The sequence below is a fragment of the Stylophora pistillata genome, chromosome 14, assembly GCF_964205215.1.
Source record: "Stylophora pistillata chromosome 14, jaStyPist1.2, whole genome shotgun sequence".
Classification (NCBI taxonomy): domain Eukaryota; kingdom Metazoa; phylum Cnidaria; class Anthozoa; order Scleractinia; family Pocilloporidae; genus Stylophora; species Stylophora pistillata.
This window is the reverse complement of record NC_142532.1, coordinates 10909879-11017378: the sequence shown is the minus strand read 5'-3', so window position 1 is coordinate 11017378 and position 107500 is coordinate 10909879. Positions and strand designations below refer to the sequence as shown.

At 38.0% G+C, this 107500-nt stretch overlaps 4 protein-coding genes and 2 long non-coding RNA genes across 13 annotated transcripts in view; 2 read left to right on the top strand and 4 right to left on the bottom strand.

The window, feature by feature from the left end:
* Positions 1-9620, bottom strand: part of LOC111332553 (uncharacterized) — a 17316-nt gene extending 7696 nt beyond the window's left edge. The window contains exons 1-6 of the mRNA XM_088745629.1: positions 8516-9620; positions 4611-4888; positions 3867-3993; positions 3114-3287; positions 2908-3030; positions 2414-2536 (exon numbers count right to left, since the gene is read on the bottom strand). Of these exons, the coding sequence (XP_088601755.1) occupies positions 2414-2536; positions 2908-3030; positions 3114-3287; positions 3867-3993; positions 4611-4888; positions 8516-8588 (898 nt within the window). The 5' untranslated portion in view covers positions 8589-9620. The remainder of the gene's footprint in view (positions 1-2413; positions 2537-2907; positions 3031-3113; positions 3288-3866; positions 3994-4610; positions 4889-8515) is intronic.
* Positions 9621-22481: 12861 nt separating this feature from the next.
* LOC111332569 (N-glycosylase/DNA lyase) lies at positions 22482-31705 on the top strand. Its single transcript, XM_022937929.2, has 5 exons — positions 22482-23239; positions 30189-30365; positions 30755-30804; positions 31063-31143; positions 31401-31705. Exons 1-5 carry the CDS (start codon positions 22510-22512, stop codon positions 31476-31478), a joined length of 1116 nt encoding a protein of 371 aa, XP_022793664.2. The 5' UTR covers positions 22482-22509; the 3' UTR covers positions 31479-31705.
* On the bottom strand, positions 24412-41554 carry LOC148716509 (uncharacterized). 2 transcript variants are annotated; one of them, XR_015995083.1, is made up of 3 exons: positions 40990-41554; positions 25905-25984; positions 24412-25561 (listed from the first exon to the last, which is right to left on the bottom strand). It is a non-coding gene; the product is annotated as an uncharacterized LOC148716509 (long non-coding RNA). The 2 variants fall into 2 exon arrangements; XR_015995084.1 differs by having other exon boundaries at positions 25905-26108; positions 40990-41282.
* Positions 34437-64860, top strand: LOC111332560 (thioredoxin domain-containing protein 3 homolog). 7 transcript variants are annotated; one of them, XM_022937917.2, is made up of 24 exons: positions 34437-34677; positions 42694-42751; positions 43092-43195; positions 44012-44083; positions 44206-44322; positions 45201-45288; positions 46012-46074; positions 46793-46875; positions 47688-47815; positions 48101-48229; positions 48773-48847; positions 49468-49586; positions 51148-51292; positions 52380-52487; positions 53149-53300; positions 55053-55197; positions 55686-55793; positions 56037-56167; positions 56588-56671; positions 58600-58928; positions 59758-59899; positions 60592-60917; positions 61224-61368; positions 64116-64860. In XM_022937917.2, exons 1-24 carry the CDS (start codon positions 34441-34443, stop codon positions 64694-64696), a joined length of 3669 nt encoding a protein of 1222 aa, XP_022793652.2. In that variant the 5' UTR covers positions 34437-34440; the 3' UTR covers positions 64697-64860. The 7 variants fall into 7 exon arrangements, with proteins under 7 accessions (XP_022793652.2, XP_022793653.2, XP_022793655.2 ...); XM_022937920.2 differs by lacking the exon at positions 34437-34677 and adding an exon at positions 39681-39829; XM_088744322.1 differs by lacking the exon at positions 34437-34677 and adding an exon at positions 39709-39851.
* LOC148716508 (uncharacterized) lies at positions 50053-50294 on the bottom strand. The gene is made up of 2 exons (XR_015995085.1): positions 50212-50294; positions 50053-50115 (listed from the first exon to the last, which is right to left on the bottom strand). It is a non-coding gene; the product is annotated as an uncharacterized LOC148716508 (long non-coding RNA).
* A 3013-nt stretch (positions 64861-67873) lies between the features above and the next one.
* Positions 67874-100486, bottom strand: LOC111332559 (alsin). The gene is made up of 32 exons (XM_022937916.2): positions 98571-100486; positions 97603-97699; positions 96335-96412; positions 95961-96073; positions 94439-94643; positions 92651-92709; positions 91998-92110; positions 91601-91790; positions 90414-90479; positions 90198-90255; positions 89785-89898; positions 89084-89224; positions 88533-88661; positions 86632-86705; positions 85708-85774; positions 84729-84793; positions 84039-84182; positions 78436-78501; positions 77571-77672; positions 76432-76596; positions 75809-75920; positions 75606-75683; positions 74916-75043; positions 73835-74114; positions 73116-73273; positions 72746-73006; positions 72403-72451; positions 72009-72073; positions 71399-71462; positions 71222-71310; positions 70581-70677; positions 67874-68671 (listed from the first exon to the last, which is right to left on the bottom strand). The coding sequence occupies exons 1-32, from the start codon at positions 100337-100339 to the stop codon at positions 68636-68638; spliced, it is 5232 nt and encodes a 1743-aa protein (XP_022793651.2). The 5' UTR covers positions 100340-100486; the 3' UTR covers positions 67874-68635.
* Between the last annotated feature and the right edge of the window lie 7014 nt (positions 100487-107500).

Sequence of the window (107500 nt, the reverse complement as noted above, 5' to 3'; positions counted from 1 at the left end):
TTCTTTGAGATTTTTCGATCGACGAAAAGATGGTATGATAGAACTTCGAGGAAAAAGTTCTTTCAATTTGAGGTTAGATTGCAGAATGAACAAATGCTTTCTGATTATGTTGCCTACGTCGGGCAAGTTAGGATTAAATGTAATAACAAATGGAAATAGTTTCTTCGTTTCTTTTCCACGAGTCCTGAGTAAATTATTTCTAGGGATGGCGGAGGCTTTGGAGAATTCTTTGGAGTGCTCAGTTGTTCTCTTTGGCACCCCATGGTTTGAATAAAAGAAAGGAATTTCATTCCAAAAATAGAATTTGCTATAATTAATTTTCCATCTTATATTAGGCGCTACTAATTGATCGTTCAAAGGCCCTTTTCTTGGATTTTGTTGGCCCCTTAGGAGTGGATTGGACTCAGACGCCCTACCAAGGGATCTTATTATGATTAGTATCATTTAAGGGCCCCTCCATGGATTTTGTTACTAATTTGCCCTTTCGGGCTCCAAAGGCCTTGTTTTGGGATTTTGTTACGGTTTACAGTTGTAGTTAAAAGTGGGCCTCTCCCTTTTTTTGCTTGCCGCATTGCTTCTTTGCAATTGGTTACGCCACTCATTTTAACATATTTAGTATTCTTATCTCTTAGTTTTTAGGGTTTGTTTCTTGTATCTTGTCCATTGCTTTCTTTGTAATTAGGTTTTTTGTTATCTTTTTATTGGCACCAGTTCATTAGTCGTTATCTGTAATTTCGTGATCATTAGCACTTCGATCTTATTTAATGCTCTCTTTTTTATTTCAAAAGTTGTAAATAACTGAAGAAGGTCTCTGACCGAAACGTTTTTTATTAAATTTTTTTTATATTTTTGACGTCAGAAGTGGTCTATCCTCGCAATTTTTAAACTTTCTACGTTCGTGTTTGCTTTGAGGTTTGGACTGCGAATCTTTATTGATCCTCCTGGCGCGGTGCACCTTTGTTGTTGGCCTGAGAGTTCCACTAACGACTTACTATATATATATGTATATATATCTATGTATGTGTATATATATATATATATATATATACATGTTGAGAAAGAAAAATACAACGACCACGCTTCTTCTCAAGATATATTGCGCTCTACATTTATGTATCGAGCACTTCAATACGGAAAAATTGAAATGGATATATATATTTAGTATAATTTCAGAGCTGAGCAAAGAGTTTCCAGCAATCTGATTGGTCGAGCGGTTCCTTATATGATGCTATATAAACCGCTCCACGCGGTTTATATAAAATGTAAAATAAAATGTTAATAAATGTTACTAAAATGTTATGATTTTAGAAATTTCTCGGTTGTTCAGCTCTGAAATTATACTAAAACAACTATTCGCCTCAGGTTCAGTGAATATTGTCGAAGAATCCCCTCGACTTCGTCTCGGGATTATTAGACGATATTCAACTCGCCTTCGGCGAATAACTGTAAAATATATATGGTGAGTTAGAAAATACAAAGACTACACTTTGGTCCCTACAAGCCTGTTTCGTGATTACTCACCCTTCAGGGGATTTTAGAAATGATTAAACTGTTAGTAAGTACCCTTTTTCTGTTGATTAATGTTAATGCTGTATTTAATATATATGTATATATTTTTAAATACAAAATTAACATTAATCAACGGAAAAAGGGTAATTACCAACACTTTACCACTTTTTAGACGGTAATGCTCTAATAATACTTTATATAATACGATAGCGGTATTAGCACTATTATTTAAACTACCACTGTGTACATTTAATCAGCAAAAGCAAGGGGGGAAATAAGTAAATTTTTTCTAACCAATGTTGATCATGCCTGTTCTTGGCAATTGCAGCCTTTAAGGTGTCTCACGCAAGTTTACCAATTCATCTTCCTTCTCATCATCGGGTAATCGTGAAACGATAACTCGTTCCGAAGAGATTGTCCGGTTACTTTCCAAACTTCATCAAAAAATGTTTGTCTCTAAAATTGTCACAGCAACGGTCTGAGGTGCCTTTTAACTACTACTATCACCTTTATGGATCCGTATTTCATAACAGAACAGTAGTTGGGTTGTAACAAAGCACAGTCATGATATCAAAATTTTTTTGAGGGGGATTAAAAGCCGCCTAACTCTACACATTGGAAAATCCTGGATGTCTGCTCTCAGTAGATCCTGAAAACCCAGAATAAAACCAAATGCCACAATTTGCTCTCCCATGCGAGAAAAAGAGTACCCGATCGATATTTTTCATGACTGGTATCCTCTACTCGCTGCCTGGAGATTTAGTATGCGGGAACTCGTCAAGATTTGAACATTTTTGAGACAGCTTTACTTTCGCTGGTGAAATGTTCAAATGTAAACCTCAGTTCTCAAGTAAACCTTTACTAACGTTGATTTTTCCCAAAGCACAAAATTTGATTTATTTACGTTCGCATCCTCGGCCATTTCCAGTGAATCCGGGGTTACACTTACAGTTGTACGACCCTTCGGTATTGTTACAGAAGGAATTAAGACTGCAGTTATGTGAACCTTCAGCGCACTCGTCAATGTCTAAAAAAACAGTCAACAAACGAAAAGACAAACATCAAAACCAATAGCAGCAGTAGTATACTTGACTGTCAGCCACCCATTACCTACCAATGTTGGTTACCAACTCAACTTTTCTTTTTTGATTTGCATGACATAGCTTTTGTTTGTGTCAAACTGTTTGTTTGTTTGTATTGGACGTTTCTTTGGTTTCTCCAACAACCAAATTTGATTCTTGAATGTAACAGTCACTTCTTCTAACCTCGACGAGGTTCACTCGACGCCCTTTACCTTGCATTTCTATGCTGAAATTTTTAAATTGGAAAGTGCCGCTCTTTTCGTGATAGCCTTTACGAACCTTTTTATCATATAATTTTATTCAAGAAAATGATCACCTTCACATTCTCCCACATTTCCAACGAATCCAGGTTTACAAGTACAGGTGTAGGATCCTTTGGTATTGTAGCAAATTGCATTTAGATTGCAATTATGTAACTGCTCAGCACATTCGTCGATGTCTGAATAAGCGAAAAAGACAACAGCAAACTATCAACTTGTACTGAGTAAGCTTGCTCTGCACACTATTCACTTCAATTTAGACAAGATCCGAATAGTTGCTTAACAAGCTGGGTTGTAATGCTGAAAACTAAACCTTCGCAGTCTTGGCCGTTTCCGGTGAATCCAGGTTTACATGTACAGTTGTACGACCCTTTGGTATTGCTGCAAAAGGCATCAAGACTGCAGTTGTGTAACTCCTCAACACAATGATCAATGTCTGAAAGAACGAAATACGCTATCATCAACAACAGATCTGCTTGTGAGTCGACTAGTAAGTAGCCTATCTATATTATTTTACATCACAAAGTCTTGGTATGGTCGCTTACACAGCTCGTTAAGTTTTTTTTCAATAATTATCAAATAAAAAAAAATAAACAAAAACACACAAAAAAAACATGAACAAATAAGTTAATCAACAACTGATAATGGCGGGATAAAACGGTTGTTTCAGTGTTCTGTCGATGAAGAAAGAAAAGTTGATAACTATTATAAAACAACTGAGAAACAAAAACAAGCGCCGTGACTGGTCAAAAACTTACTTTTTACCGCACCGGTAAAGCCATAGTTATTTCATAGCAGCAACAGACCGCACTTTCTATCGGTTTACCAGCGTGGTAACTCACTCGAGACGTTGGGAGAAGAATCGATAAATCTGTAAATCACGAGCAGGAGGCGATAGAAAATAAACCGATAGTAATTGCGGTCTATTGCAGAAGTGACACAAGGTTAGTAAATGCTTCATTTTCCTGTTAACCCTTTTGAAAAGGTACCTAATGAAAGGAGAATTATTGCTTACCTGTGTTACAATTGACCTCACAATACTGTCCTTTCCATCCAGCAGGACATAAACAGCGAAAACCTTCTTCGTTAAAACCGCTCTGACACACAGCGTTGTTTTTGCAAGGGTTTTTCACACAAGTGCTCTGACGCAGAAATACAACAATATCAGTAAGCTTGACTGAAAGTGTCTTGTTCATATTTCTAGCTTTATTTACATTACCTTCGCAATCTATGTTGAGAAGAAAACTCATGTTTTGATAAAGCTCTCAATAGTTTGTATCACTAAAAATATCAAGGAAAGGGACTCGCAGGGATAAAAGATGAAAAGGTGATTTCCTTTCCAGGATGAAAGCAAAATTTCGCGACATTTGAAAGAATTGAAACAAAGCAATAGATACAACTGCAACAGTGTTGCAGTGTACAAGATTCTAAACGTAAGTAAGAAGTAAATGAATGTGTAGGTGTAGTCTGATCGTCCGGGTGAGTGTAGTCCTGAGAAGGACTGTTGTCGGTGGCAGTGACTGACGTTTCGACAACCTGTGCGGAAGTCATCATCAGAGTCAAGTGAGTGATTGTTGTCACTACTGACAACAATCACTCACTTGACTCTGATGATGACTTCCGCACAGGTTGTCGAAACGTCAGTCACTGCCACCGACAACAGTCCTTCTCAGGACTACACTCACCCGGACGATCAGACTACACCTTCACATGTTACCCCCGGGTTAAAACCATTTACTGCAAGTAAATGAATACTCACCTCTACAGCATGGTAAGAGGAATTTGTGTTTGACCTCAACTCGTGTTCGTGTCCTTCGTGAGTAGCATTATTCAATTCACATTTATAGTTTCCACTGACATCTGGTTGTTTATCGAGATTAACGCTGACACAGTCTGGCTCCATAAAACACATCATTTTACAAAACTGCTTCATCGTGACTTCAGCAACGCGAATCACGTGGTTTAAAAAGCGTCTGCCGTCGAATGCTCTATCAGGCCTGAACTCCAAATTACGACACTGGTCTGCTTCAGAGAAGTCTTAACGGAACAAAAAGTATTTAACACATGATTAAATACTTCGTCTAACGGTAAAATCTTAAGGTCCTTAAGAATTATCAGTGGAAGGCGTAAGAGCATTTGAGATTCCCATCAATTATCTTGAGGCTTCCCTTCTCCATTCTTCATACCCCTTAGAAGCGTCCCCCAATCACTGACATGGCTAAGTGGGGGCTACGCGATCAGACTTTCTTTGTCTCGTTTGAGCAATGAAGCTAACGCTGTGCTTAGAACGGGAGTTCAGACTCCTTAATTTTATAAATTTCTTTTCCAAGTGTGAAATTTATCATTAAAAAAATAGGAGTTATTATTGTTCAAGTCAATAAACAATGAGGTTTATCGCTCGACTCTTAAAACTTTAAATATACAACCGTTTGTACGACAGGAGAAACATTTTCACCAAATTTTGAATCTGGCAACATAGTCTGAAACAACACAAGCTAGATTTAGATTTGTAAGAGGGCGAAACCAAAGATTCCACCTGTGCCCGGGTAAGGAAGCTTAACCTTTTGGATTCTTTGAATAAAGGTCTACACCAAATCGGGAAATATGGCGTCCAATTTGAATTACCATTGTTCTGGACTTACAGGCCTCGTATTTACATGGAAACACAAAAGGATATGATTATCAAATATCTCGATTCAGTGTATATGCGAGGTAATCAGTGAAAAGAAAGCATCAATATATCATTTGTGTATGAACTTAACTACATCACTTTTTTTTAAGCAGCAGTCTATCAAGTCTTACAGCCTTGTGTCTTGGGCTGCAGAAATAGATTATGACAGAGAAGAGAGACCACTTTTTCGGAAATCTCTTTTGCGCTTTTGTAAGCGGTCCTTTTCTGATTATTGTTTACTCTTTATTTGACACATTTGGTCGAGGAGCTCATAAGAGTCGCCGAATGGTCGAAATTCCAGTCCTTAAAACATTATTTACAAATGAGAACATTTTCAGTACTCGCAGGGTAAAATCAAAGACGACAAGCACTCAAAACGCGTTGTTCATATATGGGTAAATATATCACTGCAATTTAATGGAAACATGATTAAGTTTGCTTCCTTTTAGCTAACATCTTGGATGGCTTATCTTGGAGGTGTTCTGCGATCAACGCGCTGATCAAGTGAGTAATAATAAAATTAGGACCTTACCCATACATTATATTATTATCTAACTGTGCCTCGTAGAGTACAAATAACATCCAAAACGAGTACAAACATCTCGCGGTATTTGTACTCCAGAGAACCGGTTAGACAGGTTCTCTCGCATCGCGCAAGCGACAAGTTGGATTGAAGTCACGAAAAAAATGGCGGACAATTTAAATTATTTTTCTGACGACGAAGAGCAGGAATGGCTGGGAAATATTGATCTAAGTTTATTTCATAAATCTAACGAAGAAAAGCAGTGAAATTGCATCATTTATTGAACAAAATAGAAACAGCAACACAACAACGCGCCAATTCCTGGTTCCACTCTGCATACTTTTTTCCTGACTCCCCGTAAATAATTATCCGCGAAATTCACCCGCACTGAAATAATAATTTGGCGTGTTGGATAATAAATCTGTTATCAAAAGTTTTGTTGTGTAGCATCCCCACGTATTTTTACTCGGGCTGATCAAAATACGGCACAACTTGTAAAAATACTCCGCGATACTACACAACAAAACGTTTAATAAGATGTATATATATTGATTTGACGGCTCAAGAGAACTCGAAGAGAGCAAAAGTTCAATTCCACAGGAATTCCGTCGTCTCCTTCGTGAGGAGGTTAGTTGTAACAATGAAAATAATTTTGATAATAATAATAATTATAATGATGACAATAATAATCTGCTGCTGATGATGATATAGACATTTCAAAGTAACAAGCACGTGTAGATGTGGAATTTCTCCTCTGTATTATTTCGTTTACTTTGTAGACAACATAAGCCTTCGACATACGACCTGAGATTGACTATGGTAAACATTTTGCTATTGTTTGGTCAAACTGACAGAGTGATGCGAAAGGCAGGTGACTTGTCAGCAGCTGACTGGCGATATAAAACACACGGAGAATATCATCGTAATTTTACACGACTGCAATTAAAGCTTTTCTTAGGTTAGAAATCTTTGTAAAACACCGCAGTTTGTTCGATGAAAATAAATACAAAATGGTGGCAATCAAATTCTCTTTTTTGTTTCAAAAACATAACCACCATTACACCTCTGTGAACAAATCCAACGCGATTCATACGTTTGCTAAGAGCCTCAGAATATAGAATATAGATTTCAATCCATTCAAAGGACTTCAAAGGGCAGACTTCGTGATAACCAGCGTCTACTATTCGAATTTCAACCAGCGGTTTAATGAAGAATAAGTTTGGAAGTCAACACAAGTACGTTAATTCACACGAAAGTAATTTTGACAAACTGACAAAGATTGAACTTGGACAGGTGCAAACAAACTCTCATCGAATACTGATAAGTCCAATTTTGCTATCTTCCATTCAGTTCAAAATAAATTGACACTGAAAAGGTAACACTATTAATAATTGATAAACAACCTATTGTAGAAACTTTTATTACAGATATCTTGGAGTCATAATGACACCAAACTCGGCTGAAAGAGTAGTCACTCTGGATATTTGGCTCAGAGGATGAAAAAAAGAAGGCTTTCCCTCCAGTATTGCAATTGGTTGTTGTCAGGTAGGAAGTCGTCGCTTAGAATCAACCATGCATGCACATAATTTACTCAGGGTAGAACCAATCAAACAACCTTCCTACCTCCATGTACATAATAAAAGGGAACTTTAAGAAAAATCACATTTTTTTAGTTTTACAAAACAGCTCTCTTTTCCAAGAGATTAATGTTGTCTGCTGAGCAATCTAATATTTTAACCTTTTATCCAACATTGTTGAAAAACAACTGTCACGAACAACATGTACCCCCACTTGTGATCCGTTTTTTTCATTTTTGCTGAGAATATTCTTTATTAAACCTTTAAACTGTTCAGTAAAAATCATTACGCTCGCCCAAAGTTTAGAATCATCTACTGCATTTTCAGTCTAAAGTTTAGGGGTATTAGAATTTCAAACATTATCATCGATAACGTCAAGCTTTTACTTCTAAAGCAATTCAAATTCATGCAGAAAATATAGTTTTATTGATAATCATTGATTGTGTTCCCGAGTTTTTTTTTTTAATTTTAATTTTTCATATCCTTTGGCTGTAAAGTGTCCGTGCGAGTTTATTAGGGAGCAGGAGTCTCTCTGTGCGTGCGTTTGTGTGTGTACCCGAGCATTTTGTATTTCATACCTAACCCTGAAGATAAATGTTGTTGTGTTTTTAGGTATAGCTGCCGAACATTTTTTAGTCTCCCATTATTATTTTCTAAGGCAGCCAGTGCTCCTTTTATTTCTTGTAATAATCACTAAAACTACAAATATAAAATAACGTTGTTGTTGTAACATCTGGATTATTTTTTTTAGTAAGGTGTTGTCGGGATCCTAACTACTATGCCGGCCCATTTAACACTGACTTTTATTTTGTGAACGTAAACTTCCCCAGGTTTCCCCAAGTTTTCTATTTTCAGTGAATATTTTTGCCATCATTTTAGGAGCCAGAATTTACCTTGTAATCCGACTGCACTGGACATCATATAGAAGATGTTCATCAACAGAACACAGATGCAAACGCAGTACATGATAAAAAAAAATTGTGTTTTGAACGGAATGACGCTTTTACATGTAAGTAATTAAATCTGATCTTAGTATATCTGTTCTCCTCAAGAGAACGTGTTCTTCGCCCTTAGCCAATGGGAATTCGGCTGTTGTCGATCACGATTTACGTATTGTGTCGAAGCGAACGCCCGTTGTTTGCTCACAGCTGCTGTAGTAGGGTTTTATTTCTTTAGTAATGGCTCTTCACCTGTCCTCCCTTCCTACGTCTCAGTAAAAAATTTTTCTCAGAACTCGTCACCAAATATTCCTAAGCCTGATAGTTCCTTCAGCCAGTAGTTTGCACGCAACATCTTAAGAGTAGTATGGTACATTTAGCACACCGCTCCAGCTGTCCTTGGAAACAGTATTGTTGATTGTAAATGGTGTTTTACTAAGACGAGAAAGGAACACTTGCAGAGTGTGAAAAACAATCAAACATGTAAATCTACCCTACTCATAGGAATAATGCAAATGTAATTGACGAAGGAAACTTACGAGTTATCATCCAAAGCAAACAACAATGATGACGGTCATAATTTCCCGACCCTATGCTCGTTTAAACTTTGTTGCTATCTTCATCTTTTCATTTCTTTTCTTTTCTTTCTCTAGTTAGCAGATACTTTCCATCTCACGCATTTTTACATCAGCTTTCAAAGCCTGGAAGCCGAAAGTTTACTTCTATAAAGAAACGTGTTTGAAGCTTCGGCTGCGTGAAAATCGGAATTGCTGTATATGTCGTAGATTCTTCCTCGGATAATTCTTGTAAGGTTCAGAGAAAAGCTTTCCATAGATTTCCACAACCACAGATTCTCCTATGAGTGTTACTTCCTGACTACATTGGTGCTTTATACTTGTGCGCATCGAGTTAATGTAACATTACGTAAAGTCATCTAGATTGGTGCCAATATCGTAGATGATCAACATTATCATCGAACTTTCTAATGGAGATGTATATTTGAGTGCTAAGGGCAAATTTTCTTCCTAACACCGGCTTCCCTTTTAGTTTGAATTTTAGGTGGCAGCTGCGTTTCGTTTATGACCCTTCTTCATATAACGGAGCTAAAATTAGCGCCTTATACCATTACTAAAAATAGATTTTGTTACATGATAACCTATGAGCCCCCCCGCACAGACTCAGACAAACACTGCGACCAGCTTAAAGGAAATGTATGAGCTAGAGCTGTAAAATTGAAACAAAACGACGGAAAATTTCGTCAAAAAATGACTTAGCGTTCTAAAAGGAAGCGGCATGGTTGGTACCAAATACTGTTGTTGGGGTGAGTGTAAGATAGACTCAAGATATGCAGATAAGTGGCCAAAATCACTCAAAGAGTTAGAGGAATCGGGGAAGAAAGTATGCATTCCTTTCCCAAAACCTTCGCGAGACATGGCAAAGTGCAAGCGTTGGCTAGTGGCTTGTTCGCGTGAATTTTTCACGGAGAAAACATAACAAGAAACGCTTATATTTGTGCTCTTCACTGGCCAGGCGAAAAAGCTCCAACAGCCGAATTTCCCGACCCACTGAAGGCAAATCTAAGACCAGCTCAAGTAAGTCGAGCACATGCTCCTAAGAGAAAAGCACCGAAAGAAAGAGAAAATCCAGCGTCAAAGAAACAGAAATTATTCAATGACAACTACATAAACATAAACTACTTAAACTGGCATTTAATAGAAATACAACTAGTATTGAGCGAAATATACAAAAATCCGCCGCTCGTATCTTACAAAAGAGGGCGATCGCTCAAAGACATACTCGTGAGGGCCAAACTTTGAATAGGCTATTCTAATCACGCGCTGGGGAGTCGTGTAGGCCTGTCAACCCCCTTTTTACATTCTATACATCAGAATTTTCTTGAAGGACTTTGGCAGCAAACCATTTTCCATGATCGATTGCCGGATCAAGGGTGTGATAATTCCCGCAGCTCACACAGTCTCTCACTCGATGCACAAGATCTTCTCGTTTACCGCTGAATTTTAAGCCCCTACATTTTAACCATCGTTTTAGCTGGTCTACAGTGTATTCTTCCGGTTCTCTTTCAAATATGGAGCCAGGAACGCCGTCCTCTTCGGTCAGACCAGTAAGGGAATGAAGCGAACTACTTGCCATTTCCCTTGTAGCTCTCTAAGAAGTGGAGTTTGTCTGAGTCACGCGGGGGTCTAAAATTTCATGACGTCATTAGTATAAAGCGCTATTGTCAGATTAATTACTGAAAAAGGTAGAGGCAGTTCATGACGTTGTCAGCTTTCGTGATACAAATGCGGTATCAAGGTTATAAAAGGCTTCCGATTTGTAGTTTACGTGATACTCTTATCTTTGGCCCATCGGAAGGTCAGCTCAATGTAAAAGAAAGGGTATCACAATAAAGCATGATGCAGAAAGATTGGTGCGTTGAGGTATCCACCACTTATTTTGTGTAAAGACCTGTAAGTAACTGTGTGCTTAATAACATGTAGCACCTTAGCCTTTTGTCAGCATGTTCATAGGTACTGACGCACAATTTCAACCATCTCGATTCCTTCGTATGGCGTTTCGAGCATTAGCCCTTCCTCAGAGCAAAGAGGTAATCAAGGATCACTTTTCGAACCAGCCATGGTTACAAAAAAACTCATCCGATACCAATCTTTTTCCATTTTTTTCTATTCACGGTACCTAATCCCATCTTCTCAGAACAAGAGCGGGCCTTTTGTCACACAGGAGCCTCCATATATATCGAGATTTAGAATAATCTAAAACAGTGGATAGCAGTGAAGGCGCGCTCTGATTGGCTACTCCAACTCCGAATATCCTATGTTATTATCCAACTGTGCTTCGTAGAGTACAAATAACGCGCGAGACGAGCACAAATATCACACGATATTTGTACTCAAGAAATTCGCCTGCACTGAAATAACAATTTGGCGTGTTAGATGATAAATCTCTTATTGGACGTTTTGTTACGTAGTATCGCTGAGTATTTTTACTCGTTGTTTGTATTTTGACGAGCTCTACGGGCTCGTCAAAATACGGCACAACTCATAAAAATACGGGCTCGTCAAAATACGGCACAACTCGTAAAAATACTCAGCGATACTACACAACAAAATGTCTAATAAGATTTATTAAAAACTAGATCATTGGATAATGCAATTCAAGACTTTTTATTGGCTTAGCCATTATGGTATATCAGACAATATACCATAATCTACAAATATTGTAAGCGTAGCGTCAGCTTAAAGTTAAAAGGGAGCTAAGAATTTAGTAAAATTTAATAATTTAATTCAAAGTTTTTAATAAAACAATTATTCCACTCGCGTTTGTTGGATATGAGATGATTATAGCCAACTCGGCGCTACGCGCCTCTTTGGCTATCTATCATCTCATATCCAACAAGCGAGAGTGGAAGAATTATTTAATATATAGTGACCTCCGAGCAACTCGCGCGAGATTTGTCACTGCCCGAAAATATTGAAATCGTTTCTGGAATAAATGAACCAAAATCATTTGTATACTGCCACATAATCTCACTGTTTTAGTAGATACTAAAACATCTATCCACTGCAGTGTAGGTGGCTGACGGTGGATATTTACCGCGCCACTTCGCAGCTTTAAAACAATATTTACCGTATCGAATGGAATGGTACCAGTGCTTGCGTAAATAACTTTTAGCGATAGTTTTTGATGGTGGAAACTTGTGCTGCTACACTGTCGTGCTCCACCGAAAAAAAAGAACGCTTGATGGTGGGTTATGATGGGAGACAATAAAGGTGTCCGCTCCTCCTGAAATCCGTGCAGAAGGGTCTCGGAGGGAGTTGACAGTTATGAAGCCACGAGGCAAGAGATTCTACCGTCAACCGTGGATAAGGCCAGGGTACATTATCAGTCAAAATTTTCAGGTCTCTCAGACATTCCTTTCCCCAAGGAAAAGAACGCCTGCGATCACAGGTTCTCTCCCCTTGTAGCCTGCGTCGCAGACAGTCTAAACCGCCGGTATAGACAGACGTATGGGCGGCCGTCATCACCAAAAATACAAAGATGTCAAATAGATCAGTAAATACAAAGATGGTTTAAGGATCAGCTGCAGGATAGCATAGCTCATAAAGGAATGGTGTACTGCACATAACGACAAAAGCATAGCTTATAATAAAGAAAATTGACATAAGACAGTCCTGGCGTTCCATAGAATGGCAGGGCCAAGTCATAGACAGTCTAGGTTTCCTTCATGAAACAGAACACCCTAAACATAAATAGTTTAGCCAAATGATAAACGGTCTAGTTGCCCATGTCAAGTTGGAACACGAAATTGTGAAATGGACCAGCTAAATTGCGAATAGCCTAGCACTCATTTTCAATACAGTACACAAACGGTGTAGCGTTGCGTCAAATGACTCAGGGTAATATCGAGTATAACCTGAGTATCAGGCCTTTCTATGGGGGTTGGGGGTTAGGGGGGAGGGGAGGGGGGAAGGGAGAAAGGGAAAGGCTCTCCTCCTTTCCCTCTCTCCTGATTTTTCCCCCGAGAGCCTGATACTCAGGTTATATCGAGTAGCACAGCGTACACACAAACGGTGTAGCGTTGCGTTAAATGGCTCAACGTAATGTAAAATGGTACAGCGTACACACAAACAGTGTGCCGTTGCGTGAAATGGCTCAGCGTAATGTCGAATGGTACAGCGTACGCACAAATGATGCAGCATTTCGTCGGATAGCTTTGCAGAACATCAGACACTCTAGCTGAACATGAAATTACTGAGCATTACATCAAATATTCCGATGTTGTGGCCAGTCGTCGAGCTTGCTTGTGGCATGACGTGAAGGCTCTCGCCGAAACCACCAAAAATACAAACCGCAAAGGGAACAGCGATCTGCTGGGGGGGGCATGACGTCATCGAATGTGAAAGTGTAGTCGTTATGTTGGAGAGTCTTCACTTAGCCTTACCGTAAAGCAGAGGCAATTTGGTAAGTTTCTCCTATTTTTTTCCCCTGCCGATTTTGCGTTTATTCGTTGTCATTCCAAAAAGTATGTCGGAAAATTCTAATATTTGAAAAATTTGTCCCGTGGCGTCCATTTACACAACACGACTTGCATATCAGTTTTTAGCGGTAGTTTGGAAAGGAAGGAATGCGGAATACTCGGAATACCCGGAATACCCGGAATTCCCGGAATGACCGAAAAATAATAAAAAATAATAAAAAAAATAAATAATTAATTAATTAAAAATTAAAACTAATCAGTTTGAATAAATAATTAATTAAAAGGAAAATAATTAATTAAAAGAGTAAAAATAAAGTGAAAATAAAAATTAAAAAGGAAAATCAGTTCTCTATGAATAAAAAAAAAGTAAAATTTTCTCTCGATAAATGCAGGGGAACACTTGACATAACAAAAAATAACTACCCATGGCACTCTTCACGGGGATGCATATAGTAGAACTGCATGTAGCTTACAGCCTACAATATACAAACTGATGCCGAAGGTTGCTTCAAGGTAAATAAACCAGAAGTGTGACTTATTACCGACAGACCTCAAGCACTGTGGGTTCTAAGTGGAAAAGTGGATGTAAATACGATAAGTCGAGCAAACCCAAAGTGAAACCGCATTATTCCCTCTTTTAAGGAGGTTCTATTCTAAGCAATTTGTGCGAGATAAAACGACTCGATGATCTAGGTATAAAGGGGGTAAGTTTCTAAAGCAACTGTGATGCTGCGTTGGTGGGGGTAACAAGGTAATTTGGTAATATTAGCTAAGTTGAAATTGTAAATTGGCCACCGTAAAGAGTTAAAAGGCTGACGTTTCGAGCGTTAGCCCTTCGTCAGAGCGACGAAGGGCTAACGCTCGAAACGTCAGCTTTTTAACTCTTTACGGTGGCCAATTTACAATTTCAACTTAGTTGGTATTATCAAATTATCTAGGTATAATAGACAGTCTAATAACCGTTCATTGCTTAATATGTTCTAGCCTGCAGCCTTGCAACTCAATCAATCTCGCTTCTCGCCTCCAGCGCATCAGCAGCTCGCTCCATTTTTCAGTTCCCTCCCATCTCTCCTGTTTGATAATTTCTTATATTGTAGCTTTCCTTATTTTCTATGTGTTGTAACTTTGTTGCCCTCGGAAGAAGCTTACGATTGTATTTTTTTATTAGGGTGGGCGGGTCTCCTTTAATCATTACCTGTCAATAACTAAACTGCCAACCTATCACGCCATCACTGCTTGTTGTTTTATCGTCTCGAACGTGTCTACTATTGTTTACAAAGAAACTTTGGACCATGTCGTGTCCATCAACTTCATCAAGAGTAGAAATCGCCAAGCGCCAGTAATTTTTAAGAGCAACGCATCTTTCAGGTATCTCTAAGACTGCTAAAATTGTATTTTTTTCTTTCAATAAAAATGAAGTATTTTCAAGATTTAATCCAGTTCGCGCAAAAACAAGGTGATGAAATTTTAATGTTCGAAGCATTTAACAAAAACAAATCATTAAAAATTTTCAAGAAATCGGACTGCTGGGCTCATATAAAATAATTTTCATAGTTTACAGATCTGTGTGACCTGGAAACTAATGCGGCATCTTCAAAAATGTTACGAAACAATAAATCATCGTCTCTTGCCTGGAACTATACGTAAAATATTGCTTATATTCAAAGGTATATATTCAAGGTATATATAATAAACGGGAAAAGGTGTCGAGTAACTGACGATCTCTCAAGTTTAACTGTAGACGGCTGGTCTTAATGGTAGCTGCTTTGATAGCCCCCAATGTGTGGTTAATAAATATGTAAAGTAGAGCATTAATTTGTGATAGTCCGGAGCTTTTTACAATTGAACTATTACACTGATTGGAAATATTGCATTTGTTTAATCTTCTGCAATGGTTCCGGCTGGAAAAGCGTGGCGGCCTAATTTAACAAGTTAAATTGCTCTCGTCTAAGGAACGCCTTCGATCTCCGCCAAATTCTCCCCTTTCCAACTCGTGGGCAAAGTAAATTAGATCTAGTCTTCACCAATCGCGGCGCATTTTACCATGTGCCCAAAAAAGTTGCCTCCTTTGCTCTCTGACCACGATACTGTGGAAGTACAGCCTCTGGCTAGACGGGATGGTCCGAGGAACAAAATCCTGCTGAAATCCAGAGACTTGCGGACAACAAGTCGTCTGGCCATGCGGACTTACCTCGATGAAGTCGACCTTGATCGTCTGGTAAGATGCAAAGAGTCAAGCGAAGAGAAAACACTCGCGCTTGAAACCATAATCAAGACGGGCTTGGATTCTGTTCTCCCCCTTAAATTCAAGACGATCATTGCCAACGAGCCACCATGGACTAGCGAACAATTGAAATCTTTAATTCACGAGCGTCAAATAGCCCTTGCTCGTGGCGATAAAGATTGCTTCCGCCTCCTTCGGAACCGTGTTAATCGCTTGCGGAAGTCTTGTCGCGCTAAATACTATGAGTCCAAAGTCGAACATCTAAGGGACTACGAACCGCGTAGGTTGTGGAAAGAAGTTAAATCACTTGGCAAGATGCAATCAGCTACGCGCACAGATCCCACCTTTGTCCTGAAGCATATTGATACAGGGCCTGACTCTAGTCGTACGGCCCTTGCTAACGTCATTAACAATGTACCTTTCTTGCTCCAATGAACTCTTTTACTCCATTGGATTCTGGAGTCTCGTTTGCTGTGCAATACACCGACACGCCAACGGTTACTGAGTTCAGTGTCTTGAAGAAGCTCATCGCTCTTAATCCTGCCAAAGCTTCGGGGCCTGACGGCGTGCCCGCCTGGCTTTTGAAAGAGAACGCGGACCTTTTGGCTCCTGTGGTTACTGATATTCTTAATAGCTCATACTTGGAGGCTTGTCTCCCCTAGTCCTGTAAGCTCGCCAACTTCGTCCCTATTCCTAAGCAGACCCCTGTTTATGACGTTAACAAACATCTGAGACCAATTCCACTTACACGTGTCCTTTCCAAGTTGGCTGAGGACTTTGTGGTTGATCGTTATGTTAAACCAGCTGTACTCGCTAAGGTCGACCCTCGGCAGTTTGGCACTGTTCCCGGTTCAAGCACCACCGAAGCCTTAATTAGTATGACTCGTGCCTGGTACAGTGCCACTGACGGGGCGTCTGTCAGGGTGATTCTCTTCGATTTGAAAAAAGCCTTTGACCTAATCGACCACCAGATTTTGGTCAAGAAGCTGGGTACATATAACATCCCCAATGCTGTCATCTCATGGATTATCGACTTTCTCACCTTGCGCAAACAGCGTGTTAAACTCGGCCACGACTGCTTCTCAGAATGGGGCGCGATACCATCGGGGGTTCCTCAAGGTACAAAACTGGGGCCGTGGCTGTTAATCATCCTGATCAACAAGCTGGATGTTCCTGGCATCGATCTCTGGAAGTATGTTGACGATACCACTATTTCGAAGACGATAAGCAAGAACCAAGACAGTCACATTCAAGCTGCTGTTGACATCCTAGCAAGCCGTGCGACCGAGGATAAGTTTCAATTAAACGAGACGAAATGCAAAGAGCTGCTCATTAACTTTAACACTAACAACCCTACTTCTTTCGATCCAGTTGTTGTTAATGGCAAGCCCATTGACCTAGCTACTAGTGCCAAAATACTAGGCCTTAACATCTCTAATGATTTGAAATGGAGTTGTCACATTAACTCCATTGTTAAGAAAGCTAAAAAGCGCTTGTATTGCTTATCTCTGCTTAAACGCTCTGGTCTCGGTACCCGTGAGTTATTCCAGTTTTTCTGCACTTGTATTCGTCCGATTATAGAGTATGCATGTCCTGTCTTCCATGACGGCCTTCCTGTGTACCTCTCCAACGAACTTGAAGAATACAAAAGCGGGCTACGCGCATTATGTTTCCTCTTTACTCATATAATGAGGCCTTGGCTGAATCAGGACTGACTAAACTTTCAGATCGCCGCCAGAAACTAGTTGATAAACTATTTAAGAATTTTTTACAGAATGAACAGAACAAGCTCCATGAACTTCTTCCTACTCGCAACTCATGTACCTTTAACCTAAGAAATATGCGGAAGTTTAAGCCAGTTTTTAAGACGAACAGGTTTCGTAATAGTTTTATTACCTTCAATGCCCTTAAGGCTTGAACAGTTTTATACAACCGTTTTTTTTAGAACATATAGTTAGTGTTCTTATTGCTGTTTTAATACATTTAGTCTAACGTAATTATCAATGTTTGAAACTTGTAAATAATCGTATAATTCAACTTTTGGTTGCAAATCGATCATTAATAAACTATCTATCTATCTATCTATCCCATGGTCATGGCGTCCTAGACATCTTACAGGTGTGTAAATGTCTGGAGGCGAATTTAAAACGGGGATTAACCATGTGATGGACTAGCATCCCATCCAAGAAGAAGGGAAAGTAGAAATATTTCGTCGCTTAGGCTGTATGGGCTACTGGCCTGACGCAAACTTTTTTTTAATTCTAATACGTGCATCTCCTTGAACAGTGCCGGTAAGTGGTTTTTTTTTTTTGGGTAAAGGTAAAGTCTGTTTACGAGCCTAATGGCCCATCAGACCGGTGCTTAACTCCGGTTTCTGTAGCATGAAGCGACTAGGAGTATTTCTACTCCCCCTGGATGAGATGCCAGTCCATCGCAGGGTTACCCCCAGCATTAAATTGCCGGTACTCATTTATACACTTGGCCCCGGTTGTTCAAAAGATGGATAACGCTATACACTGGATAAATCTCTATCCGGTGGATAGCGCAGTACGTTTTGGTAACACTTATCCGCTGGATAGCGATTTATCCGTTGGATAGCGTTATCCGCCCTTTGAACAACCGGAGCCTGGACGAAGAGAGGCACTGTGAGAGTAAAGTGTCTTGCCTAAGAACACAACACAATTTCCCGGCCGGTAGCTATCCCTAGCCACCCGAGTCGAGCGCACTAACCACGAGGCCACCGCGCCTCCACACGAAGGCGCGGTGGCGCGGTTACTCTACTGTATGAGAAGTCTCCTTCTTAGACAGAGCTGAGTAACGTATACGCATGCGCTGGATTTTGTCGCGGAAACACGGATTTTGAGTCGTTCGCATGGTTGATTTCCTATTCTGTTGCTTCGGGGCGTCGTTTTCCTTGCCGCTTTTCTTTTGCACAACAACCTCCAAAAATTTGGTACACCCCCTAAAAATTTTCAAAAGTTAATTTTCTCCTTTAAACATTTGGAAATAGGAAAGTGCCATCGAAGAAAACAGAGTTCGTATGATGCACGATCCTCGCAGTAGAGAGCGCTAAAACAGAGTTCCTCGGTTTTAAAGGTCAGCCCTTATTTTTTTCTGCTAATTTCGCTAAATCTTAGACCTAGGACACTTGAGCCCGCGTTGTTGACCGCATACCCGCTGACGTAGCATTTCGGTATGTACTTCGTGGCTGAATGCCATATAGACGACATATAGTGCTAGTTCCATATAGATGACATATAGTGCTAGCCATCCTATGCCATCCCTAGCCATCCTTTACCATCCATAACCATCCTTTGACATCCCTAGCTATCCTTTACCATCCCTAGCCATCTTTGACATCCCCAGCCACCCTTTACCATCCCTAGCCATCCTTTACCGTCCTTAGCCATCCCTAGCTATCCCTAGCCATCCATAGCCATCCTTTATCATCCTTAGCCCTCCCTAGCCATCCTTTACCATCCTTAGCTATCCCTAGCCATCCTTTTACCATCCATAGCCAACCTTTGACATCCCTAGCCATCCTTTACCATCCCTAGCCCTCCCCAGCCATCCTTTACCATTTATAGCCATCCTTTACCATCCCTAGCTCTCCCTAGCCATCGTTTACCATCCTTAGCCATCCATAGCTATCCCTAGCCATCCATAGCCATCTTTTACCATCCTTAGCCCTCCCTTGCCATCCTTTACCATCGAAATAGTGCTTTTTATCAGCTTTTTCCTTGTAGCGAATAAGCTCCCAAGGTAGAAGATAAAACACCTTTCCTTTTGTTCGCGATAGGATGTTAACCAAACGGGAACAGCTAATTTAAAAGCTATGAATCTACTACATTATTTGTAGCAGGCTACCTATATGACTGCCTTCTGAAGAGATTTGGTATAGTATTTTCTAAGCCGTGATAGAGAAAAGTCTTTCGTTTAAAAAACGGTGGTTCGAAAAAAAGAAAAAAGTTTGCTGTATCCGTGACTGGTATAATACATTTACTATCCGGCTAAATGTAACGGTCGAATTAATTATAGTTCAATGCATCAATTCCGTAAGCAAGAGTACGAGCTGTGATACTTTTGTGTTTTCCAAAGTTTAATTTTCCTTCCACTTGCTTCTTTGTTTTTTCACTCGCATGCAATCTGAGCTCCCGTGCAAAGCGCGAGTTAACAACATGATTGTATAAATGTGCAATCGGTAAGAAGAAAATAATCATGGTAACAATTCGAAAAGAGATCTTCTGACGATTCAAGTACTGGTAAAACCATGTTAAAACAAAGGGAAAAACATATCCACGCATATCCATTTTCTCGTGTCGTTGAAGTGTGAGACGTGACTGACAAATATATTCCTGGGGGCTCCTATGAGAACTTTTGGCAAGGACCTGATCATCATGGAATATCATTGGTAGATGTAAGAGCGAAACCTATTGGTTACGACGTAAATGGACAGTTCTACCACGGAGGTCCAAACTTCCACGGTACAGAAATACACCCTGGAGAGGATGTGGGTACAAGATTGATTATAGGGGTGAAAATGCAATTTTGCTTTTAGAATTTACTTTTTAAACTACTTGCAAAAGATTGGATTGACTTTATATCTAGATATTTTTTCGAAACTCAATATCTATTTTTTGTTTACAATAATTTTCTGTTTTTCTTTCTTAAGTGGATCTGAATAAATTGAATTTATTAGATGAGGTACATTTCCTGCGAAGACGCGCGGAAAAACGGAAAAATCCTTCCTTTTTGATGCCTAATAGCTTGAACACCACTCCTTTTTTTCAAGTATTTGAATACTAAAATAATGAACTTCGAGTGAAAGACTTTAAAAAAATTAATGAAAGAATTCTGTAGATCCAGTAACTACCTTAAAATGAAGAGAAAAAAGCTATGTAAAAGGACAAACGCTGAGTCAAAAAATCGAAGTTAGTTTGTCAAGTATGGGTCTGTAATGTAATCGAACATGAAATGACGTCAAAAATTATCCAAAACCAAGTGAACCATGGCTTTACATTTGAGAAAAAAGAATAGGCAAATGAAATTTCCAGAGGGGTAAAATGGGAGCTGGGATTTGCCATTTTTAGGGGCTGGAAAATGGGATTTTATTACACACATACATATATACATACATACATACATACATACATACATACATACATACATACATACATACATATGTTAATTGACCACTCCCCATGGGGGCTTTTCAGGGCCAATTCCCACCCAGCAACCACCCCAGGGGAGGACATCCATCACACTGTAATCTCGCGTGTGGGGAATTAACGTCTCCTACCCCTAACCCTGCAGGAGACGGGACCTCCATTTATTCGTCCCTATCCGAGAAGACTAGAGTATCTAACCATTTCTTGATGTAATAGAAAGGTAGCATATTCTTCTCACTTGTTTTAAGACCTTGAGTGTTGGTCCTGCCGGGACTCGAACCCTCGACCTCCCGCACAACAGTCCAGCGCTCTATCCATTGAGCTAACTGGGTGGGATTCAAAAACACAAAAACAATAAAAAAATGAGAATGGGATTTAGATTTGAGCAAAATAGGCTGGGATTATGAATCTGAACTGGTATTTCAATAACATTTTGGCTGGGAAAATGGGATTAGGACCCCCCTTCAGGACCCTCTTTCCATGAATGTCAAAATAATAATATTTTCTCGTACTTTTGTATTAATTTGTATTCTGTTGTTAATTCCCAAATAGAGATGTAACTCAGAACTAGTAATTCTACAGCAATAGAAAGATCCAGGGTTTTCATTTGAGAATTAGAGTAGTAGGAGAATGGGAAGAAGTAGCAGGAGAGGAAGTCTGAATGAGCAAAGTTCTTTCATGGTACAAGCTTTGCTTGTTCCCTCTAGGGGGATCTGGGGGCTGCCCCCACCTCCCCCAAGGAAAAATGTGGATTTTTAAAACCTCTGAGATGCTATTTCCTGTTGTCTAAGGTACAATTTTGTTCCCAGTTGCTGATTTTAAAACAATGTATGCCTAACGGTTTTTTCTTCTTTGAATTTGGTTAGCAAGCAAGTAAGTAAGGTTAAATAAAGACCTCTAACCTTTTTACTCCTCAAGTCATATCAAATAGGTCACAATCTACCTTCCCAAATAATATACACTGCACCATTAAATGATGGCTGGGGAGGGCTAGGGATGATAAAAGACGGCTAAGGATGGCTATGGATGGTTGGGGAGGGCTAGGGATGGTAAAGGATGGCTAAGGATGGTAAATGATGGATAGGGATGGTAAAGGATGGATAGGGGTGGTAAATGATGGATTGGGATGGTAAATGATGGATAGGGATGGTAAAGGATGGATAGGGATGGCAAATGATGGCTAGGGATGGTAAAGGATGGCTAGGGATGGTAAAGGATGGCTAGGGATGGATAGAGATGGTGAAGGATGGCTATGGATGGATAGAGATGGTGAGGGACGGCTGGGTATGGCAAGGGATGGTAAAGGATGGCTAGGGATGGTAAATGATGGATAGGGATGGTAAAGGATGGATAGGGATGGTAAAGGATGGATAGGGATGGTAAAGGATGGATAGGGATGGTAAAGGATGGATAGGGATGGTTAACGATGGATATGTCGTCTATACGTCCAGACACGTCGCTTGTGTGGGCCCCCTGTGATGAGATCTTTAATTTCTCGTGCCAAGACCCTACCGGCTGAAAAAAGAAACTATGGGCACTGGGGAGGAAATTGGTCGCCAAGATGTCGTCCACCTGGAGAAGGCTTTATGTCGATGGATTGAAGGCAAAAATTCGATTAGACTTTACTCTGGCAAGTGGACAATCTTTTAGATGGAGGGAAACAGCGCCAGGGGAATGGACAAATGTGTTATCAGGCTATGTGTGGACCCTAAAGCAAAATGAAAGTGATATTTTTTATCGTGTCTACGAGTCAGTAGTTGTAAAGAACAAACGAATTTTAAAAGAAGTTCGTAAATGTTCAGACCACAGTGTTAGTTGCTATTCAGCTGAAAAAATGCATCAGTCCGATATATATGAGTATATACTACGAGATTACTTTCAGCTTGGAGTCGAAACTGAATCGCTCTACGACGAGTGGAGAGCCAAGGATCCTCACTTTGTCAAAGTTTCAGAAAGCATGCAAGGCGTTCGAGTTTTACGACAAGACCCAGTAGAAACCTTGTTTGCGTTTATTTGCTCGTCAAACAATAATATACCACGGATAAGCGGAATGGTAGTAAAACTTTGTCATGAGTATGGAGAGAATCTTGGAGAAATTGATGGTGTTTCCTACTATAGTTTCCCTGACATGAAGGATTTGAAAGGGCCAAGAGTTGAACAGCACCTGCGTAGCATTGGGTTTGGTTATCGCGCAAAATTTATAAGTCAATGTGCAAGCTACATTCTTGAACATTATGACAGTAAGTGGCTGGAAAACTTAAGAAGTGTGCCATATAATGAGGCCCATGAAGGTGAGATCATTTGTTTTTATGTTCTTATGAATATGTTTTTATGTTCTTATGTTTTTATGAATATCAGTCACTTTTTTAACTTAATGTCAGCTTACTTATGTCCTTCAACCCAGGCACATCAACTTGTTCAAATTATTAAGAGGCCGTAACTGTAAATATCGAGAATTGCTGGCCAGGCTAAAAAAATCGAAAATTCTGATAATTAGCCTGGAAAACTCCTTTAGGGAGATATATTCAAAAACAATATTTCAAAGTTTGAAAAATAAAATGTGTCCGAGGAAATGGGGAAAAACGAAAATTCGGGTTTTTACCTAATTAAGTATGCAAAAAATACAGTAAAATTGAGCAACTTTAGCGTGCTAGTACTAAAGGAGGATGTTTCATAAGAAATCGGGAGTGTTTATACTTCAAAGTATAATTAATGTGACTTTTATATGTGGCATTTTAAGGAGCTTTGGTTTAATTTTAAAATTTACATGATTTTTTAACTAAGTACTGTTAAATGCTTGTTGCAAAAAGCGAAAAATCAACCAGCTTCAAACCTTCGAAACGTGTCTTGGTATGTGTGGCATCATGTCAAACTACATGCTGGCACAAAGTTTGGTCCTTATGCTAAAATAATATGTAATAAAAAATTTGGGTAATTCAGAAATGTGCCGGCAAAACATAAAGCTTTGCGACACACTGTGGCCAGAGGTCACAAATTTGCATTATGCAAATCAGTTGTAGAAATCGTACCGCCTAACGGTTCTGGTGTAGGAAGGGCTCTTTTGATGGCTTGAACATAAAATGTACAAGAATAATGACCAGTATTTAATAGCATTTAATTCTTTTTCAAGCCAATGAGATTTTTGTTTTTTATCTCGATACTGTCTTGAGGAAAAGCAAAATGTTTCAATTGCGGGACAATTGTCACGTTGGATCAAAGGTGAAGTTGCCGAGTAAAGCGGACACGATCCTTTATTTCATCAAAACTCCATTCTAAAGCATCCAGTCTTATATATCTCGTTTTAAATTATTTGTATAAACTCTTTAATGAGTCTTTATCGAACAACATCTTGCCGGCCTGATCCTGTTTGACTTCAGGCTGACTGCCAAGTGCAGTTCGAAGGGGACTTTTTCATTTCTAGTTTGCGCCTTTAATACGGGGACCGCGGAGCCATGGGGTTGAGTGGGCTGTAGAACAATTTATTATTATCATTATTATTTATTTTAATCTTTGTAATTAAAAAAAAATTGACAAATTTTTCCTAGGACTGAAGCGCGTTTCTGGTGATTTCAGAAGCTCTAGATTTCAAAAATTGTGGGGGGGAGCATATCCCAGGACACCCTATCTAGCAGTCTTTCTGAACCAAGAAGGGCGTACTAAGACACAGACAAAAGGAGGCTCTCCTCGGAGGGGAGGCCCCAGGACCCTCATTGATAAGTTGGTGTCAATAAGCTCACACTACGTGTGAACTAAAATAGCTCCTCTGATCTAAAATATGCTCCATGGCCCCCATTTTATATCAACGTTCATATAAAACTCAATTTTTTTGATGCAGCCTTTTGCCATTTGCCTGTTAAACTGCATGAGCAGCATTTAACAAGGTCTTCGAGCAGAGTGATGTAAGATGTCTTTTTTCTCTGATCAACCCCAGGTTACATTTTTATTTAACTGCTCAAAAATAGACTCCTTAGCATATGACAAATTAAACTCTTCTTCTATAGCAACCAGATCTTCCTCAGTTACAGCTTGTGTGCAGAGGGCTGTCTGCTGTTTCACTTTTGGTGCCATACTGGAAAAAATGAAGCTACTTGTTGGGTCGCCAAAAACTCGGAGACACTGAACAAGCGCTTCCCTTTCGAACCCTTTGCTCTTCTCATTTCTGTTGCAACCATTTCCGCATCAACCTTTTTGCCACTTTCTTGTTTGATGGTTAATCTAACAGTCAGATATTCTCGTTGCTTTTCGTTAAACTGGTAAGCTTTCTTAACTTGTTTGAAAGCGAAGCCTTCAGTGCTACGAGGACAGGTTTCAGGAGGTAGAGGAATAGTTGGCATGGAACTTGAACCTTCCTCGAGCCTTACGGCATATTTAACCTTCACTTTATCAAGAAATGTCTCCCTTTCAATCATCTTTGTGCATGTTCCGAATGCAAGATGCTTTTTCAGAGAAGAATGCCTTTGGAAACTATGCGTGCCGCCCTCTTGTGGACGTGGAAACACTTGAACATTGCCTTTCGCTTCATGGCCAGTAGGCTTCACTTACTAGGTTCTTTAACTTTTCTCCTTGGGGCGATCTCTTTAAATTCGCCAAGGGAATATTTTGGTAATGGCATTCTGTGGAAAATAATAACATGAAAGATGATTAACGACAAAATCAAACACACCTAAAAATTGTCCAGAGCAAGATTTGGTGCGTTTCCCACAGCGAAAATAGGGTTAGGTGCAGCTTGTGCACTGCTACCTAAATGAAGTAAACGTTTCTTTTTCCAGTATAGCGTTCGAAATAAAAAAAAAACTTGAAATAAATTTTTATAACAAAAACTGGCACCAAGTTTGATGTTTTCAAGTGATCTTGATTTCAAGCTTTCCCTCGCTGAATTTTTCAGTCTCAAAACTAAAGAGAGATCATGTTACATTATAGCTAGAGACTGGAAAGAGAATGTAACGTAAAGTTTACCATTTGTTCCTTCCAAAGAGATGAATTTGCCAGGGCCTTTATGAAATGTCTGCCACACCCTCATTCCACCGGGATAAAATCTGAAGTTGTTCAGTAAACTGATGTCATTAATCTTCTTTTGCGTGGGGGAACAGTTTCGCGTTCCCCGAGACTGTCTAACACTAGTCACTACACGAATTCCAGAACTTGCACCACAAGCCCCCCCTGCAAGAAGAGAAGTAAAGCTACAGAATGATATTGTTTTCTTTTTATGCTCTGTGAAAAACCTCACACGTGGTTACCTTTAAGAAAAAGACCGTGATTACATCATAGAGAATTATCGCCCAGACTGCAACACAGTATAATTGTTACCGTGACATAAGTCCTTTTTATCAATTTTTGTGACAGAAATGTGGCCCTTTTTCCGAAAAAGATAAGAGTAAATAGCATAAAAAATAGTTGGGCTGTTATCTTAGGTGAAAAACTACACAGCAGAAGCTTGCGGTGTTGCATGACTTCGTTTACTCGCACAACATTTTTCAAGATATGCAAGATATTTCAAAAGAAATATTATTGCAGTTGCAGAAAACGTAGCTATTCAACTAAAAATAGTGTCGATAATAAACACCTAGTTAACAAAAATGGTGAAATATACAGCGGCCCTTATCTATAGTTAGGTGTAGGTAGTGCTGTTGAAATAGCGAGTCAACAATAACAAAGTCTTGTGCAATTCAAATTAACAGAAAATTTTGTATCTACACATCAATTTACAGCCCTCTTCAGCAATGTCTATGGATTTTTTATTGTATAATTTCATATCATTTCCATATCAAATAATTGTTTTAACCATCTTTGACTATCTTGTTTACTTCGTAGCTCTCAAGTATGATTTCTAGAACTGATTTGTATCATGCAAATTCGTGACCTTGGCCACATTGCGTTGTAACTCTTGTATTTTTCCGGCACTTTTCTGGATTACCCAAATCTTTTATTTCATATTATTTTAGTATAAGGACCAAACTTTGTGCCTGCATGCATTTTGACGTGATTTCTCACATACCAAGACACGTTTTGAAGGCTTGAAGTTGCTCGAATTGTTGCTTTTGCACCAAGTGTTTGAGAGTACTTTGTTAAAAAATCTTGTAATTTTTAAAATTAAACCAAAGCTCCTAAAAGTGCCATAAATAAAAATCAAATGAATTATATTTTCAAGTAAAAACATCCCCGATTTCTTACGAAACATCCTCCTTCAGTACTAGCACACTAAAGTTGCTCAATTTTACTGTATTTTTTGCATACTTAATTAGGTAAAAACCCAAATTTTTGTTTTTCCCCATTTTCTCAGAAACATTTGATTTTTCAGACTTTGAAATATTTTTTTCTAATATATCTCCCTAAAAGGGTTTTCAAGGAAAATTATCAGAATTTTCGATTTTTCAGCTTGGCCAGCGATTCTCTATATTTACAGTCATGGGCTCTTAATTTTTGATTAGTTCCTGGCTGGTTAGAACCTTCAACCCATATGTGAGAATGGTGAAAGGGGGGTCCTGATCCAGTTTCACACCCTAAGTTCAGCAAAATCATTTGTCACGTCTATTTTAAACAGCATTTCATGAGTCACAAATTGAAAAGGGAAACCTTCAAATCTTTCTTCTTGTGAGCGAGGTTTCAGAAAATGTTGATAATTAAATTCATAGGTCGTGTATATGTTGTAGTTCAATTTTATCCTTGGTTCAAATTTTATTTTCCTTTGTTTCAAACTCATTATCATACATTAACATGACCAAGAACAAAGGAAAATAAAATTTGAACCAAGGATAAAATTGAACAACAACATATACTTCACGAGGCAAATATTACGGCTCCTGCTAGTTCATAAATTCATGAATCATTCTTACATTTTTGTAAAATTCATGCATTACATATTAATTTTGGCCTTAATCACACTTCACATAGGAACCCTTTGCCACCCTCATATGTGCTTGTGGATGTGGATTCCGTAATGCCCATTTAAATGCTAATCCCTCTCTACAGTGAAAGTTCACTCAGCCGTTTAACCATCGAAATCTGATTTTTTATCTTTTCCCTCCAGCTGCTGCACATTTCCCCTATGATTTGTTAAATTGAACTGGGAATTACGTCTAGGGAATGCTTTCTGGGTGATTATTAGCTTATTCTAATTGCATGTTTGATATATAATGTATTGATATTGTGAGTAACTTTTTGTCACTTTTGGAAGTGAAAGTGTTGTCAGTATCTTTCAGAGGTAGATTTATCTGATATTTTCTGGTCATAAAAATGTGCACAAAAAGCCATGTTTCATATTTAGCATAAACTCGATATTTACATATTCCATTAGCAGACATTCTTGCATGTACTGCAAACACTTTCAAACATTGTCATACATACATACATACATGACCTTTATTAACGTGTCTAGTCATTATAGTGCCTGTAGGCACTATGTAGGCACTAATTGGGGACACCCTAAAACTACATTACATCATTAAAACAATTAATAAATACTCTAAAACTAATACACTAATTAATGGCACGAACTGAGGACATCCTAAAACTACATTATATCATTAAAAAAAGAAATTAATAAATACTTTAAAACATTAAAAATGTCGAAAATCCACACCACTCAAGTAAAGCGTTTAGTGGCACCACAAGGCTAAGTTTTACATTTCCTCTATAACATCTACAGCTAAGCCCTAAGATATGCACACATTCAGTTAACAAAATCATAAGTGGCATTCCCTCCCACATCCTTCCAGAAATGATGTTACATCCTTGTTATGTATCATAGTCCTAAAGGATGCCAAATTTTCAATATTTCCCTTCCCCTTGCTTAATTTTGACCACAATTGTGGTCCGAGAAATCTGAGAGAACGTCTTCCATAGGTAACAGTATTAAACCAAGGTAAGACAAAATCAGCATTTCTTAGGCTATATCTCTTAGTATTCTCCTCATTGATATCAAAAATATCTGCAATTTGGTCCATAGTTAATTTTTTTTTTTTAACTTTAAACATCAAAATGAGTATATCCTGCGACCTCCTGTTTAGTAATGTAGTTAACTTAGCTCTTTTCAGCAAGGTTTCATAACTTTCTGTAGTAGTATTGTGCACTAGTCTCAAGGCTCTTTCTTGTAGACACTCCAATTTACGACTATCTGATGCTGTGCAAAAATGCCACACTAGGTGGCAGTAGGTAAGATGTGGCAAGATAGCTGATTTGTACAAAAGTAACTAGGCATTTACAGGGATAAGATTCTTGAGCCTACTTAATATTCCGATCATCCCACCAACTTTCTTACACACACTACGTAAATGATCTCTAAAATTTAGGTTTTCATCTAGGTTTACACCCAGGATCTTGATGGATTGTGACTGTTGCACTTTTTCACCACCTATATCTAGATCAACGTTCCTTTCTCCTTTTGGATTTCCCAGAACCATAGCCTGATATTTATCGCAATTAACTTTTAAAAGATTATCTTGAGACCATTTAGTCATCCTCTCACCATTGTCCACCAGAACCTTCTCCTCGCTTTTTGTAGTTTCATTTGCTACAAAGACCTGATGGTCATCTGCATACATCGAGACGTAGGCATCAGATATTGTTAGGCAAATCATTCTGTAAAATGTTCCACATAAGTGGTCCAAACGTGCTTCCCTGTGGACATCCCCTCTTCACAATAACCCAATCACTTGTTACAGAACTTATCCTTACTCTATTCTCTCTTCCCTGAAAATATGATCGTATGAGTTGTATGGCTTTTTCAGAGAACTTGTAGGCCTGCAGCTTATTTATGAGCAACTGAGGGCTAAGAGAGTCAAAAGCCTTGCTCACATCCGACGACAATATGCCAAAAAATTTTCTTACTGTCTAGTTCCGCTCTCCATGTTTCGGTCATCCTTATCAGCGTAGTCTCACAGCTATTATTTGCACGATAGACAGTGATAGCATCACTGAGTCTGTCCATAAACTTACTGACTTGTTGGCCCAGCAATACTTTGTAGACTTTATTCACACATGGCAGCACCGTCATTTGGAAGTTTAGTTTGTTTCTATTAAGCACCTAGATTTTACTCAGCTGCATCCTACATTTATGAATCACATCACTACTTTGTGTTACAATGAGATAGTTTGTTAATATTGAACTTGGTTGTGAGGGTGAATTTAAACACGGTTGTTGGTACCCATACAATACTTGTATATAAGTATTTCAATTCTCAACTGGTCAATTTCATTAACTGGTGCTTCTTTTTGTTTTTAAAAAAAAATTGCAAATACCAGCTCTCTGTAGGCTACCAGGTGTGGGAGCTAAGGTTGCAGATTGTGTTTGCTTAATGTCACTGGACAAACATGATGCTGTTCCAGTAGACACACACGTGTGGCAGATAACTACTAAACACTACCTGCCCCAACTTACAAGAACCAAGTCTCTTACCACTAAGGTTTATAAGGAAATAGGTAAGTAGCCTGGAGTGGAAATTGTTTTGGGGTGAAAATTAATGAATTTTGTATGTATTTACTTAGTGGAATGGCTGTATGGGAAAAAATTTGATTCCAGGACAGGGCTCAACACTAACCATGGTAGCCAACTAGCCACAGACAAGTAGAAATTCAATTTTGGCTGGTGGTTTTTTATTTCCACTAACCAGTTTGGCTAGTGAACAAGCTTAAATTGTTGTAACATCTAAGTTGTCACTGACCACTTGGCTAGTAAGTTGAAAAGTAAGTGTGGAGCCCTGTCAGGAGTCTCCAGATCCAAAAAATATTTTGCAGTTGCAGATAAGAATTCATGGCAAGCATTTAATTGCCTAGGGTTAGTAATCAGTTTATGCCACCATTTTCTTCAGGTGATCATTACAGGGAGCTGTTTGGGAAGTATGCTGGATGGGCTCAATCGGTAATGGTTTTTGCATTGCTATTTCTAAAAGTCATTGCTTAAAATAGTATAGAAGTCAAATTTTTTCTATAGGGAATCAGGGTACCTCTGTTAAAAATTAGCACCTTATATAAATGATACAGGTGATCATTCAGTACAAAGTTATGAAATGTCACATCAAATTACTCCATGACTATATTTACCTATCAATTTGTAAATGCCTAGACCCAGGTTGTGAGGTGAAGCTTCTCAATGCTGCTATTTTTTTCTCTGTTGCAGGTTCTTTTTGCAGCTGATTTGAAAAGATTTCAAGATACTCAGAGTACCATTTTAGAAAATTCAAACTCAAAATCTGCCAAGGTAAGAAATTCGCAATTTGCTGTATTCATTATTATGAATTTCAAAAAGACATCAATTCATTTTATTTTTTTCTTCTTGTTTTCTTTTGCAAATCTATTCCTCAGTTGTCTTTTACTCCCACTGCCCTCCCCTCCCCTAGCTAAGACCTAAGACAATTTGAGTAAATCCGTGTTGGTGTTGGCGTTGTTCTAATTTATCGTCATTTGAAATTTTTAAGTCAAAGACTGAAGTATCTTATTTTTATTATTCTGCTTTAGAGGTCCGTGGAATCCGATGTTCCGTCAATAAGCAGCTCCAAGCCTCCATCCAAAAAGAAAAAGAAGAATCGAAAATAGGCTCTAAACAGAGAAATTTTACATTCCTAACTCTCTTTCTGAGATAGCACCGAAACTCAGTCCACATTTATCATTTTAAGGGTTTCAAATTCCTCTAAATTTGATACAAACTGAAATGACTAAATATTTAGCTGGATATCATAATAAACTGTTTATAATCTCATGCTGCTTAGCAATTTAAAAATGGTGTTTCATTTTCATTTTAACAACGATTGTCATCTAATGAGCAGAGTCTTGAGTTTATTGACTTTCCCGTATTAGAATATCGCCTACCTTATCTGACCTAATGGACGCCGCCACTCTAATAAACGCTTCCTATTATCCCACTTCTTTAGAAGAAAAATCGGTCTTCATAACACTTCTCTTCCCAGAAAAAAAAAAACAACTCAGAGGAGCCACGATTTAACCCATCGTAAGTGGGTCCAGCGGGATGTTGATAATGAAAGCAGCCGGTTTTGCTCATCGGCCTTCTGATGATTCCTTAGTATAGTACTGTGCATCCTGTTCCCCACACATGTACTTATAAAGGGAAAGAAATAGCCGATTTCTTTTGAACAAGTACTTTATCTTCTTTTTCGTCGCCCGTAAATCTTTAAAAAAAAAGTCAACGTGAAGAAAGCCTTCAGTAAAAGCTTTTGTAGTCATCACTGTCAAACACAATAGAGTTTGCGAGATCACGAAGGCACCCTTCGTCGCGACCTGTATTTTACCGAGGAAGTACACGTTATTTTTTTTTCTCTTTGGTAAGACTCACCTTTCCGGCTTATCTTTCAGAATTAGTTTAAAGCTTCCTGTTCTTGCTAAAGTTAGCGTGAACCACCGCAGTTGATATACCCTTGCAAAGTGAACTTTCGCGCTTAAAGTAAGCTGGTTGTGTGATGCATATGTTCCTCAACGGCCTCGGTTTATTTCTCATTTCAAATCATGCAGAGAAGTATGGGATGAATTTCCAAGAAAACAAGTATTCTTGGATCAAAACGGATGGTTTTGCTCAACAGATTTGCATTAATCTGCAGAGAATCGGGTAAAATGACGCTGTGCGGATTTTTGTGTTAGAAAAGAAAGTCAACCACCATTAGGCTGATGATTCAGACAAGAACAAGAATAACTTGCGAGGACAGCTGACTACTTCAGGAGAATAAAATCCGATTCTTGACAGTTTAGGTCGGTTAGTCCCAGTTTTACAGGAAAAGCTGAAAATCATCGGCATTCACTGTTAGTGTTTCAATATCATTAGTAACTCTGTTTATACAACCAAAATACGAAATTCATTGTAGGGCTATTCTAAAGCATTCAATGATAGGCGATCTGCACAGCTGTTAATATGCCATGATTGACACATTTATCACTCATTGGTCAGGTCAGTCAGTAATTGGCTGACCTGAACGATTTGCAATGGACTACTTACGACTAAAATAAAAGTTTTACGAAATATATCTCATTAAATTTTGAAGATGGGTCGTCAACACGTAGTCAGGATACGTTTATGATGATTACAAACTTATGCTGATTACGCTTTCACCCACGTTTAAAATGAATGACAAATACATCACAGATATTTTGTTTAGCTGTAAGTAGTTCATCTTTGGTTGCTGTGGTACGTAATCTTTTCCGAACTTTAACGTTAGCCGTCGTGATAACTTAAAAGTTTCTGCGAGGGAACACAGCATCCTCTTTTCGAAGGTAAGAGCATGTTTCAGTTACGCCGGGAGGATTCACTTACCACAGTATCAAACAAACAGCGATCTTAAGAATACTGGTCATGTTCCGAGAATTTTGAAAACAAAGCTGATTATAGCGGAATATGGGTTGCCAACTTAGGTAACACTTGTTCATGTCTGTGACCTACCACTTCTAAATAAATGCAGTGATAGTTTAAAAGTGACAACTATTTTTGGAAGTCTGAACCATGACTGGATCTTACATCGAGCAAGACTTATCTGTCATTATCATTATAACAAACCCAATCCAAACCAACGCGAGCCACAGTTAAAAACAGGATTTTGTTCTTCTGTTTTTATTTTAAAATAAAAATATATTTTATCCATTTTTCTTTTTCATGACTCTCATTTAAATGTAATGTGTGCTACCCAGAATTTTTCGTTTCGCTTTCGTTCCATGAGGGTGTGTTCTCAAGCGCGTGTTACGAGTTAATCACTTCAAAGGAACTACACGAAAAACGAATGTGGTTATGTCAGTAGCAACTCGTACAAATGGTGTAAATAGTGCTAGACATGGTCGAACTGACAATCTGATTGACTAGTATGCAAGGGATTCCTTTCCTACGGAAACAAATAATCTGGCAAAAAAAACGTTTGTGTTTGTCAGTTATATATAAGAAATGACAACTAGCGAAACACTGAACGCAATTAATTAAAAGACCACTTCATCTAACACTTCCGAAAGTTGAGAACAATTTCCTTGCAGTTATCGATACAGTAAAGTTGAGAAGGGACAGACAATAATGCAACAGAGACTGGCTCCACTGCACAAAGGAAACAAAGTGAGATGATTGCCGGGCTAGGTGTTAAGTCATATTTGATCATGTCCTGGATATATCAGCTGATATTTTCCTCGGAACTCTGACCTTCGTTGTTAGGGGTAATTTGATGATAATCTTAGTACTAAAAAACATTTCCATAACATCCATGACATGCCAAAAGCCTGAAATGTCAGAACATATCCTATTTGATTGGTACAGACACAGCGGTCAGTATGTGTGCGCATGGATTTGTTCACACCAGTTGAAGCTAATTTCACGCAAAGAAACAAAAAATACTGATATTTAAAATGTTGACCACAACCCCCATGGATACTTCCACTAAACCGCCCCCCTCCCAACCACCACCACCACGATAGCGGCAGAGTTTATTTCACTACTTCTGGTCACAAACATTATCATAAAACCAATTCAGAACTTAAATGTAGCCTTTCAAATTGTTCCCATTGTATTAATAGAGTCATGGAGCGTGGTAAAAACGGTGATGGCACACGCAACAGAAGTGAGCTAAATTCTAACTATGATTCAGATGAAGACATGAACGGGCCACACGACGAAATCACTACCAGAGATGTTGTACTCAGGCGACCACTGCACACATACCCGGCAACTTCAAGTGTTCGTAAGACAGCGTATACACATGGCCTTAACGCGCGTGTCCCGCGTCCAGGAGGCTTTAGAGTCAGACATGGATTCCTGGTAAGCCAAACAAGATCATTCTGAAAACTCCTGATCACCATGAAAAAAATTTGAAAAGAACTATTTTTAAAAAGGCCACATGTTTGTCAGTGTTTGTCATGGAAAACAGTGGGCTGCTCTGTGGTTTGAGGTTTGGACAGAGCGATCCGGTTCTTTCCGTCTTTTCAAAAACGCATGGTTTGTTTGTTTGTTTGTTTTCAGAAGTTTTGCTGTAGGAAAAAGCTTTAGATTTCAATCAAAGACCTGTAATGTAATGTTTTCAAAATGTCTCACTCATTCCAACGATAGGTCCGGAATGTGTACTCGATTACGCGAGTCATAATTACTAAAACAAGGAATGATCTAAAATGTTATATTACGCATATATATATAGAGGCAAGACCGATTCAACGTAGATAAGCACAGCTGTATAATGTAATAGCGGAATACTAAGTACCACCTTAATTCTATGTCAATTCCCACTGCACCTGAAGAAGGCTGGTTTGGCCAGCCGAAATATAGCGCTTCGTTTTAAAACTTATCTACGGTGTATCGGTCTTGCCTCTATATTTATATGGGTAATATAACATTTTGCCCTTTGCTAAAATCGAAATCCGAGCAGCCATAACCATTTTAAATTGCTTCAAATTGGGCTGCGTAGTGAGGGTACAACAAAGAAAACAAAACAGTTTGAAATGAGATACTATTATTCAGAGAAAAAAACTTAATTGACTGAGAACAGGAAACCGGGAAAAAAACAGTGATAATTTAAACGATGTGACAGCTGTGATAAACAGAACTTGCAAATCTTGTGAGATGCATGTAGCTTATAAATTCCCTAAAATTACCGCGGCTGATTGACTCGATCTATTTCGCGTGTGGTACTCGTAAGGATGCTGCAGACTTTGAAAACACTGACCCTGAAAACGTAGTCTATCTATTACTCGAAAAACCTCAAGGCTCTTGGTGCTGTTCCTGTGTAAAAAATTCTCTTAGTGCTTTTCCCTGGTCATGACATGCGAGACATGCGACAACATTTCCGGTGTGTATTTACATTGTCACAAATTGTCACAATAGTATTCTGAAGGTGGTTGTAGGTGGTTTTAGGTGGTTTTAGATGGTTGTAGGGAACCAAACCGGTTAGGTGGAAAATGAAGAGTGCGGAGTGCGGAGTGCGGAGTGCGGGGTGCGGGGTGCGGGGTGCGGGGTGCGGGGTGCGGGGTGCGGGGTGCGGGGTGCGGGGTGCGGGGTGCGGGGTGCGGGGTGCGGGGTGCGGGGTGCGGGGTGCGGGGTGCGGGGTGCGGGGTGCGGGGTGCGGGGTGCGGGGTGCGGGGTGCGGGGTGCGGGGTGCGGGGTGCGGGGTGCGGGGTGCGGGGTGCGGGGTGCGGGGTGCGGGGTGCGGGGTGCGGGGTGCGGGGTGCGGGGTGCGGGGTGCGGGGTGCGGGGTGCGGGGTGCGGGGTGCGGGGTGCGGGGTGCGGGGTGCGGGGTGCGGGGTGCGGGGTGCGGGGTGCGGGGTGCGGGGTGCGGGGTGCGGGGTGCGGGGTGCGGGGTGCGGGGTGCGGGGTGCGGGGTGCGGGGTGCGGGGTGCGGGGTGCGGGGTGCGGGGTGCGGGGTGCGGGGTGCGGGGTGCGGGGTGCGGGGTGCGGGGTGCGGGGTGCGGGGTGCGGGGTGCGGGGTGCGGGGTGCGGGGTGCGGGGTGCGGGGTGCGGGGTGCGGGGTGCGGGGTGCGGGGTGCGGAGTGCGGAGTGTGAAAAATGAGGAGTGTGGAAAATGAGGAGTGTGGAAAATGAGGAGTGTGGAAAATGAAGAGTGTGGGTAAGGAGTAGGTTTTAACGATATGAACAACAATAACAAGCACTCCATTTCCTTTAAGGCGATGCATCATTGCGTTTTCACTACTAAACCATACATTACTTTTTCAAGCTTAAAAGAACGCAAAAATGTAAACAAAAGAATCAAACAATCAAACGAGTGAAACATTACAGTCAATAACAACAAGCAGTCCATGCTCTTTAAAAAGAGAAAAAAGAGAAAGTGACTGCGAAAAGAGGGAAGAAGCGTGATGCAGGAGATACAACGCATAAATTAATTAAAGGAAAGGAGCTGTATAATAATAACTGTCGAATTCAATGAAGAAAAAGAGCCGTTTGCTCACGGTGGGTTTCGCAATGCATACAAAGCAACCACAAAGCACCCACAGTACAAGGGGACTACCTGGGTCATTAAAAGATACCTTCCTGATGCTGTGAAGGGAATAAATGACATTGGGCAAACTGTCCAACAACACACCCAAAAGGCGGTTCAGATGCATCTTCTTGCAAGGAATTTTGCTCGCCAGTTGGAACAAAAAATCATTGAAAAACATGCTATTGATGCATTCGGGAGAGGTCCTAAGGTATAGAAAGATCTACTACGGTGAAGATGATAAGGGAGAATTTGTGACTGTGGAGGAGTTTATTGATGGACAGTTTACCAAGTACTTAAACAATACTGGTGATTGTTGTGTCAAGGAAACAGATGTTATGGGTCAGAAGGCTCAATGTCTAACCCATTTTTCTTATGAAAAGTCAGACAAAAAACTCATGTTGCTCGACATAAAAGGACATGGGTATGAATTATTCGACCCAGAAATTGCTTCTAGCTCATGAACTTTTTGATGGTAGTGCATTCTGGGTTTGTTTGGCAGCCCTCAGCCATGTGGCAGCGTTCGGCCACGAACAAATTTTTTTTTCCGACCGCGAAAAAAGAAGAAAAAACTAGTGGCAGCGCTCGGCCGGGTAGTATTTAATTTTGATTTGATTTCATCTATCTTTGGTTTCATTTTATTTCTATTTTACATTTTACTTTCACTTGCTTTTATTTTAAAAAGAAAAATGAGAAATAAATCGAAATAAAAAAAAATAACAAAAATAATTCCTATAAATTTGAATATTGTTAATGGCAGTTCTCGGCCACCATACACTAGTTCTCTTATTAAATTATAAATTTTTCCACACTCCGCATTTTCCACACTCCGCACTCCACACTTTCCACACTTTCGACACTCCTCATTTTCCACCTTGTAGGTGGTTTTAGGTGGTTGTAGGTAGTTTTAGGTCATTCCTTGTTTTAGTAATTACGGTACACGAGTGAACCCAAAATTAGCTTGCATGGAGCAAATCCTACATGATTTCGCAAAAGGGTTCCTTTTCTAATTGTATTGCTTATGGGATGACTGGATTTCAGATACCCGTGTAAGACGTTTAGACTAGTTTACTTGTTGCATTTGTTACAATACTGTGCTCTAATCTGTAGAATTAAAATTTAGGGTCATCCATTATTTGATCGCGTTATCTGATCGTCCGTGTGAGAATAGTCCCGAGAAAGACTGTTGTTAGTAATGGTGACTGAATTTGTTAAGCTTCGACGTTCAGGTACCTGACGGGCTGTGTCAATTTAGATATGTGGTGGATGTACTGTGCTCTTGGTAAAGCGAGCAAAGTGATGGCCAATTTCTTTCTCCTCCGCATTTTTGTAGTAAGTCTTGTTTTGAGACCACGTCACCGATGACCACCACCAAACTGAGAAACAGACAAACAAATATCCGAGATTCTGCTTACGTGTGGATAATTCCCGCACAAAAATAACTCTTGCATGTCTGGCATGCCTATGTTTCCCGTTGTCGCGGCAATGTCTTTTCGAATGATTCGTTCAAACTAAACACTGTACTGTAGGTACTTGGTGACTTGGCGATTGTCCAAAATCAGCGACTGATCCTAAATACACGAGGTCTAATCTAAACCACGGTTTTACGAAATCAGGGGGGCTTAGGCTTTCTACATAAAAGGGTTGATTTAATCAAACAAATGTCCTCTCACTGCTACCTTTCGGCCCTCTTGGCGCTGTTCGCAAAAATACATGATCAGATAAAAGGTTTAGCTAAATTGAGAATTGTTTAAGGTGACTCAATGTTACCGAATTTTTTTTTTTAAATTTCCTTAAATGTCCTTTACCAACGTCTGTTTCGAAAAATAAAAGATAGGTTACCGTGCTTGTTTAAGAGATATGACCCATTCATGCCTGTACTGGCGCTATAATCGCGCGCCTCATCCCATCGGTTCACAGTACACTTTGCGGTAGCTAGAAGCCAGGCTTTTTACAGTAACACTTGAGAAATACTTGATAGGTAGAAAGTCTCGAACGTATTGAACAATTTTACATATATTTTGTGGAAAAATTACGCAACTTTTAAGGACATCGACTCAAAACGTGCCTCGAGTCGTTGCTTTCAATTTGCCGCAATTTGCCTCCTAGATTGACGAAATCCGTGCGGGCTTTTAGCAATATCTTTTTTCCCTTCGATGGTTTATCTTAATCTCTCCAATTTATAGGGGATTATTTGTTCACAAAAATTGTGCAATTAAAAATACAGGTCACCGTGCTCGTTCAAGAGCTAAAAACCATCATGCCTTTTTACCGCACGCGCTTATCCGCCTGATTACGTGTTTTTATGCGCAGTACGGGGTGCGCAGCGTCATCGACATCGACTCAAAACGTGCCTCGAGTCGTTGCTTTCAATTTGCCACAATTTGTCACAATTTGCCTCCTCGAATGACGGAATTCGTGAGGGCTTTTAGCTATATCTTCTTTCCCTTCGATGAATTTTTTTAATCTCTCCAATTTATAGGGGATTATTTGTTCACAAAAATTGTGCAATAAAAAATACAGGTCACCGCACTCGTTCAAGAGCTAACAACCATCATGCCTCGTTACCGCACGCGCTTATCCGCCTGATTACGTGTTTTTATGCGCAGTATGGGGTTCGCAGCGCAATTTTGTTAAACAGTGGCTGTACTCTGTTTAAATGATCAGACCAAAGTGTTGGCATTACTTGCGAGGAATTGTGCGATAGATGCATGTTTGTATTTAAACCTTTCAGACATGCACAGGCTCTTCGAATTTTCTGATAATAGATGTTTTGGAGAGGCGGCTACCAGGGGAGGGGTAGCTTGGGTCCAATTGTCACTCCTCTGGAAAGTTTCCATGGTAACCTGAGCCCTCTCTATTGAAAACTTCATCCAACGGCCGACCGGCCAGTGTACTAAGTATTTTCCAGCCAATTACTTTGTGCCACTACAAGTAACCAAAGTTTTAAAGGGGATGGCGAAATCCAAAGGAAAGGTCGAGCTTCAGGTTTGTGCAGTGAGAATCAAGTGTAAGTCAACTAATTGAAGCATTTCACGCACGCTAAAAGCAAAGTTTGATAATTATTTTCTGAACTGGAGTCCTGTAACATGCCTGAGCTTACACTGCAGTGGAGGACATAAAATTTGAGCTTATTTTCGGAAATTTTTCTATTGGTTATCTTTATAAACTTCGTGCACTTAACAAGGTGAACAAAATATACTCCTGTCATTGTATCAATATTGGGACTAGCTTTTGAAAACAAGATCAGAGCTCTGAGGTGAGAAGTGAAAAGTAAACATCATAACGAAATCTTCATCTCAACATGCACGAACGTCATTAGTAAGGGAGCAGCGCAGATAAAATATTCAGCTCTCTATTTGCAGCTAGCAGTTTCTTTTCTAAATTCTGAGCTCTCTGGCTCAGAGTATGGACTTGAAGTTGATACGTTTAATTTGCGCTCGTTGCAGCTTAACGTTGATGCTTATAGAAAACTTCATTACAGTAATCAGAATATTGATCTCATTATATAACGTGTAACCTTTGCAAATATAATTTTCTATTCAGTAGAGTTGTTTAATGTCATTCCTTTCTCGTCAAGGTAACTAGAATATACAGTATTAAATAGCTGAGGAAAAATCAAGTTCCGCTTTGAAGCAACAATCGAGCTTACTAACACTGATTTACCAGCTTAAAATTCAAATTCAAAGTTTTACTCAACTACGTTTGAAATATTTATTACCTATTTTTCCTGCCGTGAAGTGATAAACAGTTCGATAAACATTAACCATATGGGGTTAGATATGAATAAAATTAGGAATGTATCTTGGAGACCATTTTGTTTGAATTCAATATGGCGTACATCAAGAAGAATCCGGACGCTCTCAAACCTTTGCAGGCAAGGCGTTTGACCCTTTATGAACTGAATTGTGTCAAACATGTCGTATTTTTTCGCAATTGTCTCGCTAGAGAAACGGAACCGTTATTTTTGTACCTGTCTTTATGTCGCTTCTTTGCATCAAATCATAACACCCTCGAGCGCCAAGCTGATTCGTTGCTGTTTACGAGTTGTTATTTCGTTTTGTTAATTGCACCATATTTTTTCTACGATTTAGTCACAATATGTGGCTCTGAACTTAGAACTATAAAACCATCATTACAATACTGACCTTTTCTCTCGGGAATAGCCACAAGTTTTGGCCATCATCAAAACAGATACCGTACATCGATCGTGCAAGCAGACCAATTAAAGGCTCAAACACTCCAATCTTATATAATAGCTTACATTAATAATAATGGCGTTTGAATCGTGCCTTTGACATATTTCGCTATTCCATTCCTAAATTCAGGCTGAAAAAATTTCTTTTTGGTTTTCTCAGTGGTCATAATCATCTGTTTAAGAGAGCTGAGCATTTAAGAATTATTTATTATTTTCTAAATTCACTTTCACTAATTTGGATGGCTGAGGGTTTTTGGGGCAATTAACTACCCCCTAACCCCCCATTAGCTGTGTGATTTTGTTGGCAAATTCTCACTACCCCATCTTCCTGGCAATAATTTGGGAGACAGATGAACTCTTGAGATCCATTAGTGGGATGTGGCTGTTCATAATGTAAACACTGATGTACAACCCTTGATCTTGCAATTCCAGACTAAATTATTGCCCATGAACTGAGGCCAAATTTCAATTTCAGTTTTATAATCTGTTAATATTTACATCATGTGGGAGTTAAGATTTGCAACTGGCAACCAGCTTTGGCGATGCCTCTTTATTTATGGTGTGCATTTTATCCCTTTTAGTACAAAAAAATAAGGGCAATGAAATATCCAATTACAATGTCAAATATATAATCTTACATGTAAGATTAAGGTGTAAGGGACTGTATGGTCAGGGCAGCACAGCCAAGTACAGGTCAAGGCGTAAATGACTGTAGCACACTGCAACAATATAGATTTAAGATTCTCTTTAGATCTATATCCTTGAATTGAAAAAGAAAACAAAGTGACAATTTTGTATTTTGGAGTATGGCCTTAACTTTATAACCAAGTTGTTAAGCTACAATAACTATTGTTCTAGCTGAGAGATTTCAGAAATTAGACATAATGGTAAACTTATTTTGACCAATTGAACTGAAAGGAGAGAGCAATATATTTTGCCAGTACTTGTACATCACAAGCTGAATATAGGATGTGTCAGTAGGGTTTGATGGTGTTTGGTGGTAATTTTATTTTAGATGAGCTTGCTGCACATCAGATAAGAACTATTGCAATTGGCAATTATACAAGAACAGTGGCAGATCTAGCAGAGGGGCCCAGGTGGCCTGGGACCCCCCTATTTTGGGTAAAAAGAAAATTGCCAAAAGAAGAAAAGCTGGGAGGTGCACATACACAACCCTCACTCCCCCCCCCCCATAGGTCTGAAGAACCGGTTGTAAAAAATTTTTTGAGTTTGATGGTTTTGTTTTAACAGTGGGTCTCTATGTCATCTGATATATTAAAAATTTGAAATAGCTTTTGATGCTAATATCTACTAAAATGCAAACCTCTGGCTAAGTAACAATGATTAACTAAAATGATGGATCTCTCCATATTTGAATGTAATTTATAATCACAAAGAAAGTCAAGTCTTGCAAGAATAATAGCAGAGCTTTTTTAACAGTTATGGAATTATTAATAACTTATAATTTAAACTAAGTACTCCATAATTATTATTATTAATATTTTTTATGCAATGTTTCTTTCAAATTACAGCAATCCTGGTAATCACTAATTATATATTAATAAATGAACACAGCTGTAGTATTTAGCACTTTAAAATGTGCTAGCTGCTAATAATGGAGTTTACAGAAGGAGGTTGTCTTTCTTATTTAAAGGTTGAAATTAAAACCCAGGAGCAGTGGGATGAACTGTTATCAAAGGAAGGCCTGATAGGTGAAGTGTAACTTTGAGTGTGTAAATATTTGATGATCGAAATTTTTCCTTGGGTTTGATCTTTTCGAACCTGAGTTTGATAAGAATTGTATGTGTCTCAGACTGTCACAGAGTGAGAAGCAAAAAAAAAATGAAGGAATGAATGAATGAAAGTAACAAATATCATGAAACCACTATAAACTGTCAGTAGTAAAGGAAAGGAAATTTTAAAAACCAATTTTCCAGATAGTTTTAATGTTATGTGGTATGTAAATGAGTCATTGGACATTATTTCTTGTAGTGTTGTGGTGCTAGCTCAAAGTTTGTGAGATGTATTTTTATTTTACATATTAATTTTCAGTTGCAGATACCTATTCAGCTTGGTGTGGTCCATGTAAAGCAATTGTTAGTTCCTTCAAGAGACTTAAGAATGAATTGGGAGATGACCTGCTCGTATTTGCAACTGTAAGTTGTCATTATTATGATTATCTTTTTTACTAAATTATCTTATCAGTATTAATGTTTTTTATGATCATTATCATTTATTACTAACGATCATTATTATTATTATTGTTATAAATTAGGTCTGGAATATTGTCTAGCAGAATCATAATCATGTAAAAAACACCACCACATGTTTCCCACAGTATACAGTAGCAGGCTCCAAGTTCTTTAACTTGTAACCACCGGAAACATGTTGAGTTTATTTTTACTCTTAGTTTCTTTCTTGCTTGTGGGGTGGGTTAAGATGAAGACACAGCAATGCTTTATTCTTTCTCATAAAGATTGGTAGTGGGTTAAAATATTATAATTATATATTATAATTAACTTGTAGAAGTGTTTGACATGAACCTTCTCCCTATAATATTTCTATATACTATCCTGCAAACAGGTAATGAGATTACTCAAACTGATCAGGTAAAAGTTTTATCCTGATCTAACATCAAATTCTCAAAGCTAATTTACAAAAAAATGTGTAGTAGCTAGAGGAGAGAATGAACAATCAGATCTTGGGAGTTAAAGGATTATGGGATTGAGTGTGACAGGGAGGTCGATTTTCAAACCAAAAATTCCTTTTTAGTGGGGGCATGCAATTTTTTTTTTCAATCATAAAAATGCTGGAAATCAAGCATTTCAGCAACAATAATCTTAAGTACTCATATATCAATGTATAAACTTGTCATCTCATTACATCATAGCTACTGGTATTCGATATACCGGTAATTTGTCATGAGTATTTCTTATTGACTACTTATATGCTGTACTAATTGCTTTCAAAAGGCTGAGACAGATTCCATCAATTCTTTGGAGGCTTACAGAATGAAAAGTCAACCAACGTTCCTGTTCTATGCTGTAAGTAAAAGTAATCAAACAGTTTCCAGCTACTACACATTGCACCGTGGTTGACTGTGTGCTGACCTTATGGCATCAATTTGATTTCAATGCAGTCAAGACATGCATCTCTTGTCTTTCAGGGTGGCCTTCTGGTAAATGTTGTGAGAGGATGTAATTGCCCTGCCTTGATTAAAACCATACGAGATGAACTTGACCAAGAACACAAAGTTATTGATGGAAAATGTGATAGAGTTCCAGTAAGTAATAGATGTTCCTCCCAAAATAAGGAATAGTCAGCTATTAAATGGCATGTACATGTTTTTTTTTCCAAGTTTCCATTTGTAGTGATGTCAAAATTCATTTCCTTCAGGATATATGGATGTATGAAAAGTACAAGTAACTACTGTACAGCTGCTCGCTGTAACATGAAACTGGTACATACTGTACAGCTGCAACATGTAACAGGGTGTAACATGTAACTAAAAGCTAGCTGCTGCATTATGCAGTACTTACACCATTTCTTGGTGCACTCAACTCATGATAATTCAAACCACAGCTTACTATAATTTTGATCTTGAAATTCAGGCTAATAACTGGTATTGCAATCCAATTTCTCCTGAATTTCCATCCTGTTATTTTGACATGAACCCTTGCTAACTTAAATACTAACTCAAAGTCACTCAATTTCTCTTCTGAAAATTTTTTTACATAATCTTAGTTTTAACTGGAACAATGTTCATTAAACTAGTTGATGTAATTTAAAACAAACAGTGCTGTTTGTTTTAAATTACATCACCTAGTTTTAAACTAATTAAACATGTAGTTTCAAATTTTGATTATTATGCAATTTGCAACAGATCATTATTTTGTTAAAGTAATGAGATAATAAGTAGTTGAAATTGAAAGCGATGATCAAGAGTAATCCTGGGAAGGATTGATGTGGGTGCAAATGTAGCTGTAACTGATATTTTGACAACCTCAGCAGAAGTCATCATGAAAATGAAAATGACATGAAAATGTCAAAATGTCATTTCACTACGAACATTTAATAGTCCTTACCAGGATGACAGTCTCACCCGGCTACACAATGAAATACTACTGTGGGGTTCAAACAATTAGCTGTTTTTTGTTAAAGTTTGTTGATCAAGAAGCCTTTAAAGAAACAGTTTTTGAGGAGAAAAAAGATGAAGAAAAGGAGATTGAGGATGAGGAAGAAGAAATAGGTGAGCTTCTGTAAGGGTGGGATCAGTGGAACTTAATTACCATTAAATTCAGAATTTCAAAGTTGAAGATTGCTGCAAAGTACATGTACCGGTATGTCGATATTCACACTTTATTTACCCTGTATGCAGATTGACTAACAGGGTATTCCTTGTGGCCCTGACTACACTTGAAATAGGTTGGAGCACACAATTATGGGCTTTTTCCCTTAATTTAAAATGAGGACTCAGAAATAAGTGTTTAAATGTTTATTCATGGTAATTTTACTTGACTCACTGCGGTAATCAAATGAATGTGATTTGAACAAACTCCAACTAATAGCATTCAGGAAAAAGGAGAGAATATTACCCATAATGATGTTTTCACTTTAAAGTGTGACCAAAAATAAGAGCAGAGCTGAGTGGGCCAATAAATTCAATGACTATGGCACATATTGTGACTGATTTAAGGGCGGTGGGACAATCCAAAATATCAAGTACTGTGCAACAAACTTCCACATACCTGCAGCTATCATTGCTTTTCTTAGTTAATTGTCATCTCAAATTTGACATGCCAGATTGTTTAATGCAGAATTATCCATTATGTTGTGGTCAAACTACTAACACTTAGTCGCAGTGATACCTTTCAATGTTAACACTATTGGTAGATACAAGGGAAGGATATATCTACTTCCATTTAATTTCTATCATATGGAAACTAATCAAATACTGTTTGACCTGTCAAAGCTGAGAAGATGACCAGAAGTATGAGCAGAAAGGTAGAGAAGAAATTACTAGAGGAACAAAAAGGTAGCCAGCCAGCTGATAGTGTAGTTTATTTTAAAAGAACCAGGATAACAGAGGCTCATACTGTTATTCTGTTATGTCCTATTAGAGTTCAGATCAGTTTGCTGATAATCAGTCAGGTTTAGGTTTGAGAGAATTAAAGACATAGTATTCACTCTCACATAGTGTACACTATAAAATAGATTTGAATTTTCTTGGTGTAAAGATGTAATGCATACAGTATGAAATATTATATCAAAGTAGCTATTTGTATACTTTAGGTAAACACATGATTTCGAGTGCAATTTGGAATAAATAAGCATGAGTACCGGGTAAATTTTTTCAAAGACTAACAAAATTGCATGAGCCCGTAGGGCAAGTGCAATTGTATGGTCTTTGAAAAAATTTACAAGTGCTTATTTATTCCAAATTGTACAAGGAAAATGATGTGATTATGTATTAATAATATACATGAAAAAATACGAGGTAGCTTATCATAATTATGCAGAAGAAAAGCGCATGCATCACGGGCAAAAATAATTGATTCAAACCCTGAATTAACTCTCTTCTGCACTTAATTACCTGAAAACTGCATTTATCTTATTTTAATAACCAATCAGAACTGAGAATTTTTTTCATGTATATTATTAGACTTTAAATTACTCTTTACAATAATTGAAATTATGAGTTTTATCAAGGGTCTGCAGTCACCCTCACTCAATCACTTTGTTTATTTCTGAAGTGGAACTTCCCAAACAAGTTACTGTGGCCATCATTAAACCTGATGCTGTTAAAGCTGGACTTGTTGATGAGATTATTCAGAAGGTAATTATTACCATGTTCTGCCAGTAAATTTTTTTTGTGATGCAGATTCTAATACCAGGTATTTTCCCAAGGCCCCTTAGAACTACTACTTCAATGTAATTTATTCTTTGGCTAACTAGCTATAAACCCCATCTTAGTCAATTGTGGTAATGCAGTCAGTTAACTGTTGGTAACAACTTTTAACCTCATGCACTCTTCCATTTTTAAAACCCTTTTCTTGCAAGAATTTTCTTACCCCCAAAATCTTGAAAGTGTGTGATCCTATTCTTCACGTAGTAGCTCTCTTGAAAATGCAACCCCAGTATTAATAGTTAATCCAGTCTTGAAAATTTGACCCCATTCAGTGGCGTATCCCTATTGGCCTATACTAAGGGAGTCCCTATAGCTATACTACTGATATATGATCTTGGTCATTGGGTTTAATGACTATGGTTACTCAGGGTCACATGCTGACTGCAGACAAGTAAAATAGACTTGCTCTATATACACTCAGAATTAAAAAATACATAAATGCATGTCTTACCTTCTTCATTTCTTTCATTTCCCATACCCTCTTGCCCTAATCCCCCAGGAAGATGATGCTTGTGGCATTAACAGCTATGCGGTTGAAACTCTCACTTTTTGCAAACAAATCAGCTTCAAAGCTCTGTGTAGTTCATGAACATTTGAGACATAATCAGGGAAGTTGTTAATTTTATGTATTTTAAGAGCAGGTCTGGTTATTAAGTGCAATATTACAAACTCTGACTTTAGATCCAAACTTGTAATTGAAAGGCTCATTTTAAAGCTCAACCATTGTTTTCTTTGTACAGGTTGAAGAGTCTGGTATGGAGGTTCTCAAGAAAGAAGAGAAAACTTTGTCGAAAGAAGAGGCTGCAGAATTTTACAAGCAACATGAAGGATCTGAACATTTTGATCAGCTTGTTGAATTTATGACTAGGTATTGTGAACACAAGAGCTGAAATATTTAAGTTCAACAGAAGCAACAGTAGCAGTCAAAGGTTTAAAATGTTGTTGATTGTTATAATTATAATCTTAACAAGACAAAAATTATTTTAGTGTATATGCATTTACAGGCACACAAAACATTCAGATAGGTCGAAAGGGATTCAGTTTCCTTCAATTCCCAAATCACTTTTTTCTATTACCATCTGGCCTGTCCATTTTGTGAGGAATTAATACCCCCATAATTTGCTTTACATTTTCCTTTGATTGTTTTTTGTAGTGGCCCATGTATGACTCTGTTGTTAAGCAAAGGTGGTGACTCTGATGTGGGTGATGGTACAATTGAATATTTCCGTGATCTTATTGGTCCAAAGGATGTGAACATTGCTAAGGAGGAGGCACCAACTAGGTAACATTATTTATAGAGGGTAACAAATGGGGGGGGGGGGGGAGGGGGGCTGATCCCATTTCAAGCGTGAAGTTTATGAAAAATATGTCATATAATTATATAAAAGGGAAAATAAATTAAAATCGATCTCACTTCACATGTTCACAAGTTTATTTCTTGCAAGGTGTGTGAGCAGAATTAATTGCAGCCAACCAATTGCATTCATTTGGTAACTTTTTCTCCTTATCAGGAACTTAGGAAATGTATAGAGAACAATATATTAGACTAAGTGCCTTTGCACTAGAAGGACTAGACACAGAAATAAAGGTTATTATGTGTGTATATATGTGTGTAACAAGAACTTGCATACTGGTGTTAATTAGGCTGTAAAGGGTTCGCAACATTTTAAGTGAATATGGGTTATGGAGATCTCCTGTGGCTTGGGTTGTTATTGGTCTTAAATGCAGTTTAAAAAACTTTGTAAAATAATACAAAGCTCTTTCATTGTTTGGGGTCTGAAAATATATTGCATGTGGCCTGACATTCAGTTAATTGTTACTGCAGCCTGCGAGCTCTCTATGGTACAGATACTGTGATGAATGCATTACATGGCTGTGATTCTGCTGAAAGTGCAGCCAGGTGAGCCTAGTTATATGCACACATCTCTACAGGTGTATTGATATTAATTAACAACTAGTACTGCTCAATTATTCAAAACTAAATCAATACTCTCCATTATCAACAGTGTGCCAGGTGGGTAAAAAAAATGCAATTTAAATATTATACAGTTTATTCAAACGCTTACTCAAAAGCTTACTCAAAAAATGCATTTAACTATTTGATAATACGTACAGAACACAGAACACCACCAAAATAATGGCAATATTTGTAAAAAGAGAACAATTAAGCAAAATTACTCTATACTTTTATCTATCAGTTGGACCTCTGGGTTATAACTAGCAATATGAGACATTTATATGTAAAACATAGTATTTAACTGGCCCAATTACACGGTTGTTTTTGTGGAAACATGTCTATGCCAGGTCTGCTAGGCACATGCTTTATTTATGCATATGAGAATTTTCTATAATATACATGACCCATAATGATAATTAGTGTGACAGGACTTTGATTGTTACTGAGAGCTGATCAAGGCTTTTTTGTTGTTTTTAAAAATTTAAAGTTAAAAAAACTTCAACACACGTCATTTTACAGAAAATTATGTTTTCTTGAAATTTTATCCAGTTCTTTAATTTCAGGGAGCTTGCATTTTTCTATCCTGATTTTGTGGCTCCTACTGTTACACAAAAGAGAAAGAAGAAGAGGTTGCAAAGGACTCTTGCTCTTATCAGGCCTGATGCTCTTCGCACCCGTAAAGGTAAAGTATAAGAGAACTAATACTAGGGCTTCAAATTTAATTTATTTCTTTTGACAACTTCCCAAGTTGAACATATTTATACTTAAAACTCACTTCTGCATTCAAAAAGTTCAAGTTGCACCCCTTGCAGTGAAACTTTTCCATTGTAAACTGTCTTCAAATGTACTTACACTGTAAAATTTTTCCATAACTGCCACCATTTTGATTATTGCTCATGCAGCAACCTGGCAGCCCACCTGTGATGTGACAAACTTCATGCACTCCTCCTGACTCAAAAAATTAAGTCAATTAAAGATCATCAGCTGTGAACTGCATCAGTTGTGGTATTTACCATTTCATATATATGCTGCCAGGCTTCTGAGTTGTGTTCAAAGTAAAGGTTATTGTTGCGTTCCCGATGCCGCAGACATGTGGTGTTGTGCACCCGAGTTCACCAGTATAACCACAGTGTTGAACTTTAGACAAGTAGCAGCATCAAACTCTTTATTCACTTAAGCTGGCAGTCTTTGTACAGCACAGGCGGTAAAAACTATAGAACGGATACATGAAGGTTTGATATAAGGAAAACCAAAAGACTATAAAACTAGAAATGATAAAAATGAGGAATATTACAAGCGTAACTTACATCGGATCTTGACTCCGGGGTAGAGAACTCCCAAACTCTGGTCGGCTCCGTAATGGTTTCACTACAATGACTCTTTGCAACTGAACTACTTGCTAATAGAAGGCGAATTTAGATCTTACACTTTGACGTAGGGGAAATAGAAATGAACAGTTCTTTGTGTAGCTAGCTTCGAGCAGACATTTGCTAGTCACGGAATAGAAATCAAACAAAGTGCTAACAAATTTAATAGAAAGTCATTGAAAGTTTCTTAGTGTCTTTGTGCTAAAAACGGGAGAGTTACATATATAAAAAAGATTAGAGTTTGCATCCGTAAACGTGACAGTTACTCCAGAATCTCAAGAGGTGCTGAGTACTTATTTAATAAGCAAAGGAACACATATTTTTGGGCTCTAGAACATGATAAAGTCACGCAAGAAGTTTGGAAGACTCGTGATTTGTAAGCTTTTGCAGTGATCTCCCAACATCCCAGGTGGCTTTAACTCACTTATATATAGAGCCCTGAAAATGTTGCTTTCCATTGTTTTACATGTAGGCTCTATGACCTGTTAACGCATATCTGCTCGGAAACTGAATTGACTGCGTTCATTATGTTACATTAAGTCTAAAATTGACATTGCAGCAATGGCAGCGAAAAAGGTTTCAATTGATGGTTTCTGGAGCACATGCACCTCTTTTGCAGCACATTTTTTTCTTGTATACTCTGCAGTAAGATTACACATTTTCTATAAAATTATGCTTATCAAATAAGCAGAAAAAGAGACCAAATGCACTATGTTGTTCATAGCTTAATTACCAGAAGCTATTGATTTGCTAAGATTATCTATCCCTAGCCTTATTAGTTATTCTCAGCTGAGAAGAGTGGTTTGAAGACCAATTGGTTGCATGGACTTTTTTAATGTTCTCTTGAAAAGTAATGAAACGATAAATTCATTTCAGATTCCATTATTAGAAAGATTGAAGAGTCAGGATTTACTATTGCCATGTCAAAGGAAATAACACTGTCAAGAGATCAAGCAGAAGCCTTTTATGCAGACCATAAAGATTCTGATTTCTTTGAGTCTCTAGTTGATAACATGACCAGGTATGTTACTCCCAGTAAGTCTTAATCACTAATGCCTTACTCTTAAGCTTAATTCTCACTTAATGCTTATCATTCATCAAAGGTTGCTTTCATTCCCAACCTGTGGAATATTCCATTTCTAGCATTCTTATTGGCTAACTTATCCCAGGTTATCAAATGATTTAATGAAGTTTGGTTAAGTGATAAATGACTGGATCAGTGTTGTTAAACTGAGTTCCTTTTTGAACTTGAGAATGCCTTCAAGAGAGAACAGTCTATAATCATTTGTCTCACGATGTGGTCACTTCAGATGTGGGTTGCGAGGTTGTGACTGCCTACTGCTAGTCTTCTTCAGGTGAAGAGGTTGATTGAGTACTGGTACATGTCACCTATGAGCTGACTTTGTGACAAAGGCTTATTTAAGAAGTCTTTATAAGCACATTGAACAGACAGAATGTTTGCTCTTTATACAGCAGTATGTATGTTTTCTGTCAGTGACAAAATGATTAAAACATTCAATTGGTGAACATATATTATTTTGCATTTTGGAAAGCTTGAACTTTAAAAACTTGAACTTATAAATACCTTACTTACCTTTCAGAAAGTATGCAACCAGTCACCTTGAAATAGCAAACTTCTCAATAATTTTTTTTATACATGTGCACTCAGCGTTAACTATCAGTGTGCAAAAGATGTATTTTATCAATCACGAAATTACCAGGGTGCATTAAGTCCAATTCCTATCTGGAAGTAGGAAAAGTTTCTAAAAGTCATTTCTTTGATTCTCAGTTTTCTGGAAAACGAGTATGTAAAAAAATGGAACTTTTTTTGTTTTTGTTAAGCAATAAGAATAACACACTTAATTAGGTATCACTTTATGTAAAAAGTAAGGCCTGTTAAGTTTTTTTTATTGAACATTAGACTTTTCCTTTTAAAGTTACTCAGCTCTCATCATCTTTTTTTAATTTTCTTAACATGACATACATAATTGTAGTTTACATTCATTTGTTAAGTATAATGCCCAAAAAGGTCGTTAAGAATTGTCTCTTGTAGATTAAATTTTTGATTAATTTTATTTACTGGTTTTCCTCTGCTATCTGGTTTGCAGTGGTCCAATGATGGCTTTATGTCTGGCCAGGGAGGATGCTGTGGAAGGCTGGAGAGAAATGTTGGGACCAAAAGAGATATCTGTAGCCGCTGAAAATGCTCCAGACAGGTTTGTGCACATTACATGACTTTACATTGCTACTGAGCTTGATCACGAACCTATAGCCAAAAAGTTTTTAAATTATTTATTATCCATATATCACATACATTTTAAATCTACTCCTTAAATATATAGTTTATGAAACAAAATATGAATGCAATTACCAGTACTTCTAGTACCTTTGTGTGGAGCTAAGAAGAAAAAATTAAATGTAGTCACATGTACCTTTTTGTTTCTGTTGTTATGTAATATGGTCAATCATCTTATGATTAGTAACTGCTTTTCCTAAACACCAAAACTTTGTTTAAAAAATTGTTACATATCACATTTGGGTAGGATCTTGTTGCAAGTAACTGTAACCACCTTAAATATTGTTGTAACCAGTTGTTTACAAAAGTGTTTTGTGAACAAAAGTACACTGTGCCATGCATGTAAGTCTTGTGATTGAATAATTTTTTTTCTCTTTTTGGAATTGCTGATAATTATAAATTATAAATTTCAGTAGAGTCATTGCTGCCATGAAAATATCACATCTGAGGCTTCTGAATTGTAGAATTTAGTGTCAGTTAATAAATGTGAGAGTTAAAAATTGATTAGAATTTTCTCTACACATGTGTGTCTTCATTTAGTTGGATGTTATATGAAGTTAATGTTAAATGGAATTTCACAGCTTGAGACATCAGTTCCATGTAGAGGACAGTCCTATCAACCCCTTGCATGGCTCTGACTCTCTGGAGGCTGCTGAGAAAGAAATCCAACAACTCTTCCCTGTTCAATCCACTGTGGCAGTCATTAAACCTGAATTAGAACCAGACAAGCGAGGTATGTCTAGTTAACAATTAATGCAAACGAGTGAGAACAAAAGCAAATCATTGGAAACTGGAGATGGATGGCTTCCTTGACCCTTGGGCTCTGGAAGATTTTGTGAAACATTTTTCATCAACCTTTTGTCAATATTAATTTTGCTAATTGAAGATATATGTAGCTTCATTTTGATTGTGTGACCAAGTTATTACCTGAATGAGAGTATACTGTACAATATCACACAGAATTCCTGTTGTGATGTTGATGAAATTAACTAAATAATGTTTCGAAAACATATAGTGGAAGTCACTGTTAGAGTCAAATGAAGATTTGGTTATCATTCAAATGTGTTAGACAAAAACATTTGACTAGATACAGCTTTTGAAACTGACCTGTCTGTTTTACTTTCTTATTTGATGTTTTCAAGTCATTATTTATGTCACTTGAAATTGGTCTGTTATCATTTGTTTTAAAAGTAGTCTGTTCAGTTTGTTGGTTTTGTTGATGTTCTTATGATCAGTATAAGTCCTTTTTAGCGTGCCATTACTTGTTTAAGTGTTTAAGAAGAGTGGGTTTTGAGGAATCAGTAAAACAATTTACATCAATTTGCAGTGGAAGGAATTTATGAGCTATGCTTCCTGTTTGAATGCCAAGTTTACTTCCAAGTTTTACTTTACTTGTTACAACACAGTGTTATTCATGTTGATTGGTGTTATACCTTTGTAATATACCAAATGGGTGTGGAGGACCCTAAGGAAAGTTTTGAATGTGGGTCAATAAATGCCCTGGTCAGCTATACACATATATAGGCTAGTACCCTCCATGCATGTAGGGTTGATTTACAACACTAAATATTGAAATACAAGCATTTCACCATAATTAACATAGGATTAATAAAACTTACTCACTCCTTGTGTGTCTGTTAAGGTTTCTGGCAATTTCTGCCGTTTTGAGCTTGCTCTTCCATTTCTGTTATTCCTGTTATAAGGTGGAGTCAATTATAATCTGCTCACCATGATTTTGACTGTTGTCCACATGGAGGTGGTTCACAATCAGAAAATCCTTCTTTGTTTACAATCAAAGATCAGTGCACCCTGGAAAATTTCTCAATTCCAAAACTCCCTCCTTGACATGCCCATGTTTAGTCTTTGCATCAAAAGCATTAGACTCAAAGAAGCGAACTTGGAAATGCTGGTCTGCGGAAGAGGCTTTGGTCCAAGTTCAATTTTCTCTTTACTAGGGGTGGTATGGTCAATTTTGCATTCTTTTATCAAAGTAAGTTTAGTACATAGATTGACTGTACCACCCTCAGTAGAGAGAAAATTGACCTTGAAACCAAGCCTCTTCCACAACTGTGTCCATCAAAAACTTAGGGTGAAAAAATTACTAATGGGTGCAAACTCCCTCAGCATTGACAAAAGCAAAAACCGCAGTGTGCAACATACCTTGACTCCATCTTTTAACAGGAATAACTGTGAAATCGCTAGAAACCACAATGGACACACAAGGAGTAAGGTTTACTAATCTTAGATGTAAAATGTTCATATTTTGGAATATGCATATTATATTTCATTCCCCACACCATTATGCTTTCAAATTCTCTGTGTTTCCTTGTATAACTTAACACCAGGTCACACAATGCATGCACGATGCTTTCATGAAATTAATAATTTTCTTTTTTTGAGACATGAGCTTGGGACACCAGTGCTTTGTGGCCAGTTGACTTTACCTCTCTGCAGCCCCTAATGCACAATTTTTTTTGTTACACAGAGGAGATTATCCACCGCATCAAAGAAGCCGGCTTTAAGATTCAGATTCAAAAAGAGGTGACCTTAACTAAGGACTTAGCGTCACAGTTCTATCATGAGCATGAGGGAAAAGAATTCTTTGAAGGCCTTACAGATCATATGGCCAGGTATGTGTTTCGGTATGAAAATGAAGTAATTAATATTTTATCCACCTTCCAACTCTGTGAGAGCCTTTCTACCATGTGAACTAATTTTTTTCCAGTTGTATACTGTTATGTTCTCACCCAAAAGTGATAGATATTTTCACGCTAACCATTAGGGAACACATTTGTTTCTGAGATATACAGGTGTATATTAAAGGAATAAGTTTCAAACTATAGGTTAGTAATTTATAACCACTATGAAAAATGAGAAAATTGGGAAATTTGGGAATGGAGTTCAGAAGCAGTTTTGATGTATGATAACCATGGCTGGTATGTTGTAGGTATGGAGCAGGTTCCATGTCAAAGTTTACTTCATTGATATGCTTGTTTTTGCTCAGAAGTTCCCTTCTCTAATGAAACCTAACTGAGGGTCAATCTTTGCAGTTTTCTTTTTCGCATTACAGAGTAATACATGTAGTGTAAGTCTTCAGATTTTCTCCTTGACATTACAGTGGTCCAACACTATTTATGGTACTGACAAGAGAGGATGCAGTCACTGGTTGGAGAGCTTTAATGGGACCCACTGACCCACAGCAAGCTTCAGAAGTGGACCCAGATTCGTGAGTTTTTACAGTTTCTGTATAAGAAAGACTTGTGATTTAGAATAGTTAGAGAGCACTGCATGTACAGATATGTTGAATAAGTGATATAAATCTTTTAGTCATTGATAATCTAAGAGCATAATGCTAAGTGATAAATTCAGTGGATGAGTGATCAAGTCACCAGTCCCAGGAACTTGAGTCTCACCCTTTTGTGGTAGGAACTGGAATGACTCTTCTTCTTTCTTCAATTTTGTTGTTTAGTCTCCGTGCACAGTTTGGAGTAGACACACTGAAGAATGCTGTGCATGGCAGCTCTAATGTTGAGAAGGCAAAAGCAGTCATTGAAGGGTTCTTTCCAGAAGTAAAAATTTTGCCTGATGGAACTGTTGCAGGTTTGAGTCTTCACACTATTAAATTTTGATGATAATCACAAACAAATAACCCTTGTGAATGACTTTCGTAGGTGATTTACTTTTGTGAAAATATGGGCAAAACCTCAACACATTTTAAAAATGATTTGTAGAAAAAAAGAGTCAAAGATAATGATGCTCATTGTTTGTCTAAGTAGCTTAAATTCACAGTGGTGGTTGTTTCATTGTACACATAAGCTACAGCTTAGGCCAGACTTGAACTGCTAGTTATCCAAAGAAACAAATTAATATTTATGGCAAATAAAATTTCAACATAAACCCTTTATGTTTAAGATGGTGTTGATATCATGCTTGCACTTTTTATTACAAAAATATTATTAATTTTTTCCTTCCCAAGGAAGATTTTACTCATCATTTTGTATATTCTCTAAATAATTATAGTTCCAAAAGAGGAATCTGAAGCTGAGAAAGATTCAAGTGCATCACAGGAAGAACCCAGAAAACAAGATCTACAGCTAAGTGATGGTATAATAGTACTTTTCAGATATCTTGACCAATTTTTCTAGATAATTTGGATATATCAACTAAGTTGAAATGGTAAATTGGCCACCGTAATGATTACAAAAGCTGACGTTTCGAGCGTTAGCTCTTCGTCGGAGCGAAGTACTTTTCAGATATCTTGACCAATTTTTCTAGATAATTTGGATATATCAACTAAGTTGAAATGGTAAATTGGCCACCGTAATGATTACAAAAGCCGACGTTTCGAGCGTTAGCCCTTCGCTCCGACGAAGGGCTAACGCTCGAAACGTCGGCTTTTGTAATCATTACGAAATTATTTCGTTACTCCCACCGACGCAGCCCCAAACAGTTTCTTTCGAAACTATCAGCAATTTTTCTAGACACTATCCATGAGGGTAGACATCTTCTCTGAAAATCCACTTATCATACGTACCATCTAAGTTTGTGTGCTTCCTAAAGGGCAAACAGATTTTCAGGCTGCGTAGACACAGCCTGATCCAACAACAGGTTATCAAATTGATATGCATACCAGTTAAATATGCAGTTAAATATGCATACCAGTTAAATATGCAGTTAAATATGCATACCAGTTAAATATGCAGTTGAATATGCAGTTAAAACTCAGATTCTTCTGTTCTGTACCTGTCTTAAGATTAATGGGTGGCTCTTTTCCAAGTTTGACTTACACGAAACATCACCTCAAATTTGGACAAAAAATTAATGTGGTTTTTGATAAATCATCAATGATTCCCTTAAGTTGTCTATGAGTATTTGGTGAGAAACCAGAGGCTTGGTAAAGCCAGCAAAATGCTACTTTTTAATTCACCAGACAAATATTATTATCACAAATTTTGCCTTTCTGTTTCAAAAGTGCTGTCTTTGTAAGCAAATTAGTTTCTGAATAAATTATTTTATAGTTTCTAATAGATTTCACATCAGCTATACTAATTGAGGTTTGTTTTTTCTGAAGTGAGCATTTTGCTGCACAAATTTTCACAGCCTCCAATAGAAAAGATCGTTTGTTGAGGTGTGGAAAATGGTACATTGCACTTACGCCTCGAAACAAAGACGTACGAATAACTTGTTTGCATGTTGTCAAACAATTGCATTCAAGTTAGCCCTTTATCGTTGTCTAAAGGGCTTTAACAAAAATTTTAATCAGTTAGAGAATGTTTCCGTTAGAAACGTTTATTGTATCACACAATGTGGTTTCCAAAAATTTCAAGGAATTTTGTTTTTATTGTGTGTTCCACCAATCATGTGAGAGGTCACCGAGCTTTGCCTGCTGGCTAATTCCCTTGTAAATGAAATAAACAGAGCTGAGAATTAATGTAAGAAATGAGGGAGGGTGGATATTTTATGATATCGTTTCAATTCGAAAAGTGGGAAGAATTTTCGTTACAGACATTTAATCCCGGGGGGTGGGGGGGACTCCCATATGTAGCAGACGGGGATGCTCGTCGTCTCGTTTAGGGGTGTAAATTTTGGATTTGGTCTCGCTTAGGGTGTTCCAGGCAAAGTGCCAATATTTTAATCCGCTAAGGTCTCGTTTAGGGTTCCGCGAAGAAATACAGAATTACGCAAAGAGAAACAGAAGTAAAATTTTCTTTTTAACTTGTTTTCTTTACCGTATTACCTCAACATTAACTAGTTTTCTATTTTACCAAGTGCCAAAAAGACAATGCATGAACATGAGCAGTCTCTTTTAGGGGTCAAAATTTGCTTAAGCCACGCCCAGATGGTCTACTTTAGGGTTAAATTTAAAATTTCCGACGAGCATCCTCGTCTGTTTCATATGGGAGTCCCCCCCGCCCCGGGCATTTAATGACTAAAGGGGATATTTTGTTGCTTCTCCCGAGTTGCTGTTTATAGTTGTTGTGCATTTTGAAACATTCAATAATTCTTTTTTTTAACAATTCAAAATACTGTAGAGACATTCAGTGAACCCCTCGGAATGGAAAATGGAAGCATTCCTCCTGAAGCCATCACCGCATCATCTGAACTTGATGATAAACACAGTCCTTCAAGAGCTCGCCTAAACATCAAGCCTGAAGGTGAACTGGTGGGAGCTTGGGTTCCATCGCAAAGCGATGAAAATCAGTGGCTCCAGGTGAATCTTGGGAAAGTGACAAGGCTGGTAAAGATTGCCACGCAAGGAGAGGCTGGAGAGTCTGCATCACGTCATGTGAAGCAGTTTTGTGTGTCCTATAGCCTTCAGGGAGAAGAATTTATACCTTATACAGAGGACACCGTCGAAAAGGTATGGCGCAACAGCTGTGTGTAAAATCATAGTGGTTTTGTATCAATGTAAGGGAAATACCTGCAAAAGAGGTTGTCCATATAGGGGAAAAACATAAGAATGGTTTTGCTTGATTCCTTCCAATTAGATAGGATGTTTATTGTTGTGATTATTAAGAAAATCAGTAAGGCCTCACACCAGTAACGATCATGAGATGAACTGGTCAAAATGTTGAGGAACACGAGTTAAGTTTCGATTTGTTCTTTTTATTATGAACAGTTTTAATGTTTGCAGGGTAGACAAATAACAGTGCCGTTAGCTTTACACATTTGGTTTTAAAGTCCCTCTCTAAACAATTTTAATTTATAAAACGTTGACAAGTTAGAACAAACTGAACATTACTACTCTTTGAAGTAAGCGAAAATGAGAAGAGATAGTCTACTAATTACAAGTCAGAGTAAGACTGTGTCTCACCTTTACTACAGGTGGCATGATGTCACATGACACCAAGACCGAATCATTTATTGGTGTACTACCGAATTAATCTATTAATTTTCTTGGTCCCTTGTATTGTGTAAGTCTTAGAGATCTTACCAAGTGTTACAACAATCCAGTGGGGTAATTCGCGCAGCTATATTGTTTAGGGCAGTACCGAAGCATAATCGTGAGTGCTTCGACCTGTACCCCCATAGGTGACCAACTAGTCCAATCGAGGAGTAGCATTTGAGTAATTGTCCCACAGACCAGATGCTCTTGGATGATAGTTGTCCGGAAACTCGATAATTTCAAGTTGAGTAAATAATGAAATGTATGTACTAAAATTTCTTTCAACCATTTCCAATTCCTGTAGGTGTTTGAAAGCAATTCAGACCAGGACAGCATTGCATACAACAGTCTCAGGAATCCTATAGTAACTCAGTTTGTAAGACTTAACCCAAAGACTTGGAATGAAGACATTGCTTTAAGAGTTGAACTCTATGGATGTGATGCAGGTATGATAACCAGTTAACTTTGCTCATCAATGCTCAAGTACAGCACTTGGAATTTATTCGTCCCTTACAACTTTTCACACTACACGCATCCGCATCAGAGCTTGAGATATGTCCAGAAATGCACGCAATAACGAAAATGGCGAAAATTGGTCAAAATTTTCAAATCTGCAAAGCTGATTTCGCTTTGACGAATTTGACTACATTCGGCAAAATCGTCATATCCATGAACATTCACTTGGTTTGATCAAGGTTCGTCGTATCTGCCACTTTCTTGACTGCGTGCATTTCTGGACATAAGTCGAGAGCTTAGAATGTAACCAACAGATGGCATGTATGATCGCCAAATCAAGAATGCTGCGTAACAATATTCATGTTGATATAGTTTGTGGCGCTGAGTAGTAATAGAATTAGTAGGATCAATGAACAACATTTGCTCGGTTGGAGTCATGTCTTTTATAAGTTATTCTGAAAAGTTTCATATTTATCATTTTAGGGGGTTTTGAGTCATTAAGATATATTATGAAATATTCCAAGTGCATTGACTTTTTAATTTTATCGTATTGTTTGGAACTTGCAGTTCCATCTTGAGAAAAGCTTTATTCGTGAACACTATGATAAAGAGGAATCCCAAAACTTAGTGCGTGAAGATACACTCCTTAATCATCTCGCGTTTCAACTATTCCATCATAAAGATTCATACAGTGAACCATTAGGACTTGAAAATGGACTTATCTCCAGCGAAGCCATAACATCGTCATCTGAACTTGATGATAAACATAGTGCTTCTAGAGCCCGCCTTAACTCCAAGCCTGAAGGTGAACTGATGGGAGCCTGGGTTCCACTAGAAAGCGATGAAAACCAGTGGCTCCAGGTGGATCTTGGGAAGGTTTTAGAGGTGACTAAAGTAAGCACTCAAGGTGGTGGTGATGGTGTGAGCACGTACGTTACCAGCTTCATTCTGCTGTGTAGTGAAGATGGAGAAACCTTTCAGGATTATCAAGAAAATGATGCTGTAAAGGTCAGGAACATTTGTATGTGATCCGTTTTAACCCACCACTGTGTCTCGCAGGTGAACACTCATCAGAATTACGTGCCCAGCACATTTAACATTGGTCATATTAGGTCAACAGCATTTTGAACATCAAATGGTAGAACAGTGAAAACGAACGCACACAAAACCGCCAGCTATACCGGCTAAGTAGCGCGAGAGGTCATACAATTACTTGTAACATCCATTTAAATCACATATTTGCACCTAATTTGAACTCTTGAATTGGTTAGTTGGTCTTGGTCAGTTGATTCATTTTTCATGTTGCTTTTAAAGGTGTTTGAGGGGAATAATGATGGTGACACTGTCGTCAGTCATTGGTTGGTACAACCTGTTAAAGCACGTTACTTCAGATTGCAGCCTAAGACATGGAATGAACAGATTGCTTTAAGAGTAGAGTTGTATGGTAACACTGGACCAGGTAATTAATGGACTCTACAACAGTGAAGATACTTAGTTACAGCATTTACCCGAAAAGATCGTCATGTCTACCCAGTTTACACATCAAAATGCTCCAATTTACTTCTGCAGAGATAGTTTGCGTCTCTTGTTGGTAAAAATATGATATAGTGTATTTAACTTTGAGAAGTTTCTTTTACTGGAACAAGATACTCACTAAAATTAGCCTTGCGCCAACGTTTGGCCTCTTGGCTCAGTTGGAGATTGCGTTCAGTTAGAAGTGGCACCAAATTTCCTCAAGCTTCTTTTTCTACCATCTCTTTTATTGCAGTTCATGGACAAGGATCATTCAATATTTGAATAATTTGAATTATTTTGAAACTCAACGACCACCCAATTGCCATTTTGTTAATTATTATTATGTTAATTATTGTTGGTTATTATTTTGCCTTTCTTTCTTTGTTCTTTAAGCGTTATATAAGGGCTCAGTCATTTAATTTTAATGAGAGGGTTCTCCGGCAAACGCCATTTTTTTGGAAATGAAGATCCCAGTAAAGTCTTTGGGGCTCGCAGGAAACATACTCTTGGTCCCAGTCGCTACAAAAGTGAAGTGATATCTCGTGTAGATGAGTAGATAAATAAATAAATAAACAAATAAGTCAATAAACAGATAGATAAATAAATGAAGACATAGATATACTGTCGTTCTTTTACCAACCTGTGTTTCTTTTTTAAACCCTTAACATTCTGATAACAAAGTAAAACATACTAAAGATTTGAAGTAACTATTTCATTGTTTTTGTTTAATGGTCCAGCTTGATCTCTATTGTCGTACCCTAATTAATTCTTGAATGGCACAAGCCCTAAGACTGAGGTAAATCATTATCTAAGTAGTAATGGCTTTGCCCCTTACCAGTGGATAAAAAGCTATCAGTTGTCTTGCTTTTATTGTAACGTTCTCATCACTATATGGAGATACTGGTGGATATCCGACTTATATTTGAACTTAGCACCTGTCAGCCATCCAACCACAGGCACATAACATTTAGAATCTTAATGAACTTAGTTTTGACCAGAAATTAGCGCAAACGAACCCATTTAACCGTTTATCCACCAATGAAGGGCAGAGCCGGAGATTCCTGGATTTTCTCTTCAAACTTTTAATCTGAAAATAAGCACACTAACTTTGCTCCACCTTAGGAAGCATAAACTAACTCAGTAAACAGCTTGATCATGAGAAATGGGTGTACTATGTAACAATTATTCGCCGAAGGAGAGGTGAATATCGTCGAATAATGCCCGAGACGAAGTCGAGGGGATTATTCGACAATATTCACCGAACCTTAGGCGAATAATTGTTTTAGTATAATTTCAGAGCTGAACAACAGAGAAATTTCTAAAATCATAACATTTTAGTAACATTTATTAAAATTTTATTTTAACATTTTATATAAACCGCGTGGAGCGGTTTATATAGCGTCATATAAGGAACCGCTGGACCAATCAGAATGCTGGAAACTCTTTGCTCAGCTCTGAAATTATAGTTATTATCATTTCAACGTCATATTGAATTATTCATAGCATAAGAAGTGTTGCTATCTTGAACTGCAGTACTTCCTAAACACGCATGCATAATCACACCTATTGGGCAAATAACATAGTCAATTCGATACATGAAGAACAATGCACCAATACTTGGTTACTCATGGTCCTCAAGACATAAATCTTATACAAGATCTTTGTGAATTACCTAATAAACATTTTATCTATGCTAAGACAAAAATAAATGGAAGATAAAAACAAAAGTGTTCATTACAGCTCAAATGATAAAGAGTTTTGTGCAGATATGGCTCAACTATTACAACAAACCTCACAAGTACTTGTTGTAACGGGGGAAACAAAAATTCATGCATGTTTTTTCTTTTAACCTTCACAGGACTTGTAGCAGAAAATCTATCTTTAATATGGCTTAGGTTTAACTTAGCAATCTCTATCCTTTCTGAAAGATTTTCTTCACCACATCAATCCCGTCCTAAATTTGGTTAATAAATCAACAGAGCAGAATTTCAAAGTCAAAATAGACATGAGATCCATAGAGTTGCTCCACGAGTGGGGATGTGTTCAGTTCAAACTGATTTTTAAATCATTTAAAAATGAAATTCGAAAGCAGTGCGGTTAGACAGACCATTAACCATAACATTTTGCTGGAAGGAGTCATTCTAACCCCGTCTTGCGGTATAATGCTAACCTTGTGGTAAGTTTAGCTTAATTGAGTTAATTAAAACCTAATCTAAGTATTACAGTCACTATAAAGAATTCCGTAAAGACATTTCAACAATGCTACAAGCTGATTGTTAATAAGCTTCTTGAAAATCATGCTAACTTTCTAAATTACGTTTCTTCCGAAATTTGTTTTGTTTGTGTTTGTGGCTTATGGTTAAAAGTTCGCAGCATACAAAGTTTTGGTTAGATTTGACCTTTGTTACTTTTTACTCATTATGAGAGTTTTTGTACTGTGAACCAGTAACCTCACGATCCAACCTAAGTTTAATTTTGCCTCTTCTGTTGTTTATGTTGAGGAGGAACAAATATGTTCGCTTATCAACAGCGCATAATTTTTAACTTGTTACAGTATGTGGATGTAACTATGACTCCTTCCTTCAAATGACTCCTTCCTTCATCAGGAAGTCATCCTTCAAATGACTCCTTCCTTCATCAGGAATTTATCAATTAATGGTCACAAACGCATTTTGATTTTCACTTCTACAGGTGAAACTCAAGAAGCCTTGCAGTCAGAAAAAACTGATGGAAACGTGGAGGACACACCTAAAGATGAGGAGAAGTTAACTGAACAACCTCCATCAGAAGTCCAGCAGGCACCTCCACAAGAGGGTGAAGATGATGGTACGAAAGAGGTTTCGAATGAGGATAGCAATGATGGTTCTACTCAAGTGAAAGAAGACCTTCCACAAGAAGCTACTGAAGACAATCCTGAGGGTGAAAGTAAGCCTGAAATCCTAGATGAGGAAACAGTGATCAAGAAAGAGGAAGATGAAGCTAGCGGGAAGGGTGATGTTGAAGTTCCAGATGGACAGGCCGAGAAACAAGAAGAGGGTAATGAAGGATCACCTGAAGATGGACAGGTTTCTGAAGAAGGTAAAGAGAGTACCGATGGAGAGAAAAAACCTGAGGAGGCTGTTAAGTCTGAAGGGGCTGAAGGTGACGAGGAAAGCAATCCAGCTGCCGAGGAACCAAAAGCTGTAGATGAAGATACAGCTCCCGCTGACAAGAGTGTAGCGGAGGAGGTCAAGGATGAGGAGGGAAAGCCAAACGATGAAGCAACTTCTTGAATATTTGGCCTTCATTGCTCGTTTGTTTGTGTGTTATGTAGATTTCTTTATTGTGGTACATGTTTTAAAGGATACTATATTTGTTGTGTATATACCAACCATGTGAACTCAAAGGCTTGTGTACAGAAATGGTTAATAAAATATTGTACGTAGTTTGCATATAATATCGAGACTAAGTTATTGGTGAAGTGGGTTCGAAGCAGCAACTTCGGCGGTAGAGAATGCACTAAAGGGAAATTTTAATGTTAACATTTTAGTTCCTAATATCAGTTATGCATGTTTAAGTGTTCCTGCCACTCAGAGTGCATGCAGCCAGCATGCAGACTGCAAACCTCTATCTTGTTTATCTACAGACATCATCTAGTCTGAGTTTCACCTTTAGGGAATGCAAGCCATAACTCTTCAGTCCAACTCATTTTCACGTAGACTACCGATCTTTCTTCTGCCCTTGGTGCATGCAGACTGTAATTCGTCACTTATACTATGGTGCCTGAATGTTCGTCTTCCATAGTTAACTAAGACTGCTAAGGCTGCTGTTCTTTGGTTTGCTTTTTATTAGAGTTTTGTGGCCTAACTAGTGTGGATTCTCTTCCCAAAAACCACTATTTAGCCACCCAGCACTACTTGTTCGCTTGTAAAAAATACAGGCAACCAACAACATTCCACTTTTTCCTATGTTAGACTTAACTATTGTCTCTTGATTACCTGACAAACGACTCCTTAAAGAATATCTTGCCGCTAACTCTGTAACACCGAGAAAACAAATAAGCAGAAAATTGAGCTGGGATTACAAATAATCAACTAAGTTAATGAGAGAAATGTTCAGAGAAAGAGAACAAAGATTCTACAACTGTCAGTCCACCCTGCAGATCTAGCGTTTTTCGGTCAGCAATGCTGGTAGGTTGCACTTTCTCTACTTTTTCATGTTAGACCATGTCTACTAGTTCGACCTTCATCTATAGTTAGAGTGGACCACTTCTATCAGCGGTGGGACCATTCTTCTAATTTCACCATTTTAGCTGGTTGCATCATGTTAACCAGTTGGATCATTTAAAGTGATTTTATCCTTTCTACTGGTGGACATTTTGTTGGAACTGTTGAACAGAGAGCATTTCTACCAGTTCGACCATTTTTCTAGTTGGACCCCTTAAACCAAATTGGACCGTTTCAACTGGTTGGACCATTTTATCTAGACCGTTTCAACCAAAAGGACCATTTTCACCGGTTGGCTCTCTTTATCCAGTTAGATTATTTTATTTTGACAAGTTGAGAGGTTCAACCATGTTATGTAGTAAAACCAGTTTAAGAAATTGGACCGTTTTATTTAGGGAGACCATTTCTACAAGTTGGACTATTTTAGGTGGTTAGACTATTTTCCGGTATTACCATTTTGTCAAACGAGACCATTTAGGTGGTAGAAGCATTTTATCCTGAAATATAATTTTACCCACTTTACCATTTAAAACAGTTGGACCACTGTCTGTCGTTAGACGTTTTACTTCAAGTTGGACCGTCGTAGGCAGTTGAACCGTCGTATGTAGTTGGAACATTTTCGCCGGTTGGAAATTTATCTCGGACCATTATTAGCGTTTGGACCATTTTATCAATTTAGACTGGTTGGATCCAGTTGAACCATAACAACTGGTTGCATAATTTTAAAAAGGTGGATCATTGTGATTTTTTTTAGACCATTTTAAGGTAATTAATAATTACGTTAAAGGACGAAATAATTAAGGACAATGTGCTTGGACCATTTGAACCCATTGGACGACCATTTTATCAAATTAGACCAGCCCATATCTACCACCAGTCGGACCAGGTTTTTTAGTTTGACCATTTTAACCAGTTAGATTACACGAATCAGTTGGATAATTTTGTTGAACCAGCTGCATATAGCATTCACCAATTGAATCGATCTTAAAAGTTGGACGATTTCATCTTATTAGACCACTTTAATCGGTTGGAGTTTTATCTTCTTAGACCGTTTCAATCCGTTGGACCGTCTTACTAGTTCATCCATTCTACCACCAATTTTTTAGTTTGACAATTACCATCAGTGTGACCATTTTATCTAGTTATACCCTTTTAACAAGTTGAATCATTCTTACCACCTAAATAATTGCCCCTATTTCGACCATTCCTACTAGATGAACCATGTTAAGTACTAAGACCAGTTTAACCAGTTGCAAATGACTGGTTGTCATCTCATCCAGTTGGACCATTTAGTTGGACCAGTTGAATATAGTCGGTAATATTACCAATAGTTGTCAAATATACAACTTCTTCAAAGGTAACAATATGCCTTACATAATGGGGCACAAGCAAGATATGGACGTAGTGGTTCTTTTAACTGATGAACGAATGCCATAGTGCAGAGTACGATTGGATAAGAATCGTTATACAAGTTAAATCGTCAAACAATGGGGCCCATCCCTTGACCGAATCTTCTGATTTCTAGACAACAGTACAAATTAATTAAAGGAGAGTTAAGATTACGCAGAAACAAGCTGGCTAATCCCTGTGATTGTTGTCGTCACGTAGATAGACAGAAGGATCAGTGGGGTAATAGGGCTAATGTGGAATCTGTATTGTAAGTCTGCTTTTTCTGGCAACCGGGCCTGTTTCATCGATCAATGAAGTTGGACTTGAGATAGAATAAATATATGAAAATCATATATTTTGAACTGCGGTATTTGATACGTATGTTGCACGATCCTCGCAGTAGATAGCGCTATTTACGCAATAGCGAAAATCAGACCTGAAAAAAATCAGGCCTGTACAGGACTCGAACCACTGACCTCTGCGATACTAGTGCAGCGCTCTTACCAATTGAGCTAACAAGCCAACTGAGAACATACGTATCAAATACCGCAGTTCAAAATATATGATTTTCATATATTTATTCTATCTCATTTATCACTTTCACGGGTTCATTACGAATCAACTTAACGGCCTGCTCTCAGTTGGCTTGTTAGCTCAATTGGTAAGAGCGCTGCACTAGTATCGCAGAGGTCAGTGGTTCGAATCCCGTACAGGCCTGATTTTCGCTATTGCTTAAATAGCGCTATCTACTGCGAGGATCGTGCAACATACGAAGTTGGACTTGTTCATGTAGCTTTTAAGAGTATTCAAGTTACGGTAGAGTGGCAAAGTTGAAGTTCTAGCTTAAAATACAAATAAGGCACAAAAGTCCTTTTAATGAATTCTTAACTAAACAAGTCTTACTTTGAATGCTTAATTACGCGAGTTAAAATTAAGCTCCAACTTTATCTGTGACTTAAATAAGTGAATTGGATCCTAAACTATAAAACTGGGAATGTATTCGAATACAAAATAAGAACCCAAATTCCTCTGAAAGGTTTCTTCAAATGACCCAAAAGCCTTGACCACGCAGTCAATGAGGATATCTTTCAGTAATTTGAAGAATTGAGATAATGGCAAATCCGATTTTGTTTCAACTGACTGTCAATACTGTTAGGTAAACGTCGATCAACCGCGCATGAAGTAGCTCAAAGTGTCCAATGACTGGTTAACAAATCGTGTGCTAAAGGGGCTTTCTGCTTTTCTTTGTTTTTCCAATAATCTTTTGTTCTGCTGTCATCTTAGTGACAAGTGTATGCCCTACTATTTAAAACTTAAATCAAAGTCATAATTCAAAAGAAAAAGGAAAGATGACCCAGCTAAACAAGCAAATATATATTTGCAATATGAACTTAAGACGATAAACTGAACAAGTTTCGTGGACAATGCCTATGAGTAGGTTGAAATAGAAAACGATCGACAAAACATAAAAAGGTAGAAAACGTAATAAGGTATTGAGGGAAACATTTGTTGCTCCATTAAGGTTTCATCAAACAATGCCTCTTTTACATTTCTGACTGATGATGATAGAAAGTTGTATAAATATTTCATTTGTGATTTAATCACAGCAATAAATCCTCAGCCTTTTTCATTTTGTATCTGGAAAAAGGCAGCCTGTGAAAGAAAAAAAGAGAGAAAAATAAGCAATTATGAACTTAACAACAATGACGACGACGTAGAAAACCACATGCAAACATGCATTTGTAGTTCAGAGCAGAATAAAAATGTAGCTTTAGAATGTAAGGAATTTATAAGATACTTAGGGATACTAATTGATAATCATCTAACTTGGAAACATCATATTGATCATATAACAATTAAAATAAGTCGAACCATTGGTATAATATCTAAACTACGGCATTTTGTTCCAAAACACACTCTTATAAATATCTATAGATCTCTCGTTACGCCTTATCTGAGCTATGGGCTAATAGTTTGGGGCCAGGCGTGTAAATCATATTTTGATAAGCTTCTAAAGCTGCAAAAACGAGCTCTACGTTTTATCTATTTTTCTGACCGCAATCAGCATGCAATTCCTCTATTTTCCGATGCCGTTATTTTACCGCTACAATTTTCTTATTATGAGCTTACAGCTAACCTGATGTTTGATATTAGACACAAAAACGCGCCTAGAAGTATTCGAGACCTGTTTCAAGACATTTCTAATATTCACCCCTACCCGATCCTCTGCTTCGCACAACTTCTACACACAAAGGTCCAGGCTCTCTATTCAATTGAACTCGTTTTATACAATTGGAACAAAAATTTGGAACGAGATGCCTCTTACATTAAGGAATCTCTCAAAATATGACTTTAAGAGAAAAATTAAAAGAGTACTTTTCAATATTCTGTCTTCGGAAGACTCCTATCTCGACATACAAAACATCATTCAAAAGGTCAAATTTTCTTAAGGTTTTTAATGTTTTCTAGAATAACAAGTATAGCCTTAATTGTACTATTTTTGTAGTATCTTTGTTTTTATACCTACTCTTTTTATTGAACTTCCTGATTTCTGTAAACCTGTATACTTACTCTCTCTAATTAATTTCCTGATTTCTGTAAACTTGTATACCAACTTTTTTTCTTAGTTAAGACATGACCCACCTAGATTAGCTAGCTACCCGTGGGCATGTCCAATTTGTTAAAACAGTCATTAGAAATTAGAATAAATAAAGGTTGTTGTTGTTGTTGTTCAGAACAGATCCAAGAAGCTTTGGAAAACAAAGCAGTCTTGTAATATTATATGTCCATAATGTTCGCTTAATAAGAAATATTATATACACAAGGCTAAAAAGTTAAAGGTTAAAACCAAATGTTTTGGGCTGTTTGTCATCATCAGGGTTGAAGGTGTTGACCGTCTGTACATACATATATATCTTATGTGATTCCCGATAAGAAAAGTTTGGAGACATAAGAAATAAGCAGTCTTGGTTGACCTTAACGGAGTGAGATGGAACCCTCTAAGACCTGGGGCCTAGAGTTTCGGTCTTGTAGTTTCTTTAGTTCTCCAGTTTTGGAGTCTTGGTCGCTCTTGAGTCTTTTAGCGCATATTCAATCCTCAAATGGAGGCCTTACGCGTCTTCTGGCTAAAATCATAGGTTCTCTGGGCGGAGTACAAGGGTTTTTCTTAATCTTATAAAAAATTTATAGTTTTTTTTTACGGTCAGAGGTATATATGTATCATGCATAATCTGTTGTTTTTTTATCGCGCGGTAAGTTTTAAATATATTCGCACTTTTTCTCCTTTTCGAAAACCACTTTTTGTGAAAAAGTTTCCTCAATAAAGATGATGATGATGATGATTATTATTATTAGACGCACTTGTACTATACTTGATATTACAGTCGAAACGCTGTAATATACTGATCTTTGTCACAGGAGAAGTTCTTATTGTCGTGGCCCCATCGTGGACTAGAATATTTTTTATATTTAACTGTAAAAATAAAACAACAACCACATGGAATCTAAACTATTCGCAAAATGTTGCAGCAAAAGCCTGGCACTGGTCAGGCGTGAACTGTACCTTAAGCGTAGTAAACATGTGTCCCTGCTCGCCAACATGAACATGACTGTCTACCATGTCATCGATAAACTGAATTTCTGAACCAAGATGGGGTATTCTATGAAAACCAACAAGGGAAATAAGATCTATTTTTGGCCTGAGGATAGGAATGTTAGGAATGCCTAAGAAAAGCCAGAACGAGTCCTCGAGTGTATCTTTCGGGCTCAGTCGAAATGTGCAGTTTTTAGATGCTCAATTAACATATTGGTCAATTGTCCTTCATAATCTAAACTTTATTTTCTCTTCTTCTTTACACTCAGCCTAAATATCAACGAAAGATGTTAATTAAATGTATCGTAAAGCGTCACTGCGTGTCCAGAATATGAGTGAGACGTGAAGAAAACTCAACAGTGATTAATTCACGGACCATACGTCAACTAGAACGTGTCGCAAAACGATCACCACACAACTAACGTGTTACTTGAATACGAGGCTAACAAGCAGGACAGTGTGACTTCATGCACGATATTAAAGTATCTGCAATCACAACAACGAACGTACAATCATACAGACATAAACTTAAAGGGAAAAGTGATGTAAACAAAGAATTCCTTTCAATCAATTACCTAAAATAGTATAGGAAAGAAAACAAGACAATGTACCTTGCTCGGATGACCACGAACTGAAACACTGGAAACAAATCATCTAAAGAGACCAGTTTCTTCTCTCCCTGCCAAAATGAGCTAACCTCCTTCCAAGAAACAAACACAAAGTAACCAATTATGTTGAGCTGCTTTATCATTAATACAATCGTTGACCTCAACAAAAGTTCAACATACTTGGTTAATCTGCTCAAACGTTGACTTCAACAATCCAAGCTTCTCCATCGGGCTAAATTTTGTGCTGTAATGAAAATATGTAAATGGTTAGGGAGGGGTTCCAGCGGTAACAATGCCGTTACCACAGCACGCTTGGTTAAAGGTAGATCAAAGGTTAAACTCAAACTTAGAATACCAGCAAAATATTAAACTAATAAAATTTGTCGTTTAAGGCCTCCCCATACCTCCGCTGCAAATGGAACAACTGAGCCCACTAGAAAAAACAGCGGAGCATGAAACTGAAGACACCATCAATTCAACAATTCTAACCATTAGACAAAGGCTCGAAGATTACATCAACGTTATTTCCCTGTAATATAAGACTCACTTTAAGTCGTTTAGGAAAAGTAAGATCAGATGACAAAGAGAAAATCCATTAGTTTGTCTAAAACTTATTTAAAGCGTACTTTTAGCTTTGTATCAAAGAAAACTTAATAATAGAGATAACTAGAGTGTATGTTTCATGTCGCCCAAACAGAAAGCGGTCGGGCTTAGTTGAGCAGACAGGTCTTCTCATTGTACAATTACATTAAACAAAGAGTATTTCTAACCAAAAAAAAATGGTAAGTACCTAATTTGCCGAAGGGATTCTACAGCACTGACATAATGCTCCGCTTCTCTCCGCTCCAGTTTAACCTAAAATTGTGACAAATCGGTAAGGGTAAATGAAATTCTTCTACGTAAAGATGAACGTAACAACCATGTCTTTATTATGATTCTGACTATACAGTATCCTTGTGGCTCTTAAACAGCCAAAAGAACAGGGAATATCTTGATCAACGAGCAAAAAATTATGGCAAAAAACTAAAGCAAGGGAATAGGAAACCGCAGAGTTAACGTTTTGGCCCTCAAAGATACTTAATTTGAAGTGTTCAAGGAGTTTCCCAGAACGAGCTTTCAATTATGTCAGCATTGTTTTTATAATTGGACCAAAGCAAAGTGTGTCCATGGAAAATCTCTTTTACCTCGTCTGAACGACTTCCCATATCTTGTTCTTTAGTGAGCCAAAACTGCCTGAAGAATGGAACAATATTGATTAAGATCACGGCTGCATCACTGAAGTGCTACTCAAAAGACCTGCTCAAAGCTACACAAAGGAACAGCTATTAGCTTCAATCACATTTTCGCATGACGGAACCATTTGTTTTCGACGTTTGATTGTAAGATAAATAAGAGGTAACAAAACATATCCACAAACAGAATCATCCATTTTATAAAATCGGTCCTACCAAACAATCAATAAAGTAACTAGTCTTAAACAGCTAATGGTTTATTTAACTGGGTTATCATGTTTGTAGAGATTCTGACCTTTTCATGCCTACATAAGTCATAAGTGCCCAGTCTGAGCGTTTGTTTAGCTGCTGGATTCGTTCCCAGTATGCACTATCTGCTCGTTCATTATCTAAGGCATACAAGGTGAACAGTGGGGGATAGAGCCTGGGGAAGAGCAGGGGGTGTAGCAGAACGCTGCTTGTAGCAGCCTCTTCTGTACCATGACTTGATACACCCGACAGCGTGGTAGTATCTAAATGAACATACTCTTCGTTGGGAAGTTCAGGAAATAGGAGACTGAAAAAAAGAAAATAAAGAAAAATATAGATAAAATTAAGAAAAATACATTTTATGTCATGTAATGTGAGGGCGGCGGTAAAATTCTCTCACTCATCAGTCATCTTACCGTATAATGTTGTATACCCTGATGACAAAAGATTTCACTTCAGCCACAGCATGAGGTAACAGTCTCCTATGAGTGCCCATGCCAATGTAGCTTGCTCGAAATACATCAATTAGTCCATTTACAAGTTGTCCTACTGGATGCTGCTTAGTGCTCATCGCCTGCAAAAACACAATGTACTCTGAGCCGTCTGAACCTGTCCGATTGATGCTAACATGGCATTGTAACTAACATTTTTTTCTTCTTCTAATTATTGATGGAGAGAACCAGTTATAAGAGTTTGTGTTCCTTATTTCATCTCTGAAAGTGCAGCGATCGTCACAGGAGTCACTAATAAAAACTGACAAATTCGATTACAAGAACGATAAATTGATGGTATGTTAAGAGTGTTTTACCTAAAGTGATCTACTTTTACAATAAACCCTGTACCCAGTCATACTCATAAAGGGGACACAAGTTCATCAATACACTTACACCTGTTATCATTTCATTATCATCACCATTACCATCAATGTTATCTTTACTATTGCTATTATTAAATGATTCTTATTCATCTCTTAATTTCATTTATTTGATCATTTGAAGAATTGAGGGAGAAGGTAAGGAATGGCATTTTATGGATTGGCAATGACGCGATGAACTTTTGTTAAGGTTCCTAATGAGTTGAAGACTCATTACTCGTGCGTGTACATGGAGCTAATCATGAAAACAAGAGATGTTACCTTTGATAGATACGGGTGTAGCTTTTCCAAATCTCCTGTGACTCTAGCAGTTTGTTCCATTTCACTGTTGCTTTCCAATAGCTCCAGAATGATGTCTTTCTCACTCTGCATCAGCTTTGAGTCCCACTTACTTCTCAGTGTAACTGATATGGACTTCCATACGACCGACAGCTCAGCATCTTGATCACCATTACATCCTAGGGCTTTACGGCACTGACAAAATAACGACATCCATTTCTTCTGAGGTGGAATCAGGGATTGGTTGTATGTAACTGAACGTCTGTGGATGTAAAAAAAGATAAGCCCTTGAAATTTTATTTGAATAGAACGATTTGCCTTCTAGACATCAAAGAAACCAAGAATTTGTCCTTCCTTAAAAACATAATATCTTCCCCGTGCGCAGTAAAGATACTAAGATCAATTCACACAAAAGGATAACGATGTCTCTATAGTAACTGTTACATCAACAAGGCGCTTCCTTTAAAAAGAAGGGCTGTCTTACCTCACAAAAATTACTTCACTTGAATTCAACTACTTTGCACTAAAGGAAATATTCTTGTAAAAAGAACTTGCTACAGGACTGGTCGTCATAGCTGAGATATATGAGCGTAAGGTCATCCCCTTAAATAGTTTCGTTTTCCATCACTTCCTTAAAGTCAAAGTAGATTGGTCAGGCGAGAAAAAAAGGGAACAGAAAAGAAAAGAGAGTTCGAGAGAGCATGAGTTCACGGAAAGCCTGGATGTGCACGTTCCCGTGCCAGTTGTCTTCTTCACTCAAACGCTTCCGATTTAATATACTCTTAACTTTCAGTAAGCACCTCTGCTTTTTCAGTTAGCTAATGAAAATTCGAAGCAGAGGAAACTGCAGGTGTATATCAACTGTAAGATCTTGCTCAGCCTCAATCGATGAAGATGACCTTGCACCCTGAGGCCCAATCTTAAGATTGAGGGCAAACTAATACTGGGATTAAAGCCTACGGTAGCAGTATCCCACTGCTAGAATTTCAACGACAATGATTTTAATTTTAATGATACTACTTTAAAATATTAATTTTAGAAAATAGTTGTTCTCTGAAGAGACCTTGCTGGCTTGTTTGCTGATCCTCCTGCTTCCAGTTTGTGAAATGCGCCATTTATTCGTATTCCATTTCCCCACTGGCCAGTAAATATACCCTCAATGTAATCTCCATTTGGCATTGTAAGCACTCCCTAGAGAGGAAACAATACCACTCATTGAAAATGATCTACTTTGGAACAACAAATGATGATTTGGAAAAGTAAGAGACGACTATCATTCATTGTTTCAATAACCATTTCTTTTTTTTGGCTTATCGTGTTCTGACCAGGCATTAAAAGATCATCTTTGAATATTGCAAGATAATTTCAAGCAGCAAGTACGTTCTGTAATTGCTTCTGCTAGATTCAAACTCAAAATGTTGTGAATGAATCTTTTTATGGCCAGTTCTCCTATAAACAATGGAAATGTGGTTTTTCGTGGGTCCTGACAAAACTAAAATTAAAAAAAAAAAACAAGATCAGGCCAATATCCCACCATTTTGGCTGAACAAGTTTGATATTATTTCAATTAAATAAAGTAAAACGTTTATAATAAACAAAATCTAGAAATTCAAGAGTGACTAGCCCATTCAAACAAGAATCTCACCTCCAAGTAAGAGTGTGTTGCAATTCTACAAACATGTACAACCACATCGTTTCATCTCAATTTGCAGACAATCTACAACCCAGTTTACTTCAGGTCATCCGATCTTACCTTTCCAGACAACAAACAATCACCAATGAATTCTCCCTCAAATTTTGTGTCATCGTCACACAGTAGAAGACCATTACCCTAAATTAAGAAACATATTCACAATACTTTTGAAGTTTTTTCAATATCACAGTAGAGTACAGAATCACAAAAGAAAATAAATAACACAAAATTTACATAACAATCAGCTAACTTGAAGTACATACACTGAGTTTGTTCTGTGAAAAGTTTCCTTGGTTGTAGATGCCATCAAGTGTTACAAGCACTCCAGGGCCTGTACGATAGTCTGCTTCCCACATGCCAAGGTACTTCTCTCCTCTACAAAATGAATACAAAGTACATAATTATCATAATAGATAAAATAAGTTGAAAACAAATCTAAGAAAATGAATGTGATTTCTCACTGAAACACTTGACTGGACTTCACTGTAAGCCTCACGCAGAAAAGTTGATAAATTTTGCAGCACGTTTCTTGGGTACCATTCCATGACAAATGACAGGAAAATTCTCAGAGGCAAAGCTCTTTTTTTGAAGAAATTAATTCACTGGGCAGATTGAGGCATGAAAAATTATGATGCCTTTGTTCTTTGCAGGGAAGACAACAATGCATGCTTTAATTTGATCTTATGGAAAATTTTTTCTCTAGGATAAAGCTTTGCCCCCATATTACTTATTGGTCAGGTAGTTTGTGACATTAAGCCATATATTGGCTGTGGCCCTCTATGCACCAGCTGTTGTTCCACACAAAACATTTTAACTATTCCATTTACATGTAGGTAGTTAACTGTTTCTTTTCTAGTTATTTGAGAGTAGTCTTTAGAAACCTTACTTTAAGATATCATCCAAAACTCCATAACCAGATCGTTTGTCATGAAGCCATTCTCCAATGTAAAGTGTTGTCCCTGCTGAAGACAAAGTGCCAGACTTCATGCTTCCATGGCCAGAACGCTGGTTGTCACTCAAGTCACCAACATATACATTGCCATTAGAATAGCTGCAACACCAAGGTGCAAAAGTAAAATTTTGGCAATCAGAAAGGTGTACTTGTGCACAGGCTTCTGTGGTAACCCTTAAGTCATTTAATATGGCTCTATTCCTTCAATTTCAACGAACTGAATGGTAATGGTTTCATGATCTGTACCCTGTTGTTGGTGTGTGAATAATCCAAGTGTTTCAATAAACATCAAACTTGCAAAAACAAAAGAAACAATCAAAACAAAATTCTGAGTCCTCAAAAGACAACTGAGCATAAATGTTGTTGTTATGTTTACATTCTCAAACACTATTATAGCTTCAAAAAAATTCAACCAACTATGGGGCCAGTCAGCCTCAGTGTGCAAAATTTAATTATCATGTTGATGGATAAGGAAAAAGTCACAGCCAATGGCTTTAAAAAGTCACAGCAACAGGAGTCTGTAAGAGTCCTCATAAACAAACTTTAATTCTTTAAGTACAATTTTGTACCAGTCTCTCACTGGTTTGATAAGGTGCTTGTTTACTTTGCTTGTCTCATAATGTTGAGTTCTCATAAATTCTTTTTTTTTTAATTTTTGTTTCAATACAAGGCTTTCTCAATATGTCTAGTACTGAAATTATATACAAGTTACAAGGTATGTCGCCACTCTAGTTAAGTAACTAAGCAAGTGTGCTCTTTTGGAGAAATGTCTCATTGCACAAGTGTTTTTTCACACACATGTCATAGTATGCCAGGCAAGCCTTTTGGCACACAAAAGTTATCACATAATTCTGTGATTTTCTCATTAGGTATGCACATATTTGAAAATTTAACTTCCCCCTTAAGCATGCCATGTCAGACAAGACCAGACAAGTATGCCATTGCCAACACATGCCTTCCTGTAAAGGGTCACAAAAAGATAAAAAACAATAGTTGTGACATACTTTGGTTGATTATACAAAGGTACAAATAATTGATACATGATTAACTATAAGTAAAATCAAAAGTATTACCTCACTTTACCATAACCAGCCATCTTTCCATTTTCCCACTGACCCTCATACTTTTCTTTAGAGTAATCAGCCACATTGGGTGGGAAGATCATGACCCCTTCTCTGTGACAATTTAAAAAAACAATTTCCAGTTATATGATAACAGTCATTACAAAGACAATCTTCACAAAACAATACCAAGTCCCACTACAATGTGAGTAGTCTGAGTAGTATTCATGGTATAATTGTTGGCTCATCATGTTTACCAGCTAATAAACAAATCTAGTGCACACTAATGTAGAAAAATGAGTACTGGGACAGAGCTCAAAAATGTATGCAGATGCACTAAGTTCTGCAGCAGAAAACAGATTTGGAGTCATTTGCATGGTTGAATTCCTACTCTATTGCTTCAAGGCATCGTTTTCCTTGCCGCTTTTCTTTTACAGAACAACCTCCAAAAACTTTGTAAACCCCCTAAAAATTTTCTAAAATTAATTTTCTCCTTAAAAACTCTTGAAATAGGAAAGTGCCTCTGATGACAACAAAATGTCTCAGTTTTAAATGTCAGCCCTTATTATTTTCTGCTATTTTCACTAAATTTTAGACCTTGCATGCTTGAGCCCGTGTTTTTGACGGCATACCCTCAACATAGAGCATTTCATTATTTAGCACTACTACTGGAGCATTCTTTTGACATGGATTAAAAGGCGGGTGGTAGACAATTACCCATGTGAAATCATGCTAAGCATGGATGCAAAATATCAGACAAACAATGATCTTCATTTTCAATGTCTTTATTTAGACGTCAGGAAACAGGTGGAAAACATTGTTAATGGTGATGACAATGATGATTATAGTCTGCAGAAACACTCTACATTTCACTTACCCATGCTGCAGGCCAAGTTTAAATTCTCCATTGTATTGCCGGCCATCAGGCCAGTGCATTTCACCACTGAAATAAAAACGGTTTATCATAAATCAAATTACTTAATAAAGTAGATTACACTCTTCTTATTGTGTTAATACCAGAATAAGTCATCCCTAAATTATTTCCAAATCCCTCACATAAAGGCAATAGGTGACTGTAGGATCGGACTTTCCCATTTGACCTGCCTGGATGAGGGAAGCTTGTAGCTGGTCAGGCAAGTCTAATTGCTTTGCTCAACAGCCAATGAAAATCCAGCAGAAAGCCATTTTCTAACCAATCAGATTTCACAACCAGTCAATGCTAATCAGTCAAAATAATGAATTATCTCTGGTTAACAGTTTCTTCAGCTTGGGTTTGAAAAAACAAAATGAATGAAATTAACTGGCCAAACAGCTATGGTTTCCAAGGCTATTCTGGACCAAAAATGAATTAAAAATTGATTCACAAAATGAAAAAGTCAAAACAATGGCACAAATGACACCACACCAAAACAAATCTAGCTCAAAGCAGATGACATAATTTTGTGATGCAATCAAGTTTAAATGGATTATACCCCATCACACCTTCAATTAATATATGGACAGGAGTATTTTACTGGGAACTAAAACACTTGTGGCATGAATAATCTCTCTCTTGTTTGTTGCCCTCAAACATGTGATATTGTTCTTGTCACTCAAATATAAAACTCAAATCTTCTTGCCATCATGTAATATCCTTTATGTACATTCATTGCATTGTTTTCAGCTACCTATCTTTAGTAAATATCACATCTACAGTCAAATATATTGCTCTACAATCAGCATAAAAATTAGTTGACAAATCATGTTTGAAGAGTCCTATTTAGTTGTAGGCATCTGTTTATCCTGTCAGATAATGGAAGCACCATGGTATTGGTCATTAGTCTTCCTTGGAGCATCATCTAGTATGGCTGACAAATCCAATTCTCAAGTGGCAGTCTCTGTCACAGGTGGTGCAGCAGAAGGCCGAGGGCTGACTGGAGTCTAAGGACTCTTGACACTGCTTCCTGCATTGTCTCTTGCCCTCCAGCAGCTCGTTTCACTTGTCCTCACCAGCCCTCACCCCTTCTCGTACAGCACTCTGCCAGACACTGCGGTTGTCTGCTACCTGTTCCCACGTAACTGGGTCAATATCTGCTGATCACACTTGTAGACATCCATGAAGTACAGCACCAGGTGGCCTGTGGGGCGGTGTCCTGTTGCCAGATCCCCGTACAACACATCTTTTGGGATGTAGCTGTCATCATTACAATGTACATGGCCCAGCCATTGGAGCCTGCACTGGCACAGGAGGAAGTGCATGCTGAGGGAGCCAGCACGCTCCAGTACAGCAGTGTTGGTGACCTTGTCCTGCCCCATGATGTCCAGGATGCGACGCAAGCAGCTGAGGTGGAGGCTCTCCAAGCGGTTTTCTTGTCTTGCATAGGTTGTTCAAGATTCACTGCCATACAGGAGCGTGCTGAGAATGCACACCTGGTACACCCGAGTTTGGTGTTTGATGTCAGCTGATTGTTGGACCACACCCTTTTTCTCAGTCTTGCCATCACACTTGCAGCTTTCACGATGCACTTGTCTATTTCACTGTGAAGCGACAGGTTGCTGGAGATGGTCGAGCCAAGGTAGGTGAAGTGGTCAGCAACCTGAAGCACTATGTTGATTATGGTGATGGAAGGGGACGATGGGACCTCCTGACCCATGACTTCCATCTTCCTGATGCTGATGGTTAGGCCAAACCCCTTATAGGCATGGGAGAACAGGCTGATAGGCTGGTGGAGCTCCTCCTCTTTGTGTGTGGTCAAAGAGGCATCATCAGTGAAGAGCAGCTCCCTGATGAGGACTGTCTGGACTTTGGTCTTGGCCCTCAGCTGTGCCAGGTTGAACAGCATGCCATCACTTCTTGTGTGTAGGAAAACACCTTTAGTGGAGTTCTTGAAAAGTGTAGTTCAACAGGAGCGAGAAGAAAATGCTGAAGAGTGTTGGTGTGAGGGCACATCCTTGTTTGACACCACTCTGTATGGTGAAGGGCTTGGAGGTTCCCTCATTGAAGCTGACAACATCCTGCATGACCTCATGAAAGGAAATGATGATGCTGTGTAACTGAGGGGAACAGCTGATCTTCTTTAGCAGCTGGAACAGACCCTTCCTGCTCACAAGGTCAAATGCCTTGATGAGATCAATGAAGGCGATATAGAGAGGCATCTGTTGCTCACGACACTTCTCCTGAAGCCGACAAATGGAGAAGATCATGTCCACTGTAGACCTTGCACTCCTGAAGCCACATTGGGATTCCGGGTAGACGCGCTTGGTGAGGACCTGGAATCTGGCTAGGACCACTCAGGCAAACACCTTGCCAACGATGCTGAGCAGAGAGATGCCCTGGTAGTTATCACAGTCACTGCGATCACCCTTGTTTTTGTACAGGGTGATGATTGTGGTGTTGCGCATGTCCTGGAGCACCTTGCCTTCTCTCCAACACCGGCACAGGAGTTAATGGAGTGGCTCCAGTAGTTTTTTGCAACATTTAATTACTTCTGCAGGGATGCCATCCTCACCAGGGGCTTTTCCACTCACCAGAGTATCAATGACCTTGCTGAGCTCCTCCAGTGTGGGCTTGGAGTCCAGCTCTTCAAGAACAGGCAGGTCCTCAGTGTTGTCAAGCAGCTCTTGGGTGATGGTATTTTCCCTGGAGTAGATGTTGAGGTAGTGCTCAACCCATCAACCCATCCGTTTGTCCTTGTCTTTGATGACTTCTCCAGTTTTGGACTTAAGCAGTACTGACTTCTTTGTTAACGTGCCCTTTGCCTGTTTGATGCCCTCGTACATGCCCTCGATGTTACCGGACTGGGAGGCCACCTGGATGCTGCCTGACAGCTGGAGCCAGTAGTCATTAGTCCAGCAGCGTACAGTTTGTTGAGCCAGGCTGTGGGTGGCTTTCAGAGCTTGGTGGTTCTGCTGGCTGGGGTCACTCTTGTATTTGACCAACATGTTGTGTCAGTGACCAGCTCCAGGGTGGGGACACTTGCCTCAAACCAGTCTGTTCTCTTGCTCTCCTTCTCGCTGTACATAGAGACTACAGTGTTGTAGATTGTGGTCTGCATGGAGTTCCATCAGTCAACTGTGCTCTGTGCTGGGTCACTGGTCAGGGTCTCCTTGAGGCACTGGATGAACTGGGCATGCTTCTTGGAGTCCAAGGTCCAGCTGGTATTTATCCTTGGCTGGCATTTCATCTTGGAGTGGTGGAGCCTCTTTGGATTGACCTTCACCCTTGAAGCAATAAGTGAGTGGTCAGTGTCACAATTGGCACCATGGTAGGCTCTGGTGTTGCAGACGTTGTTGATGGAGGTTGCTCTGGTAACAACCAGGTCCAGCTGGTGCCAGTGGTTAGATATTGGATGTCTCTATGATGCTTTGTGGTGAGCTTTGTTCTGGAAGTAGGTGTTGGTCACACACAGGTTGCGGAAGCAGCAGAGCTCAAGGAGTCTCTGTCCATTCTCGTTCAGTTTCGCGATGCTGTAGTGGCCCGATACTCTTGGCCAGGACTCCCTGTCAGCACCCACCCAAGTGTTGAAGTCTCTGAAAAGGTAGACATGCTCCGATGTTGGAATCCTGCTGACAGTGGCATCAAGCTGATCGTAAAACTGGTCCTTGACTTTGGGTGTAGCAAGCAGGGCTGGTGCGAAGATGCACATGAGATTGGCAAAGGCTGCAGACGTGGAGAGGTGCAGGGTGAGGATTCTCCTCGTGTCGTCAGTTGAGGGCTCAACAATAGGGAGCAGAGTGCTCCTAATGACAAAGCCGATGCCATGTTCCCTGGTTTCCTCTACTCCTTTCCCCTGCCAGAAGGTGTAGTGTTCCTCCTTCAGGGACCCACTGTCTGGAAGCCGCACTTCCTACAGGGCCTCAATGTCAATGCCAAGCCGGTGTAGCTCTCGATCGATCACCGCTGTCTTGTGAACATGGTCTATCTCCTGGAGGTTGTCAAACAGTCCTGTCTGCATTGTGCAAACATTCCAGCTTGCAATACGAAGAGCTGGAGACTTCGATTTCTTCTTCTTGGATTTGGTTTTGCTTGGTGCATGGTTTAACGATCTGCCTGTCAAGTATGGCACTCTAAGCTCCAGGCACCCACTGAAGCAAACAGATTGTGGTGGGTCAACACCTTATTGGCCAGGGGCTGCCCGGCTTGAGGCAGGCGACAGTTGACCAGTGGGATACGAGGGTCCCTCCCACTGACAAAGACAACCCATAGCATCCGATCTCTACACCAATTGAGCAGGGACTTATAACTCATGAATGAATGAAAGCCTTTATTTAAAGAGGGTAGCACTTAATAGCCAGAGGCTAATAAACTTGTGGCCCTCACAATTGCTGTCTTGCATGTTGTGCTCTCACCAGTCAGGGTGAGACTGGAGTGACCTCTCCAGGGCGCTAGCCTGGGTGAGGATTATCGACGTCATGCACTACCCAGACAACACAGGCCTCCCCCCTCCCCCCCTCGGCCACTCTGATCAGGTCCAAGGAAATGCAGGGCATTACATCTGGGAACAGCTTGGCTGCAGGAGTTGCTGGAAGGAAGCCACCACTGACATCCAGCCGCCTGAGGGACTCCTCTCTTGATTTTTGCTCTGGAGTTACTTCCATTAAGCCTTTTCCATGAGTGAAAATAGCCGCAAGGCAGCGGAGGTTTGGAGTCAGGCTTTTCCTTTCCTTAGCCTTTGACTTTCCCAAGATACCCACAAGACAGTGGGAATGAGACAGGTGGTACAGAATTACAGTTTTACCAGTACCAGATTTAGAATCTGACCTGACTGAAGAGTCCTATTTATGTGTAGAATAACACTCCCGTTTCTATCACACTCTAAATCATTGACAAGACCCCCCACATGCCCCATCCAATGTTGCCTGACGTGTGTATGTAACTTAAAGTTCAAGGAATCATAGTACAGCATTGTTTCTTTTTTTTGGCACGGGGGTGCGTCGGGGGTGTGGCACTAATAGAATAACTTAACAAGGGTGGAAGGGATAAAATTGAAGTAGTGGGGAATTGAAAAGGTCATTGTGTCAACAATTTTGTTGTCAGTTGTTGAAAAAGGTAACATACAGTGTAGAACATGATCTCAAAGCCGCTGAGTGATTTAAATACATGTAGTTAAGTGCACACGTAATTTAAGTTTGGGTGGAAACAACACTGAACCATAGTCCATGATTGAAAATATACATCATGAGTATTCAGACCAAATTTTGAAAGCATTAAAGGTGTCAGTGCATAGACAAATTATTATGGTTGAAACTGAGATAGATGATCACAAATTTTACCTTGAGGTAACAAATTTCAGGTTAAATTTAAATCTTAAGTTCTCTTCAGTTAGGCTTTCTGAATCAATACAGAATTTGATAGCCATTCTGAAAATAAAAGACTAAAAAAGAATATTCACTCTCAAGGAAATTGAAAAAATTATATTGTAAATGATTTCTAAGTGATAAACAATTAAACTAATAAATTTCAGTAATTACAGGGAACTCTTTGTAACAATTGACACTTACTGGCCATGAGGCTTTCCCTGTAACCACATGCCATGATAACTTGCTCCACGCAAAACAGAATCATGCCCATAGGAATACGAAGCTTCTCGGGCTGCAGCTGGGGCCAGGCATCCAGTCTTAGCATTAACAGAGTCTACTCCTAGTCTGTATTAAAACATGATAGATTGATAAGGTCATTTAAACATCTGTGTATAATTATGTTTTTTACTAACTGGGTCAGGAGACAGATCATCTTTTCTCTCAAAGCACAGACATATTTCCAAACAGTAAAGGCTGTTTCCCACCAATCATGTAGCTCCTTTTTCTGCCTTTAAAAGCACACACAAACCACAATTCCCCTACTCGCTCCGACGAAGGGCTAACGCTCGAAACGTCAGCTTTTATAATTGTAACGGTGGCCAATTTACTATTTCAACTTTGTTGATATATTCAAAACATTTCCAAACACACTATCATGTGTAACTTCATGTAATCATCTTACTGGGACTTCATAGTCTGCTAAAAAACATATCCCTGTAAATTAGATTGACAATCTGCATTATAATTGGATCAACATGTCATAAAGTTTAACATGATTAAATGTTATTGTAACATGGGAATTTTTAATATCAATAATGCTTGGAATCATGTACCACATTTTTGGAATGACATTCAACTAAAAGTGTGACAACTGACACACACTGCACCTACCTATATGTTGTGGTTCTTGAAATGATAGCAGCCACTGCATGATTAATAGTCATTAACCAGTCTGCCTAAGAAAACAAACATGAAGAAAAGTAGCAGTAAATCATTCTTGTAGCACTAGCAAATAGTCTTAGATGGGGTAACATTTTTTTCCTCAGTCTGAATTAAAGAATCTTTTTCTAACTGCAGTTTAGTCCAAGATACCAGTGAGATATGTGAGTTTTCTCTTTTTATTGTATTTTACAGATAGCTGTAAGCTACATTACTTGTTATGTGTTACATAATGTACATACAAAGAATGATTGGCATGATTTATTATATTTAAATCAGTTTCAGTGTCTCAAAACAACCTTGTCCTTGAAAACTAGGATGCTTACTTGAAAGTAAGGGGTGAACTGAGTAAAAATAGTATGAATGCCTTGACAATTTCGTATGTTCAGAAAGCAGGATATCAGTTTCATACTGGAAGCTATTAATTTTCCCTATGCTGAACCAAAGGGACAAGGATTATCCTCTTTTAGAAAAGAGGCAAATTCCAAAATATTTAGATTCAATGGAACAATGATAGTTCAAATATACAAGCTACAGGAGAATTTTTTCTATGTGACTGAAAGCACTCTGACTAGAGGTTGGAGTCAACAGAAAATCTCAAATGGTTAGATTGACTCAATATAATCAGATTTCAAGTGTAGGCTTCAATGTTTTATCCATCATAAAAAATAATATTCTTTATGGCCTTGACAGACCAAGGTCATTAATGGGACTCAAAGTTGAATTAGGTTGTATCTTCAACATGCACAGATTTTGACTCAATTATGACCAGATGAATGTCTCAAGGGACTGAGAATATTGTAAATGATTTGCCTCTATGAGGGGAAATAAGCAAAGACTTTTCTCCACATGTAATTCTACACTGTACATTTTTGCAATGTGAGTGTGTATACTACCTGTAACATATGACTAAACTATTGTTAATCATTACCTTGTCAACTGTTGATGGAGCACAGACAAGTAATATTTCTTCTGGTGTTGTGATTTTAATTGTATTCCTAGAACATAAAATAATTATTCAATGATTTAATGAATAGTAAGTCAACATGGCCACTTAACCCCACAGGCTCTATCAGTCAGCTGCTGAATTGTGATGCAAGCATTATTATAACTATAATAAAGGTCTTAGTTCTTTTAATTCAACTTTAAGGATAAGCTCATCAGATCAAAACATTTGGTTAGTAAGTAAACTCATCATAACTATTATAGATAATATGCAATGACTATATTTTTCATCACAATGCAATAAAACATTTACAATACTTGTACATGATATGAATCATATGATGATGAGGCGGCTAGCTATAGCAGTGTCAATGACTGGCATAAATTAGGTCTAAATGGTTAAAATTCTGGTCTTGACATTCTTTTATAATACCATGTAATAAAATTATCTGCTAATTAACATACTCCAATCACCATAATTAAATCTAATTATTACTTAATGAAGATATTAATTTATCTTGCTGGAACCCTAGCCTGCTGACTCAAACTCTGAAATTACCTCATACCCTCCAATAACTCAAACAAGATCCGGTTTCTAGTGGATTTCATGCTACTTTCTAGTCACTTATTATCAGCTTACTTACACTTGGTTAATGCGAGATCTTAATTAACTTGAACTAGTTTTACTCTCCCGTAGCTCAAATTTACCGTCAAGCTGATAACTCGAAATTCAACCCTTGACCTCTCAGAGTGACTGCCATCTCATTCCTCCTTACAATATCAGCCCTGAGTCAAACACCAAGGTCATGAAAATGAACAAAGTGATCACCAACTAAAGCTTGTGATTGCTCAACAAATTAACTTATGATGTAACTTATTTTATTATGTTCATTAAATGATGTCAACTCACAACACTCCTTCTGTGTCATCCACCCCTTCAGCCCAAACAGTAGTCAGTGGAAAGGCTTGGAAGCTTTTTGCAGACTTGAAAGGTAATAACATCATGGACTAGTTAACTCAAACAATATACTCTTCCAATTGGTTAAAGTGAGGGTGAAAAAAGTGAAATGACCCAAAATGGTGAAACGACCTAACTAGGTGAAATTTCACAACCCTTAAAATGATCTTGCTAGATGAAAAGATTAGATCAGTGAAAATAGGCTAACTAGTACATAAAATGGTCAAAATGGTACATTTTTTGGTCTATTCAACAAGGAAAAAGGCCCTACTAGTTAAAATGATCCAACTACCTACAATGGCGAAATTACAAGAAATAGACTGACTAGAGAAACAATAGTCTAACTGGTTATTATGACCCAACCGTTTTGACTGGTCAAACCAGTTAAAATGGTCCAACCACTTAAAATGGTCTGAATGGATAAATGATGCAACCAGTTTTAATGGCAGAACCAGTTAAAATAGTCCAAACACTTAATATGGTCTGACTGGATAAAATGTTCCAACTGGTGAAAATGGTTTTAACTACATCTGACTTGTTAAAATAGTTGAATTAGTTACAATGAGCTTACAAGATAAAATAGTCCAACAGCTTAAGTAAAGGTTCGCACATGAAGTAGGCATAAAACAATAGGCCAATCCAGAATCAGCAGTTACACACAGAGGTGTTAATCCTTTAATCAATTCAAATTCCTTAAGGCTCATTGGCTGTTTTTGAACTTAAGCAAAGTGGAACTTTGTTCATTTTTGTTTTAATCAAGATTTTACAATATTTGTAGCTGTACAAATTCTGGCAAACTCATTGCTCAGAGGCATAATCAATAAGGTTTTATAGGGTTTAATAATAATGATAATAATAATAATAATAATAATAATAAGGTTTTTATGAGTGCATTTAAGAATCTCAATGCACTTACCTAGCATAATAAAAATAAAATATAACAATGATACTAACAGTCAGTAGTACCCACACTAACAAAAATAAAGTTAAATGGGATAAAAACCTATGTAGTGTTTCACAATGCTAAAAATAAAATTTCCAGAATAGGAATGTTTTAAGGGCAGATTTAAAAGACGAAAGAGAAGCTGCAGATTGAAGAGAATCAGGATGAGTATTCCATAATGTAGGTGCACAGAAGGAGAATGCATGTTCACCGTATGTCACAGAATTCATAGTGGGGACAGTAAGAAGTGATTTGGTGGACGATATTCTTGTAACAGGGATGACAAATAGACTGGAGAAAGTCCATGAAGAATCTTAAAAGCAATTAAGAATAACTTTGAACATTATACGTGATTCAACTGGCAGTCAGTGTAGTTTTGATGTGATCACATTTTTTAGATCCGGTAATAAGAGCTTAATTGTACATACATTTTGATTGGTTCTTACTTATGATAATTATATGGGAGGACAGACACATAGGTGATGTCACAATAGCATATTTAGTTGCTTTTTTAGATTCCATGTTGCTGTAGGTTAGTACATTAATAGATCACAAAGATGGCAAAAGACGGTAAGAATATAATTGAGGTACTCAGCTGAGCTTTGTGTGCCACTTGTTTTTCTTATCATGTTTGATGTCATCTGTGATCAGTTACTGATGCAGAACAGATGCCCGGCAACATGGTTGATTAGCAACATGATTGACTAGCAACATGGTTGATTGCAACATGATTGATTAGCAACATGGTTGATTAGCAACATGGTTGAATAGCTACATGGCCAATTAGCTGAATTGCAGTCAATTGCACAAAAACTACAAAAGATCTTAACTATCTACTGAAAAAAAAAGATAATCTGTAAAAAATTAATCTGAAAATGGTAATAGTGTAGCATATAAAAGTTAAGCATACCTGATAGTGGACAAAAAAATCATCAAATAAAACAAAGAGGGGTGTTGAAAATCTTGAGCCCTTAGATGGAAAAAGACTGTGCACATTGCTACTCCTTAGTAGCCGTCTGCATGGATGCTTAAAGATTTCCTGTAGTGAGAAAGATAACCATTCTATACATCACATATATCAAACAGGTCAAATAACCACAAGTTTTGTTGGAAAGAGACTAGACCATTTCTCTTCATTTGATAAATTTCAACTAAATTTTTTTTTTTTATGTGTACATCGATCACTGTTTGCTGTTTTTCACTTCTGTTTTAATTTTTCTTTTTCAAATGACCCCACAACATGTAGAACCTTAACTAGGTCATTATATCTATCTAGTCTGCATAACTAATTAGAGGGTTCTCTTTGTCATTTCCTTCTTGCCAGTAAGTGTTTAACTTACTAGCCTGCAGACTTAAATAATTCCTAGAATCAACATACAATGTGCTATATGTTTTTTCTAGAGAATTTTCATGCAGGTGCATATTAAGAAAAGCAAGCATTCTGTGAAATAAATAACTCACTGCAACTTTAGCTGGACACTCGACCCAGAACTTGAGTGTACGTTCAGCTTCGGCTTGCCTGTTTTCATCTTTAGTGATAAGCTGTTCCCATCGTTTTGCCTCTTCTTCCATTCTTGCACAGTTCACTATATTTTCCTGTTTCTAGAAAAATTAAAATAACAGTCACACAAACTTGAAAAGTTAACTGACAGCATGGGACCACAATTTTGCATTGCATAAACCCACATACTCTTACTGATCATGGAAATACCTATTATAATGGAATCATAAAAAATATATAAAAGTAACTGAAACCATGAAGTGAAATCATCTAAAATTGCATAAAATTTACTTTTGAATCTAATAATAGACTCCAACAGGTCTGTCAAGTAGAAACAATGTGATCCTCAAAATAAATTTGGAAGACTCTGTTAGATTTTGTGCACCATTCTGAGTGTTCGCCTTTTGCTAGTGGTGAGAAAGATGTTTTTTATCTGGTTGTTAATGTATAAACATAAGGTGGAGCTGCTTCAGTCTGTATAGAATTTAGTTTGTAAAATTCATTCTACCATAAACTTACTTAACTCCACCACTGACTCTAACATCTGTTCACAATGACACACAAGCCACATCTGACGCAGTAAAATTATTCTCAGCATATCTGTTTTAGAACCAACTTAATTCCAATTTCCTTTTTTTCACAGTCAACAAGACAAATTTACCTGAGAAAGTTTTAGTGTGTTCTGAAATTTTCCAACAATGACTTGGTAGTGCTGCATCTTCAACAATGGAAATTGCATCACACGTTGAAAAGCATTGTCATAACCAACAGATTCCTACAAATTGTTCAGAAAATTATCTATTAATGCCCATCTGAATATTGCTTCCTAAAGGTCGATTTTCTAAAATAGGCTCTACAATATATTACTTGATACTAATTACTAAAACTACTTATAATAAAAAGAAATCATTTAGAGAAAATATCTTAGAGTACATAATTACCAGATTATTATATGGAAGTAAAAGGAATAATAAAAGAGATTTATCATCATTTTTCCTTGGCATCAATCTCCATTAGTTAAATAACTTAATCTCACACTGCACTTGGCAGCTCGTGCATTTTACGTTGCATCACCTGACCAGCATCATCCAAGATATCACCTAGCACAGTTTCGCTCAGAGATGAGATGTCACTGCAAAAGACCATTATATCATACATATTAATATGAGCAATCATCAATTATTCAATTGAAAATTACGAATTAAATAATGAATTGTAACATTCAATACATACACTGTACACTCCATCAAGAAATTAATTCACATGTAAAAGTGTGTCCCGAGGTCATACCTTGTTATGCTTGAAACTGCTGAAAACACACCAAATGCTGCTCCATTACTAAAGGATTCTGAATACCTGTAAAAATGACCAGCTAAATAAATAATTGGCCACAAAAGCAATAATTACTGACATCTACCTTATATTTGGAGTCCAAAATAACTTTCAGTACAAGAATCCTAAACAATTACTGATGATTGTGAATTTGAATGATCAACCCTAAGAGCAAAAATGAAAAAATGTTACTTGAGTTGAAACGTCACTCAAAAGGTGGCAAAGAATAAGGGAAATAGTTTTATCTTCATGTAGACTTTGTTTCTTTTACACTATAACCTACTGGACTCTATACATTCATATTTAATTTATACAATTCACAATCAATGAGTCACAATGCAATCTGTTCCACTGATGTTCAAGAAGACTCTTGAAATCTACAGATGCATCACTTTTCCCTAGAGTTTGTAGTCACTTATGGAGGTATGTTAGCTGAAACTACCAACAGAAGATATCAAGTCCTTTTGGGAGAGCACTTTACCAGCTGCTATACATAATTACTCCATGATTTCAAAAGTAGTAAAGGTGATGATCCTGCCAAAATGTTCAGGAAACTTAAAGGAAAATAATCAGTCATCCAATATTCCCTCTATTTCTGCAATGATGTTCTGTGTTGAACCTTTTGAGCACAGCAATGGTGCATGATTAAAATGCTTGCAAAACCAGTCATCAAGTTTGCATGTCCTGGCCTACTGTACACATAAAAATTATACATATAGACAAAAAGTTGCTAAATATACGAGTTATTGTTGAAGTGAAACCTTCAAAATCAGAGATAATTATCACTGACAGAGGCAGTAATTATTTGTGTTATCACACCAGATTGAAACTAAAGCCAATTCTTCACCACTATGGCATTTATAAAACAAATGTGATTATAAAATACCACAAGTTTTCTTTGACATCAAACAAGCTAACTTTGGACAATTTAATTGCAAGCTCTCATTTATTTATTATCTTTAATAATTTTGAAATGAGTATATTGGAAAAGCTGATGAAAAAGAATTAATCTTTCAAGTAACATGTACAAAAACTGTCTAGAAAAGATATAAGGGAGATACACAAATGATTTCTACCTGACCGCCTATCAGTATTTTTTAACTCAATAAAAGTTGTAATAAATCACAATTTACAGCGAGCCATACCTCTCAAATGCTTGTAAAAAATCATCAGACCAACACAGATTGAACAGCTCTTGAAAGTCCTTCATTGATACCACAAGTTGAGTTACAGATGTAAAACTTGTGGAAACACATTTCAGAATGACATAAAAAGCCTGTATTATGGAAGATAAGACCTGTCCAACCTCTCCTAGAGCCAAGCATGACCATACTTCTGAAAAATTGGAAATTGAAATGCCAAAATCATCTTCAGTTCTATAATTTCTGTAGCATTATTTTTAGTTTCAATGTGACTTAATTTTCTTTTCCCATACATTCAATTAATTTCTTTCAAGTTAAGAAAAGGGGTATTTTGTCTTTACGCTAGCAGGATACCTTCTACATCATTTATAAGAACAACAAAAAGTTACTGACTGGTCACCTGATTGAAGGAATGGCGTCAGAACAGCTTGCCAAATAAGAGCCAGCTGGTAATAAAATAGTCTCTCTTCACTAGCAAGATTACTCATTATCTCCAACATTCCGCTCTTGTCGCTGCAAATCAAAGGTATCATTTTGTAAGTCATTAATAAGTATAATTATCCAATCATATTGAGTAGGTGGAATTACATGTTCAGGATATATTCTGCAAATCACCATCTCATTAAAGCTTTAAAAAAAAATATTAATAAGTCAATAAAATTTTCCTCTTATCTGGCATGTCAAGAGGAAATCAAAATTCTTAATTAATGCATTACTAAAAACTGCAGGTCAAAATAATAATAATAATAAATAATAATAAAAATAATAATAATAAAAAATAATAATAAAAATAATAGGAACTAAAAACATCACTTAAGATTCCTTTGTCTGAATTTTTCTTTGTTCAAGATAGATTGGTTAGCACCCACATGTAGGAGAGGGGAGTTTGCGGTGTCCATATAACAATTTTAGGAGTCAAAATGTTAGCAATTCTGGTAGTATCCTTCTCTCCATTAGTAAATCAAAAGATGACCTTACCTAGTATTCATTTAAATCTCTTGGAAATTTAGGAAATTACAATCATGATATTCATAATATGAGTATTCTCATTACCTGCCAGCAAGACATGCACAGTGTTCTGTGTCAGCACTGACACTCCTCAGCTGCCCCACCTTAAGGAAAAGTTTACAAACCGTTCACTACATAGTCAACTTAGATTTCACCCTTAACAACTGAGTGCAATTTAAAAACAACAATCACCTCCCCTGGTGCTTAACCTCATTATGCTACTCCATTCCTTGGAGCATCCTGTATGAACTTGGTTAACATTTCATCACTGATGTACCTCATTTTCTATGGTTACATTTTACCTAGTACCTTCCCATGTACCAAAGTTTCAATTCTAAATCTCTGGCCTCCTACACAAATGTAATTCATCTCCATCTCCACTTTGTTTGGGCAGGGGAAGGTGAACTACATTTCAAAGTGCACAACCAGCACAGTGTGTTCTAATAGGCTTTTTCTTGGTAACTAAAATTTTTCTCTGAAAACTCACTTGGAGGATTTAAACTGAATGACTAATGAAATGCAAATAATTTTCTAGGCAGTTGATTATAACCAATAATCACACTGTTAGCTGTTTTAGAATTAAATGCTCCCGAAAATTTCATCATCTCCTAGCTACACCAAATGAAGCAGGGATTTGAAACAGCTGCCAGCTAAAATTTCAAGTGAGGTGACTCAAAGTTGGTGAATGATTGTAAATGTGTAACCTCAGAAGTGCCTGTTGTGCTTTACCAAGTGATTGCTGGCCAAAAATCTAGCCAGTGATCATTGCTTTTTCATCTGGCAACTGGCACTTAGTGACAACCCTGCTTAGATACAGTATGGCTACAGTGCCAGCAACTATTTTGAATTGCCTTTTGCTCTTTATGGCTTCATGGTGCCACTCTTCTTCCACATAGACAACACATTGATTTTTTCCCTAAAATACATGCAATGGAGATTTTGCAAAGAACACCACGCAGATTTTTCATTTCTCACTTTTCTTAGATGTTGCTATAATAATGATTTGGTTGGCTGCTTTTGCAATCCATACTTGTAGTGAACTGACCGATTCATTCTTCTGGCCTGTGGTGTTTTCTGCAGAGATTCTTGTTTTGCAAATTACAGATTAACTGATTACAATTTATTTAGCAAATCATTAACAGATTTCTATTTCCCAAATTACAAACCACCTCCCGGTTAGCTCAATTGGTTAGAGTGCCAGACTGTTGTGCAGGAGGTTGAGGGTTCAAGCCCTGGCTGGACCAACACTCAAGGTCTTAAAATAACTGAGGAGAATGCGCTACCTTTCTATAATATCAAGAAATGGATAGACGTTCTTGTCTTCTCAGATATGGGCAAATAAACTGTAGGTCCTATCTCCTACATCTGTTAATTAATTTGGTTAGGCAGGGGATGTTAAAGAACCCACTCAAAAGATTACTGTGATGTGGTCTGGCCCATTTAATGGGCCCACAGTAATTGGCACAAGCTGTTGCAGGGTCCCTGCCTGTTGGCGAAGCTGATAAATAAATTTAGTATAATTTCAGAGATGAGCAAAGAGTTTTCAGCAGTTTGATTGGTTGAGCAGTTCCTTATATGACGCCATATAAACCGCTCCACGCGGTTTATATAAAATGTTAAAATAAATGTTAATAAATGTTACTAATTAAAAATGTTATGATTTTAGAAATTTCTCTGTTGTTCAGCTCTGAAATTATACTAAAACAATTATTTGCCTCAGGTTCGGTGAATATAATTTTGTCAAATAATCCCCTCAACTTCGTCTCAGCGATTATTCGACAATATTCACCTCGCCTTCGGCAAATAATTGTTAAATATAGATAAATAAATAACCTTTCTGAACATTGTAAGTCTGACAATCTCCACCCTACTGTGCTGTAGGGAACGTTCTTTTGTGTCATCAAATGACTGTGATTGTGATAACATCCCTTTTTCTGTTGTTGCCTGGGCTGTTGTGGAACTCTCCTCACTGAATAAACAAGGCATAGATGTGCTCTCTCTTATGCTGTTCATTGTTGCTGCCACGCTTGGCATTGCACTATGACAAAAGAACTCAATAAAAAATTTTCTTTTTAACCAATTAACTGTTGTTCTCTGTGAGTTGCTATAATATGATGATTTAAAAATTAAAGTAAATTGCTTGAAAAGGAATTTAGTATTGATATAAACAGTTTGCTAATAGGTGATTATCTCTCTTTTTGGTTCAGTAAATGGCAACATTCTGTCATAGTCTGATCATCCTGTTAAGAGTAGTCCTGAGAAAGACAAGCAGTTGTCAATTGTAATGACTGATGTTTCATCAATCTGTCATCATCAAAATCAAGTGAAGTCAACAACACACTCAACTCTGGTGACTCCTTCCAGAGGGAGTATTGGGATTTTCAGTTTTTCATTTTTTGTGCCAAACAATTCATTTTTTCTGGTAGAGCCTGTTGAGTGGTGGAGTGCTAAGGTCAAACAGTTTCCGATGTGCCTCATGTGCCTGCAACCGGAAGAAGCTCAAGGATCACATCTTTTTTATGAAGAGGGAAAAGACAGCCAGAATTTCAAGTGGTTTTTAGTTTTTAATGAATTATTTTTTTCCATTTTGTACAATTTTTTTTTTATGGTTCTGCAGATTGTTATGGATCCCAATGCCCCCATCCTTCCCCTAGGGTTGTTAAAACATCAATCAATTCTACTGACAACAGTCCTTGTAAGATGCTACTCTTATCCACATGATCTGACTATACAATCAAACTACACTTTCTTTTAGAAATATGATGAGTGCAGTGTGCTTTTGTCTTGTTGTACTCTAAGCTGACAGTTTCAGCAGTTTTGTAGCTTTATGACCCACAAATTAAGTAGTATTAAGGGCTTGGAAGACCAGCCGTTCAATGATCAATCCCACCAGAACTGGGTATTTATCATTCATGTAATCTGGTGTCACTTTTGCAAGAGTTAAATAAACGTTATGTTATAGTTACATTATTATCTTTTCTACATTTGAACTGATAAAATAGGGTAATGGCCCAGAAAAACCAATTTTGAACGGGACTACATCATAGGCACCTGCCTGTTAATTCAATGTTTGGGTTTAGTCTATAAAGAAAAGCATCCCCACAACAGTCCAATCTCATTTATTCTTTTTAGGAAAATTTTTTGTCACATCAGTTTGATCTCAATTTTCCTTAATTTGTTTATTAGAATATAAAAACGACTATTATAATAGGACAAAAGAAATTCAAACAACAAAATGGTTTGAAAAATTTAAAACCAAAGAAAATTTAAACCACAGCCTACATTCTACACATTCAAACATTTTATATTAGTTGACAACAAACATTAGAATTCATTGTTTTTCCACCTCCTTTACCTTGGTTGACGGCCACAAACATAGACATCAGGCCTACTAGGGGCCATGTCTCCAATGAATAAAGAGTAGTGGCTTCCAGCTGCAATGTCCCAGATGAGCACATCTGAAAAACACTTATTGAAAAGAAAAAATACTGTTGATACCTACCATAAGTAGACCTTGACTGGCTTGAAAAATCCACTTCATCAATAAGATGTCATTAAATATTCTGATCATTATAATTTTATAGGGAATTTTCATATATATATATCATGGCAAAATTTATCTTGTAAAAATGTGCCATTCCTCTACTTCTACAACTCCTACTACTTTCCCCCAGTGTCAGTGAGTCTGGTAGATAGGAATGATTGTGATTTATTGTAGAATGCACTTACTCTGATCTTTTTAGGACAGAGAGCCATGCTTTTTTTCCTTCCTAACTGACCACAAGAGTTATCGCCCCACGAGAAAACCTAAAAAAGAAAACACTGAGTTGAAGAACAATTTCATTATTTACAACACAGTTCTGATAAATTACAGTCAAAATGAGTTGGTGTTTATTTATTACATAATTTCCGAAAAAAATTCCTGTGATTATAATGTTCATTCTTGACCTTCAATTTATTTGACAAATAATCTGTCAAATCTAGTGTAGAAAACTGTAAGCACAAAGAAGCTCTTCACCAAATTATCACTAAGCAGACATGGTTTGATGCTACTCTGAATTTAAGTAACTGAAATTACAATTCTTCGACCCAATTTTTCAACACTCCTGTCTAGTGCCTTCATCAGGGGTGATCTGATCGTTGCAACAAGAGGCCGTTTTATATGTTCACTAATTAGCTGCCGTTATTTCTGATGAGGTGTAAATAGACATCAGGCAGTAAGCCACCATCATCATGATTTAAAGGAGCATGGGCGGAGTTGATATGCCAAGCTTCCAAACAAAGGCACTGGTGGTAGTAGTGATAAGTGGTGATAATTTTAGAATTATCCCACCTCATTGTATGGTTAGTTTGGCATGTGTGCTCCGACAGAGCTGAATTTTCTTTTTTGCAAAAGAAGAGCGCTTTGCAGTAAATGGTTTGAGCCCGGGGGTAACATGTGAAGGTGTAGTCTGATCGTCCGGGTGAGTGTAGTCCTGAGAAGGACTGTTGTCGGTGGCAGTGACTGACGTTTCGACAACCTGTGCGGAAACGTCAGTCACTGCCACCGACAACAGTCCTTCTCAGGACTACACTCACCCAGACGATCAGACTATACCTTCACACGAAGAGCGCTTTCTAATGCCCTTTCAAACCATTTAGTCTGTGCAACTGACTTTGTCACCAACAATCTGGGACAAAACCATCTCAAACAAAACTGAGCTTTGAGCGTTATCACACTCTCAACAAGCTTTCTCTGTAATCCCCACCCTTATCCAGTGCTATATTGAAGCCCAGTATAGACCACATGGTGACTACAGAAACATTGATTGGAGAATAGGGAGGCAATGCTTTGTGTTAGTTTCAGAGATGTCCTGCAGGAAATAAATGATGCCCCAATGAAAGTAAAATGCTTCATACACATACAATGTACAAATGTAAATTACATCTAGTGAATGTTATAATAGATCCTTTAAAAGTAGTTTAAGCTAATTTCCATGCAGCCCCTTGATTCTTACCTGAGAACAAACTGTTTGAGCCAATGAGTGGAAGGTTCCAGCAGCTAGCTTTATCACTCCAACATTACTGAGCTCTTTTATACAGCATGGATAAAATCTGTTTTGCAAAAGTAGAGGCCAGATTGTTTCCTTGACATACACTGTATCATAGGTGTTATATTGCTATTCCATAAGTTTTAATAGAGACTCAACCATGTGGTAGATGGTTTGAACCAGAAAGTACCAGTTCATTGTGCTTCAAAACTATTTAATGAAGAGCGCAGCTTTTCTGTTGAATGAACTGTTCTTTACTTTTTAGCACAACGAGGAAAAGTACCAAACTTTTTCAAAGGTTTGCAATCATATAAAAATATGTAGAATATTTTTTGAAGCATGTTAACAACAGGTTTTGAACCAAAAACTCTATTATTATGATGTACAAACTTCAGACCAATGCATTACAGTCAACAGGAAATTTAATAACAAGTTGACCAACTTACTGCCATCATGAGTCACGAACACTAACTTTTTGATATACTACAAGTACCCTTCAAGTTTAGAGTCTTGGAAAACAAAATTCTCTGTCTTGAAACTACTCCTAGTAATTGGAAAGAATGACTACCATTCATGCATATAAATTATTTTTAAGAGCAGAGCAATTATTTGCACTTTAAAAAGGAATTATACACAGGGAAGATTAAGTCATCACTGACCAAGATACAGTATGTTGAAGTTTCAAATGATTTTGTGTTACAATCATTTCAAACTTCGCAGTAGTGTGATTTTTATTTTAAAGCTATGACATTGTACAGCTTAAAGTCCACTGTATACCCTTACCATAGCTAGTAAAGATAAAAACCAAAGCACCGAAAACTCCAAGAGAATAAATATTGATAAGTCATTATTTCAAATAATAATAATCACATGCATCCTAAAAAGTAATTGTTGATCAATTAAACCCTATGATCATAAACAAGACATTACTGTACCTATCTTCTGTATCTCCTAGACCAAGCTGTCCACAGCCTCCACTTCCCCATGACCAAACCTGAGTATTTGCACCAGCCAATTTAAATTTGTTTCTAGTGGTACCTTCACACAAACACATGCCTAGCAAGCCACACTGTTTACAAGGCTCCTTTGACATAACAGCTTTTGGAGCATCAAACACTGGGAACTGTCCAGGTGTTGATGACATAAACATGCCAGTGACAGATTCCATTACGGCACTTGTCAACTTACTTAGGTTGACATCCGGTCTAATGAGTCTACTGCCAATAACACTGTAAAAAGCAGATGAAGTTCTATTGGGTGCAGCTGACTCTGTGATTTTACTGTCCTTGATCACCTTATTAAGGGAATCCTCAGAGTCTGAATCAGTGCTTATAAAATATGTAATACTTGTAGAGCTTGTAGGGCTCGATGGAGATACTGTTGACAGACATAAATTTGATGTACTTGAGTAAGACATATTTTCTTTAGAAGCTGCAGTTTCAGCAGAGTATATTTCTTGGAATGACTGATCAGAGCAAATGTTTAGGTACTGATCAACATCACTCTTTTCCAGCGAAGAAAACCCTGTGTCAATAATGTCAAGAGATGCATCACTATCATGAATATGAACTGCAGAAGCTACATCATCAGTCATTTCTGTCTCATCTTCATTGTTAACATCTATATTTAAGATGTCTTCACCAAAGGGATAGAGGATTGGTTCCTCTTTCTTTGAGGTGATTTTAGCATGCTTATCTTGTACCAATAAAGTTCCTTCATTAGCTACATCCCTAATATATCCCTCAGTATTTGTTTCAGCGACCATTGGTCCATAACTGAGATATGTCCGCATCACACTATTCTTCTCAGTTTCTGATGGACTTCCAACTGTCTCAACTTTAAAATCCCTTTGCTTTTCATGTTTTCCAGAAACTTGGCCTCTTTTGCTAGATCCCTTAGATAGTTTTCTTTGTTTCTTTCCAGATTTTTCCCGTTTTATTTTGTGTGATGATTTTGATGTTACAGTCTCTCCATCACTGCCTGACAGCGAAAAAGTCGGATGTGATTCATCCTCTTGGACAATCGCCAGAGAGTGATATGCTCCACAAGCAATTTCTGTTACATTTTTGCCAATCAAACCATCTATTTGTTTAGGAATAGCAGTTCCGTCTGTTCCAACACCATGTCCCAGTTGACAACCAGTTCCCCAGGACCAGACTTCACCTTCACTTGAGAGTGCAAGTGAGTGGCTGTCTCCACATGAAATTTCAATTATGACAGGTTCCCTCTTCTTGATACTGTCGTTTTGCAGTGTTCCTCTACCATTCGAGATGCTACTCCGTTCAAACCGGACAAGCGAAGGAAGGTTAACAAGTTTTGTTTCATCTATGCCGCATTGTCCCCTAGATGAATCTCCCCAGAAAAAAACCTCCTTGTTGACACATATGACACCACCGTGTTGACCACCACAACTTATTTCTTGTACCGGTTTGTCACGCAAGTAATCAATAACTGTGGGCTCCCTTCGGGATTTAAGATCACCAAGGCCGAGCTGGCCGAAAGAGTTATCGCCAACAGAAAGGACTTGAGAGTTGAACGTGAGAAGTAAAGTATGGTGATTTCCTAAGGCTACCTTAGATATTCCTTCTCTAAACGCCAAACTTCGAATGTGCGGTTCTAGGTTTGTCGATCTCCAAAAATAAGCAATTCCTTTAGTAGAATCATCTTTCACGTTTTTCTCCTCGTATTCCTTTGTCTGATTCATTAATAGTAACAATATCTTTCCTTAACCTTAACCTCTATGGAATCTATTTTGTTCAAACCACTACGGTATGTACCAACAATACCTGCTACAAACTAATGGTGGTGTAACACATCATATTGTATCCAATGAGCAGTTTGTGATCGCAGAAGTATGTTTTACATGACGCACCAACCAGTTGTTCAAGAGAAGCGGAATTAAGCTTCTAGTCTTCCTGAGGTGACTGTGGTACTGCTTCGGTACGGGGCATTGTAAGATAATTTGGTTTTATCGACTAAGTCAACTATGAGAATTATTATTCATAGTATCAAGGACTTTTGAAACGTCAAAGAAAACCCTCTCGACAAAGTGCAGTATGATTTACCATATTTCACCTTGAGTTATCAGCGAGTATTTTTTCAAAAATTTTTGTCAGTTGGAGCTGGAAGTATGGAAATCAGACAACCCCCCACCCCTCGTCTTATCGAAAAGTTTGACAATAACTGGAAAATACCATCTTGCAGTCATTGGTGGGTATCTATCGTCAGTACTTACAACGAATACCTTCGATTTTATTCCTACAGATTTATAATTTTGTAATAGAGTTCGCTCTGGAAATATCATGAAACAGGACCTTATTCAAAAAGAGTCGGCTGATGCATGTAAGCTGACGAACCATTGTGATTTGGTAGATCACGATTTTGATTTTGGTAAACCAGAGTTTCTCTGGCTTACTAGCCTGCAGAGCAGGCTAAAGTTTGGGCGAAAAATGGAACGAGGCGAAAAATTAGGAGGTGGGGGGAGAAGGAGAGGAGAGAAGTTCCCTTCTCTCCTCTCCCTCTCTCCCCACCTTCTAACTTTTCGCCCCGCCCCATTTTTCGCGCGGTCTAATTTTCGCCCAAGCTTTACTAGAACGCCTGCTCTGCAGGCTACTGGCTTACAAAATTGATTGTACGCTGTCACGCTGATAACTAATACCGGTACTTTGTTTACTTATTAATAAGTGATATATTTCTAATTGAGTTTTGTGAACCATTTTCTTATCTATTCAATAAGTTTTCAAGTCCCCTTGATGATGTTATCTCTATCGATTCAAGTCAATCTGTTTTACAGGGGAGGCATTGGGGTTTGCGGTTTTGCAGTTTTGGCTATTTTTTAGATCGGTTTTTCGGTTTTTGTGCCAAAAAACGTCGGTTTTTCGATTTTGTTGTTCATTGCGTTTTGCGGATTTTCCGTTTTCAGCATTTGGTTTTCAGTTTTCGTCAAAATTTTGACGGGTACTCGGATTTGGTATCCAATGTGGTTTTTCTGTTATTCATATTGGGGTTCCAGTTTCTCTTCGATCTGAGCAGCAGTGATATGCCTCTGCTGATCTCGAATAGCCGCGAAACCTATGTTGCTCCACTTGTAACCACAGTATAAGATCGATTAGGATTTGGACAACTGAGATATACAAATTTATCGGTTTAGACGGTTTTGCATGCGGTTTTCGGTTTTGATGGAATCCAATGCCCCCCTCTTTTACTAAGTAAGTTTTACACGCAAGTTTAAAATTTTTATTTAGCTAACTACTGCGCTCCAGTCTTCCATTTAGGTCGTTACTAAAGTGAGTTTTAAATAGTATATTTTTTCCCTCAGTAAAACCTCATGTAACTGTTAACACCCACGGCTTCTCTTGTTCTTTTTACTTCCGTCTCAAAGCCTTCCACACGGGAGCATGACGGTCCGTGACAATACGTAAGTTATTTACTATGTTACTCGAACTCCCACGCCATGTCTATTTAACAACTATTCACCTCAGCGTCAGTGGCTAGCAGTGGATGTTTACCGAACTGCGAAGCGGCCAAGTAGATTTCCATTACTAGCCACTGACACTGAGGTGAATCGCTGTTTTAGTATACACTAAAACAGTGAGATGATATAGCACAAAAAAGACTATTTTAACTCATTTATTCCTGCAACAATTACAATATTCTTGGGCGCAAAACCATGCGCGTTGCGTGGAGGGAAATATTAAAGGATATTCCGAGTTTGAGTAGCCAATCAGAGCGTGCCTTCAACGCTATCCACTGTTTTAGCATGAAGTAATACCAGTAACAAGGATTTGCAATCAGTGGTAGATAAGACTTCAAGGAATGCATTTTGGGACAGATGAATAAATGCTCAAAGACATGTAGGGTGATGTATTGCCTATCGTAGAGAACACCAGGAGATGGTCCAAAATGTTGGTCGAGCAAATACCTGATTTATCTTAACCCTTAGGGCTTATTAGGGTATAAGTGATTTCTACGTTCCCTTACTGTTGGTTCCTTTTGTTGTAGCCAGCGTAATGCCTAAATCAAATACCTTGTGTTTTGCACCACATATTAGGGTACTACACGGGTTGAAGACACACCAGGAAAATAATGTAAAATAACGCATCTACCAGTTGTTTTGAACTACTTTAATGTCACAATTTCCTTGCTCGTGACAGCTAGCTAAATATGTAATCAACTCAAATAAAGGTATACAATCCATTGCTTACTTGTGAATCGAATATAAAAGCTTGATAAATCGAATCTAATCAAAAATGAAATTAGCAAACTTTCTTCAACAAATGTGATCATACTTACAATTCTGTAAGGTGTAGTCCCGTTCATGACACGGCAATTTTCCTAACTTATTCGATGAAAAGGTATAAAGCTCTGTTTTCAACAACAGGGTTCTTTCTCACTGATTCTTTAATCTCCCTACTCACACTGTTCACATAAGCGTGTTGAAATCTGATTGGTTAAATTTTAAGAAGAATAATAATGTTGCGTGTCCGGTCATTTTTATCGCTAATAAAAACAATAAAAAGATACCGTGACTCAAAATTAATTACAGCTGACAATGGAGTGCAAAACACCTCGTCTGAGTGTTTGGAACCTTGCGTGCTCTTGTTTTACTTTAGAAAAACTACATTTATGTTCCCGAGAAACCAAAGCCCTCTATAGCCTTTTAATTGTTTTATGAGCTGATGGCGTATCACTTTTCGGATGTCTATGTACAAAGCCAATAATGAAGTATCTTCATATTCTTCTTTTTTTCTTGTAGTTGTTTATGGAATGTTAGCTCAACTCACAAAGAGCTAAAGGAACGAAACAGCAAGATTAAGCGCTGCCCTGAACATTATATCCACCGGAAAGGAGAGGCAAGCGCCTAAAATTTGTGATTCCTTGCTAACCAATGAAATCGACTGGTGATTTTGGAGTAACATTATTTCTTCACTTCATGCTACAGCGCTGTTCTTGGTCATTGTCACAATCATACTTAACGCTTGTACGTGGCACATGCTAGCTCAGTAGTTTATTGGAATATGCAAATTTTCCGTCATTAGTATGAAAACAGAAAGACGAGAAAGACGAAGCCAACGAGCACTAAGGATTCGGTTAGGGATGAACTTGTGACCTGCGATCATGATGGTGGTTCTGAGCACGATGGATACATGCGCATGCTCAAATCTTGATACCACTGTTTAACGAGAGCCAGTGAAAAAGTGTTCATCATTCGCAGTAATTATTCGATGTTTTAAATGAAGTCATGAAAAAAAACAGGAGACCGAACAGCGAGATTGCTTCCTGGCACCCATGTGTGAAGGGACATTTAGCGATCATGAATAGTAGGCTGTTACACTTACTATAGAAGTCGATTTTTTCTATTCTCTCGTGAAATTTCGAGCCAACTTGTGTAAGCAAGTCGCGTTTATAGTACTATAGGAATTGGCTGTTCTCGCTCATTACGTCGTAATTTTGCGCACAATATTTTTGCGCTATAATTCTACGTCATAAAGTTGCGCCATATTTTTGCGCCCTACCGCCTGCGTCACATTTTTGCACCATATTTTTGCGTAGTATTTTTGTGTCATCATTTTTTGCGCTATATTTCTGCGTTGTATTATGGTAATTTTGCATTGGGGTTTTTCATATTTTTCATATATGCTCAGGAAACCAAACTGATCCGTAACATCTTTATTCCATTTATTTGAATTGACCTGCCTTAAATTTGTTAAACTAGTCAGGAGTCTAAAAGCGGGACAAAAGCGATTCGCCCAGATTACGGACACCCATCTTCAATGATTGATCTACCTACCTAAAGGTGATCTCATAAACTTCAAAAGTGTTAAAAGCTTTCTTTCTAGTGTCAGCTGGACAAGGAGCAGAAGTGAATGTTCACGCTGTCAAATGTCAGGAGAGGAAATGTTTTATTCGGTAAATAAAGTTGAAAGATTTGTTATGCTTGATAACATAGTACTAGTAGACTCACCACCATTCATTGACGGCAAGTTTTCGGATATGCGTAATCAGTAACAATAATAGTGAAACCTAAAGCTCCAGTGGTGTTTATATGTGTAAGAGAGGTCAAAGGGCCCTTTATTTTTTTTCAAAACTACATGCAGTTATACTGTTTTCCAAGCCTGGTCTAGTTATTATCTTTGTGCTAAGGCAAAATGTTTTGAGTCGCTTGTCTCAAAATCTCCTCTACGTAAGGACCAAAGTAGTTTCTCGCCCTAAGGAACGAGGATACCAGGGAGTAAAAAAAAATTGGAGCGGATTTAAACCAAGGTTTTGATCAGCGATCAGACCATTCAAAAAGTAAAAAGCGTGTCTTTGTCTCGAGAACCACACGTAATTCGAGTTCTTTATGGTGGTATTCAAAAGCACCAAGGTTTTGATCAGCGATCAGACCATTCAAAAAGTAAAAAGCGTGTCTTTGTCTCGAGAACCACACGTAATTCGAGTTCTTTATGGTGGTATTCAAAAGCACCAAGGTTTTGATCAGCGATTCTAAAATGCGTTTTGATACTCAGGTGAGAATCACGGTATGCAATTTTCAAATTTCACGCTCCAAATAGTGACAGTGAAACAATATCGGGCTGCAAATGTGTCGGGGTGCTTTTGTTTGTTAGAGACATGTACAAAACTTACAATTCTCATCGTCGAACCATAGTTAGTCGAACAAAGCAAGGGAAAAACAAGTCATCAGAAATTCTTAAAACTTCGTTGAGACGCCTAGGAAACCAAGCTAATGCAAAACATCTTGATTCCGTATCTTTAAATTGACTTGCCTGTAATTTGTTGAACTAGTAAGGAGGCTAGATGTGAGATGTAAGTGATTGACACAGATTACGGACACAGCCATATTCAATGATTGATTTAACATGTACCGCGACCTACTTTCCTACAGGTGATTTCATACGAAACTTCAAAAGCTTTCTTTTCTAGTTTTAGCTGGACAAGGAGCAAAAGTGAATGCTCAGGCTATCAACTGTCATGACAGGATATATTTCATCCGGTAAATAAAGTTAAAAAGATTTGTTTTCCTCAATAGCATAGTAAACACACTGGGGAATCAAAAGCCTCCAATCAAAACAATGCTGAACCCTGCAAGAGATGTGCAAGGGTCATGTGTTGCCTGGAAGTCTTTTGTACTCTTGACAGCCAATCGGCTCAAAAAGAATTTGATGGCACAACGGGTTGTGGTCCACGTCTTAAAAATTCCAAGGCTATAGCTTTTACGGCCTCGGCGACTATAAAATAACAGAAACCTTAAAGAACTCATCGACGGTTTCTTTAAGAGCTAGCAATTTTTTAGATGAGCGTGAACAGCAACACTAATAGTAAAACCTTAAGCTCTGATGGTGTTTACACGTGTCAAAGAAGTCAAAGGGCCCTTTTATTTTGTGTTGAAACTGCACTCAGTTACACTGTTTAATTTTCAAGCTTGGTCGACGTTATTATCTTTGTGCTAAGGCAAAAATGTTTTGAGTCGCTTGTCTCAAAATCTCCATTCTACAAAGACTAAAGTAGTTTCTCGCTCTAAGGAACGAGGATGTCAAGGAATAGAAAAGATTGGAGCGGATTTAAAGCAAGGTTTTGATCAGCATTCGAACCATTCAAAGTAAAAGTGTCTTTTTCTTTAAAACCACACGTACGTCAAATTCCTTATTGTGGTATGCAGAATCGCCAAGGTTTTGATCAGCGATCCTAAAATGCATGCGTTTTGCTACGTAGGCGAGCAATGTATGCAATTTGCAAACTTCACAGTCCAAGCAGTGACAGCGAAACAGTAACGGGCTGCAAATGTGTCGGGGTGAGACCTTTGCAAAACTCACAATTTCCATCGTCGAACAAATCAAGGGGAAAAGAAGTCATCGGAATTGTTTTTAATACGGTTTGGGACCAAGCTTGGTTCTAGGTATTATCTTAGTGCTAAGGCAAAATGCTTTGAGGCGGTTGTCTCAAGATCTCCTCTATGTAAAGACCAAAGTAGTTTCTCGCCCTAAGGAACGAGGTTGTCAAGGAGTAAAAAAGATTGGAGCGGATTTGAACTAGGGTTTTGATCAGCGATCGGACCATTCAAAGTAAAAAGCGTGTCTTTGTCTTGAGAAACACACGTAGATCGAGTTCCTTATTGTGGTATGCAAAATCACCAAAGTCAGGAGTCTAAATGTAGAATGTAAGCGATTGACGGAGATTATGGATAGCTATCTTCAATTATTGATTAAACATGTACCGCGACCTACTTTCCTGGGAGTGATTTCACACGAAACTTCAAAAGTATCAAAAGCTTTTTTATCTAGTTTTAGCTGGACGAGGAGCAGCAGTAAATACTCACGCTGTCAACTGTCATGAGAAGAAATGTTTTATCAAGTAAATAAAGTTGAAAGATTTGTTTTCCTCGGTAACAGAGTAAACACACCAGAGAATCAAAAGCCCACGATCAAAACAATCCCTAGCACTGCAAAGGATGTGCAACGGTGTTGCATGGAAGTCTTTTGTTCTCTTGACAGCCAATCGGCTCAAAGAGAATTTTGTTGGCACAATGGATGTGGTCTACGCCTTGAAACTTCAAGGTCGTAGCGGTTATGGCTTCAGCGACTAGAGAATCACAGAAACCTTAATAAACTCATTAACGACTCCTTTAGGAGCCAGCAATGTTTGAAAAAGCGTGAATAGCAACAATTATAATGAAACTTTAAACTCTGGTGGTTTTTATACGTGTAAAAGAGGTCGAAGGGCCGTTTTATTTTGTCATTTGTCAACTGTCATGAGAGGAAATATCTTATCCGTTAAATAAAGTTGAAAGATTTGTTTTGCTTGACAACGGAGTAAATACACCAGGAAATCAAAAGCCTCCCATCGAGAAAACGCCGCGCCCTGCAAA

What these genes read in the sequence shown, in the direction of transcription:
- LOC111332559 (XM_022937916.2), bottom strand. Translation starts at nt 100,339, where the DNA reads ATGAATCAGACAAAGGAATACGAGGAGAAAAACGTGAAAGATGATTCT. An exon ending in TCTGTCCTAAAAAGATCAGA is followed by an intron (nt 96,074 to 96,334) that starts GTAAGTGCATTC and finishes CTTTTCAATAAG; the next exon opens with TGTTTTTCAGATGTGCTCAT. An exon ending in GCAGTTTCAAGCATAACAAG is followed by an intron (nt 90,256 to 90,413) that starts GTATGACCTCGG and finishes GGTCTTTTGCAG; the next exon opens with TGACATCTCATCTCTGAGCG.
- LOC111332569 (XM_022937929.2), top strand. Translation starts at nt 22,510, where the DNA reads ATGTCGTCCACCTGGAGAAGGCTTTATGTCGATGGATTGAAGGCAAAA. An exon ending in ATATAATGAGGCCCATGAAG is followed by an intron (nt 23,240 to 30,188) that starts GTGAGATCATTT and finishes TGCAAATACCAG; the next exon opens with CTCTCTGTAGGCTACCAGGT. An exon ending in ATGCTGGATGGGCTCAATCG is followed by an intron (nt 30,805 to 31,062) that starts GTAATGGTTTTT and finishes TCTCTGTTGCAG; the next exon opens with GTTCTTTTTGCAGCTGATTT.
- LOC111332560 (XM_022937917.2), top strand. Translation starts at nt 34,441, where the DNA reads ATGGAGCGTGGTAAAAACGGTGATGGCACACGCAACAGAAGTGAGCTA. An exon ending in GAGTCAGACATGGATTCCTG is followed by an intron (nt 34,678 to 42,693) that starts GTAAGCCAAACA and finishes TCTTATTTAAAG; the next exon opens with GTTGAAATTAAAACCCAGGA. An exon ending in ATCAAAGGAAGGCCTGATAG is followed by an intron (nt 42,752 to 43,091) that starts GTGAAGTGTAAC and finishes ATTAATTTTCAG; the next exon opens with TTGCAGATACCTATTCAGCT.